At 35.3% G+C, this 144,179-nt stretch overlaps 2 protein-coding genes and 1 pseudogene across 2 annotated transcripts; all 3 read left to right on the forward strand.

Annotated features, from left to right (window-relative positions):
• Window positions 1-20,377: 20,377 nt before the first annotated feature.
• On the forward strand, window positions 20,378-91,957 carry LOC141338215 (NLR family CARD domain-containing protein 3-like; annotated as a pseudogene).
• LOC141338905 (NLR family CARD domain-containing protein 3-like) lies at window positions 66,151-83,942 on the forward strand. The gene is made up of 5 exons (XM_073844518.1): window positions 66,151-66,443; window positions 66,710-66,827; window positions 76,757-76,949; window positions 77,115-78,894; window positions 83,852-83,942. Exons 1-5 carry the CDS (start codon window positions 66,151-66,153, stop codon window positions 83,940-83,942), a joined length of 2,475 nt encoding a protein of 824 aa, XP_073700619.1.
• Window positions 91,958-108,594: 16,637 nt separating the features above from the next.
• On the forward strand, window positions 108,595-109,902 carry LOC141338216 (uncharacterized protein F54H12.2-like). Its single transcript, XM_073843762.1, has one exon. It carries the CDS (start codon window positions 108,595-108,597, stop codon window positions 109,900-109,902), a length of 1,308 nt encoding a protein of 435 aa, XP_073699863.1.
• Window positions 109,903-144,179: the final 34,277 nt, after the last annotated feature.

Raw genomic sequence — 144,179 nt, forward strand, 5'->3', positions numbered from 1 at the left:
GTGTTCACTGTCAAACATCATTCGGCATTAATCAGGTCATTTTGTCAAAAGAAATGTTCTTGATTACAAGAAAAATACAGATTGAATACAGTTCTTGTTTTATTTTGTTTTATATGATCAAGAATTATTTTATTTCGATCTACAGTGTAATAAAAGTTAAGACAAAGATATATACATATATATATATAGACTACAGGCTAACTCCTTTTTTCTTAACTTTTAACTTCTTCTAAAAATGATCAAGAATATCAAATCAACTTATTAGGCTAGTTCAGGGGTTCTCAACCTTTTTTAGGCTGGGCCCCCCTCCTGCTTCGGTTAATTTTGCAAGGCCCCCCATACCTGACATTTCCTCTAAAGATGCTTATTTTTAAGCCTGTTTTATTAACCAAAACATTAGTTTTGCCCTCTGCTCAGTTCTAACATTTTAACACACACACACACACAAACACATTATTTATATATATATATATATATATATATATATATATATATATATATATATATTTTAAAAACTTTTTTTCCTCTCTCCATGGAGGTTGACGAAACTAGTGTAATCTGTTAACAACGTGCATTATACCCGTCTTTTTAGACAAGAACCAGATAATGAGTGTTAGGTCAAGAAATGTTTTTAATACGCCGGAAGCTGTATTATGTGATCACAATTTAGTAAAAGCATGGTAAGTTAGCTCTATAAATAGTAATGATTTATTTTCAAACAACTAATACATTTTATAGAGAAGGTGAGCAAGGTATCAACGGAGCTTTTTGGAAACTCCAAATCAGTAAATCACTGCGTCGCAAAAAGATTCACGTTTCGAAGCGCTCCAATCGGATCGCGAATCATTTGATTCAGAACGTTCAACTTCAAAGCGCGTATGGGAAATTATTTGATTCAGATGACTTTAAAGGACGTATCACGAATAATTTGATTTATATCGGGACGTAGGAGCGGGTTCGCGGGACGTTTTATCCACACTGTGGATAAAAATAATTAAGCAGAGGCAGTAATGCATAGACCAGAGAAGGGGAAATCCCCCCGGTAAATCGCACCCTGTGTATATTGTATCCATTACAAAATATACATACAAATAAAAAATACAGCAAATACGTTCATAAACCCCACTGACACTCACAAGATCCTCCTCTATGGGTGGAAACTTGTGGGTGCGGTACTAAAAAATATGTCCCTTGCAGGACTCTAAAATGATTATGAGTGCGCATACGTCTACATTTGAAATAACGAACTTGATCGAATGTGAACGGCCCCTAATTTAATAATATTTTTTAAGTATTTGTTCGAAATAATTATTTGTAAAAAACACGCTATTTGTGCCTTTCCGGCATGGAGGCAATCAGCCTGTGGCACTGCTGAGGTGTTATGGAGGCCCAGGATGCTTCGATAGCGGCCTTAAGCTCATCCAGAGTGTTGGGTCTTGCGTCTCTCAACTTTCTCTTCACAATATCCCACAGATTCTCCATGGGGTTCAGGTCAGGAGAGTTAATACAGTAATACCATGGTCAGTAAACCATTTACCAGTGGTAAATGATAAACCTGCACCCTGCCCTTGATAAAACACAGTGGACCAACACCATCACTGACTGTGGGTACTTGACACTGGACTTCAGGCCTTTTGGCATTTCCCTCTCCCCAGTCTTCCTCCAGACTCTGGCACCTTGATTTCCGAATGACATGCAAAATTTGCTTTCATCCGAAAAAAGTACTTTGGGCCACTTATCAACAGTCCAGTGCTGCTTCTCGGTAGCCCAGGTCAGGCGCTTCTGCCGCTGTTTCTGGTTCAAAAGTGGCTCGTTTAGAGAACCTTTTCATGATATGCAAATTTTTGAGATAGGAACTTTGGGTTTTCATGAGCTGTATGCCAAAATCATCAATATTAAAACAATAAAAGGCTTGAACTAATTCAGTTGTGTGTAATGAATCTAAAATATATGAAAGTCTAATGTTTATCAGTACATTACAGAAAATAATGAACTTTATCACAATATGCTAATTTTTTGAAAAGGACCTGTATATAAATTCAGGAATCACGAAAATGACAAAATAATGTTATTTAATATATAGCCCCTATTAATTGAATAGCTATAATAGTTGCATCAAATGAATAAGGAAATTATAGTGCCTTGAATTTATTAAGTAATGTTTAATTTTGTTCGTTTTGCTCTCTGGAAATGTAAAGAAAAATACCGTTTTTACTTGGAATTCGTTTTTTATCCCTGGTTTTAAACAAGCATTTACATGAGATAATTTATATGTTATTGCTTGAATAAACTTTTAAAAATAGTGCTAGAATTTTTTTAATTAAGGAAATTAAACAGACCTAGGCATTTGAAAGAAATGTGTCTAATAATTCCAAAAAAGAAAGAGAAGCATTGAACATAAAATATTCAAGACATTTATTAGGAAAACCATTTTCTTAACAATTAAGATGCTGCATGTGTTTCTAATCGAAGTGTGCGTCTCTCCTCCGACTTTCCCAACAAAAATCTCTCCCCCTCTCAGAAAATACATAAAACTGAAATTACTGAGCTATACGCGTTTAAAAGTAGCCTATTAAAATGGTACAGTGGCATTGCTCAGTTCAACGTGTTGGAAATCTGGCATTTTGTCCGACTTCAGCATTTATTCAACAGTTAATAACGCTCAACATTCAAAAGGTAAATATTATTCAGCCAATAAAGTGTAGGTCTATGTATTTCATAGAAAATTGTGTATATCATATCATAGTTAACATTAGTTAATACACTAATTTAAACAAACAAAACCTATAGTAATATATTACCATGAAAACAATGTTTTGCTCGATCCAATAGTTAAAGACGTTACGTCTAGTTAATAAAACACCACAAAATAGAAAAATGAGTCAAGTGTTTAGTGACTTTCTGCTAAATGACAACCAATTTAACAAACAGACACAGATTTATTCACAAGAAAAAAATATTTAGTTTTGTTTTAAATTCAAGTAAACAAAAACATTTATTCATTTTGTAGCAGCAGTCCATTGAACAGAAGCCAGCAAACTCTGAATGAATGCAATAAACTTTCTATTTATTTTTTTATCTATATAACATAAAATAACAATTAGTAATATTTATAATAAGTAAAATAATGACACATTTAGGCCAGCATATTTAGATGTGCATTAACAGCCAAAAATTTAACAAAAGTAAAATTTACACATATAGGCAATATTGCCATAATAAACAAATTGTACGCCTGTGACATTTTAAGATGACTTTCAGAATAAAAATATACACTTGCCCATAATTAAATTTCCAATTATACAAAAATATCCATGTGTATATATATATAAATCTCCACAAATTAAACATCAAACAAAACAAACATTTTCGGGGGTTGCAAGGCAAATAAACAAATAAAAATATACAAAATGTTACCATTCCTAAAAGAAAAGAGACTCATACATGGTTTTACACAATTCACCAAGGGGTTGATTATCTTTGGATAAACATTTTAGAGACGCTATGTATTTTTTACATTCATTTTTAAAACAGTTTATAGAGGGCTTACTGTTATTCCATTTACATTTATGTATATGATATTTACCCATTGTAAGGATGATGTTTACCACCCATCTGCATAAATCAACACCTGAAACAAATTAAATGACGGGATATCATTACTAGTATCTGTTATAGATCCGTGCTGGTAAGACGAGACGTGATTTAAACTTAAATAATATGTACTTTTAATCTTGATCTTCAGAAGAGAACACAGGGAATATCCACACACGTACAAACAAAATCAATGACCGACAATAAACTGAACTCAAAGACAGACTTATAAAGCAAACTAATCAAGACACACAGGTGATACAGATAATGACTAAACAAGGATTAAGGATTATCTGTAGATATCCTTCCAAAACTTTAATGAAACTGGGCAACAAAAAAAATAAATGTTCAATGGTTTCAGGCATCTCTAAACAAAAAACACAGAGATCTACCTCAAAACAGAATCCTTTCCATAAGATTTGGGCAGCCGGGTAAACACTGTTGATAATTCTGAATTGCATATCCTTCATTTGAGGTAGAATTGGCCATTTAAGATAATTACAAAATGTATTTTTAAATACTTCATTATCCAAATGTTTTATTTTTGAAGTTGTATTGAAGTCTGAAAATAACTTGCTTTTTAATATATTCCCTATTACTTTGTTCTTACACTTTCTATCCTCAATATGTATTCCTCCAATCTTCAACTCAGGCAATTTAACTGATACATTTGAATAAGTGAGGGTATTTTGTATTAATTGTTTTAAAGAAGGAGGGATGGCTTTACAAAGCGTATTAAATTCTCTAAAGGAACATTTTATCTCAAATTTCTCCATAAATGAATTATGTTGAATAAATTGACCATCTTCATCTAATAAATCTACAACATATAACACCTTTTTTTCATACCACTCTTGTTTGAATCCTGTCTTTCTATTTATTGTAATAGTCCTATTGTTCCACAAGGTAGAGTTGTGTGCTGTAAAATTTTGGGTGAATATCATTTTCCAATAATACAAAATTTGTTTGTGGAATTTTGAAAAGCTTAATCGGCAATTTAGAAATCTCAAAGTCACATTTCAGCAAAAAATCTACCCCTCCGACTGTCTTGAATACACATTTTGGTATATGAAACCACATTGAATCAGGCTGTGTTAAATAAGTTTTAATCCATTTCAGTTTAAGTACTCCAACCAATGATTCAAATTCAGAGGCTTTCAGACCTCCATTTTTATATTCTTTAATCATTTGATGTTTTTTAACATAATGGGTTTTGTTTTTCCATATGAAACTAAACAAAATAGAGTTCACTTTTTATTAGTTGAGGAGAAATATAGAGGGAGTAACATGGCTAAATTAGTTTAGATAGGCCTTCTGCTTTAGTCAAGAGAATTCTGCCCATTATAGACAGATCTCTCATAAGCCAATGATTTAGAGATTTTTCATACTGTCAATTCTCTCTTCTATGTTTACTAGTTCTCTTGTATGTATTTCTTTAGACATTATTAAACCCAAGTATTTCACTTCAGATTTAACAGGAATGGATTCTATAATTTCTTCATTACATGAATACAGAGGAAAGAGTTCACACTTTAAATTTAAGCATAGGCCTGATGCTCTGGAAAAAAAACTGAAATAATGTTCAGGGCTTTCTTATCTTTTAAAAATATTACTGTGTCATCAGCAAATTGACTAATTCGATATTCATAATCAGAAATGGTTATTCCTTTTAATTGAGGATGGTTAACAACTAAATAAGCTAACATTTGAGTGCATAATATAAACAGTTTGGGAGAAATTGGACAAAATCTAAATTCTTGGAGTCACACCTGGATTAAGGGATATATAACTATAAATGTTGTTATACAACATTTTAATAACCTTGCAAAACCCTTCCCCAAAACCAAACATTTGTAAATATAATATTTTGTGTCGTAAATATAAATTCATGCTCCACCGTATCGAATGCTTTAAAAAAAATCTATAAATAAAATAAGGCTTTCTGATTGAATCAGTGATTGATAATCGATCATGTCTAGGATTAGTCTAATATGATTTTGAATGTATCTTCCCTTAATGAATGCTGATTGATACTCCTCGACAAGTTTTCCAAGTATAAGTTTAAGACGATTAGCATACACTAGGGCAAGTAATTTATAATCTGTATATAACAGAGTTCAGTGGCGGCTCCTGACAAATATCTCTGGGGGGGCAACTGTTCCGATTTTGGCAAAGATAACCGCTTTAATGGGTAAAATGATAAAATTCAGATAGCCAACTTTACAGGATTACATTGCATTGTTTGATTTGGTTTCCCTGTTCCTAGATGGCAACATCAGGCATGAATTGTACAAACTGTACAGTATTTTGAATAGCTATATTAAATTTATCGCAATGGTCTCAAATACACTGAAACACTTCCACCATGGCCATCAAGAGACACATTGTCATCAACTAGTTAGCCCTCTAAGAATAAAAAAAAAAAAAAAAAAAGCCATACTGCTTTACAATTAAAGACTTTTTATTTCTCATATTAAAACTGTAATTAATCAAATCTTTCCAGAACATATTCAGTATAAATTTGGCTGCCAATATGCAATCAATACAACTATTTAAAATTCAACATTTGGAGAATACAACATATAACATACAAGGCCGTAACCAGGGTTTGAAAATTAGTGAGGTGTTAAGAATTGTGCTATAATAACACCCACAAATGCACTACATATAGCCTAAACTTCAAAATAGACAGACATGTAGATGATTGTGAAAGATTTTTTATTCAGTATAATGTTTTACATGGAAAGTTCGTTTTTTTTTTTAGCTGAGGGAATTTTTATTTTATAACAAGTTATAAAAATAACGTTAGAATAATGACACTGACATAAAACTAACGTTCAACTTTCCACTTTATAAACGTCCCAAAGTGTCACACTAAATTGGACAAACGAGTCAAAAAACACGTATAATAGGTGGATCTGGCAACAAACGGAGGCTGCTGCACCCGCGCTCTCACTCAACGCGTTCTCAAGCCCCTATCACTGCGCTAGCTTCTCGTAGCAACATGAATTGCAAACACTCACGTGATATGAGGTGGTTTAAACGGCTAAATAATCATTCTAAGAGCTTGACATTTTATTTTTGAATATAAAAAATGACCGAGGTCCGGACCTCGGTGACCTCATAGCTGGCTACGGCCGCGATAACATAAACAATTCACCATTTAATAACACACATCACTTGTATTGAAATTTTGCTCGCCTCTCTTTTAAGCAGGCAAAGTGATCAATTACCCTCTCATTAAAATCAGGCATGTTCCTCATAAGTTCCCTCTCCATTGAAAGCATGGCCAATGCATTCAGACGTCTCGCTACACGCGTGCGTGCTGTATCTTCGAGCACGCATCAGTGCGTATTACGAAATCACGTTGGGGCGAGCCCTCCCGGTGCCCATTGAAATGCATTGTAGGGTTCAAAATTTGAAAAAAAAAAAATCTCACAATATAACTCTATGAGACCGGCTGGGGCGATTTTCAATCTGACTGAGATCGCCCCAAGGGGGCGGGGTTTTAGGTTTGAAAGTGACATTCAGGCTGTTGATTGTACAGTAATATGCAGACTAGGACTAGCAAAATAAGAGTCTTTTTCTCCTCTCTTTTTTCGTGTGGCTCAAGGAGGGCGATGCACTATCGCCCACCATGGGCCAGCCGCCCCTGATTATTGGTCTCCAATTATCTAATGATATCAGTTGTTTTTTGGGTTTGGGTAGCAAGGTAATTAATCCTGTTTTCATAGTAGGTGATAAGCTTCCTTTATGAATGCATTCTAAAAATGCAGCATTATATAATAATTTCCGAATATCGTTCCAAAAATGTTTTAAAAATTCTGTAGTCAAACCATCTGTACCTGGTGATTTACCATTATTCATTTGTTTAAGAGCTACATCAATTTCCTCTAAAGTCAACTCATCCTCAATTAAGTGTTTGTCTTCCTCATTCAATTTATACATTTTATCTCTTATATTCATAAATAATGAATCACAGTCATCTTTATTGTAATTAGATTTATAAAGGTTACTATAAAAAAAAAATTCATCTTGAATTACTTTTTGATCATCCGTTATAACATCATTAATCTTAAGTTTAGAAATTTTCTTCTTTGTTTGTTTTTGTTTTTCAAGGCCAAAAAAATATGATGCACTTTTTTCTCCTTTTTCAATCCACCGCGCTCTTGAACGAATATAAGCTCCATTTGCTTTTTCTGAATACAATTAATCTGGTTGAGATTGCAGTGATTGTAATTTTGCTAAATTTTCAGGTGCTTCTTGAGAATTAACTGCCAATAAATTGAATTCCCCTATCATTTATCTTTGTTTTTGTTTTCTCCTCGCTGATAAAAATTTGCCTGTATCAATTGCTATTTGTTTGACCTTAAATTTAAACCATTCCCATTTGTTTAGATCAGTCATTTCTAACTTATCAATTTCCTCAATAAGAGCCAACACCTGTTGATAAAACCTATCATTCTTTAACAAGTCATTATTACATTTCCAAATATTAGGAGAGATTTGAGGTTTGTTAATGACTGATAAGGAGAGAGTAACCATACAGTGATCTGTAAGCGGGGCAGCTGAAATACAACATTCTGAGATCATTTTACACAGTTCACAAGAAATCAGCCAGTAATCTAATCTTGAACATTGTCCATTACCTGAGGGGTTAGACCATGTATGCTGAATACTGTTTGGATTGGAAACCCTCCAGTAATCAATTACATTTACTTTTTTACAGAAATTCAATATAGTATCATTATACACAGAATGTGAACCTCGTTGAGGTCTCCTGTCTAGCCATGAATCAGGAACTATATTAAAGTCACGCCCTACTATCGCATTTTCTGCTTTATACTTTTTTTTCCACTCGTTAACCAGATTACCAAGTTTCTCCAACATTTCTCTGTTAGCCACTTTGTTATTATAGCCATAAATACAAAGTAGTATGTAACATTTATCATGTATTTCTACTACTATCATTAACCAGTGGCCTTCTGTGTCCCCTTTATGAACAATTACAGAGCCTTCAAATCTGTTAAATAATACCATCACACCAGCTGAATATGACGATCCATGTGCAAACAAGGCTAAATCACCCCACTGAATTTTCCAAAACCTTTCATCATTCAAGGCAAAACAAGACTTTACGCTTAACACAGTTTTTTAACCCCCTAACATTCAACGATAGAAAAGAAACAGACATAATTTAGTGTAATTTCAGTACGCACTGAACTTTATGCTGTTACGCAGGAGTGAACATGTTGTCCTTAATAACTCAATTTCAGAACCATACTGACTGCTACATAAGCAGTATAAACTTTAGTTAAACATCTTTTTTCCTTAAACGGATTAATCAGGTTATTATCTGATATGCGGCAAACTTTACACACTCGACCAAGAGTCTAAGTGTTGAGGGGTCACGTGGCCGAGACTACGATGGCAGCTTAGCGGAGAAGCTCTGAGTAACCGTGCACGATTTAATATAAAAACTCTCAATATAAGTTGCTGATCTGTTAACAATAACTTCGCGTTGAAATGTCAAAACCTTCCGTAACGAAACAGTGTGACATCTTTACTCGAGGGCGCAAGACGAGCGTTAAAACAACTTCGCCAAGCGAACAGTTACCGAGTGACGTGGAAGCTAACCAAATGGATAGCTTAGCCGAAGTTTTAAAAGAACTGAAAACGCTTCGATCAGAAATCGGAACGAAGTTGGATAATATCGACACTCGTCTGACTGATATGGCAAGCTCAATGGCAGCGTTGGAAAGTAAAGTGTCAGATATAAAACGAGATGTCTCTTCTAACGCAACACGTATCGAAGAGGCGGAAGGCCGCATTCATGATACGGAAAAGTCACTGGAAAAGAACGAAGCTACACTTGACTCGGCCATAAAACGAATCGCTTACCTTGAATCAAAGACGGATGACCTGGAAAACCGGGGCAGAAGGAAAAACCTCCGTCTTTATGGTATACGTGAAGGAGCCGAAGGCCAGAAAACACTACTCGAATTCATCAGTGAAATGCTGGCACAATGGCTGGGGTCGGACAAGTCGTTTACTTTAGAACGGGTTCATCGCACATTAGCGTCCGGGAAGCCCAACCAAAACAGAGCTATCCTCATCCGTTTCTTAAAGTTTCAGGAGAAGGAATTTGTCTACCGGGAATCCAGGCGGCGGGACATCATGCACGACGGAGTCAAGATATCCTTTGCGCAGGACCTGTCAGCTGAGACAATGCGGATCCGACGGGGATTTAATCCAGTTACAAAGCTGTTTGTGGATATCAACGCGTTCCGTGGTTTTCAACATAACCCTTGTAAGCTGAGAGTGCTACACGCCGGCAAGCTTCATCTTTTTTCAACGCCGCAAGAAGCTGAAAAATTCTACAAAAGCATTTCACAACCAGCATAGAATCATCAGTTAAGTGATCTGAGTTGTATCAACAGGTTGAAATCCTGTCTGTATAATACAACAGACGATCGAGATGTGCAGTATGCGAGTTTAAGTCATTTGAAACATAATTTAGTTGACATGTTGAGTTTTATGCCTACTGTACATTTATGTTTTCTGTTTTATTGGTCGGGTATAACAGAATTGGCGTTGCCATGTAAATGTTGATTATGTATAGCCTATAAAGGGTGTCGTTCTTGATAAGATCAAGCTACATGCTTATGTTAGAAGTGAAATTGAATTGTACGTTTAACTTGCACGGGGGAAAGGAGCAGACTGTGGGTCTTGAGCCGAGCTACGTTGGCTTGTTGCTCCTCAAATATTGTGGATCAACGTTCCCCAGATTGTCAGTTAATGGGAGGGGTTGACATCTCGGTTGAGAATGCTGGAGTTGAACATGTGGGAGGGGGTAGGAGGTGTTGGTTTGTGTATATTTGCACCACCCTATTTATTATTATTATTATTATTATTATTTTTATTTTTATTTTTTTTTTTATCTTTTTCTCTTATTCTTCTTATTTATATATTTCCTTATATACTAAGACAGTAATCTATGGAGGAAACAAAAGTAAAAGGTAGTATGGATATTAAAATTACAAGTTGGAATGTCCGGGGAATGAGAAAACTGGTCAAACTGAAACAAGTACTGAATAGGATAAAACATCTCAAATCTAAAATAGTATTTCTGCAAGAATCACATTTGATGACATCAGAAATGCATTACGTGAGTAAAAGATGGCCAGGCCAAATATTCCATGCAAACTTTAGTTCTCATGCAAGGGGTGTAGTTATCCTCATTCATAGGTCGCTGCCGTTTCAAGTTATTAAAACTATTCAAGACCCTTCTGGAAGATATATAATTGTCCAGGGGAGTATTCTGACACAAAAAATAAATCTTATAAATATTTACGGTCCCAATGAAGATAACCCATCATTTTTTGAGAAATTATTTTTAACTGTTTCTGATCTGGAGGGATTTAATATAATTGGAGGTGATTTTAACTGTACCCTTGACCCAATATTGGACAGATCCACTCAAAGGGATACAACCCATACACAAACTAGGAAAACATTAATTGATTATATGAAGGATCTAAGCTTAATTGAAATCTGGAGAGAGCTGAACCCAGACAAAAGGGAATATTCTTGTTATTCAAGTTCATATAAAACTAATTCACGAATTGATTATTTTATAATATCTGCAGACTTATTGTCCAATGTAAAACAATGCTGGTACAATAGTATAGTAATTAGTGATCATGCAGCAGTGTCTATGGAAATACACTTAGGAAGATTCAAACAGTGTCCTAGATGGAGGTTGCAAACTTATTTGTTACAGGACCCAGAGTTTATTAAATTTGTGGAGAGTTGTATTAATAAATATTTTGAACTAAATACCAATGAAACTACAGCAAGTATTAGATGGGAAGCATTTAAGGCTTACATAAGAGGAGAAATTATTAGTTATACAAGTGCTAAAGCTAAACATTACAATCAGGAACTACAAACCTTAGAAGAACATATTAAAAAAATTGAAATTGAAATTAATACTGATAATAACCCTGAAAAGCTACATAACTTATCTATCTTGAGAGCTAATTATGACAAGTTAACAACCGATAAAGTGGCAAAAAGCCTACTGTGGACTAAGCAAAAATACTATGATCAGGGGGAAAAAACAGGTAAACTGTTAGCATGGAGGATAAAGAAGATGCAATCTGAAAGAACAATTAATAGTATAAAGTTAAAGTCTGGTAATTTAACTATGGATCCAACAGAGATAAATAACCATTTTAGGGATTTTTATCAAATACTATACAAATCCGAATATAATGGAAATAGAACGGTGCAGAAACTGTTCCTTGACCAGCTGCAATTTAAAACTATATCAGAAGAGGAGAAAATAACATTAGACAGCCCATTAACAATAGAAGATCTCAGTGAAGCCATAGGACATATTAATAGTGGTAAAGCGCCAGGACCAGATGGGCTTCCAATAGAATTTTACAAGACATTTAAGAAACAGCTTATAAGACCATTGCTTGACATGTATGAGGAATCCTTTATGACAGGAATGCTCCCAGATTCATTAAGATTAGCTATCATAACATTAATACTAAAGCCAAATAAGTCCCCGACTGAGTGTTCATCTTACAGGCCAATTAGCTTAATGGGATGCGATACAAAAATACTTTGTAAAGCACTTGCTAGAAGATTGGATAAATATCTTCCCCAATTAATCGACGATGACCAACAAGGTTTTATACAAAAAAGACAAGGATATCATAATATCAGAAGGGTCTTGAATATACTATATGAGCGATACAATGAAAAAGACACGGCAATGTTATCTGTGGATGCATGCCAAGCATTTGACAGGATAGAGTGGGACTATCTGTTCGATCTGCTTCCCAGGTTTGGATTAGGCGAAACATTTCTTAAGTGGACTCGGCTTCTATATACCAATCCAGCTGTTGAGATTTTAACTAATAACATAATCTCAAAACCTTTTAATCTTCAGCGATCCACCCGTCAAGGGTGCCCTCTGTCACCATTGTTGTTTGTGTTGGCAATCGAACCCTTAGCTATGGCAGCAAGAGTCCATACAGAAATATCAGGTATTATACTTGGGGGGAGGGATCATCGAATTTCTCTATTTGCGGATGATATTATATTTTTTCTGACAAATTTGAAAAGCAGTATTCCTAATATAATGAGATTAATTGAAAATTTTGGAGAATTTTCTGGATACAAAATTAATAGTTCTAAGTCAGTATTGCTGTTTCTTAACAAGGAAGAAAGACATAAACCTATAATAAACACCCCTTTCATGGCAACTACAGAGGGCTTTAGTTATTTAGGTGTTAGAATCACTCCCAACTTTAGCAAAACAATCCCAATAAATTATGATCCCCTGATGGACAAAACTAATGAGTTATTGCAAAAATGGTCAAATTTACCAATATCCATGATCGGACGAATTAACATAATAAAAATGAATATTCTACCCAAATTTTTATACTATTTTCAAACACTCCCATTACCATTACCAAATGTGTTTTTTGATAAACTTAACAAACTACTTGCCCAATTTATTTGGAATGACAGGAGAGCTAGACTTCGCCTTAAATTACTACATTTACCCTATGACAGGGGAGGGCTTCAGCTTCCCAATTTTAGATGGTATTATATGGCCGCCCAGCTGACTTCAGCATTAAACTATTTCCATACAGCACCACCTCCGGCTTGGGTAGACATTGAGCAATCATGCACTCCAGATTTGCCATTAAAAATGTATTTATACTCTTCAGATGTGAAGTCCATAAAACGGAACACAAGAAATCCCTTTCTTAAAAATACGATTTCAGTTTGGCACGCTGCTCATAAATATATTGGTGATATGCCAGAACTGTCCCAATTCACTCCTGTTTGGGGTAATGCACAATTTATACCAGGCAAAAAAGACGGAGGTTTTAAGTTTTGGAATGCAAGAGGCATTCAGAAAATTATGGATCTATATGAAGATGGAGTTTTACTTTCATTTCATGACTTATGCCAGAAATACTCAATCCCCAAAAAACATTTTTTTAAATATTTACAGTTAAAAAGTTACATGTCATCAAAAAAGGAACAGATAAGCTATATACCATCTTTATCAAAATTAGAGGAAATAACTCTTAAAAACTTAGAAGGAAGGGGGCATATATCTATGTATTATAATTTTTTGGTTAAACACAGCCCTGAATCAACACTAGATAAATTGAATGCCTGGAAATTGGATATGCATGAAGATATTGATGAGGCAGACTGGAACGAGGCATGTTTAAAAGCACAAATGCAAACAATAAATACAAGGTTTAAATTACTTCAATATAAATGGATAATGAGAACCTACATAACTCCCGTTAAACTTCATCGTATGTCTGCTAACATCCCAGATGTGTGCTCTAAATGTCGGGATGAGAGAGGAACATTGTATCATTGCCTTTGGGGATGTCAAAAAATACAATACTTTTGGAAAAATGTTATTGAATGTATGTCGAACATGCTCGGTGAAAATATTCCTCTGAATGTTAAACTTTGTATACTTGGTATATACCCATTGGAGTCTACTTTGAAACAGACTAAGCTCATAGATTTTGGCCTCCTTCAGGCTAGGAGAGTTATTGCATTGAGATGGAAAAGCATGGATGTGCCATCCTTGAAAATGTGGAAAAAAGAGATATTGAACTGTATCGGAATGGAGAGACTAACATATATTGCAAAGGGCAAGCAGAGAAACTTTGAGCGGCTTTGGGAACCATACATGAGTATTATGTAAATGTGAACACAGCCTTTATTGGACATTGTACTGACTGCTCCTTGGACATTGTAAATACTGTCTGTAACTAATTTATTTATTTTTTTTTTATTTATTTATTTTTTTTTTTTTTTGTGTGTGGGGTTTTTTTTTTTATTTTATTTTTTTTTATTATTATTATTATTATTTTTTATTATTATTTTTTTTATACTTATTATAAATTGAGCATGTTTGTAAAGAGTGGTGTGTTTTTGTATTCCAGTTTAAGTATTGTTTGTTCTGTGGTTATATGAAAAGTCAATAAAAAAAAAAAAAAAAAAAAAAAAAAAAAAAGAGTCTAAGTGTTACCTCGACAACTTCAGTCATGGGTCAACTCTAAATCCATCAATGAGCACGTAGCCTTCTTTTAGAAAGGCTCTCTTCCCGTTTTTCCTGGCTTCTTGTACCACAATTTAGCACGAGCTTCACGATCTTCCTTTGAAAAGTCTTCTTTGAACTGAATGTTCATCTCTTTACACACTCTTGCCTCTCGTGATTGTTTCCACACTTCGTCTCAAACGGTTCGCATTGCAAACTGGATGATCACTGGCCTGGGTAACTTATTTGTAGCGGCGTCGTTTCTCTTTCCTAGACGATGTACTGTATCCACCGACTGCCGAAGCTTCTCCACTGACCACGGAGTCACCCGGCTGAGAATCCCGATCACCGTTTCTCTTGTGTCTTCGTTTTCTTTTTCCAGAAGGCCGATCAGTCTGAGATCCCATCTCCTCTTGTATCTGACATGCTCCAAACACTGCTGTCTCAGTGAGATGTTCTCTTTCCTCAAGTCTACTATTTCCTTTTTCAGTTCGCCGATGTCTTCTTTGTTCTCTTTAACTGCGTGTGCATTCTCCTCCATTGTCTTTTCAATAATTTTCAGTCGTTGGTCTTGCTCATCAAATCTCTTAATTAGAGTTGAATTGCATTGAAGATCACTTCATTTGTTATTTCGTCTGGTTGCTTTGGTATGTCTTTCATCTTTGTTCGTACTTTCTTGGGATTCGGACTGGGCAATGGTGTATGGTCATATCTTATTTTGGTAGTTTCTTCCATCATCGCTTCGATTTCTTCTTCATCACATGCCTCTGTGAGAGCAGTTAAGTTGTAGTCATGGTCCACTAGCCCGGTACCTCCTTGACTGGAGTTTGCCATCACGTTTTTATTTAAGGAAAGGATGAATATTTGTGTAGATAGCGTTACAAAAACAAATCAAACTTAAGTAAGGTATAATTAAAAAAAAAAATTGGTAGGTTTTTCCGTCAGAGTTATCAATTTCAGGACGTTTTCAAACTATTTTAATCAGAGCCTGCATTAACGCAACCGCTTACTCCACCATCTTGGAATTCCCCCCCACTGCAATCTTCTCTTGCCTAAAGGATATTACTTAATGCTGATTGGCCTTCTTCTTCTTAAAGTTTGTTTGGCGGTTTGCAAACCAACTGAAAAGTTACCGCCAGCAGCTGGACTGGAGTGTGGAACAAAAGATTAACGCTGATTGGCCAATACAGTAAAAGCGAGACCAATGAGAAACCTTTCGACACGCCCATTGCTCCAGGCTGCAGTCACCCCTGTCTCTGTTCAGTCGGTGTTTTCAGTCAACTACAGGAACACACATTCAGTCCTGTTACTGAGTTTAAAGCAGGTAAATACTCCTGTCATGGAGTAGAGAGAGGAGGATCATGAACTGACCCCAAAGAACTGACCCCCGAGTTATGGACCTTTTTGTTGGTTGTCACAGTTGTCTTCGGCTTGTATGCTGATGGCATAATCACAAATATATTAAGGTGTAATTTTGTTAATGAAGCTTTAAATATAAATACTCACAAACTACAGAGATGATCATCTCTACTGTCTCAAAGTCACATGAGGGTTTCTACTACTGCAAACACACAGAGAGAGGAGAGTCACCCAAGAGCTGGATCTCAGTCAGAGGTGAGAGTCAATGAAACTGTGAGCTGATTTATTTCTTCTTATGTTCTTGTTCAGATATGGTGCTTGATAAAGTGATTGTGTGTCTCTTCTTCAGTGTCTCATTCAGAGTCTCAGATCTCAGTTCTCCACATACTCAGTTCAGTTCTGGCACTTTCTCCATATTTGTTAGTGACAGTCGTGCTGATTTTCAAATGCTGCAGGATGAGAGGTATTTGTCTGATTTATTACATTATGTTCAATTAAACACCAGATTGGTCAGCATTATTGTTAATACTGTGTAGTTTGTCATCCTTTGGGTTTGTAAGGTGCTTACTAAAGCTGCTCTGAAGCATGTATTTTGAAAATTGCTGTAAAACAAATAAGTTAAATTGAATCCGTCTCGCACCTCCTGTTTTATCTTTTACTCTACAAATACATAACTTTCCTCACTGACAAAACACGTAACGTCTTTGTTTTGTCTTTTCTAGTCAAATTTGATTACATATAGTTAAAAGATGATGGTAGGAAGATTATAAAAACAATAAACAGAGATAAAGAAAACACAAACCTGTTCAAGTAATTGTTTGATTGTTTTGTGTGTATTTAACAGTTGCATCTGTTGATGAGCAAGAAACTGCAATCTGATCTTAATTTGTTGTGATGATGAGAAAACTTCATCTTCATCCTGGAGTCTTTCAGTATCTCAGTCACAAGTTCAGACTGAAAGTGATTTCATCAACTGGTCAAAATTTTCTGCAGGCCATGCAAATTTGGGCCGTTTTTTGGCCTGACAAAATCTGCACACAAGCTGAATGTAAACATAAGTCTCTCTAAATCCACTCTATGTGCTGAATTAAAGCTGTTTCTGTCAAATTCCTGGGAAAAGCAGTATTGTGATTAAGAACACTTCTTCATTGGTATTACATGGAGCGATAATGAAAACAGAATGCCATCAAATCTTTTCTGAAGACATCTTTTTCCAGTATTTACAATGAAATCGCCTATATTTTTTATGTATTGAATAGATTTAAAGGATGTTATTTTATTATCTGCTTGTAAGCTGCTGTCTGCTCGTTATTTTATGTTCTTTGATATCATTTCAATCAGCTGTATACAACCCTTTACTTCAAATAATGGAATCACCACACTTTGAAGATGTTAACCCTTAAAGATGTTAAATTTTTTTTTTTTACTTCATCACAAATAAATCACTTTTTTTTTTTTAATGATTGAACACATAAGAGATTAACCATGTTGCAAATGCCCCTCGTTGCAACCGTCCCCACTCTCCCCTACATATTCCTGCAGAGTTTTGCTCCAACCTTGATCAAACTGTATCTGAAATCAACCCTATACCCTCATTCACTATTCCCTACATTAGGCCACTAATACAGTTCACTTGAAGGAGAGAATGAAAGCAAGTGAGTGAATTCAGACACTGAGTGCACCGAAAGGACTGGCGTTTTTGCAGAGTTTGTGCTGCTTGCTGTTTAATAATAATTTGAAAGTGGCAAGCTGGCAGCTAAGATGAAAGAATTTATCTTGAACTGGAACTTGTCATGAAAAATATGTACAATCCTTAATAAATTTAATAATTAAATAAAATGTACATTTTACATTCTGTAACAAAAGGACGAACCAAGACTATAAAATGCTGGGTTAAAAAAAAACCTATGCTGAATAAAATATGGACAAACCCTGTGACTAGGTTTAATGTTCAACCCAACCTTTTTTATTAAATTCAGTCATTGCTTAAAAATGACTATATTTCTTGTTTAAAATGAACCCAAAATAGGCTGTAAATGATCAACACCTCAGTATTGTGGTACATTATAAAACAGTATGCAATAATAATGTATTTTGTAATTTAATTCAAATTATTAAACAGATGCCACCTTATCGGGATAATAAATCTCTCCCTACACCTACCCCAACTCTAGCCAATATTTATTGTCAATTTTTCAATTATCTCTTATTTTTTATTGAAAATAAAGGCTTTTCTGATGTAATGGGATTTGAAAAGGGAGAAAAAAAGGTCAGCAAAAGTCAGATTCAAACTCGATCAATAAATTAACCAATAATTTACCATTTATTCATAAGCTGAAAAATAATAATTAAATAATAAGCATTTTCTAAGTGCTTAAGAATAAATGTTCATCTTTTGATTATTGCTGATGCCTCTAATAATTAAATTGTACTCAAAAGTCTGTAAAATCATTGGCATTAACTAAATGACATAAATGTATGTAAAATTACAAAAAAATTATCAGTAAACAATACAATAATAAAACTGTCAGATGATAAAATGGTCAAATGACTGGCAACAATAGCTTCCTCCTTATTATAACACTGTTATTTTACAAGTGTTTCCTGAATTATTATGATCAAACACATTTACTGTATAAATAAATGAATAAAACATCAGCAACAGAACATTAAACACTAACAGATCTCTCTAGATCTCAGCATCTTCACTTGTTACAAACCAGTCTGACTTTATTTCTTTCATACAAAACTTATTATTGAGAATTATTAGCGGTTTCAGTGTTGCAGTTCAGTTTAACAACACCCAAAGTACAGCTGTGAGGAAAGTATATTCAGGTGTTTTAACTTGGAATAATAAAGAATAAAAAATCAATATTATGAGACTCAAACTCCTCCTTGTCAGGTGACACATGAAAGTGAAACTATTACAGCAGGATCTGTTTTGTCAAATGAGGAAGTAAACTACGTTAAGAGAGAAAAACACAGTGAGTATCACAATTTCACAATCATCTTTGATAGACAAAATCAATCCTGAGACTGGTTTAAAGTACAACATTAAACATAAAGTACAACATTAAGCAGCTTTAGATATTTTTTTAAGTAATTTAAATGACATTAGAAGAGAAAAAACAGGGTCTGTAAATGGTCAGATTGCACCTTTACTTTCATTTTAACACAGTGCTTGTCTGAATTTGTTACGCTGTTTATGAATAATTTGATTCTGTGTAGATAATGTCAGGAGGAAATAGTTTTTCATGAGTGCAGGTCATTACTGTGAACTGACTGTTGAGACAGAGCTGGATTTGAGGAAATTAATTTCTGAGATGATTCATAACTCACTCTGTGGATCAACATCTGGATCTGCTTTTAGATGAAACCATGGCCTCCAGAATGAATATCTTTAAAAAACATGAAACAAAGAAAAAGACAGTCAAGAGGTGAGAGAACTTAAATTTTTTTGCATTTTTAATGCTCAGAAACAGTAAATGTGTTTCTGTCAGAGCAGTGTGAGATTTTCAGAAACAGTTTGTATTGCTGTTATATTTCAGTCTGTGGCAGAATCAATCTCCTGAACCCAGCTCTGTGTCCATGAAGAGTGACGCGTCAATGGGTCATCCAGTTGATTTCAGTTTGGGAGAATCATCTGCTGATCTGAGGTGTTGTTTAGTTTACAGTATAAGAAATATATGATATTCATTAATTTACTGATGTGCATTAAATACATTAGTATATTTACAAAAATGTTCAATATTTGTCTAACTACAGTCAAAAACATAAAGGACCAGAATCACAAACAGCAAAGAAGAACTTAGACTCCATTTTCAAGGTTGGTTTTGTGTGTGTCCATCCCAAAACAATAATCCTCTGGATAAAATTATTAAAAAATTATCTGTAAAATCGTCTCTGGAATAGTCACATTTATTCCCTACCCAAAAAAAGTATTAAGAAACTGAGAAATCTGTGAAATTTTCTCTTTAATAGTCATATTTACTTTCTAACACACGTAAGATATTAGGTTACTAAAGTAGAGAAGATGAATCCATATGTAACCTGACTGCTGCACAAAGATGAACATCAATCTAGCAAACAGACAATCCAGTCAAACTCCCTCTTTTAACCTCAGTATCTGTAGACGCTGATGTTTGAGCATACAGTGGAAGTTATTATTAGATGTGATATAATTCAGTGATGTTTATTAGTATTCATGCTCTAACTCTTGTGTATTGATCCTTTGGTTCACCTTCTCTGTGACTGAATTGAGGTTTATTGTTTCAATATTTACTATGATTTCAGGAGATTGAGCACAGAATCGTCTCTGAGTTAAAAAGTTTTAAGAGACTACTGAGTCCAGATTACCCAGAATGCTCTGAAAGAGACCATTATGATGATGAGGGTCATAACAGAGTCAGAGAGGGGCTTCTGAAGATCACACTGCTCATCCTGAGGAAGATGAACCAGACAGACCTCGCTAACACACTACAGACCAGTAAGAGCTCTGGATCAGCAGATTATAGCCTGTGTTTTTATGATCAACCTTCTGTCTTCAGTCACTAATGTTCCTGAATGTCACGACACATCTAACATATCAAACCTAAAAATACATTTCTAAAATATTGCTCTGCCGATAACAACAGTTATTTCCTTTGCTCAGAACTGATGCCTGTGTATCAACAAAAACTCAAATCCAGACTCCAGGACAAATATCAGAGAATCAGTGAAGGAATGTCCAATCATGGAGACTCAACACGTCTGAATGAGATCTACACAGAGCTCTACATCACAGAGGGAGGCAGTGGAGAGGTCAATAATGAACATGAGGTGAGACAGATTGAGACAGTGTCCAGGAGACCAGAGACACAGGAAACACCAATCAACTGCAATGACATCTTTAAACCCTCACCTGGACAAGACAAACCCATCAGGACTGTGCTGACTAAAGGAGTCGCTGGAATTGGAAAAACAGTCTCTGTGCAGAAGTTCATTCTGGACTGGGCTGAAGGAAAAACCAATCAGGATGTTCATTTCATATTTCCACTTCCTTTCAGGGAGCTGAATCTGATACAGAAAAATCTCAGTCTTGTGGATCTCCTAAACCACCTTCACACAGAAACCAAAGAATTTAAGTCGTCAGATTATGAAGACTACAAAGTCATGTTCATATTTGATGGTCTGGATGAGTGTCGACTACGTCTAGATTTCCAAAACAATCGGAGCTTGTCTGATGTAACAGAATCAGCCTCAGTGGATGTGCTGCTGACCAACCTCATCAAGGGGAATCTACTTCCTTCTGCTCTCCTCTGGATCACCTCTCGACCAGCAGCAGCCAATCAGATCCCTCCTGAGTGTGTCCACCAGGTCACAGAGGTACGAGGATTCAACGACCCTCAGAAGGAGGAATATTTCAGGAAGAGAATAAATGATCAGAGTCTGGCTGATAGAGTCGTCACACACATCCGATCATCAAGAAGTCTGTTCATCATGTGTCACATACCAGTCTTCTGCTGGATTTCAGCCGCTGTTCTAGAGAGGATGATGGGTAAAGCAGAGAGAGCAGAAATTCCCAAGACTCTCACACAAATGTTCACACACTTCCTGATCTTTCAGACCAAACTGAAGACACAGAAGTATGATGGGAAATATGAAATCAATCCTGATCAGGCTAGAAAGACTATTCTGTCTCTAGGAAAACTGGCTTTTGAACAGCTGGAAAAAGGGAACCTGATCTTCTATGAGGAGGACCTGAAAGAGAGCGGCATTGATGTCAGAGAAGTGTCAGTGTACTCAGGAGTTTGTACCCAGATCTTCAGAGAGGAGTTTGGACTGCAGCTGGGGAAGGTGTACAGCTTTGTTCATCTGAGTATTCAGGAGTTTCTTGCTGCTTTATTCAAGCTGCTGTCCTTTTCTGAACAAAACACAGGACTGAGGAATGAGTTCAGGTCACCAATGACCAGTTTACTGAAGAGAGAAGTGGACAAGGCCTTACAGAGTGAGAACGGACACTGGGACCTTTTCCTCCGGTTCCTTCTAGGTCTCTCACTAGAGTCTAATCAGACTCTCTTACAAGGCCTCCTGAGAAAGACAGTAAGCAGCTCTGATATCAATCAGGAAACAGCTGAATACATTAAACAGAAGATCAGAGAGAATCCCTCTCCAGAGAAATCCATCAATCTGTTCCACTGTCTGAATGAACTGAATGATCGCTCACTAGAGCAGGAAGTCCAGACATACCTGAGCAGAACAGGTGACCTTCGTCTCCTTGGAGTGTCTCTGTCTGCTGCTCAGTGGTCGGCTCTGGTGTTTGTGTTGTTGAACTCAGAAGAAGAGCTGGATGAGTTTATACTGAGTAAATATGATCGATCAGAAGAATGTCTCCTGAGGCTGCTGCCAGTGATCAAAGCATCTAGAAAGGCTGAGTGAGTATTTTACATTGTCTTTGTTTTATTGTCATTGTTTTATACGGTATAGGTTTGTGTTTCTCTGTGTTACTGTATATTTTAAGGTCTTTCTTATTTGACACTCAGCTATCATCATAAAGCGCTCTACTAATGACCTGATGAGTTGAATCAAGTGTTTGATTAGAGAGATTTGTCTAATCTGTGCAAAGTCAATATGCCTTTAGGAACAGGGTTGTGACTCTCTGATATTATAAATATTGGAATTGGGATCATTACCAATCACTTAAAGGTTACATTCAGATTTTCTGAAAAAAATTAATAAATAAATAAATTCAATCTAATAATTCATAAGTTATTAGCAGAGGTGGAAAGAGTAATAAAATATGCTACTCAAGTAAAAGTACTGTTACTTCAATGAAATTTTACTTAAGTACAAGTAAAAGTACTGGTCAAATAATCTACTCAAGTAAAAGTAAAAAGTAACTCATTTAAAACTTTACTCTAAGTAAAATTTAGTGAGTAATTTTTTTATTTATTTTTTTGAACAGCAGTGCTGGGTGGGGGATTCTAGTGTTATTCAAAAAAACAAACAAGGGGATATACTTGAGGAAACAACTTTACAAATTAAAGTGCAATAAAAACTAATAAATAAGATACAATAAAAAAATAACCATATAAAACATTTAGGCAAATAATCCCATAAAACTTTAAACATCACACTCTCTTCTATGGGTGAGCATTCATTATAAAACACTCACAGGACAATAATTTGGACAACTAGGCAAATGTTTTGACGCAAAAATACGATAGGGATCAGAGCCCAGAGAACGCGCATAGTTTGTGAATCAATAGCGGACTTATGCGTGCAGAATGTACGACTCTGATATACACGAGTGTTATACATTAGGCACGCGCAAGTTTGTTATTACCTTGACATTAGCGCGACGGTTTGCTTCATACATGCAGCCGAGAGATGTAACTCTGCAAAACTGTCCGTCTCCATCTTTCTTGAGTTAGCGCTAGGGATGGGAATTGATAAGATTTTTACGATTCCAATTCCATTTTCGATTCTGCTTAACGATTCGATTCTTTATCGATTCCCTTATCGATTCTCATATGGAAGAAAAGGGACAACAAATTGTTGATTAACATAGTTAAACTGTCTCTGTTTGGGGCTTTGTACTTAGGGTTGAGAATCTTTGTCATCTCCCTAGAAAATATATAATGGGAATGAATGAGTCCTGCAGTTTTATTAGCCGAGGACATGCTAACGTTGCTGTTGCTGCTGGGTTGAGAACTGTTACGCCTGTTTCACACATACTCCGTCTGCAGTGCGTATGCGTTGCGTATTTTTTTCCGCACCCATGTTAACGGATCAGAGCGTACACACTGCACGCGGTTGCTGTCCGTCAGTGCGTTCCAGATGCGTTGCGTTTGCAGCAGTGCAGCGATCGTTTAGGCACAGAGTCTATTTTTGCTGTGCTGCATTGCGTTGCATACGCTGAATTAAAGTGACAGCGCATTGTTCGCTGTAAAAACGAACATGAATTGACACGTAAATGTACCGTAAATGCATATAATTGCAGTCTTCTGTGTTTCACAGTCAATACGTGGCTTTTTGGCTAGGTCTAGAATAGTGCAGTTTTAAATAAACAAGGCAACATAATAAATGCACTTGTCCAGGTAGAAAAGTTCTTTAAAATATGGTTTTTAATGAAGATTTAATGCGAAAGAAAGGCAAAGAGAGCCGACTGTTTCTGTCTGTGGTAAGTTTTAATTTAAAATAAATATTTGTTAAAATAAAATATTCGTGAAAGCCCAATTTCAATATGAAAAGGAAGATATAGCCTACCTATGCTGTGTTTAAATGTGTTGCAACTTGCTTGAGCAACTTAATATCCAAATCTAGAAGTCAAATGCATTGAATAGCGTACGTTGTTTATAATACGTTGAGTTTAAACGTGAATATGTCTAGTATTACTGTATTAGTGTCCTGTGATAAAAGAGTATCCTATGCTGAAAAAGCACGTTTTGATTTGAATTTAAAATAACATAGTGTGTTTGTGGTAAACACCCGCGGATCAGTAACGGACTGCAAACGCGTCCTGTGTGAAAGCAAAACAAGTCCGTGCTGCTTCTGCACTCGAAAACGCAACATTCTTTTATTGTTATTGCATGCTGTGTGCGCAAATGTTTTAACATGTTAGTGGTATTTCCTCCCTTTGAGGAAATATCTACGATGCAAGTATTGCAAGTTGCCCTATTTTCGTCTTTTTTGATGACTTTTGAGCGTTTGTTCCGCTTAGGCGCCAATGCTTATTGACTGAGCGTAAGCTACGCAACGTGTTACGGAATGCGCGTGATGACGTCATTCGTGCCCACTGGAATCGTTAAGGGAATCGTTTGCAAATTTTGCAAACGATTCGATGGAATTGAAACACTGGGCACCGGTTCTCAACAAGAACCGGTTTTCGATTCCCATCCCTAGTTAGCGCGCTGTGTTTGTTCTCCCGCTCACCAAGCAATCAGTAGTTTCCGGTGCGCGATCCCCTCCTTCCCTCCACGCACATTTTTTTTTTTATTAATTTTTTTTTTATTATTTTTTATTTATTTATTTTTATTTAGTAACGGATGATATTTAAAATGTAGTTAATAAGAATATTTAAATGAAAACGTACTTAAGTAAAAGTAAAATTACAAAATTTAAAAGTTACTTTAAAAAGTAGAAGTACACAAAAAACCTACTCAATTACAGTAACGCTAGTAAATGTAATTCGTTACTTTCCATCTCTGGTTATTAGACAAAATGTTTTTTGGTGAAACTGGGGAAAAAGTGAAAGATTTTTAGTCAATGCCACTCAAGGGACAATAGATGCAAGCATGTAGTCAAGTGACATTTTACTTTTTTTTTTCTCCAGAAAAATATGGTTACTGTTTGGTATGCAGTTCAGTTTTCATGTTTGAAAATGTGCTTTATCGTTTTCGGACGTGTGAGAGCCATATCGTCAGGGGGCGTTCTGCACTCATCAATCCGCTCGAGAGCGCTCTCACCATGGCCAGATTTTCTGGAATTTACCGATGTCTCTGTAGTGGTTACACATGACATGTAATTCATATTATGTCTATGGTTACACAGGGCTGCCACCTCTCACGTATTCAGTGTGAGACTCATGCAATTGACACTTTTCACACGCTCTCACGCCACACATCCATTTTCTCACGCAGTCAAAAGCACCCTCAGTTAAAACTGTAATAATAAGATACTGGCTAAACAGATTTGGCAAAAGCTTCAGTGCGTATTTGTGTTTGTGCTCTGGAAATCGCCAAAAGACAACGTGTTTTCGTAGCGCTGAGCAATGTAGCCAATCACAGACATTTATATTGATCTAGAACCATAGATATATATATACGTAGATATCCCATTGGACCGCTCCAAGCACGTAGATGCGTCCGCCATTTTGTAACGGTCCACTTGACTTCATTCACCATACTGTAGGTTCGCAGACCAACGGCTGTGCAGGACTGTGGCATTTCGAATATTCACTGATTACTATGGTCAGTTACATAGACCTATGGGTGAATGACGTCAAGTAGACCGCAGTGAAATGGAGGACGGCTCACGTATGACGGTTACAGTCGCTAATGAGGCATCTACGTATATATATCTATGTCTAGAACGCCTGTGATTGGCCATTGTGTTCTGAATTCACTCACCTCTAAACGGCAGATTGCACTTGGCTCTCACTGTAAATAAGCGGTTCATTGATAATAAAAGGACTTTTGCGATTAACTGCAGCGACACGTTTTAGTGATTATCAAGGAAGGGCTATTGAGCACTCCAAGGCTACGTATAATCCGTTTAGAATTTGAATAAAAGTTTTGTTTTTCGTTCTGCTAACAGCTGTATATCCGGTACAAGAAGCAGAATTTCGGGAGTGATAAATCCCTCATGAATGAAGGATTAATTTTCGAATATGAGAAAAATATAATTTCTCAGAACAGCAGACTACAGAAAAATATTTGAATTTTCGTGTCAAAATATAATTTTTTTAAAATGCAGTTGCAATTATTTATAATGACTAAATCTAGGAATTCTTTTACTTCACATAACTTTTTACCACAACAAGAAAAGTAAATAGTTTTGCAGCACTGCAGCAGTTATTTTACATCATTTTATGATAAAAACAAAGTATGACATTTTTATAAATATATAAAAAAAAAATAACAAATAATTTCACAATGCTGAAGTCAGACCAAATTTTTATTAAAAAAAAAACTGCTCATGTGAACATGTGTGTAGCACCTTTTTTGTATCATGATTTAAAATGCAGTGTTTAGTTCTAATTTTCAATTTATTATTATTTTTTTAACTGCAAAAACGGTTTCATTGCCAGAAAAAAAAATATTTATGGCTGGTAAATTCTCTCAAATCACCAAAAAATGTTGTTTGTATCATGAATAAAATGGCAGATATGGCAAAAAGTTTTAGGCCCTGCTTGTAAGTGTAGAAATTACAAGAAAAGTATTGTAATTCCCCTACTGTAGAATAAGAGAAAATAACATACTGGTGAAATACTCATTTTTATTTACTTTACAGAATTGTTTTCCAATATTACTGTCGATCAATGCTGTATATCAGAAAGCTGCCTTTTACTCTTTTCTAGCAACTTTTTGATAGCTGTTTTTGTTGTTTATTAAATATTAGTACTCAATAAATAAAAATGTAAACTATATTTTAAATAATGTATTTAATAATAAGTGTTTAGTATTAAGAAGCGTGCCTGTGTTCGTGATGGTGATTTTAGTTAACTTTACATTGTTCCGCCTTTAGATGGCGACAAGAGACTGTTTTATGAGTGAACAGTTAAAAGTGACTTTGGGACTTTTAAACTGAAAATTTAAGCGGAAGTTATGTTTAGCTTCAACAACAGTTTGCCACAGCGAATAAATGGACTGAGCAGCAAAATCACCTTTAACAGAAGAATGGATGTTAATATTTTCTTCAGTAAACTTTTAAACTAATGTCACATGATCGTGAATATGAATAATGAATCAGATGCAGGTCCGTTAATCACTTGCTCAGTCCATCTCTCTCTCTCATAATACTCAAACATGATACAGTGAGGTTTTAATACAGTAATCATAGGCTTTTAATGAAGCAACTCAACTTTCCTTCGTTACTAGTTCTAAACTGACGTTTTGGAATTAGTGAGATTTGTAATATTACTTGCATATCATTGCTCTTTTGTTGATTCTGATTGCTTTCATTTTCCTCATTTGTAAGTCGCTTTGGATGAAAACGTCTGCTAAATGACTAAATGTAAATGTACTGCTGCACAATAAACGGGCTGAATACAAATATTTATGGGAATATTTGGGTCCTATTTGTTGAGTCAAATCTGAATTAATTTAATTTTGAGTCTGAAGTCTATTAAAATGGGACTTGACTCTGAGTCTCTCTCAGTTCCTGGTTTAATAATTGTTATCTATGATATGTATTACATCTGTGTTTATCAGCAATTACATTAGACACATGAGTCCAGCACTAATAACTCATCTTTAGTTGTTCTGTTTATTCTCTGCAGTCTTTCCCAATGTCCTATTACACAGAAAGGTGTTGCTCTGATTTCTGCTCTACTGGAGGATCCACACTGTAAACTGGAGAAACTAGAGTGAGTCTCATCACATCTCAGTAACTATAAGGTTTGGAGTAAAAAGTAAAAACTCAGATGTGTTTTCTGTAGCAGTGGTTTTGTTTGCTGCCCTTTTCCCCTCAGTTCAAACCCTTTTTAAATAAATAAATAAATAGTAAATAAAAATAATTCAATTGGCATCTTATTAATTGCAATATTTTGATGAAGCCTTTAGTGTTTATCTTTAATATCACAGCGACAGTGACTGCTAGAATCTAGAAGTGCTTCTTTCATTACTGCACACCAGTATTAGAGTACAATCGGGCCAAAGACACGTGTCTCCTCAGAGTTATCAGACAAATGAATATTGAATGCAACTTCCAAAGGGAAAATATAGAAATATATGAGGTGGAAAGAACAGCTTTTTATGTCACACTCGAGGTAAAAGACTCACCAGTATGGGGCAATAGTTCTACAATATTGATATAAATATTTCAACTAAAGTAATATGTTTTACATTATATCTAAGTTAATTATTGTCTTAAATAACCCCTTCAGCAATGATTGTACCATATTCTGCTTTAAACAAACAATTCACTTTTATTAACTGAGTAAACTGTAAAATGGATTTATTAACTCCTTCAGCTCTGCGGCATATTTTGTATTTTTTACTGTCCTAACTCTGGTCAAGATCGCGGTGAGCGCTAGGGGCCGGTGTCCAGTTCATGAGCAGTGTGTCCTCCTCCCTCGTGTTTGGAAAGACATAAATCGAGATCGGATTGGTCTAGGAGTTTGATCTGTGTCTCTTTGGACAGATCTGATTGGGAGCTTTTCAGACATATGACACAATACGTGATGACGTAATCACCAGTCAACATAAACGTGTTAAGGCAAGCTTCATTTGATAAATGACTCATCTATGTTTGGTCAGTTTGAGCGATATGAATATGAATATAAATATTACTTCATCATCATGAAGGGGGCATTGTTTATGGGGCAAATTCAGACCTTTTATGTTATGTTATGTTATGTTATGTTATGTTATGTTATGTTATGTTATGTTATGTTATGTTATGTTATGTTATGTAAAATAAATGGGAAAGTGATGGGATGGACAAGAAAGTTTAGGCTATAAGCTTTCAAATGGCATATATGTCTAGTTCACTTCTTCACAATTTATTAATTCTGTTCAATAACTCTGATGAGGGGGATACAGAGCTGAAGAGGTTAAAAAACAAACAAACAAACAAACAAAAAAAAACTTTCATCTAAAGATTTTTTTCATCTAAAGAAAAATTAAAAGATTGTGATATATTCTTACACTGCTTGAAGATCGCATAACTTAAAATGGCTTTATACTATCTTAATTAAAAGATTGTTTATATCTTGTGAGTGATGATATATTACTAAATATGATGTTGCATTAAAATATGGTGATTATTTATTTTTTTAACACCAAATACCATCTTTTTTTAAATGCTCCTGTTAAAGCTGAAAACATAAACAAGACCTTTGTTTCAAAATATAAGCCTGTAATTTTAATGATTCTCATTTGCTACATAAGTCTGTAATAATTTTAAATGAGTCTGTGCATCTTTAGCCCCATTGTAAACTACCACACGAGTCCAAATATGATATGATATAACATAATCCAAAATAAAACATATAGATAAATAATTACAAAAATACAAATTGACAAATATTTATCAATTTCATGAATAACAGATCTACAAATACTCAGTGGCACCAAGACTTGAATATTTTAATCTGTTTGAAGAGTACTTATTTAAGAGGAAACAGCATTCATAAATGCTACTTTAATAGAGTGATGTCTATTTTCCAAATTTCCCTGCCCTCTCAACCACCTCACAATCTCAAAAACACCAGAGTAATATGTTATACTATAATGTTACTATTCATATTTTAATATTATTGTCTATATAGTACTACACATGGTTTGATGAATGAAAATGACTAGTTCAGTATCAGGAATCATGTGGTAAAGTGGATTTCAATTAGTTTCTTAGCTTGTGCTTGTTCTGTCAAGTTGAAATCTCCATAGTGCCAATCCTGGTGTATAGAAAAAGTAGTGCTCATACAAACACACAAACAAACACACTCTCACCCTAAAGATTAAACACAATCTCAGAGATCATTCATGTTCTTCACTCTCTGCAGGCTGAATAAAATAAAAATGTTATATATATAATTTAATAACAATAGTCTACATATGAATGGGTGTTCATCAACTGATTGCATGTCGTCAGAGTTTACAGTGTTGACAGCTTCATAAAAAATAGTCTAATGGAAGCGCTGTAGTTTTGCTGTATATAGCTACTAAAAATATGAAAGTATAGCACACAAATAACATTTTAATTTACTTGCTTTTTTGACCAAAGATAGTAATTGATTTCATGAATACAGGAGCCTGATTTTTGTTTGAATTGTCAGAATCTATAGTACATAACAAATAAAATAATATAAAAACAAATCACAAACATTTGCAGTCAAGACTGTGAAAAAACAAGTGCTGAATGTAAAACAGATTTGTCCAGGTTCACATTTAATGGTTCACATCGATATTTTATAACTTGCACTAAACAATATTTCTATGAAAACTATTTTATGAAACCTGGCACGAAAGTATATTTTTCTTGTTGAAGAAAGTCAATGAATTTAAATTCTAGATTTGATCTAAACAAAAAGATATAGATTTAATCAAAGCAAGAATTCCCATTTAAGAAATAATATTACAAATGATTTATAATTACTACAACTGACTTCCAGTCACAGCCTCAGATGAAATCAACTGAAATAAAAGCAGAGGAGGATTAAACAGCTCCACACACAGCATTACCAGCTTCACACATTACTAACCAGGGCTGCGTTTCCCAAAACCAACTTTGGTCACAAGTTCAGTCGTTACCAACAGAGTTCAACAGAAGTTGTGACCATAGTTGGCTAATGATGCTTTTGGGAAACGCACCCCAGTTTGACTTTATTTGTCACACAGAAGTTCACACTGAGAATTAACAGAGGTTTATTTTCATAGTTTTAGTGAATTTCATTTGAAGGTTACCATTTTTTGAATAGTGTTTGCTTTAGTTGGTCACTAGGTCATTGTCTTTATAACATTGTTTTTTAAAGCACATTATCATAACAAAGAAAAATTCAGATATACAGATCTTTGAACATCACGAAACAAGCTACTAAAAAATCACAACACAAATTTGAATTTATTTATTGAGGGAAAGCCCCTTGAGATGCTCCATCTCATTTTCGACGGGGACTCTATAACGCATACATAGAACAATACGAAATACAACACAAGTAAAAAAAAAAACATACAAAAAATTCACAGCTCAAAAAAAAAATAAAAAAAATAAAATAAAAATAGAAATAACATATACATAAATATATATATTGCCTATAGACAATTCTCACTCTAAAGTTAAAAACATAAACAGGTTGTTTTCAAGTGAGATATTAAATTAATCCTAAAAAGATGAAAAGATGTAATTGATTTAAGGGAAGAAGGAAGATTGTTCCAATCATATGGAGCTTTATATTGAAAAGACTTTCGACCAACTTCAGTAAGGATTGTAGGAATAAAAAAATGTGGATACTGCATATGACGAAGTGAATAAATAGATGTAGATGAAACTAAAAACTGTTTTAAATAAGAAGGAAAATTTAAATAAATACACTTGAAAAGAAACTGAAGCCAATGATACACTCTAAAAAATCGCACTGTAAAATAACAGTAATCTACTGGCAGCTGTGGTTGCCAGCATTATACTGTTATTTTATAGCTCTCTACCGTTAATTTACAGCTCTTCATTTTTACAGTATGTTACCATTATTATACCATGTGGTAACTCATTTTATTTTGGAAACCAATTGCTTCAAACCAATTCAGTTTAAAAATAAACAAAACTATTGTTTATATGGTGTTAGTACAGTGTACTTTTTTAATTTGAGTCCACTAAGAAGAAATATTTCTTAACATAAACCCACAAACACTTAAAGTGTAATAAGGAAGCAACTGACTTTTACTCAAATCTTTATAGATTGTCATTAACTAACAAAAGTACAAATTTGTGTAACAAAGTGCTTAGTAAAGAGATATCACTATATCAGCAATCCACAATTACTGTCTTTAAATAAAGCAGCAAATGTCAGAGCTTGCGGCTCATCATTGCCTGAAGTACAAGCTCTACTCTCCAGCACAATGGTCACCCACAAAACTAAATTAAACTAACAGATCTCTCTTGTACAAAAACACACCAGTTAGGCACAATTAAATATTTACTCTCCTTACCAGTTAATGACTTTGCATAATTGTTTTTCTATGAACATTCACTAATATTTTAGAGAAAATAACTTGATTTGCTTAGTAAATCTGACTGTTGTGTTTTACAGTATATTACTGTTTTTTCTTGAATTAACAGTAATCTACTGGCAGCTCTGGTTGCCAGCATGTTACTGTTTTTCTACAGTGTGTTGCTGTAAATTAATTACAGTTTATTACTGTTAAATTACATTTCATGCTGTTTTTTTTCATCGTGCATCTTTAACCCTTTAAAACCCACAGCAAAATCCTCAGTTTTAAATGAACACTTATAATGTGTCAACACTACAGAGTGTTTGAGTTAATGAGATAATTATATGATTGATCACGTTCTGATTGAGCATTAGTGATGAACACCAGCTGTTAACAAACAAAATTGCAGAAGAAAAACACAAAAACAACTGACTTCAGCCACAGCCTTAGATGAAATCAACTGAAATAAAAGAAGACATTAAATCTCTCAAGATCTGATTAAACTCCTAAAACTGCATTACCAGCTTCACTTATTACCACACTGAATTTATTTCTGTCAGACATCTACAGAAGAGAGTTGAAGAAGTTTAGATGTTTTTTTTTTTCACTACCACGGTGGAGATCAGTGTTTACTTTAGTTGGGCTCTTGAACCTTGACATTTTAAAGCTATTTTTTTGTTGTTGTAATTATGAGTGTTTGCAACATGCTGGTTATGATAAAAAAAAAGAGAAAAAATCTAGAGTTCTCTATGGTTTGGTAATGACACAGGATTTATCCAATGTCTTTTCTTTCATTGAATGTTGATGCTAAATTTAAAAAAAAAAAAAACTGAGCATCCAGTTATGAAAACACCACTCATTTAAAAAACAACAACTTTGGTAAAGTTTAGATACACACATCAAGAATCACGTATGAACAATGATGTTATCTCAACAATGATGAGTTTTTGTGCTGATACCCAGCATGCATTGCAGCATGAAGCTTTCTAATTGTCTCCATTGTTGAGATTCATGTGCTGATTCTTCATGTCTCCATTTGAGTATAAAATGCTACAGTAGTTTAAAATATTATTTATTGAATCCTTTTTTTTTTCCTGATTGCCATGTTGCCAAAAAATCTGCTGCACAGCAAAAATCACCAGTGTTAAATTAACATTCTGAGTGTGGACACATATAGACACTGAAGCGGTGTTGAAGTTAACTAGATAATTAGGTGATTAACAAAGTGATGATTGATCATTATTGAAGACACCTGATGTTAATAAGCAGAATCACCAAAGGAGAAAAACATTTTTAAGCAACCATTATAGAGCATTAGTTAGGCTCTTGACCCTTACATCTTCAATATTAGGTCTTGTTTGACTGCAATTACTGAGTTATAACCGCCAGACAAGCCAAGAACAAAAGTCATCAGGTGGCATTGACTGTGCTTGACATAATCATCATATAGTGACTTGAGTATTTGACATTTCCTTACAGACAAGAAGCATTGAACAAACGAGCAATTAATTTTGGCATAATCAGACAGATGATGAAAAAAAGAGTTTATTTTAATTTAGACACACAGACATGAAGAATCAGCGTGAGAACCACAACAACGGTGACCATCAAAAAGTGTGTTGTAACCAATCAGAACTCATCCATAACTCCCATCATGCATTGCGGCATGAATAAATGATGAGAGTTCAGAGTTGATCTGTTTATCTGAATATGCCATTTGTCACCATTGTTGAGGTTAATGGACTGGTTCTTGATGTCTATGTGTGCCTATATGACAGACTTTTTTTATACAGGTTTTAAAAAAAATATATCCAAAAAGTATAGGAAGTGCTGGATCTTCTATATCCTGTAAAAGCTATTACAATAAGCAAAAAATAAAAATAAAACACACACAAAAAAAACCTAATAGATTATACATTAGGTGATTCATGTCAAACAATGAATATGTTAAAACATAATCATCACCTGATGACATGAGCTTCTGTCTGGCTGTTTTAACTCAAATACATCAGCTAAACAAGCTCTAATATTGTAGATCTAAGGGTCAAGAGCCTAACTAATGCAAACATTGACCGCTATAATGGTTGCTTAAATTTTTTGGTTTTCTCCTTTGGTGATTCTGCTTATTAACATCAGGTGTCTTCAATAATGATCAATCATCACTTTGTTAATCACCTAATTATCTCGTTAACTTCAACACCTTCAGTGTCTATATGTGTCCACACTCAGAGTGTTAAATTAACACTGGGGATTTTGCTGTGTGCTGTAACACACTTGGTGGAAAAAAAACAACATATAGATCATGTTCATGCTCAACTAAAAATAGCCAACATCAACTGACCAGCATTACTGTAACTAAAGCAGCATAAAAACCCAATTACAGCAAAAAATATCTATGTTTAAATATCAAGAGTCAGGAACCCAATTAAATGAAAGCAAACACTGATCTCCACAATGGTATCGTCAAACAAAACATCATCATCTAAACATCTGTTCATTCTCAATAAGATCTTCTATAGACATCTGACAGAAATAAAATCTGTCCGGTTAGAAATGCGTGAAGTTGGTAAAGCTGTGTGTTGAGTTGTTTAAATGTTCAGTTGATTTCATCTTAGGCTGTGGCTGAAGTCAGTTATATAGTTCTTGTGTTTGTCTTGTTTCTCTGTCAATCAGTGATTTTGCTCATTAACAGCTGCTGGTCATCAGTGTCTGAAGTCACTCATTAGTTTTCATTATCTCTGTAAGGTGGACTATATTAGTAAACTCATGTAGGGAATAGTGAATGAGGGTGTAGAGTTGGATTTGAAACACAGTCTATGAGTGTCGATTTTGAACGCTGTTAATTCACGATACATAGCAGCAGGCTACTTTTCGATATTGACAAATAATACCCAGAATGCACTGTTTTAATGGAAAACAGCATGTTACTGTCAAAATTTGGCCGTTATTTTACAGCAATTTTTAACAGTGTGAGTAAAAACTAAATATAACAATAATGACAAAAATTATGGAGAAATAATGTGTAACTTTACCTTTCTGAGGTCAAATTGCAAAAAATATTTCCATTACGTCGGTTAATACAGCTGAGAGAAAATGCAGCTCAAAACTATACTGTACTATGATTCACAGGAAAATATAATTGGGTAACACTTTACAATAACAGTACATGAATTATCATGCATTAATACCTGAATTAGTAATTTCTTGACTATGAACTAATGATTAGTTATGACATGCATTAATCAGGAACTAATAAAGAACTAATGTAACTACGACATAAGTCATATGAATTACTGCATGAATGCAGTACTGCAGCACAACCTTAATTACATGTTAGTTCCTACAGTTTAGTTAATAAGTAATTAATGTCGAGTTAACAATTATGTGCCCCCCCAAGTAAAGTCATGACATAATGATACATTACATGTCATGAATTCATGTTACTTTATAAGTAGTTAATAATGAGTTATGTAAAATAATAATCATTTTGGATATACTGGTGCAAAATAAGGCACAATATTGCTAACTTACTTAGCATTATGTTATATGAATTCATGACTTGTTAATGTATCATTATGTCATGACTTTACTTGGGGGGGCACATAAGTGTTATTTACTTATAAAGTAACATGAATTCATGACTTGTTAATGTATCATTATGTCACAACTTAATGACTATCCCTAACCTAACCCTGACATTTTAAAAAAAGCTATCAATTTCACATGTTTTATTAGCTCATCTAAATAAGATTTATGGTGCCTTTTGGTGGTTTGTAAAGAAGTAGAAGAGCAGAGGTCCTGTTGCTGCATTTGGATGGAGAAGGAACTGAACGGTAGGAGGAAAGTTGACTTTTTGAAGGGGCAATTGTGGCCCAAAAAAAGCAAGAACACAAGACAAACATCTGATTTCACTGCATTATGATAATATAATGACAGTAAACCGATCCATAACATAACCAAAGCGATAACCAGCTTCTCCAGCTTCTAACACTGATTTTAAATTGGAAAATTGCATCTGCTTAATGAATGCTTTATTTTAGGATGGCAGCAGTAGAATCACTCAAAACAGGATTAGACAATTGTTTTTATATTATGAATGCATCATCGTGTGTTGGATGAGTTAGCTGAAATGTAAATTTTGCAAGAATCATTCACTGATGTTTGTGACAGCTGCATTTGACAAATTTATGAACAATTTTGCACTGTGCCATCTTTCTTCTAGAACATGTTTGATTTAATTTACCACAAATTGTTAATTAATACATTAACTAACATGTAGGAACTAACATGTAATTAAGGTGGTGCTGCAGTACTGCATTCATGCAGTAATTCATATGACTCATGTCGTAGTTACGTTAGTTCTTGATTAATGCATGTCTTAACTATTCATTAGTTCATAGTCAAGAAATTACTAATTCAGGTATTAGTACATGATAATTCATGTACTGTTATTGTAAAGTGTTACCTAATTGGTACTGTAAAACTTCCCGCTGTTGTAGTTTTACCCATGATGCTTTGCAGATTTACAGCAACATACTGTATACATAATCTACAGTATGTATTTGTTCATTTTACAGTAATAATGCTGTGAAAACTACAGAATTTTGTTACAGTGTACATGTAAAAATGTTTGTTTTTTTGTCTGGACCTCTTCTTGGAAGAAAATATAGAGGCTTGTGTCAAATATTTCCTTATGTGTCATGGTCGATAGGACTCTTATTATAGAATTTGATAACAGAAAAACAGTTTTGAATATAGTAATGGATTAAAACATATAAGTAACAGGCTGGATGTACATTAACCTTACAACTCAACACCTCTTAAAAAAAGCAAGATCAAAATTAAAAGAAGCAGATCACAGATCATACATTTTGTCTATAAATTTTTTCTAACAGCTTCATAAATAGGAAGATTTCAATGAGGATTTTGAATGGATTTTTTCAGCAAGCCATTAAATGACTTGAGAATCGACTCTGACTCGTGACCAAAGACTTAAGATACGACTCGGACTTCAGGTTAAAGACTTGTGAATATCTCTGCTATAATGTTACTCTTAATATTTTAATATTATTGTCTATATAGTACTAAATGGTTTGAAGAACTAAAAATGATGAACTAGTTCAGTGTCAGGAATCATGTGGTGCATTTCAATTAGTTTCTTAGCTTGTGCTTGTTCTGGCAAGTTGAAATCTCCATAGTGCCAATCCTGGTGTTTAGAAAAAGTAGTGCTCATACAAACACACAAACAAACACACTCTCACCCTAAAGATTAAACACAATCTCAGAGATCATTCATGTTCTTCACTCTCTGCAGGCTGTTTAACTGCAGTATTGGAGAGGAAGGCTGTGCTGCTCTGATTTCAGCTCTGAGATCAAACCCCTCACACCTGAGAGAACTGAGTCTGAGCGGTAATAAACCAGGAGACTCAGGAGTGAAGCTGTTGTCTGCTCTACTGGAGGATCCACACTGTAAACTGGAGACACTAAGGTGAGTCTCATCACATCTCAGTAACTACAAGGTTTGGAGTAAAAAGTAAAAGTAAAAAAAAAAAAAAAAGTTTTCTGTAGAAGTGGTTTTGTTTGCTGCCCTCTCGCCCTCAGTTCAAACCATTTAAAAATACATGTAAAAATTAATAAACAATAATTTAATTGGCTTCTTATTAATTGCAATACTTTTCTGGAGTCTTTGTTCAACACCAGCACTTTAGTGTTTGTCTTTAATATCACAGCGACAGTGACTGCTAGAATCTAGAAGTGCTTCTTTCATTACTGCACACCAGTATTAGAGTACAATCGGGCCAAAGACACGTGTCTCCTCAGAGTTAACAGACAAATGAATATTGAATGCAACTTCCAAAGGTAAAAAATATAGAAGTATATGAGGTGGAAAGGACAGCTTTTTATGTCACACTCGAGGTAAAAGACTCACCAGTATGGGGCAATAATTCTACAATATTGATATAAATATTTCAACTAGACTAATATGTTTTACATTATATCTAAGTTAATTATTGTCTAAAACAACCCCTTCAGCAATGATTGTACCATATTCGGCTTTGATCAAATAATTTACTTTTATTAACTGAGAACATATTAAAATGGATTTAATAATAAAATAAAATGATACAGTAATTTTTCATTATAAAGACAAAGATTGTGATTCTTACACTGCTCGAAGATCCCATAATAACGTAATATGTCTTTACAGTATCACAATTGAAAGATTGTTTATATCTAGTGAGCAGAGTTGGGCAAGCTACTTGGAAAATGTAGTGAGCTAAGCTAACAGCTACTCTTCTTTAAATAAAGCTTCACTGAAGTTATCCTCCTTGGGTAATGTAGCAAGCTAAGCTACAGCAAAATGACAAAAGTAGTTTACTACATCTAAGCTATTTTTTATTTATTTCATTGTTATATTGAACCAATATCATACCAAGTCAATGCTCTCTCAGTGATCAATAAAACTGTCACTCATACAGGCGTAATAATTCAGTTTAATTGTTTATTTAACAGCTCTTCCAAACCAATTTGGCAACAAAAGTCAGTCTCATGTTCAGGGCTGGATTTACCTCATATTGTTACATAGACAAACTACATTTTGGGGGATTGAATTCTTTCTTAAAAAACAATTATTGAAAACCTATTTCTTAATATTGAACGAATAAAACAGGAAAAACACAAAACTTGTAAATAAAATAAAAATGTTATATCTAGAATTTAATAACAATAGTCTACATATGAATGGGTGTTCATCAACTGATTGCATGTCGTCAGAGTTTACAGTGTTGACAGCTTCATAAAAAATAGTCTAATGGTAGCGCTGTAGTTTTGCTGTATATAGCTACTAAAAATATGAAAAGTATAGCACACAAATAACATTTTAATTTACTTGCATTTTTGACCAAAGATAGTAATTGATTTCATGAATACAGGAGCCTGATTTTTGTTTGAATTGTCAGAATCTATAGTACATAACAAATAAAATAATATAAAAACAAATCACAAACATTTGCAGTCAAGACTGTGAAAAAACAAGTGCTGAATGAAAAACAGATTTGTCCAGGTTCACATTTAATGGTTCACATCTATATTTTATAACTTGCACTAAACAATATTTCTATGAAAACTATTTTATAAAATCTGGCACGAAAGTATATTTTTCTTGTTGAAGAAAGTCAATGAATTTAAATTCTAGTTTTGATCTAAACAAAAAGATATAGATTTAATCAAAGCAAGAATTCCCATTTAAGAAATAATATTACAAATGATTTATAATTACTACAACTGACTTCCAGTCACAGCCTCAGATGAAATCAACTGAAATAAAAGCAGAGGAGGATTAAACAGCTCCACACACAGCATTACCAGCTTCACACATTACTAACCAGGGCTGCGTTTCCCAAAACCAACTTTGGTCACAAGTTCAGTCGTTACCAACAGAGTTCAACAGAAGTTGTGACCATAGTTGGCTAATGATGCTTTTGGGAAACGCACCCCAGTTTGACTTTATTTGTCACACAGAAGTTCACACTGAGAATTAACAGAGGTTTATTTTCATAGTTTTAGTGAATTTCATTTGAAGGTTACCATTTTTTGAATAGTGTTTGCTTTAGTTGGTCACTAGGTCATTGTCTTTATAACATTGTTTTTTAAAGCACATTATCATAACAAAGAAAAATTCAGATATACAGATGTTTGAACATCACGAAACAAGCTACTAAAAAATCACAACACAAATTTGAATTTATTTATTGAGGGAAAGCCCCTTGAGATGCTCCAATAAATAAAAAAAACATACAAAAAATTCACAGCTCACTTCCCTATTCACCCACCCATAATCTACAATTATGTCAAAAAATATAAATAAAGCATGCACATACAAAATAATATACATTTTAGTACAGTAATGAAAACTTAAATATAAATATGTAGTTTATCAGAAATATTAATAAAAAAACATTTTTGAAAAAAAAATAAAAAAAAATAAAATAAAAATAACATATACATAAATATATATATTGCCTATAGACAATTCTCACTCTAAAGTTAAAAACATAAACAGGTTGTTTTCAAGTGAGATATTAAATTAATCCTAAAAAGATGAAAAGATGTAATTGATTTAAGGGAAGAAGGAAGATTGTTCCAATCATATGGAGCTTTATATTGAAAAGACCTTCGACCAACTTCAGTAAGGATTCTGGGAATAAAAAAATGTGGATACTGCATATGACGAAGTGAATAAATAGATGTAGATGAAACTAAAAACTGTTTTAAATAAGAAGGAAAATTTAAATAAATACACTTGAAAAGAAACTGAAGCCAATGATATTGCCTTCGGGATTTAGGTTGAAGCCAACCAAGAGCTTCATACAACATACAATGATGAGTTCTATAAGGACATCTCAAAACAAACCTACATAAAGAATTATGAATAATGTTTAAAGGTTTTAAATTGGTATCAGAAGTATTTTGATAAATAATGTCTGCATAGTCAATAATAGGAAGAATTAATTGGGAGATTAATCTTTTCCTGACTTGAAATGAAAAGCAATTAATTGAGCGATAAAGAGAACCGAGACACCCATATGATTTTTTAGTAATATAGTCAATGTGATGCTTAAAAGACAATTCAGGATCGAGCCAAAGACCAAGATATTTGAATCGATCGACTTTACATAAGAGTGACCCATCTTTAAAAATAATATCTAAGTCAAAAGAGTGAGAACGATGACATCTTCTAGAAAACACCGTACTACAGGACTTCTTTTTGTTAAGAATGAGTTTATTTTTATAAAACCAATTCTGTAATGAGTTAAAGTCTAACTGCAAAGAGGACTGAATATATGAAGTATCAGAATGAGAAAAATAAATAACGGTATCATCTGCATAAAGCTGAATAGACGAATGTAAGCAGATTTTGGGAAGGTCGTTAATAAATAAACAAAAAAGCAAAGGACCTAGGGTTGATCCTTGGGGAACACCCTTGTCAACAACCAAGTAATCCGAGTTTAAACCTTGGAATGAAACATATTGTCGTCTATTATGAAGATAAGAATTAAACCAAAGAAGAGAGTTTTGATCAAAACCTATAGAATGTAACTTATCAAGCAGAAGATAATGATCCACCATATCAAATGCTTTAGAAAGATCGATAAAGATAGCACCGGTAGTTTGACATTTATCAGAAGAAGTAAACAAATCACTGGTGAATTTCATTAGAGCTGTAGTGGTAGAGAAATTAGGTCTAAAACCTGACTGAAATGGGGACAAAATATTAAACTGATTAATATAATTAGATATTTGATTGAAAATTAATTTCTCAAAAACCTTTGCTACAGTACAAATAATAGAAATTGGACGGTAATTATTCAAATCAGATGGGTCACCACTTTTGAAAAGAGGAATAGTCTTAGCACATTTCCATATGGAAGTCATTGAACAAGAAGATAAAGATAGATTAAATAAATCAGTCAAAGGATACATTAAGATGTGAGAAGCTAGTTTAACAAATTTAGCTTCCAAACCATCTGGACCAGGCCAACTATATTCTTTTAACCCACGTATTGCTTTTAAAGTATCAGAGGGAGAAATTTTACTGAAAGAAAATAGCTGATTTAAACAGCCACTAGAAGAGAAGGTATCAGAATATTTAATAGTAGAATGTGTACCTATGGAAGTAAAATAATTATTAAACGCATAAGATATCTGAATAGGATCAGAAATATGTTCATTATTGATAATTATCTCTTTTAAAGAGGTTTTGTTTCTCTTATTTAAAACGTTATTTAAATGGTTCCAGAAATGTCTGGGGTTACGAAAATCTTGAGAAAAACAATCATTATAGTAATTAGATTTTGCATTCCTTGTCTTGGTTTTACACATATTCCTAAGCTGTCTATAAGATTCCCAGTCCTCTGGCAATTTAGTTTTGCGATATATAGTCCAAGCCTGATCCCTTTGCTTGAAAAGATGAATCAAATCTGAGTTAATCCAAGGAAGATGCCTGCCTTTAACTCTTATTGTTTTCAAAGGAGCATGCTTATTGATTACATTGATGACTTCAGAATAAAAGAAGTTCCAGGCGTCATCAACTGAGGGAATTAATTCAAGCCTGTTCCAATTAATAGACACTTAATCATAAATAAAATAGTCATAATTAATATTCTTATATTGTCTAATTGTAATATATTTTGAAGAAAGGCGAGGCATTTTGATTTTCCAAACACAGAATATAGCAGAATGATCACTTAAACAATCTGACATTACACCTGATTTAATAATTCTTTCCGGATTAGTGACCAATATCCAGTCCAACAGAGATGATACATTTGGACTAACTCTGGTGGGCTCATCAATTAACTGAGTAAGATTGATGCTACTAAATAAATGTTTATCATTAGAGGAAGCACGATCCAACCAGTTACAATTAAAATCACCCAAGAAAATGAGTTCAGTATGCCTTCCTAAAGAATTAATAACTGACAAAATACATTTTGTGGAATCAGCAGGAGCAGATGGAGGTCTATACAAGCAACCTATAGTTAGCTGTTTGTTATCATGAAAATGAATATTAACAAATAAACATTCAAAATTAACTGGTGATATTAACGGAGTTACACACACAGAATTTAACTGAGCAGCAACAAATATAGCAACACCACCTCCTCTTGAAGGTCTATCAATTCTAAATAAAACAAACTTTTCTAGTTGTATATCCTCGTTGCTAATTCGATCATGTAACCAAGTTTCAGATAAAGTAACAATATGAGGTTTATAAAGAGAAATCCAGGCTCTTAAAAGATCAATTTTAGGGAGAAGACTTCTGATATTCAAATGTACATTTTTTAAACCTTTAGGTGAATCTATAATTCAAAAAATAAATTAAATTAAATAAAGTCGTAGAATTGGTTAGGGTAACATATGGGTAAGAGCTGCAAAACAACACAGTCATAAACACAAACTAAAAAACAAAATAGAAAACACAGAATGACCAAAGAAAAAGCGACTACAGGTTAAGTCTGATACAATAATAATATTAAACATAAAAAGGACCTTTTAACTCGATAATATAAACAAATAAGGTGATAAAAAACAGATAAATTACTAGCAGCGGTTACAAAGCAAAGTATACTTAAAGTGCTACTCACAATCAAATCACAAAGGAAATTGATATTCACAGAATCAAAAAAACAAAAAAACAAAAAAACAGCTGCAATTCAGAGACCTACTCACAATCCTCCACTCACGAAATAAAGAATAAATAGTCAGAAAAAAAAGTCACTTAAAAAAGAAAAAACGTACTTATAGTCCAACAATCCCAGAGTAGAGGATAAGTAGTCACGGAAAAAAAGATCGGCATCCTCGGGGCAACGAAACAGTTTGGGCTTTCCATCCACCATAACTCTTAGAGTTGCAGGAAACAGTAGAGAATATTTGACATCAGCCGCACGAAGGGTTTTTTTGATAGTGTCAAACTGTCGCCGTTTCTTCGTAACAGTTGCACTGTAATCCGGGAAGATGTAGACTCGTGTGCCTTTGTATACAAGCTGGTCTTTCTCCCGAGCCAGACGGAGAATCCTGACTTTATCCTGGAAATTCAGAAACTTGGCCAGAATTGGTCTGGGTTTAAGCTGTGATCCAGATAGGAAGGTTGGCGAGCGGTGCGCTCTTTCGATAACTGGAGCCGTGGGAAAGTGTTCTTTACCAAGCAATTGTGCAATCAGTTGATCCAGATAGGAAAAAACTAGAATTTAATTGACTTTCTTCAACAAGAAAAAATACTCTGTGCCAGGTTTATAGAACAGTTTTTATAGAAATATTGTTATTTTAAGTTTTTTATTTTTTATTTTTTATTTTTCAAGATATATATGTGAACCATTACCCTACATTTTTTTAATAGGGTCAATTAATTTTTTGTGTGTGTATTCCGTCATACATTAAAGGCATAATTCGATACGGCAAAGTCAAAATTATTAGAAAATATTTTTAGAATTCATTTTGAAGAACACTTGCTAAGTTTCCATCAGTTTTTTCATGTTTTGTTATCGACAAAGAAAATATGCGTAAAAACAAAAAACATTATTATTTTTCTGATTAACTTTTATATATTTCTTAAATATTTTTTTTTCTATATAATTATTAAATTAACAAAATGAAATAAACTGTGCAACAAGTAGCAGCCTATATGCAGAATTTAGTTTCATTTTTGTGATGCGCTCACAGTGGCATCCTGTTTGTTTCCGTCATTTAAAAAAAGTGTTGTTTTTATTGTGAATATAGCCTACACAAATATAATAAATATTTAGAATAGTTTCGAAAAATGTCTTACTCTTAAAATACCACAGAAGGAGTAGCCTATTGTTGAGTAAAGTTGTTTCCACATTTATAAGGGAGGAATAAATCAAGTGATGGTGTCGGCGCCTCTGGCAGTTAAGCATTAGGCTACTAACTGGACAACGCAGTCTGTTCATTGACAATAAAATACAGCCAATACAGGTAAATAATTACAAAAATACAAATTGACAAATCTTTTTCCTGTTCATGAATAACAGATTTGCAAGTACTCAGTGGCACCAAGACTTGAATATTTTAATCAGTTTGAAGAGTATTTATATAAGAGAGAACATCATTCATAAATACTACTTTCTCTAATTCAGTGTGAGAAAAAAAATACAGTGATGTTCATTTTCTTCATTTCCCTGCCCTCTAAACCACTTCACAATCTTAAAAACAGCAGAGTAATATGTCAAATTAAATTGTTAAAAATGTAAGGGTCAAGAGATCAACTAATGCAAACATTGACCACTTTAAAGGTTGCTTACAAAATGTGATTTTCTCCTTTGGTGATTCTGCTTGTTAACATCAGGTGTCTTCAATAATGATCAATCATCACTTAATTAATCACTAATTATCTCATTAACTTTAATGTCATAAACTCTGCTTCAGTGTTAATTTACACTCTTGAGAGGAAACTCAAATAAACTCCCGGGAGAGATAAATTAACTCTGGCCTCAGTCGCACTTGAGTTGCATTTTTATAGTCTTCAGACTTGACTTGACGATTACTTTTGACCCGACTCCAGGAGAAGGACTTGTGAATATGTTAAAAGCAACTCGAGTCTTTTATCCTTAAATACTGATATTCACAGTAGGGTGTTCAATTGCGTTGAGGTACAATTCATATTTCTTTATTAAATAACAAAATAATTAGAAAACTTTCTGTGAGGAGTTATTTTACAAACAGCACGAGTGAATCTCCGCAAGCTCTCTGTCTTTAAATGACCACATCGCGTCTGCACTATAAGCGAGCTGCACACTGCACGGTTGAAACAGGAATTGTCACAGTTTACATCGTCACTAAAGTTTATAATTTGCATTTCTTTTCAAGTTTGGCCAGTATTTAAACCATTCAGCACTTCTGCGCTCTCCAGAGACGGTGTGCTCATGCTCACTCAATAATTGCCCTATTGTAAAAACTAAAGTACACAGCATGATCAAACATTTAATAACATTTTTTTGGGAAAAAAAGCTCCCCTCAACCGCTTAAAAAATAATAATAATAATAATAATAATAATCCTCCCTCCCACAAGAGTCACGTAAAAGGGAAATTCACCCCAATTTCAAAAAATGTGTGTAGTCTAAAATTAAGGCACTGTTTTTTTTTTTTTTTTCACAAAAAAAAACATTTATTGACTTTAAAATGTAAAAATACATTTAAAAATATCATACATTTCAATTTTTTATTTTTCAGTCTGTAAACATGTTTTATTTTGAATAAACCTAAAAATGTATAGATTTTATGTCATGGCTCTGGGCTGCTGCCTTTCCCTTCGCCACACGATGTCGCTGTTTTCCCTTCCCTGCACTACACTTCTCTGATTGTTGCACCTGCCTTGATTGTCACCTGTCTTCCCCAGCTGATAACACTTATGATTTGTCTTTATAATCTCCACACTTCCACTACCCTGGTGAGTCTGCATTGTTTCCTGTAACCTGTCTTCTGTATGGTTTGTTTCCTGTCTCTGTTTTCAAGTTTTATGTGAATCCTGCTCCTGCCCAGATCCAGTCGTGTGTGCCGTGTTGGCCGTTTGTTTGTTTGTTTATCTGTTTATTGTCAATTAAATACACTCTCCTGCATTTGGACCCAGACACTTTATCTTTACGTGACATTTTAACTATAAAATCTTCAGTTCCAGTACAGGGTATATGTCAAACATTACATGACAAACCAGTTTTCATGACTGCTGCTTTGTCAGAGAAAGTGTTAACAGCATTATAAAATAACAGTGATATCTATTGATTTTATTTGGAGTTAAAAGCTAACTTAGAAAAGTGTTTTCAATATCATTTTTAATCTCAGTGAGAATAAAAATAATGAACATTTATACAGTGGTGGCCAAAATGATTAGAACACTAGTATTTTCACCAGCTGAAATCTCACAGAAACCTCACTGGATTATTTCAAATTATAATGCGGTATGACGGTATTTATCTACAGTATGTATTTGTTCATTTTACAGTAATAATGCTGTGAAAACTACAGAATTTTGTTACAGTGTACATGTAAAAATTTTTGTTTTTTTGTCTGGACCTCTGCTTGGAAGAAAATATAGAGGCCTGTGTCAAATATTTCCTTATGTGTCATGATCGATAGGACTCTTATAATAGAATTTGATTAAAGAAACTCACACTTACAACTCAACACCTCTTAAAAAAAGCAGATCACAGATCATACATTTTGTCTATAAATTTTTTCTAACAGCTTCATAAATAGGAAGATTTTAATATATGAGGATTTTGAATGGATTTTTTTTAGCAGGCCATTAAATGACTCGAGACTCGACTCTGACTCGTGACCAAAGACTTAAGATACGACTCGGACTTCAGGTTAAAGACTTGTGAACATCTCTGCTATAATGTTACTCTTAATATTTTAATATTATTGTCTATATAGTACTATATGGTTTGAAGAACAAAAATAATGAACTAGTGTCAGGAATCATGTGATAAAGTGCATTTCAATTAGTTTCTTAGCTTGTGCTTGTTCTGGCAAGTTGAAATCTCCATAGTGCCAATCCTGGTGTATAGAAAAAGTAGTGCTCATACAAACACACAAACAAACACACTCTCACCCTAAAGATTAAACACAATCTCAGAGATCATTCATGTTCTTCACTCTCTGCAGGCTGAATAGCTGCAGTATTGGAGAGGAAGGCTGTGCTGCTCTGATTTCAGCTCTGAGATCAAACCCCTCACACCTGAGACAACTGTATCTGAGCGATAATACACCAGGAGACTCAGGAGTGAAGCTGTTGTCTGCTCTACTGGAGGATCCACACTGTAAACTGGAGACACTATGGTGAGTGTTATTATATTATTGAACACAAAAACTGTGTGAAAATACTGCCAAAAAAAGAAAATTCTGTTGTCACTTTACTAATCTTTAAGTCATTTCAAAACAGTACGACTTTCTTCTGTGGAAAATAAAAATAGATATTTATTTTGAGACATGTTTACCAGAATAACAAATAATAGCCCGTACTGGGCAGAGCCTATAGACAGGGCTTACTTCTGTAGGCATAAATTCGACAACCTGCGTGAGAAATACAATTTATTATTTTCTTATGGCCTAAATATTAATTCAGGGTTTCCGCGGGGTCTTAAAAAGTCTTAAAAAGTCTAACATTTAAAAATCAAAATTTTAGGCCTTAAAAAGTCTTAAATTCGATGTTCTAGGTCTTAAATAATTTTACACAGGTCTTATTTTTCCGATGTCCATGTAACGCTACCTCTAAAGCTCATTTAAATTCTCTTTTTGTTGTTTCCGTGGTGTTGTAGTTCTTTATTCCATGGAATGTCTGGATACTGATTCTGATTGGCTGGCAGGTGTGCAGTAAAACCGTTTAATGCACAGGTAGTTCCAAGTCAGTTTAATCACCGTTCTATATTAATGCGCTGCTTTAATTGATGCACGCAAAAGCACAGAGAGAGAGAGAGAGAGAGAGAGAGAGAGAGAGACAGGTCGGAGATCGCATTGTGCTGCGCATATACATAAACTTCTTGTCAGCGTTTGCCTGCGATCCTTATTAAAATAGCATAGATACTAGATCGCTACATTATATGCATCAGCAACAAGGTGGTAAAGCTGCTGTTTTTGAATGAATTGTTGTTTGTAGAGAGAGACGCACAGCATGCAGGTACGCACGCACATTCACTTACACACACACACGCAACTGTCATCTCTCTTGCCTTCACACTCTCTCTTGGTCGATCGATAATCTACTGAAACAAATGCTATATTTCATTCAAATAAATGTGATCTTACCGGACTATTTAATCTCTGAGTCTGATTTGAAGCGGCCAGAATGCTAGAGCTGCGTGTCATAACTGACGAAAATAACCGTCTTTTTTATCCATTCAGTCAAATTTTGCGCTGCAAATATCAATCCTAGTTTTAATTTGTCTATAACCATGGAATAAGCGGGATAATCAACGGCTTGCCGTGCGTTAAAGGATTTAAAATGCACTATTAGCCTCCACGTCGTGCATTTAAAATCCTTTAACGCACGGCAAACCGTTGATTATCCCTTACTTATTTCACAATTCCAAATATAATTTGCTGTATTTAAACTACAAATGAGACCAGCATGCAATAGCCAATCAGCTTTCTGTTATTGGCGCGAGTCTCTCTCGGATTGTACCGCAGAAGTAAAATGGATTTAACTTTTTAGCTATGGGGAAGTACAAGTTTAGCGATACTTAGCTTGAAAAAACTGAATATAGGGCTTGGCTAAGGCCAGTTGCTAACAACTAGATTTTTTTCTCCCTCTGTGGAAGTTACTGCGTCTTCAGAATCGCAGTAGCAGAAGAGTAGCAGAACACTTTTTCTGTATATAATGTTATCAATAATAATAAGAAGAAATATAGGTCGAGCTAGCTGACTGCCAGCCTTCGAAAGAAAGAAAGAAAGAAAGATTCATATTTCAATACATTCAACGTAAACAGAAATTGATAATGGATAGTGCATTTCTGGTCTATTTGTGACATACTTTAAAACAAATGAATGTAACAGCACTCTAAAGAAACACACTGAGGTAAAAATTTAAAATGTATAGATTATTTATAACATGATATAGTTCAGTAATATACCAAGTGAGCTTTTTGCTGAAAATTCTCACAAATGTTACATTAATTTTAGCTCAATAAAAAAAGTAGTTAGTCAAGTAGTTACTTACATATTAGACAATATGCAACATTAGCAGGAGCATTCTCCTAGCAATGTTTTGCTATACCGTAATTCAGCGTTTTGCTCGAATCAGTTGAAATAACTCGCTCATGAAGTGACTTACCGCCACCTGCTGGTAGTTTAGTGTGTTTAAAAGTATGCCTCCACACCCAACATTTCTAATGTATATATTTATAAATCAATAAATGTATTTAAAACATTAATCTCACTTTTAATTTTGCTGTGTAAATTATGTAATCTCACTGCTAACAGCCATTTAGAATTTATTGATAAATTCATAAAATAAATTTCAAAGGTAATGCATACATTTCAAAAGTAAAAAAAGGCCTTTATAAAGGTAAATCAAATATGCAGATTTAAGATGTAAAAGCTAATAGAGCACTGATGAAAATATTGCTTCAGAATTTTTTTTTTTTACATCAGATATTTCTAGTGGTACTTTTATGGGGATATTTTGTGTGGAATAGTATCTGCTGATATGAAAAGTTCACTGTGTATTGTAGTAATAAATTTAATTTATGACAGCCATGAAATTGTGTTTACTTTTTACATTAAACACATTAAATATTACATGTATGCATGTAATATAATATCTATTTCCATTACAGGTTCGGTCTTAAATTTCATATAAGGTGGTATTAAAAAGGTCTTAAAAAGTCTTAAATTTCACTTGTTCATATCTGCAGAAACCCTGTACAAACATACAATGTCATTATCAGTGTGGTTCTGTGATCTGTACTATACAGAACCACACTGTATTCTTTACTATACATCAGTGGTTCTCAATCCTGGTCCTGGGGGACCCCTGCTCTGCACATTATGCACGTCTCCCTTATTTAACACACCTGACTGAGATCATCACCTCGTCAGTTCAGTTCATGGGTCTCTCTCCTAATGAGCTGATGATCTCAATCAGGTTTGTTATATAAGAGAGACATGCAAAATATGCAGAGCAGGGGGCCCCCAGGACCAGGACTGAGAACCAGTGCTATACTATACTGTAGTATACTATACAATCTATATGAGTACAAGGCAAGGCATGGCTGTGTCCAAAGGTCCCATGATGCAGTCTATAATGTTTTAGATTATCATTCTTTCCTGGTACAACAGCGCTGTATAATTTACAAGGCCATCCCATCTGTCATTAAAAATAGAAAGGGATGCAAATTTTGTTTTTTTTCCCCCTTTTTTCCAACTCTCAATAACTGACTTTTGGGTACCTTAATTCCTCTAAATGGACAAACCTTTGAAACATTTACCTCAATTCCACCTTCTATGGAGCTTACCTGCTCCATGAACTGCTCCTTCCAGTAGATCTGATGGTCTCCTAAAAAAGCAACTTAAATGAAAGAAGAGTTTAGGAAAATATAAGGATCAAGTTATTGCAATGCAAAATAAATATTTAATCTTTTTAATTGAACAAATGGTTTAAGACAATGTAAAATATTTCAAACAAATATATAAAAAGATGAAGTTTAAGAATTTGTGTGATGCATTGCAGAAAGAGGCGCCAAAAAATGTCCCCATCTTTTTCAATCATGCAGGGAACAACTGTGACAACAAACCTAGCAGCTAACGTAACTTTTAACTGACACAACGAGGATGAGAGACCATGTTACTGTTTTGCTAGCTAATTCGGAAAGAGGCAGAACATTTAACACAAATGATTTGAGACATAATACCGATGCTAACATTATTAGACTCCATAAATAAACAAAATGACGATGCTTTTTTAAGTAACCAAACTAAGTAGAAACATAATTTGGCAATGCATCTCATATATACCTATACTACGTTAACGTTAGCAATAGTTGTTAAGATTGATGTTAATTTCAAGACCTTCGGTAAGCCCGCATTGCAACTTTATGCAATGTAAATAGTTACTTACATGCGTTGCACGTTGTATAAAGCTCTCAAAAACTCCACAGAAATCCGAAACTGGTCCGGTTCAGGTGACAACGAGCAACGATGTTGGTGTTCTGCATGTGGGCCGGTCGTGACGTTATACTTTAGATAATAACACTTAAATAGAGTTTTGTAGAAGCATTTTATTGTGAAGGTCAGTAAAAAACTATTTTTTGATAGGGAATAAGTTACAAAAACAATCACACTTTTTACTTTTGTAAAACTTAAATGAATTCAAAAAGAAAAGGGAATCAATTTATTGGGAGAAATATACTTTTTAAAATAAATTCCTATGAACAACACCCTTGAATGCTTTTTACAGTCCTTTCCAAAAAATTAGCATATTGTGATAAAGTTCATTATTTTCTGTAATGTACTAATGAACATTACACTTTCATATATTTTAGATTCATTACACACATTTGAAAGTAGTTCAAACCTTTTATTGTTTTAATATTGATGATTTTGGCATACAGCTCATGAAAACCCCAAATTCCTATCTCAAAAAATTAGCATATTTCATCCGACCAATAAAATAAAATTTTATGTTTTATCAAGGGCAGGGTCAATGCAGCTAGCTATCAGGAGATTTTGGAGCACTTCATGCTTCCATCTGCTGAAAAGCTTTATGGAGATGAAGATTTCATTTTTCAGCTCGACCTGGCACCTGCTCACAGTGACAAAACCACTGGTAAATGGTTTACTGACCATGGTATTACTGTGCTCAACTCTCCTGACCTGAACCCCATGGAGAATCTGTGGGATATTGTGAAGAGAAAGTTGAGAGACGCAAGACCCAACACTCTGGATGAGCTTAAGGCCGCTATCGAAGCATCCTGGGCCTCCATAACACCTCAGCAGTGCCACAGGATGATTGTATGCTAATTGAAATATGCTAATTTTTTTAGATTTTTGGGGGTTTTCATGAGCTGTATGCCAAAATCATCAATATTAAAACAGTAAAAGGTTAGAATTACTTCAGTTGTGTTGTAATGAATCTAAAATATATGAAAGTCTAATGTTTATCAGTACATTACAGAAAAGAATGAACTTCATCACAATATGCTAATTTATTGAAAAGGACCTGTATTATATTAATATGCTCTTGTCTCAAATAATGCCTTTTACCTTTTCTGTTTTGTCTGTTTTCCAAGTTGTTGTTATATAATCAACAAAGAAACAACATTTTACTTGTTTGTAATTTCAGACCGCTGACTCGTCAATATAATATGCGCAACATAGCGCCAGCTAGAGTTTCTGTTCTCAATCTCTGGTATATTTAAGCTATTTTCTCAATTTACTCAGTCATTTCCCTCGAATCACTACTTCATGGTAAATTATGACAGTATTTGACAGCATTTATATCCAAATGCACATTTTCCCAAGATTAAATTAAACTATTCTGTGTCCGGATGATGCATAAACTCAATACAACAACATAATCCAGATCCAAAAGGAATAAAGCCATTAATCTGAGTATTGTCTTGTTTAGTATTATATTATTTTATTATGTATATCCCTGGGCACATTATGCAACGTACATTTACACCGTAAAATGAATAATGCACAGCAAGTAGAAAATACAATATTACTTTAATAATAATAATAATATGCGATTCAACAACATTAACAATCGCGAAAAAACTGATGTGAAGAGTCATAATGCACAGTCAGCACCAAATAGACAGAACGGCAAAACTCAAAACTGTACTGTATTATAAGTGCTATAATTCATAATTAAATAATCATAGTTTTTGTGATGACCAGAAGCTGACACAAAGTTTTTAAAAATGTTTGCTGTTTTTAGAGTAAAACACCAGTATAAAGCATTGTATCATAGTATCTATTTTGTAAAACTTTTACCCTGCAAGTGCCAATCCGGAAGCCAGAAACACGGAAGTGTGTAAAAGGCTAATTACTTATGTTTAATGCTTATTGGCCGCCTTCTTCTTAAAGTTTATTTGGCGGTTTACAAATCAACTGCTAAGTGTTTTACCGCCACCTGCTGGACTGGAGTGTGGAACAAAAGTTTACTCTGATTGGCCAATACAGTAAAACTCCTTTCACCAATCAGAAACCTTTCGGCTCCTATTGCTCCAGGCTGCAGTTACCCCTGGCTCATTTTCTTCTGCGCTGCTTACGCTGGATTAAAGCCACAGTGCATTGTTCTTGATCAGAATTGACCTGATTAACATGAAAAAAAAAATAACAATTTCACCATAAAATTATTTAAGTAAGTTTCGTGTTTCACAATCACATGCTATAAGGCTATCCAGCATGGGGCAAATGCACATAAATACTTTAGCTAATGTTTTTTTATTATTATTTAATACTTGTTCAAAACTATCACTTTAGCTAAGTTATACTATTGTCTGCTTATTTTGTTAAATAAAATAATCAATAAATAAATATAGGCTACTGTCATTAAAATATGTTAAATAAAACATTTAAAACAGAGACAAAATCATTTAAAAAAGTGAAGATTCTGAAAGCATTGAAGTAGATCTCATAATAATTTAATCTGGATTTACAGTAGTAACAACAAATGATATGTTTTATATGTTTAATATGTTTTAAATCTGATTGTTTGATTATAAACATGGTGATGATCTCTAAGGTACACATCCAACATAATATGTGACCCTGGACCACAAAACCAGTCTTAAGTCACTGGGGTATATTTGTAGCAATAGCCAAAAATACATTGCATGGGTTATAATTTTTGATTTTTCTTTTATGCCAAAAATCATTAGGAAATTAAGTAAAGATCATGTTTATGAAGATTTTTTGTAAAATTCCTACTGTAAATATATCAAAATGTCATTTTTGATTAGTAATATGCATTGTTAAGAACCTAATTTGGAGAACTTTAAAGGTGATTTTCTCAGTATTTTGATTTTTTGCACCCTCAGATTCCTAATTTTCAAATAAATGTATCTCGGCCAAATATTGTCCTATCCTAACAAACCATACATCAACAGAAAGCTTATTTATTGAGCTTTCAAATTATGTATATATCTCAGTTTTGTAAAATTTTACCTTATGACTGGTTTTGTGGTCCAGGGTCACATATATGATATTTACCATCTGAGTCATGTCAACAAATGGAAAAGTCAGTCATCTATTCATTATTTTGTAAATTATTGTGCCTTTAGCCCCAACAGCAGGGCGATTTTTTCCCCCAAATACCATACTTTTACATATTCTTTTCGTTATTGAAAAACTGTTGCTTTAATTATCTTAAACCATTATGGGAATCATTAAGACGACATTTTTCTCAAAATATATTCAATAATTTTAGCGATTCTCATTTGATTCTTAAATCTACAACATAAAAAAAAAAATCAAAAATGAGTTTGCACAGAATCAACTACATGAAAACACATCACTGCGGCGAGTTTTTGGCCAAATTTAAAATACCTGTTTAAATTATTAAAACTAAAGATATTTATTAACTAGATGATTTTTTTTTCTTGTAAACTATCAATGTGCAGCATGTTATATTCATCACAAACACTGTGAAAGCAAGCTGCTCTAGTCCTAAATCAAAGCACATGACAGACAGTTGTCGGAGAACACCTATATTGTTTATACCTATATAGTATCAACAAGTTGAGCATCACAATCAGGAATCATGTGGGTAGAGTGCATTTAAATTGATGTTTTAGCTGATGGCAAGTCAAAAAATCTCTCTAGCACTGATCCTGGTGTATAGAAAAAGTAGTGCTCATACAAACACACTCTCACTCTAAAGATTAAACACAATCTCAGAGATCATTCATGTTCTTCACTCTCTACAGGCTGAGTTACTGCAGTATTGGAGAGGAAGGCTGTGCTGCTCTGATTTCAGCTCTGAGATCAAACTCCTCACACCTGAGACAACTGGATCTGGGATGTAATATACCAGTAGAGACAGGAGAGAAGCTGCGCTCTGCTCTACTAAAGGACCCACACTGTAAACTGAAGACACTATAGTAAGTTATTGAGTTCATGCTTTCATTAATTATCTTCTATTAAAGCAGATCTTAGTGTATTTAATCTTTGTCTTTATTGTACAGTATTTGACAGTGGAAACTCTACAAGCTCCGAACAAGTGAATCAAAACAACACGTCCTGAACAAGACTGTCACCTGGACAAATGCAGACACTGATCCAGCAGTTTCATATCTGAAGGATTTTAATGTTCATTCAGTCTAGACTTATTTCCAGTCTCATGGGATTTTTTTTTATAAGTAGATTGTACATACTACACCGTAAAATAATTTTAGTGTCAAATTACAGTATATTTTAGGATAATAATTGCACGCTGTAAAATATTCACTGTAAATTTGCAGTAATTAATAAAAGTTAATTTACTTTAACAAAGTTAAAGTCATTAATTGGCAGCAGCTTTGACTATAAAGTACTGTATATAACATGTGTTCACATAAAATCTGTACTTTAAATACAATATAACTTGCTTTGGACAAAATCAGCATCTGGCTAATGCACAAAATGTACTTGTAATGTAAAACAAAATATATTTTGGGATACCTAACTCTGCATTTCTTTCAAATGGACAGCTGGTTGTAAGATGAGTCTGCCCCTCATAATCAGCATCCTGTTTTTGCTTGGAGAAATCTCCTGTAACAGACACCCTTTTAGTGTTACTATAGTTTATGATCAGAAAAAAACCTACTGTAAAATAATACAATTTATGTTTTTAATAAAATATTGATTATTAATATATTGCTAGCCTGTTCCTCTCTTCAAAAAGTTAACCCGGTCTGTGAGTTAGTGAAGAACAGCAGCCCGTGGCTAATTTGGCTAATTTAGTAACACTGAGCACCGCTTCGACGACAATCGAAAGAAAAGACTCCAGTACATCTCCGATGCAGACGACAAGCTTGAAAATAAAATGCAAAAGATGGATTTAACAGCGGTGTTTCAGTTTTCCTCAGTAGTGTGCTGTTTTATGTCACTGAATTTAGGGAGCGTCTCTAAGTCTATCCAGTTACTTATGTAACAAGTAACAATGTCATTAATAAGACAAATTATGCATTATTTGAAGTTTAAATTGCGTTTCAGGACTCAAACAACAGAATCAGTAATATTTTTTCACTTTGTATTGTATTGTACAATTTGCATTGTATTGTAAGATTGTAGACAACAGGCTTTACTGCAGAGTATAGAAATAAAATGAACATATTAAGGAAGGAATTTTATTTCACTATTTAAAATATTTTAAATTTCAATTTAAGGCAAATTGTGACCCTTTTTAAGAGCCGCAGAAGTAAAATGAACAGTATGAGTAGGATTTGACAATGTACGGTAGAAAATTAAGGCATAAAATGGCATGATTTATAATTCAGATACAGCTTCACACAAAACAAAACAAAATATCTTATACAATGGAATTTTAGCCTTTATACCATTAAAAGGGATAAATCTAGTTTATCATTTATTATATTTATTTAAAACATACATATTACTGTCTTTTAGATTTTTAGAAGGCACATTAACTTCTTTCACATTTACAACTCTGTGTTTGCTGCAAAACAACGTAGGTCGATAATTGCAATAATTTGACCATAAAGAGCTGAAAAAATGTGGAAAAGAAAAAGTCATTCTCTGTCACAAGGGGGCGCTTTAAGAGCGCTGAAATATTAAGGTTTCCCTAGTAACGGCTGTATACAAATCAGCATTAACGCTGTTTATCAGGCAATAAATGAAAATGACAACGACATGTTTCTGAGGACAGTCGGTTCCCTTCAGATACATTCATATAAAGACATCAGTGCTGCGTTTTGACTTTGAAACCTATAGCATGCATATTTATTCAATGACATCATTGCCTTTTGAAGTTTAATCCAGCCCTATCGCGATTCTCGTCTTTTCGTCCCCAAATGTACGACCTCCTAAATTATAATTAAGTATTTTCTTATACTATTTAACATATTTGAAACTTTTTATGGCCTTAAATTTGATACAACTAAATTGAGGAGTTTTTAGGACCTGCAGGTGCCCTCTGACAGAAGGGCACTTTGGGCATCTGAGCAAAAGGGGCGGGTGCTCGAGCACCCTCCGCCCCCCCCCCCCTCTGCAGGTGCCTGAGGGGCACTATGTGCGAGTGTGGGGAGGTTGTGGGTTGGAACTTCGCCAGTATTTTGTTTATTGTTTGGTTTATGTTAATGATTACGACTACAGTAATTAGTAGACCTGCTGACTTGTCAAGTGATGTTGGAATGTATGACAATGGATGAACATGACGGGGGAGAATATAAAATTCATGACTTTGATAAGAATCTGGATCCTGACAACCACTTGTGGAATAATCTTAAAAACACCTGTAGATCTTACACAGATGAAGAATATAATTCAGAAATTAAATCACCTCATGATTTATCTTTTATTCATTTCAATATCAGGAGTCTGAATGCTAACTTTAGTGAATTTAAAGATTATTTGAGTACATTTACTCATCGGTTCAAAATAATAGCACTTTCAGAAACCTGGCTCAATAATGAGAAAGAGGCTGAATATGAAATGGAAGGTTACAGTTTTTTTTCACATAGACAGACCAGAAAAGAGAGGAGGAGGTGTGGCATTGTACGTGGATATTAGAATGAAGTGTAAAATTGTTGAATCAATGTCTGTAGCGATTAAGGGAATTATGGAATGCATTGCAGTGGAAATTGAGATGCATAAAAATAGAAACGTTATTGCAGCCTGTGTTTATAGGGCCCAGGGTTCAAATGTGGATGCATTTCAGGAAAGTTTTGAAAGCTTAATTGATTCACAAAAAAGTCCAAAGTCTGTTTTGATAGGTGGTGACTTCAACATTGATTTTCTTAATCCGACTGAAACCAAAGTGGCATTTGATTTTTTAGATATGCTATCTAGTAGGCCCCTTGTTTCTTTGATAAAGTATCCAAGTAGAATAACCACCTCATGTGCAACATTAATAGACAATATTATCACAAATGATATTGAGCATGTTAAACAAAGTGGTCTGTTAGAAAACGATATCAGTGATCACCTGCCTGTTTTTACTGCCCTGGATACACAGCCCTTGAAACATGATCAATTAAATCTTCTGAAATACTTTAGAGTTAGAACTGAAAAAAATATTAATGCATTTAGGAGTGAACTTTCTAATGTGGACTGGTCTGGAATATATGTGACTGATGTGAATGAAGCATATAGCCATTTTCTGAGAATTTATAAATCAATTTATAATAAATGCTGCCCACTGAAACTATTAAAAAAGACTTCAAGAGACGGAAAATCTTGGTTAACACCGGGATTAATAAAGGCATGTAAAAAAAAAAATAAATTGTATAAAGGCTATCTAAAAAATCAGTCACCAAAAAAGTGAGGTCAAATATAAAGTTTACAAAAACAAACTAATTACTATTCTAAGAAATGCCAAAAGGGACTATTACAACAGAAAGTTGACTGAGAATAAAGGTAATATGAAAGCAACATGGAATATACTGAATAAAGTAATTAGGCCAAATGTACAAGTAGATAAATTACCAGACTGGTTTGTGGAAAACAAAGTGATGTTAAAAATTTTTAAAGACATTACAAACGAATTTAATTCTTTTTTTTTTACTCATGTTGGTGCGAATATTGCTAGATCTATGGACATGTCTAATAAAAATAAGAGGGTTGTAACGGGAAGCAGAATAATGCAGTCAATATTTCTTGGAGAGATAATTGAAAGTGAGGTATTGTCTATTGTGAGGAAGTGTGAGAATAAAACATCTACTGATAATGATGGGATTGACATGACAATAGTTAAAAGCACAATTGACTGCATCGTGAAACCTCTGACATTTATCTGTAACCTGTCCATTCAAACCGGAGTGTTTCCAGAACAGATGAAAATTGCTAAAGTTATCCCCCTTTTTAAAAGAATAAATTTAACAATTACAGACCAGTGTCACTGTTATCCCAGTTCTCAAAAATATTAGAGAAATGGTTTGCTAAACAAATGATTAATTTTTTGGAGAAATATAATTTGATCACTGAAAAACGGTATGGATTTAGATCACAACGGTCTGCAGGATTAGCACTTATCGAATTAACAGAAAAGATTATTGCAGCTATAGAACGTAAGGAATATACTGTTGGAGTTTTTATTGATGTGCGCAAAGCTTTTGATACCATAAATCATGAAATTGTAATGTCCAAACTGTACAGCTATGGTTTCAGGGGCATAGCACATCAATGGCTTTGTAGAGATATGAAAGAAAGAAAACAATTTGTTCACATAAATGGGAGAGACTCAGAGTGTAAGAATGTCATTTGTGGAGTGCCGCAAGGGTCAGTTTTGGGACCATTACTTTTTATTTTGTTCATCAATGATATCTGTGAGTCCTCAAAAATACTACAATTTCTTTTGTTTGCTGATGATACAAGCATTTTCCACTCTGGAGGTAATTTGGTTGAAGTAATATCAAATATAGAAAGAGAAATGGTCAGAACTTGGTTTCATGATAATAAGTTATTTTTAAACTGGGATAAAACTACATATATGATTTTTGGCAATCGAAAAAAGGATGAAAATGTTCAAATAACCATTGATGGTGTTAATATAGATGAGGTAAATGAGATCAAGTTCTTGGGTATTTTGCTAGATGAAAAACTAAGTTGGAAAGCCCATATTAATCATATAAAAAGTAAAGTCAGATGTATTTTTGTTTAAAGTTAAAGATTTGCTTGACCAGAGTTCACTGTATATGTTATATTCCTCTATGATACTCCCATATTTTTGTTATTGCACTGAGGTCTGGGGGAATACATATAGCCGTAATACCAAGCCTTTGTTTCTCTTACAAAAAAGAGCCATAAGAGTGGTAAATAAAGCCAAGTACAGAGAACACACCAACTGCCTTTTCATTAAGTCCAAGCAACTCAAGTTCAAGCACTTGGTTGATTTGAAAATGTTGCTGGTTGTCTGGAAGGCTAAAAGAAGAATATTGCCTCAATTTCCTCAAAATTTATTTTCCTCAGTGTCACAGGATGAGGAACATAGAAGAAGGTATAATTTTCGGACTTTGTTTTCACGGACTGCTTTAAAACAGAGGTGTGTGTCTGTCCATGGAGTTAAACTATGGAAAGCTTTAACTGATGAAATGAAGCAATCTACACACATTTGCAAGATTTAAAAAAATGTATAAAGACAAAATAATTGCAGAATATGTTGTTAATCAGGAACTTGGAATATAGTGGTGTAATCTAGAAACATAACTTTTATTGAATGAAGTAATATGTTAACATTGGTGAAGGGTGTTTAGGAATGGGTTTATGAGCTATAAATGCAACTGTAGTCTAATTGCCTTGTTTATTATTATTATTTTTTTTTTTTCGCCAAAAAGGAGCATGTTTATAAGATTTATCTTCTTTGTTCCTTTTTGTCATGTCATTCCCTTTTTTGTCATGCTTTCTATTTTTTGTGCAGCCACATGATGATAAATGATAAAACCTCTTATCCTGGCTAGTCTTTGGTTGTTAGTTGTATGTCTTTATTGTTTTACATCTTTTTACTTTTAATAAGAACTTGGTGATTTTTGGCAGCACTTAGCTAAAGGCTAAATGACCCTAAAATATTGGCTTAATTCTATTCTTAGGGGGTCTAAAATGAAATTTACAGGAAATTAGCAGTAAATGGCAAAATACCAGCCTTTTTTAAAGGATTCAATCTACAAATCAGTCACAACAGTAAAAAGCACAGTTAAATTCTCTCTGAGAAAGCTGTTCCCAGCAACAATGATCACACAGTCCTTAAATACCCTTGTTTTAACATAATTATTTTAACTAACTTACTAATGAAACTAACTTACTATTATAGAAAAAAGTTTAAAATGTGTTTTTGATTTTTGAAAACTCATCATTTACTCACCTTAATGTTGTTCCAAACAAACATAATATGGGAAAAAAAAAAATACTTGTGGTAGCCACTGACATCCATAGTATTTTTTTCAAGTCAAGGGCTACCAGCTACTTTTTGTTTACCAACCAATAACCATTTTAGGGTGAACTATCCCTTTAAGAACCCCAAAATTACCTGAAACTTTGGGGGGTAAAAACTTAGAAAAGGTGCTTGGGCCAAATGAACATTTAGACATAATTTTTAATGTATCTCTAAGCTTCGTGGACTCACCTTCCTCCGAGTTACCCTGCACACAAGGTTGGTTGGAGTATGAGTCCTCTATGGTAGGTGATGTTTGGTGCAATTGTGCAGAGCTGGAGAAAGACAGGTCCAGCTGATCCAACTCTACTGTCTATAACATACACAGACAAAATGAAATGTTGCAAGAGTGTTTCTGTTCAATATGCCACCATTAGAAAGACAGAAAAGAAAAGAATACATTAAAAAAAACAGATGATAAACAGGAAATTAATTAATATACAGTGCTTTGCAAAAGTATTCATACCCCTTCATTATATTCACATTTTGTTTTGTTGCAGCATTATGTTAAACTGCTTTAAATTAGTTTTCCCCACATCAATTTACACTCCATACACCACAATAATGACAAAGCAAAAAACAGATTTGCAAATTTTACACATTTATTAAAAATAAAACACTGAAATAAGTGCATTGCATAAGTATTCATACCCTTAACTCAGTACATAGTTGAAGCACCTTTACAGCCTCAAGTCTTTTTGGGTATGATCTATGATGTGACAAGCTTTGCACATCTGCATTTGGCAATTATCTGCCATTCTTTGCTTCACCTTTTCACGTCTCAAGTTCTGTCAGCTTGGATGGGGGCTGGCAGACATTTTCTAGAGTCCTAGTTGTTCCAATCGTCTTCCATTATGGATAATGCTTCTGTGACCCTTCAATGCAGCAGATTTGTTTCTGAACTCTTCCCTAGATCATTGCCTTAACACAAGTCTGTGACTGAGCTCTACAGGCAGTTATCTTGACCTCAGGACATGATTTTTGCTCTGATATGCATTTTCAGCTGTTAGACCTTTTCTGAGAGGTGTGTGTCTTTCTAAATCAAACTCATTCAAATGAATTTGCCACAGTTTAACTCCACTCGTAGGGTAGTAACATCTAGAAGCAATATGAATGCTCCCGAGCTAAATTTCGAGTGTCCCAGAAAAGGGTATGAATACTTATGCAATGGGTTCTTTTACAGTTTTTTTTATTTCTAATAAATTTGTTACAAACCTGTTTTGTGTTTTATCATTATGGTGTATGAGATGTAGATTGATGTGAAAAAAAAGTAATTTAAAGCAGTTTAACATAAGGGTGCAACAAAACGAGAAAAAAATGAATACTTTTGCAAGGCACTGTAATAAATGAATAGTTAACTATCTAAAGAAGGTAAAAACAGCATCAGTCAGTGTGTGACAACCTATGCTGAAAAGAAATAATTACCTTTTGTTATTTTCAGCAGCTCAGCGGTTGTGGGGAGAAAGTTTATGGAGGTGATGTTTTAATTTTGCACAACTGCTGCCTGGTGTTTGCATGGTGCCCCACTATAGCCAGCTGGACACGTGTAGAGCTCCAATATTTGATGTTTCTCAATTCTAATGCAAATTATATATATATATATATATATATATATATAATTTTTTTTTTTTTTTTTAACTGTCTTGAAGTTTGGGTAAAGAATCTAATATACATTTTGCACAGTACTTTAATGTAAATGTAAAGTCATTTTCAGTGTAACTAATTGTCCTCCGCTTATAAAGTGTAAAGATAAATGTGACATTACCTTATAAAGCACACGTTGTCGCTTATTTGGTTTGGTGACTGCCGCTCTCCAAGTCACTCCAGATGACACACTAAGATTTTTCACCAATTCTTTTACTTCAGAAATCTCTGTCAATGCAATCCTTAGCAATGCCTCAAAACTTGTGTGGTCCAGGTGTAATTCTTCTTGTGTTGTGCAGAAGTGATATTTATACCCAGGAGGCAACCAGCTCTGTAGAAGTAAAAAGAAGTCACCGGCCTGAGAGTTCGCCCATAAGCATTTTAACTGAGATGGCCCAAATAAAGTTCACACACATAACAGTAAACTTGAGAATCAAAATTGACATATTTTCTAACAATGTATCAATTTAACACATTGAAGGATTAAAAATTTAAGAATCTGTTAAAGATTTGTTGATCCTACATTGTATTTAGCATTTATGGTAAATATGAGGACATCAGACAAATTACTCTCTCAAGCAAAGTTTGTAGCCAGAGGTTCCTGCCAGCTCCTGTTCTCTTACAGTTCCTGAACAGGTTACCCAAGTTAAGTGTGAATTCTAAGCTCAAAGTACAGCTATGCCTTTGTCTCTATGATAATGTGAAGGTATGGGCAATACTGTCAGACTGATTGGATTAGCACATATGCCTTTGAATGACACTGTTATGATAATGAGATCAGGGCTGAGACTCCGGTAACGGGCTGATTCCTGTACTGCATTTGCATGCTTTGTTTAGATTGACTCCACCTCTATGTATCCCTCCCCCTTGGAAAGGTATATCAACTGTAATGTATCTGACATTAGTCAGACGAATTTTGAAGAACTGCAGCAACGAACAGCTAGGATCTCAATAAAGAGAAACTTCTGCTTCAAAAGATCCAAACGTCTCCTGGTCTCTGAGAGAAATTCACAACAACATCCTGGCTGAACAAAAGCATTCATTTATTTAAAAGACAAAATAAAGAAACCAAATAAATACTGACCCCAAACTTTTGAACAGTAGTGTATATTGAAAATTATATTCTGTATAAATACTGTTCTTTTTAACTTTTATTCATTAAAAAAATCCTGAAAAAATGTTTACAAAAAAAAAAAAAGCAGCACAACTGTATCCAACATTGATAATAAATCAGCATGTTAGAATGATTTCTAAAGGATCATGTGACACTGAAGACTGGTGTAATATTGATGAAAATTCTTTGCATCACAGGAAAACCTGTATTTTATATTGCAATAATACGTCACAATATAACATTTTTCTTCTGTATTTTTTATTTAATTAAATGCAGCGTTGATGAGCAGAAGTGACTGATTCAAAAAAGCATATTTTACCTTCAGATGTAGGGCTAGGTCTTCACCACAGCCTAAACAAGCTCTCCAGATCGAAGCAGATCGAAATTAATAAGATAAAGATAAATGTTAAAACGAAAACTATAACAATAATAAAAACAGACATTAAAATCTACATCTACTTCTAACAAATGATTAAAAATATTCGTTTACCGTTTGTCAGCGACCCATCAACGTCTAAAATTTGGCTAGTTTGAGATGCGCCTAGCCTCGCCTGAAATGTAGGCGAGAGTCGGCGGCTGCAGTCAGGGGAGGAGTGAAATAAGGGCAGTCAAGACGGACAGTTCTGAGCTTTGGAAGCGGAACAGATACCTACGAGATCAAAGGCGGATATCGCGTTATTCACAATCACCTGCTGTGTTGCTGATAAACATGATATAATTTAAGTTCTATTGCTTTTATATGAAAATAAATACGATGAACAAAACACTCAAAGTGCCTGCTTTTTAATTCCATACGAAAGGTGTATTTATCATCCATTTTAGTACAAACGTGTATTTTATATTTTTATAGTAATATGACAACAATCACAAATCACACACAGATATCGATATTGTCATAGTGTTTGGGAATATTCATTCAGAATTTAAACACATAACCAAATGATAATAGATTAAAAAATAAAACATTTTAGAAAAGAACGCAACATCGCAGTTGTTTGAACCAATCAGCATTAAGATGTGTCGTCAGCCAGTCGTTTCCCATCGTGCTTTTGCTCAGCACAGTCGGTGAAAAGCTACTGCGCTCGACTGATCAGTCCGACACAGCCGCCTCGCCATCGCGAGAGTTTTTTGGCACACGTCAGCACGATGTCAGAGCAAGTCGGACGTAACTCGGACACTTTTCTAACCGGCATGCATCTTGCGTTGATCACCGGTGATCGAATTAAGCTGTTAATATTGTGATAAAATCATGCTAGTAACTAGTGTAGCTTTTGTCAACGAAAATTATGACTAAATATCGTCGTCAACGAACCTTTATCACGTGACGAAAACTAGACAAGACGAAACGAAAATGCTGGTCATGTGACAATGACTATAATTAAAGGTTTAATGCAATATCGTTGACGACTAAAAACGAGACTAAATGTGGTTTACAAAATAAAAACTATGCTAAAATGTCTCTTCGTTTTTGTTGACGAAACGAGACGAAACGAAATGTTACAACCTAACGTTAGATTGATGTGCACATGCCCAGTAGCCAGAGCTGCATCCCTTCTAGCCTAAACCGCAGGAAACGTCACTTTCTCAAGCCCCACTCGCGTATTTATCTAGAAGACGGAGGGAGTCTAAGATGGCTGCCTAATCAGACGTGTTTGTACGAGACAGTGCAAAAGGGACTTTTAATTAGTTGTTTGCCGCTTGTGTTACTTTGCTACCTCTTTGACCTTTTTTCCCCTGTACTGCGGTTCCATTGAACGCAAACGTGGTCATTTGAGCGGCTCTTCGGCGGATGCTAAGGTGGTTAGTGTTAGTACTGGCGCGTGCCCACCTGCCGCCAGTGGCCATGATTACGTAGTTTCTCGCACGAGTGAGGAAGATATGTTTAGTTTAGCCGAAGAGGAATTCCCGAGTAAATCGCCAGTCATAAAGAAAAGAGCAAGTGACGATACTCGAGTTGATATCTCATCGCAGCTGGTAGGCATTACACAGTTGATCAACAGCCGTTCTGATGGAATAGAAAAAAAGATTTCGAACATATCAGCTGAACTGAAAGCAGTTGTTGAGAAGGTTTCTCGTCTTGAGTGGCGTATGAATGATGTTGAGCGGCCTGTGGCTCAGATGCAGCGGAGGATGGATGATATGGAAACATATGCGAGAAGACGTAATTTGAGGTTAGCTGGGATTCCTGAATCTGCGCATGAAGACATTCGGCTTGAGGTGGTCAAAATCTGCCAAAAAGCTCTTTTTTCTGATGCAAAGGAAAAACTTGCAGATGTTATCGGTACGTAGGAAAGGTCTCAGGAAGATACAACAAGGTGGCACGGAGCGTCCCAGGGTGACCATTATGCAGTTTTCCGTTCGCTCTTACAGAGATGCTGTTTGGGAGGCCGCGAAGAATTCTTCCTATTTGAAAGATAACAGTCTGCGTTTCATGCAGGATTTTTCAGCTGGAGATCGTGAAAGGAGGAGGAGGCTGTGGCCAGAGGTCCAAAGAGCACGTGCGGAGGGGAAGACGGCATTCTTCGTCAGAGGCAGAGCTTTCATTCAAAGACAGGGTGAAATCATCCTACCTTCGTAAAGTGCCTTCATCTTATGAACAGATGTGGTCAGTTCTGACTGTTTAGTCAAGTGCACTTTTCAGACAATAATATGGGTGTGTTGTACACACTCTAGAGATTGCCTCTAATTTTATATTTTTAGTTAAAGTTCTTTTTGCAGTTTTTGATATTTGATATGGTGCTGCTTCTTTCCAGCATTTTTGTTTTTGTGACCTATTTCCAAAATTCGAGTTCATAGAGCTTTCTTAAAGCAGGTTAATTGTTCTAGTGTTCTTTATGTCTTTTTCTGTTGTGTCCTTAAATGTCAGGGGTTTAAGAGATGTTGTTAAACGCAAGGCCTTATTTTTGTTTTCTAGACAGTTTGGTTCTGACTTTGTTTTACAAGAATCTCATTCTAATGATAATGATGTTCATTTCTGGAAGTCGCAGTGGGGTAGTGACATATGGTTCTCACATGGTTCGGAGCACTCAGCGGGGGTTTCCCGTTTAAAAAATAATTTTGCAGGTGATGTGTTACACACATATTGTGATGACTGCGGGCACTTTATTTTGTTAATTCTAAAGTGTTATAATGTGAATTGTATTGTTGTTAATTATTATAGGTATAACTCTAAATCTGATAATGATCAGCTTTTGTTTGTTTTGGAAGATAAGCTTACTTACTGGCAGTCAAAATTTCCAAATGCTTACTTAGTAATTGGCGGTGACTTTAATACTGTCCTGAATGAAGCCCTCGATAGGTGGCCACCTGGTCGCCTAACTAACTTAAACTCCGCTTTAAAAGATGTAAAGGTTAGACCTTATTGATATATGGAGAGTTAAAAATATAAATGATAGAGCATACACATGGAGCAATAAAAATTCATCTAGACTTTCACGAATTGATTTTTGGTTAGTCTCTAGAAATTTTGACAAAGATAATATTCATGTTGATATCTCTACAACATCATTAACAGATCATAAGGCTATTTCTATTAAAATTATGTTTTCTCCTGAGGCTAGATTTAACAAGGGCTCCTCTTATTGGAAAATTAATACTTCGTTACTTAAACATAATGAGGTTCAATCTGAGGTGGAACGACTTGTTTTTTTATTGGAACAAAGCAAAACGAGAAAATTCATTCCGTTTAAATTGGGAATTGATAAAATATGAAATTGGGAAGCACCTAAGAAAATTATTGCTAACTTGGCTAAATTAAAACGGTATGAAGAAGCTAATATTGTTAGTGAAATTTCCTCTATTACTAGGATCTTGCCTGAAAATCTGTCCGATAGTCAGGGCGCTTGTTTAGTTGATTTGCAAATTAAGTTGGATGACTTGTATAAAATAAAAGCAGAAGGCGCTTTTATTAGGTCAAGGCAAAGGTGGCTTGAATATGGAGAACAGGGCCCGTATCCCTAAAGATTCTGAGAATCCTCTCAGAGAGCTCCTAACTTAACCTAAAAATTCCTTGCCAGGAGTTTTAGCTTAGAAGTGGTTCCAGAACATTTTCAGTGAACTCTGAGCAAGGAACGGATGGAAAATCCTATCTTAGTGAGGAGGTGTGGTTGACCCCGTTGCTAGGTATGAGTCATCATTTCAAAAGCCGTGATTGGTTGATCCTACAAGTTTGATGAAAATGAACTTTTGGTGATAATGAGCAAAGGATGTACCTTCGAATCAATAAGCATAATTATACATTATAATCCTTTGCAGACTGTAATTGTAAATAATATTTCACATTCAAGAAAATATCTGGAAAATGTAAGCTGTAGGGGTTATAGCCTAACATTAGAATCTAAAACATGTGAAAACTTAAGCTCATCACACCCTGTTCAATTAATGATTTGTGTCTTATTTGCTCATGTTAATATCCTAGCTGGCATATTTTGTACTTTCACTCCCATATGGACCCCATTGAAAACAAGATGGCCTATCTCAAGGGGCGGTCCTTAATGAAGTAGAAATTGCAACGTTAACACTCAGCGTGGTCTTAACGAGGGTAACACGGCTCAGCTTTTATCAATGTCTGTGATTGCTGGCTGGTCTATTTACCTTTTACCAGTTTTTACGAAGGCTTGTTAACAAATATCCTACAAACACAGAAAATGGAGAAAAAAGGCTTGTTAACAAATATCCTACAAACATAGAAAATGGAGAAAAAAAGGAATTGCAAGCCGAACTGGACTGAGGAGCAAGGTTTGTTGCTGGCCCAGTTGGTGAACGAACATAAAGGTATACAATATCCCAAACAATCAATGCCTCTTAGGGGAACTCCTAAGCCACTAAAAGTCTTCTTCCCTGCTCTTAGCAGATCTCGCCTTAGGAGCCCTTTTAAGCGCTAGGACTCTTGAGTTAATGTTAATTCTCTTAGTCAGGAAGAAAAACATTTGTGTGACTTACCAATTACTATTGATGAGGTTGAGGAAGCAATTTTACATTTAAAAAATAACAAATCGCCTGGTAGTGATGGGATAACGGCTGAATTTTATAAATTGTATTCTGAGCTTTTATCCCCTTTCCTCCTGCAAGTGTACATATGAGAGTTTAAATTCCTCTGAGCCTACTGTTAGTATGAAGAAAGGTGTTATTTGTTTAATACCTAAGCCTAAAAAAGACACTCTTCTTTTAGACAACTGGAGACCTATCAGCCTTCTTAATAATGATTAAAAAATGTTTGCGTTTTAAGTTAGTTATGAACTCCATTGTAGATGAAAATCAATCAGGTTTCATGAAAAATCGTCATATTTTTAATAATATTAGACTTGTTTTTGACCTGATTGATTACTCTGAACTTATCAAGGATGATAGCTTAATTCTGTTTTTGGACTTCTTTAAAGCTTTTGACACTATTGAGCATACTTTTATTTCTTTTTGTTTAGAGCGTCTTGGTTTTGGGCCATATTTTTATAATGCAATGAAAACGTTGTATGCAGGGGAAACACGGAGTTTTTTATAGAAAGAGGTATTCGGCAAGGCTGTCCATAAGCTTCCGTATACCTCTTTCTTATTACAGCTCAAGCCTTCTGTCATTTTATTAAGGACAGTAAGGTAGAAGGAATTAATATTGCTGGTAAAAGTATTTTAATTAGTCAGCTAGCTGATGACACTGCCTTATTTTTAAAAAATTCTAACCAGGTTCATCAGGCAATTAAAACTATTCAGTTGTTTTCTAATGCTTCAGATTTGTGCCTTAATATTAAAAAATGCGAAATTTTAGCCTTAAAGAATTCCTCTCTTTTGTCTGTAGATGGTATTCCCGTTAAAGAAGCAGTTAATTACTTAGGTGTTATTATTTCAAAAAGTGAACAAGATAGAGTTTCTCTGAATTTTAACCCTGCCTTTGAAAAGATAAAACGTAAACTTAATCTTTGGTTATTAAGGGACTTGTCAAAAATAGAAGGAATCTCTAGACTAACCTACATTGCTTCGACTATACATTTAGACAGTAAAACTGTTAAAACTGTTGATCAGACCTTAGTTAACTTTTTATGGAAGAATCGTGTACACTATATTCGTAAATCTGTTATTGTAAATTCTCTTAAAAACGGTGGACTTGACTTTCTGGATTTTAACTACTTTAAATAATACTTTCAAAATTAATTGGTTGAAATTTTGTTTAAATAAACCCTCTTTATGGAACTTTATTCCTAATTTTATTTTTGACCAACTTGGGGGTCTTTCTTTTTTTACTAATGTGTGATTATATGATTGAGAAACTGCCAGTAAAACTTTCTGTCTTAAAATTCGTTTTCGCATATGAAAAATAGCAAGGCAATTCGTTCTCTTTTTTTAAAGGAGGTCGCTACCCAGCCTTGCTCTATTGCATATTGGACTAAATTTGTTAGAAACCCTAGATGGGGAGGTGTTTTGTTATTACCTCACAAGTTTTTGTTCCAAACAAGATAAGATAATTTTTTTTTTAAGCTATAATCCACAAATTCTATCCCTATTAAACATTTTCTCAGCAAATTTAAGAGGGATATTGATGTCAATTGCTCTTTTTGCTCTTTATATTTGGAAACTGTATCCCACATCTTTTGGCACTGTAGTCATGTTAAAAAGTTATGGTATGATACCTCTGTGTTTATCAAAAAAAAGATACTGTCTAATTTTAATTTGCATTTTGAAAATGTTGTTTTTGGATATTTTGATACTGATAATATGAATAATGAAGCATTCGTTATTCATCTATTTATATTACTAATTAAGTTTCACATTCATAAATGCAAATTTACCAACAAAAAAACTTGTTTTACAGTGTTTTATAAAGAACTGGAAAACTATTTCTATACTATTCTTCATAGTACTAATAGAAAAGCAATCAAAACTGTCCGTTTGTTTTCTGTCTTCAAAATCTTTGAGTAATATAAAGGCCATGCATCTCTTCAATTGTAACTTTATTTATTTTTATTGTATTTATTTATATTTTTGTTAAGTTTCCCTGACTTTATAATTTCTGTTGTGTTTGTTTGTATGAGTTGTGTAAAGCATAAAAAAATAAAAAATAAAATAAAAATAAAAATTATCTAGAAGACGACTACAAACAAAGTTAAGTCTGACACAGATAAACGGACCGATGGCCGGTCAGCTGGGATTCGTCTTTGGGAGAAAAAGAAGGACATTTCTTCGAAGCGTTCTCTATCGTAAAAAGGTTCATTATTCAAAGCTTTTCAACATGTTGTACACTAATGACATCTTGTGGTCAAAGGTGGAAAAAGTTTATTTTGCGTCCCAGATGCCTCCAATGCCCAAGCGATTTTTGGACAGTTGCATAAAATAGATACATTTGTGCTACGAAAAACATAAGAAATATTTTACTTACACAAGGTATAAATTAATTAATCTGTAAATAAACTTATAAAAATATAAGCATGATTCGTGTTGGCATAAATGATGTAAAATTAAAGAAATGAAGTAAATTAAGAATATTGTTAAGCTGACTAATAATAGAAGTGCTTGTGAAGCAAAATGAACATGCACAAAACTACACATGTATTTATTTGTTATGATTTATTCTTAAAAAGTGAATGACACTTGAAACCAGTGCAAGGGGCTTTTTATTTGATTTTGTTGTAAATTCAAATTAGAGCATCTTCCGTCTGGAATGGATGTATTCTACCATTCTATACTACTAGGTAGTTTATACTATATTGAATGGGTTAAATAAAGCTGCATTACTAAAAAGAGACTAAAATAATAGACTTAATGTAATCAGTTTTCGTCGACTAAAACTAGACGAAAATAGTCATGGGTAATTCTGACTAAAATAAGACTAAAATGCTCAGACTTTTAGTTGACTAAAACTTGACTAAACTAAAAAGAGTATGAAAGTGACTAAAACTAATAAAAACTAAAATGACAGCTTCACACAAAGACTAGACTAAAACTAAAATTAAAACCGGCCGCCAAAAACAACACTACTAGCAAAGAGTATAGAATACCAAGAGGCGAAACTCTGTTGCTGTTTTGGTAACAGCCACTAGGTGGCGCTTCGGTAGCGCGGCCGCCATTCTGGAGTGAAAATTCCAACTGGACAAGAGCACAGAAGCAGACAGAATGACAACGAAATAGAAGTCAAAGTGGGAATAAAAGAACACAATGACTGCAGGGAGGTAGCGTGTGACCTTAAAAAGTGCAAAAAGTCACTCTACACTGTTAGGTTTATTTTACGGATCAGAATTCATCATATCTTACGCACCCAAAATTTTCACAGCCAGTTCAGAAGTGCAATAGACAATTTCTCAAATTAAGTCACCAGTAAATGTTATGACTACTACAGTAAAAGTTGTATTGTATTATTATATATGTTTTATGTTATCAGTTGTGGAATCCAACCATTACATTTGAGGCAGCCTGCTGTATTTTTATTTTATGCAACTTAATGCATTTACTATTACTATTATTATTTACTATTATAGGTCTGAAATATATATTGTATTTATACATTATATTGTACGTGTTAAACCCATGGATCACACTACAAATATCGATGATCTTACAGAACATGATGTATTGCTTAAATAATTTTGGAGTTTTTAGTCATGCTTTAACGGACATTAATAATACTGCAAAAACAGTTTACTGTTAAGCTGTTATATTCCTGTCGTATATTTATTGTCTAACATTCCCAATTTTCTGACGCATGTCCTTAATTTAAATATATATGTTGGTATTAGTTCAGCGTTTATAATGCTAGAGCAAAGATTTTGCGAAAAATAAATGCAAGACAAAGTCTGTTTTTGATAATATACGTTATTTTGTGTTGTCATATTTTTTAATTGCATTAATAACAAAGGTTAGGGTACGTACAAAACATACAAAAATCCTTTTAATAACAAACGAGTTATGGTTTAATAATTAACAGAAGTAGCCTAATTTAATACAAAAATTCTTAAGAAATAAACGGAAAGGAGTAAAAAAAAATATTTAAAAATGTTGTCATGATTCAGGTTGTGTATTTTAGCTTTAAAGTACTTTTTTTTTAAACAAAGCAGCTGATATTTGCCATAGCGACAGCATGGACGTAGTGGACTGCCGAGTGGCTTTCACACCCAAATGGCGGAAGCGTAGGGCTGCTACTGGGCGGCGCTGTTGCAATGGAACGTTCTATTGACTTTCACTTCTTGTCAGTATAAGTTCTTTGCTACTAGTAACCTACTAATCATGCTAGAAGAATACAACATGCTAGTAACTTACAAATGATGCTAACAATATGCTAGTAACATGCTGAATGCTAGTAACATGCTAATCATGCTAGAAATTTGCTAACATGTTAGTAACGTGTCAATAATGCTAGTAACTTGCTAATCATACCTACAACATGCTAGTAATTTACTAATAATGCTAACATGCTAGTAACATGCAGAATGCTAGTATCACTAGGGTGACCATACGTCCTCTTTTCCCCGGACATGTCCTCTTTTTGGACTTAAAAAAATGCGTCCGGCCGGGATTCCTAAATTGCCCAAAATGTCCGGGGTTTGGCTTTTGCTTTCTACAGTCGCCATTCATTGTCTCCGTTTTTGTATTAAGGCCTTGCGCGGGACTGTTGTCTCCCGCAAACATTCTAATATTGAATATAATTTTCGCGCATCATGGAGTATTTAAATCGCTTTGGATGCAGTTCGTGTTGGATGTAGGGTTGCCAAATCCGCATTTTTTCCACGGAAAACCTTTTTATAATCTTACCTTTTTATAATCTGAAGAACCTTCTTTCGCCCAAAAAAATTCACAAATAAATTTATGGAACCAATTTAACAAAAAAGGTTCTTCTCTGCCATTGTGAAGCACCTCATTTTTTAAGAGTGTAGGAAGCTTTTTAGCTGTGTTTATAATCATTCTCTATAACAGTGACTGTAAAATATGTAGTTTTGGTATGGAAATGACATATTTTGATACCAAAACTAGGACCCCACCCCTCGTCCTAGGTCCTCTTTTTTAGAAAACTAAAATATGGTCACCCTAAGTATCACACTAGAAACGGGCTAACAACATGTTAGTAACTTGCTAATCATGCTAGCAACATGCTAGTAACTTACTAATAATGGTAGAAACATGCCAGTAACATGCTAGAAACCTGCTAACAAGATGCTAACATGTTTGTCATGCTGTAAACATGCTAGCAACATGGTGGTAATTTGCAAATAATGTTTATAACATGGTAGCAACATGCTAGTAATCAGCTAACATGCTAATCATATATCTATCTTTAAGCTTTTAAAACTATGTTAAACTTTTAACATTATTTTAAAGCAATTGTGATAAATGTGTAAATGATTAGGAAACCTGCATCCCTGTGTTGTGTGTTTAATAAGAGTTAGTTTAGGGCCAATCCAAAATATACCACAGTGTGACAAATGACAGAGTTTTGTTTGTTGTGTTTGGACAAATGGTGCATAAATGTTTGTGATTTGGGTAAAACCAATAAAAGGAGCTACAACTGCTTTCTTCAGATATTTTAAAGTATTGGTTGGTTATATTAACTATTATGAAAACTGTTTTTAGCACTGTTTTGATGAAATATGCTTTGTAATTTGAATTAAATGAATGAAAACTCACTATCAGTTTAGGACAATAATAAGAATATTGTATGTATATATATATATATATATATATATATATATATATATATATATACACATTTTTTTTTTATGATAATCAGTTTATTGCCAAAGCATGGCATTTCAGGATACAAGCAACAGTAGTAATTGTTTTGATTGTTGTTATTATTTCAATTAATCTTGATTTCCTCTGCTTGAATCTGTATGAGTAGCATGTGTTGCTCTCTGCAGCCATCTACTGGACAATTCATTAAAACTCCTCCTTGTCAGGTGACACATGAAAGTGAAACTATTACAGCAGGATCTGTTTTGTCAAATGAGGAAGTAAACAACGTTAAGAGAGAAAAACACAGTGAGTATCACAATTTCACAATCATCTTTGATTCGATTCTAACTGGTTTAAAGTACAACATTAAGCAGTTTTATATAATTTTAAAGTAGTTTAAATGACATTAGAAGAGAAAACACAGAGTCTGTAAATCGTCTGATTGCAGTTTACTTTCAGTTTAACACAGTGCTTGTCTGAATTTGTTGTGCTGTTTATGAATAATTTGATTCTGTGTAGATAATGTCAGGAGGAAATAGTTTTTCATGAGTGCAGGTCATTACTGTGAACTGACTGTTGAGACAGAGCTGGATTTGAGGAAATTAATTGCTGAGATGATTCATAACTCACTCTGTGGATCAACATCTGGATCTGCTTTTAGATGAAACCATGGCCTCCAGAATGAATCTCTCTGAAGAACATGAAACAAAGAAAAAGACAGTCAAGAGGTGAGAGAACTTCAAATGTTTCGCATTTTTAATGCTCAGAAACAATAAATGTATACTACAATAGCATTTTCATGTTCAGTCAGATTCAGGAGGTGAGTCAGATTTACTTGAACACATCGATGTGTCTGTGAGGAAAAAACAACTGATGGATCTTTCAAACATTTCTATAATGCATGAATGAAAAAAGCACATGGGGCAGATTCATTTTATTTATATGAAAATAATACTTTAATCTTTTAACTCTCAAGTCACAACAGACTACTCAAGTGAAATATCAACATTAATGGGAGTTTGAAACAGTAAATGTGTTTCTGTCAGAGCAGTGTGAGATTTTCAGAAACAGTTTGTATTGCTGTTATATTTCAGTCTGTGGCAGAATCAATCTCCTGAACCCAGCTCTGTGTCCATGAAGAGTGACGCGTCTATGCATACGCCAATTGATTTCAGTTTGGGAGAATCATCTGCTGATCTGAGGTGTTGTTTAGTTTACAGTATAAGAAATATATGATATTCATTCATTTACTGATGTGCATTAAATACATTAGTATATTTACAAAAATGTTCAATATTTGTTTAACTACAGTCAAAAACATAAAGGACCAGAATCACAAACAGCAAAGAAGAACTTAGACTCCATTTTCAAGGTTGGTTTTGTGTGTGTCCATCCCAAAACAATAATCCTCTGGATAAAATTATTAAAAAATTATCTGTAAAATCGTCTCTGGAATAGTCACATTTATTCCCTACCCAAAAAAAGTATTAAGAAACTGAGAAATCTGTGAAATTTTCTCTTTAATAGTCATATTTACTTTCTAACATGTAAGATATTAGGTTACTAAAGTAGAGAAGATGAATCCATATGTAACCTGACTGCTGCACAAAGATGAACATCAATCTAGCAAACAGACAATCCAGTCAAACTCCCTCTTTTAACCTCAGTATCTGTAGACGCTGATGTTTGAGCATACAGTGGAAGTTATTATTAGATGTGATATAATTCAGTGATGTTTATTAGTATTCATGCTCTAACTCTTGTGTATTGATCCTTTGGTTCACCTTCTCTGTGACTGAATGGAGGTTTATTGTTTGAATATTCACTATGATTTCAGGAGATTGAGCACAGAATCGTCTCTGAGTTAAAGAGTTTTAAGAGATTACTGAGTCCAGATTACCCAGAATGCTCTGAAAGAGACCATTATGATGATGAGGGTCATAACAGAGTCAGAGAGGGGCTTCTGAAGATCACACTGCTCATCCTGAGGAAGATGAACCAGACAGACCTCGCTAACACACTACAGACCAGTAAGAGCTCTGGATCAGCAGATTATAGCCTGTATTTTTATGATCAACCTTCTGTCTTCAGTCACTAATGTTCCTGAATGTCACGACACATCTAACATATCAAACCTAAAAATACATTTCTAAAATATTGCTCTGCCGATAACAACAGTTATTTCCTTTGCTCAGAACTGATGCCTGTGTATCAACAAAAACTCAAATCCAGACTCCAGGACAAATATCAGAGAATCAGTGAAGGAATGTCCAATCATGGAGACTCAACACGTCTGAATGAGATCTACACAGAGCTCTACATCACAGAGGGAGGCAGTGGAGAGGTCAATAATGAACATGAGGTGAGACAGATTGAGACAGTGTCCAGGAGACCAGAGACACAGGAAACACCAATCAACTGCAATGACATCTTTAAACCCTCACCTGGACAAGACAAACCCATCAGGACTGTGCTGACTAAAGGAGTCGCTGGAATTGGAAAAACAGTCTCTGTGCAGAAGTTCATTCTGGACTGGGCTGAAGGAAAAACCAATCAGGATGTTCATTTCATATTTCCACTTCCTTTCAGGGAGCTGAATCTGATACAGAAAAATCTCAGTCTTGTGGATCTTCTAAACCACCTTCACACAGAAACCAAAGAATTTAAGTCGTCAGATTATGAAGACTACAAAGTCATGTTCATATTTGATGGTCTGGATGAGTGTCGACTACGTCTAGATTTCCAAAACAATCGGAGCTTGTCTGATGTAACAGAATCAGCCTCAGTGGATGTGCTGCTGACCAACCTCATCAAGGGGAATCTACTTCCTTCTGCTCTCCTCTGGATCACCTCTCGACCAGCAGCAGCCAATCAGATCCCTCCTGAGTGTGTCCACCAGGTCACAGAGGTACGAGGATTCAACGACCCTCAGAAGGAGGAATATTTCAGGAAGAGAATAAATGATCAGAGTCTGGCTGATAGAGTCGTCACACACATCCGATCATCAAGAAGTCTGTTCATCATGTGTCACATACCAGTCTTCTGCTGGATTTCAGCCGCTGTTCTAGAGAGGATGATGGGTAAAGCAGAGAGAGCAGAGATTCCCAAGACTCTCACACAAATGTTCACACACTTCCTGATCTTTCAGACCAAACTGAAGACACAGAAGTATGATGGGAAATATGAAATCAATCCTGATCAGGCTAGAAAGACTATTCTGTCTCTAGGAAAACTGGCTTTTGAACAGCTGGAAAAAGGGAACCTGATCTTCTACGAGGAGGACCTGAAAGAGAGCGGCATTGATGTCAGAGAAGTGTCAGTGTACTCAGGAGTTTGTACCCAGATCTTCAGAGAGGAGTTTGGACTGCAGCTGGGGAAGGTGTACAGCTTTGTTCATCTGAGTATTCAGGAGTTTCTTGCTGCTTTATTCAAGCTGCTGTCCTTTTCTGAACTAAACACAGGACTGAGGAATGAGTTCAGGTCACCAATGACCAGTTTACTGAAGAGAGAAGTGGACAAGGCCTTACAGAGTGAGAACGGACACTGGGACCTTTTCCTCCGGTTCCTTCTAGGTCTCTCACTAGAGTCTAATCAGACTCTCTTACAAGGCCTCCTGAGAAAGACAGTAAGCAGCTCTGATATCAATCAGGAAACAGCTGAATACATTAAACAGAAGATCAGAGAGAATCCCTCTCCAGAGAAATCCATCAATCTGTTCCACTGTCTGAATGAACTGAATGATAGCTCACTAGAGCAGGAAGTCCAGAAATACCTCAGCAGAAAAGATAGACAAGATGTCTATGGAGCCAATTGTCTCTCTGGAGCCTCTCTGTCTGCTGCTCAGTGGTCGGCTCTGGTGTTTGTGTTGTTGAACTCAGAAGAAGAGCTGGATGAGTTTAAACTGAGTAAATATGATCGATCAGAAGAATGTCTCCTGAGGCTGCTGCCAGTGATCAAAGCATCTAGAAAGGCTGAGTGAGTATTTTACAGTGTCTTTGTTTTATTGACATTGTTTTATACGGTATAGGTTTGTGTTTCTCTGTGTTACTGTGTATTTTAAGGTCTTTCTTATTTGACACTCAGCTATCATCATAAAGCGCTCTACTAATGACCTGATGAGTTGAATCAAGTGTTTGATTAGAGAGATTTGTCTAATCTGTGCAAAGTCAATATGCCTTTAGGAACAGGGTTGTGACTCTCTGATATTATAAATATTGGAATTGGGATCATTACCAATCACTTAAAAGTTACATTCAGATTTTTTGAAAAAAAAAAAAAAAAACTTAAATTCAATCTAATAATTCATAAGTTATTAGCAGAGGTGGAAAGAGTAATAAAATATGCTACTCAAGTAAAAGTACTGTTACTTCAATGAAATTTTACTTAAGTACAAGTAAAAGTACTGGTCAAAAAATCTACTCAAGTAAAAGAAAAAAGTAACTCATAAAATTTTACTCTGAGTTAAATTTAGTCAGTATTTTTTTTTTTTTTTAACAGCAGTGTTATTCAAAAAAAAAAAAAAGAACAAGGGGATATAATTCTCAACCTGGTTGTTTTTATTTGAGGAAACAACTTTACAAATTAAAGTGCAATAAAAACAAATTAATAAGATACAATAAAAAAATAACCATATAAAACATTTAGGGAAATTTTTAGGCAAATAATCCCATAAAACTTTAAACATCACAACCACTGAATGTTGCATAAACTGTGAATTCAGTAGAGCAGGGGCTCCCAACCTTTTTTTACTGCGGGGCCCCCCTCCTTCTCCGTTCAATTTTGCAAGGCCCCCCTATGCCAGACATGTCCTCTTATTTATTATTGTCTTATTTATTTATTTATTTATTTACTTCCGCAGTAAAGAGAAAAGTGTTTATTTTTAAGTCTTTTTTATTAACCAAAAAATTTGTTTTGCCTTACTATTCTTCTACTGCATGTTATATAAAAAAAAAAACTTAAAATTCAAACAAACTTTAAAATAAAACTTTAAATATACCTTATAACTTTTAAAGAAAACCTCTGCTAAATTCTAACTTTTTAAAATTATATATACAGATTTAAAGCACCTGAATTCCTTACTGAAGACATTCTTTACAACTCCAGAGAACTTTTTCTTAAATAAGTGAACCTGCCTTACCAAACAGGACAGGGAGATGCCAAAAGACCACTAAACCTATCCCTTTGAACTTGACTGACTGAATATCTACTGTTTCCATTAAAAAATTAACATACGAACTCAAACTACAGCAAATACATTATAAATCTGTTGAAACGCATCGATGTGAAGGTTCGACACAGACACAATCATTGAACTGTCAGTGCGCGCCTGATGCTCATAAACACAGAGCCTCACTCCTCTTCTATGGGTGAGCATTCATTATAAAACACTCACAGGACAATAATTTGGACAACTAGGCAAAAGTTTTGAGGCAAAAATACGATAGGGATCAAAGCCCAGAGAACGCGCATAGTTTGTGAATCAATAGTGCAGAATGTACGACTCTGATATACACGAGTGTTATACATTAGGCACGCGCAAGTTTATTACCTTGACATTAGCGCGACGGTTTACTTCATACATGCAGCCGAGAGATGTAACTCTGCAAATCTGTCCGTCTCCATCTTTCTTGAGTTAGCGCTGCGTTTGTTCTCCCGCTCACCAAGCAATCAGTAGTTTCCGGTGCGCGATCCCCTCCTTCCCTCCACACACATTTTTTTTTAATTAATTTTTTTTTGTATTATTTTTTTATTTATTTATTTTTATTTAGTAACGGATGATATTTGAAATGTAGTTAATAAGAATATTTAAATGAAAACGTACTTAAGTAAAAATTAAAAAATTTTAAAGTTACTTTAAAAAGTAGAAGTACACAAAAAACCTACTCAATTACAGTAACGCGAGTAAATGTAATTCGTTACTTTCCACTTCTGGTTATTAGACAAAATGTTTTTTGGTGAAACTGGGGAAAAAGTGAAAGATTTTTAGTCAATGCCACTCAAGGGACAACAGATGCAAGCATGTAGTCATGTGACATTTTACTTCTTTTTTTTCTCCAGAAAAATATGGTTACTGTTTGGTATGCAGTTTGTTAATAAAGATAACGTCTATTTGAAAATGTGCTTTATCGTTTTCGGACGTGTGAGAGCCATATCGTCAGGGGGCGTTCTGCACTCATCAATCCCCTCGAGAGCGCTCTCACCATGGCCAGATTTTCTGGAATTTACCGATGTCTCTGTAGTGGTTACACATGACATGTAATTCATATTATGTCTATGGTTACACAGGACTGCCACCTCTCACGTATTCATTGTGAGACTCACGCAATTGACACTTTTCACACGCTCTCACGCCACACATCCATTTTCTCACACAGTCAAAAGCACCCTCAGTTAAAACTGTAATAATAAGATATTGGCTAAACAGATTTGGCAAAAGCTCCAGTGCGTATTTGTGTTTGTGCTCTGGACATCGCCAAAAGACAACGTGTTTTCGTAGCGCTGAGCAATGTAGCCAATCACAGACATTTATATTGATCTAGAACGCCTGTGATTGGCCATTGTGTTCTGAATTCGCTCACCTCTAAACGCCAGATTGCACTTGTGGACTCTCACTGTAAATAAGCGGTTCATTGATAATAAAAGGACTTTTGCGATTAACTGAAGCGACACGTTTTAGTGATTATCAATGAAGGGCTATTGAGCACTCCAAGGCTACATTTAATCCGTTTAGTATTTGAATAAAAGTTATGTTTTTCGTTCTGCTAACAGCTGTATACCCGGTACAAGAAGCAGAATTTCAGGAGTGATAAATCCCTCATGAATGAAGGATTAATTTTCGAATATGAGAAAAATATAATTTCTCAGAACAGCAGACTACAGAAAAATATTTGAATTTTCGTGTCAAAATATAAATTTTTTGCAATTATTTATAATGACTAAATCTAGGAATTCTTTTACTGCACATAACTTTTTACCACAACAAGAAAAGTAAATAGTTTTGCAGCACTGCAGCAGTTATTTTACGTTATTTTATGATAAAAACACAGTATGACATTTTTATAAATATATAAAAAAAAATAACAAATAATTTCACAATGCTGAAGTCAGACCAAATTTTAATAAAAAAAACTGCTCATGCGAACATGTGTGTAGCACCTTTTTTGTATCATGATTTAAAATGCCGTGTTTAGTTCTAATTTTCAATTTATTATTATTTTTTTAACTGCAAAAACAGTTTCATTGCCAGAAAAAAAAATATTTATGGCTGGTAAATTCTCTCAAATCACCAAAAGATTTTGTTTGTATCATGAATAAAATGGCAGATATGGCAAAAAGTTTTAGGCCCTGCTTGTAAGTGTAGAAATTACAACAAAAGTATTGTAATTCCCCTACTGTAGAATAAGAGAAAATAACATACTAGTGAAATACTCATTTTTATTTACTTTACAGAATTGTTTTCATTGTTTCATTGTTTTCCAATATTACTGTCGTTGGAATAATACTATAAAATTATTATTATTATTATTATTATTATTATTATTATTATTCTTTTTTTCAAATTATTTTTTATTCTAATTTAGACTGAGACACTATATCACAACTAATAAGAGGATTAAGTCCCCTTTAAACCTCAAGATCAAGTCAATTCACCAGCTTTTTTCTTTGTTTAGTTTTCACACTGAAACTGTATTGGAGCTCTGAATTGTGAACTCTCAAAGTGCACCAGATAGATGAATTTAACTGTAAAATGTACAAAATTTTCTTACGGGGGAGCATGCTCCCGGACCCCCCTAAAGACACTGTGGGAATACTCACTCCAAGCTGAACTCAAAAGTTGGCAGCCCTGGGTTACACATGACATGTAATTCGTTGTAAGTAAATCTAAGGGGCAGTCTTTGGTCTCATTTATCTATTATTTGTTCCAGAGAAGAAGATAGTTTATGTAGCATGTTTATGTCAATTCAATGCTGTATATCAGAAAGCTGCCTTTACTCTTTTCTAGCAACTTTTTGATAGCTGTTTTTGTTGTTGTTGTTGTTGTTTATTAAATATTATTACTCAATAAATAAAAAACTATATTTTAAATAATGTATTTAATAATAAGTGTTTAGTATTAAGAAGCGTGCCTGTGTTCGTGATGGTGATTTTAGTTAACGTTACATTGTTCCGCCTTTAGATGGCGACAAGAGACTGTTTTATGAGTGAACAGTTAAAAGTGACTTTGGGACTTTTAAACTGAAAATTTAAGCGGAAGTTATGTTTAGCTTCAACAACAGTTTGCCACAGCGAATAAATGGACTGAGCAGCAAAATCACCTTTAACAGAAGAATGGATGTTAATATTTTCTTCAGTAAACTTTTAAACTAATGTCATATGATCGTGAATATGAATAATGAATCAGATGCAGGTCCGTTAATCACTTGCTCAGTCCATCTCTCTCTCTCTCATAATACTCAAACATGATACAGTGAGGTTTTAATACAGTAATCATAGGCTTTTAATGAAGCAACTCAACTTTCCTTCGTTACTAGTTCTAAACTGACGTTTTGGAATTAGTGAGATTTGTAATATTACTTGCATATCATTGCTCTTTTGTTGATTCTGATTGCTTTCATTTTCCTCATTTGTAAGTCGCTTTGGATGAAAACGTCTGCTAAATGACTAAATGTAAATGTACTGCTGCACAATAAACGGGCTGAATACAAATATTTATGGGAATATTTGGGTCCTATTTGTTGAGTCAAATCTGAATTAATTTAATTTTGAGTCTGAAGTCTATTAAAATGGGACTTGACTCTGAGTCACTCTCAGTGCCTGGTTTAATAATTGATATCTATGATATGTATTACATCTGTGTTTATCAGCAATTACATTAGACACATGAGTCAAGCACTAATAACTCATCTTTAGTTGTTCTGTTTATTCTCTGCAGTCTTTCCAGCTGTCCTATTACACAGAAAGGTGCTGCTCTGATTTCTGCTCTACTGGAGGATCCACACTGTAAACTGGAGAAACTAGAGTGAGTCTCATCACATCTCAGTAACTATAAGGTTTGGAGTAAAAAGTAAAAACTCAGATGTGTTTTCTGTAGCAGTGGTTTTGTTTTCTGCCCTTTCACCCTCAGTTCAAACCCTCTTTAAATAAATGTATAAATAATTAATAAATACAAAAAATTAAATTGGCATCTTATTAATTGCAATATTTTGATGAAGCCTTTAGTGTTTGTCTTTAATATCACAGCTACAGTGACTGCTAGAATCTAGAAGTGCTTCTTTCATTACTGCACACCAGTATTAGAGTACAATCGGGCCAAAGACACGTGTCTCCTCAGAGTTATCAGACAAATGAATATTGAATGCAACTTCCAAAGGGAAAATATAGAAATATATGAGGTGGAAAGAACAGCTTTTTATGTCACACTCGAGGTAAAAGACTCACCAGTATGGGGCAATAGTTCTGCAATATTGATATAAATATTTCAACTAAAGTAATATGTTTTACATTATATCTAAGTTAATTATTGTCTTAAACAACCCCTTCAGCAATGATTGTACCATATTCTGCTTTGATCAAATAATTCACTTTTATTAACTGAGTAAACTGTAAAATGGATTTATTAACTCCTTCAGCTCTGCGGCATATTTTGTATTTTTTACTGATTTTGTCATCCCTGAATTCAAAAGAGCACCGACTCACATACATTGGAGTAAATTGATAGAAATGGTCTCATTTCAAAGTAATTTTTTAACATATTCTTTAAACACATGGGTGCAATAATTACTATTTTTTAATTGCATTTTTTCATAATATTTTGATAAACACAAATAAAAGATCAAATTTTATTATTATTTAACTGAGATTAAATTATTATTATTATAATAATAATAATAATTATTATTATTTTTATTATTTTTATTTAACTGAGATTTAATTGAAGGGAGGCAGTTTGTCCTCTAGGGGTCTCCATTCTGCAAGATAAGGCATCCCTGAATTAAAAAGTGTCCTATTCCCACATTCATTGGGCTAAATGGTTTAAAATGGTCTCATTTTACACAAAACACCTTAAATTTTAACACATGGGTGGAATAATTCATAGTTATTATAGTATTTGTTGATAAACCATAGTGTCCTAACTCTGATCAAGATTGCGGTGAGCGCTAGGGGCCGGTGTCCAGTTCATGAGCAGTGCGTCCTCCTCCCTCGTGTTTGGAAAGACATAAATCGAGATCGGATTGGTCTAGGAGTTTGATCTGTGTGTCTTTGGACAGATCTGATTGGGAGCTTTTCAGACATATGACACAATACGTGATGACGTAATCACCAGTCAACATAAACGTGTTAAGGCAAGCTTCATTTGATAAATGACTCATCTATGTTTGGTCAGTTTGAGCGATATGAATATGAATATAAATATTACTTCGTCATCTTCACGAAGGGGGCATTTGTTTATGGAGGTAAATTCAAACCTTTTATGTTATGTTATGTTATGTTATGTTATGTTATGTTATGTTATGTTATGTAAAATAAATGGAAAAGTGATGGGAAGGACAAGAAAGTTGAGTTTATAAGCTTTCAAATTGCATATATGTCTAGTTCACTTCTTCACAATTTATTAATTCTGTTCAATAACTCTGATGAGGGGGGATGCAGAGCTGAAGAGGTTAAAAAACAAACGAACAAACAAAAAAACAGGAATTATTTCATCTAAAGAAAAATAAAAAGATTGTGATAGATTCTTACACTGCTTGAAGATCCTATAACTTAAAATGGCTTTATATTATCTTAATTAAAAGATTGTTTATATCTTGTGAGTGATGATATATTACTAAATATGATGTTGCATTAAAATATGGTGATTATTTATTTTTTTAACACCAAATACCATCTTTTTTTAAATGCTCCAGTTAAAGCTGAAAACATCAACAAGACCTTTGTTTCAAAATATAAGCCTGTAATTTTAATGATTCTCATTTGCTACATAAGTCTTTAATAATTTTAAATGTGTCTGTGCATCTTTAGCCCCATTGTAAACTACCACACGAGTCCAAATATAATATGATATAACATAATCCAAAATAAAACATATAGATAAATAATTACAAAAATACAAATTGACAAATATTTATCAATTTCATGAATAACAGATCTACAAATACTCAGTGGCACCAAGACTTGAATATTTTAATCTGTTTGAAGAGTACTTATTTAAGAGGAAACAGCATTCATAAATGCTACTTTAATAGAGTGATGTCTATTTTCCAAATTTTCCTGCCCTCTCAACCACCTCACAATCTCAAAAACACCAGAGTAATATGTTATACTATAATGTTACTATTCATATTTTAATATTATTGTCTGATATAGTACTACACATGGTTTGATGAACGAAAATGATGAACTAGTATCAGGAATCATGTGGTAAAGTGGATTTCAATTAGTTTCTTAGCTTGTGCTTGTTCTGGCAAGTTGAAATCTCCATAGTGCCAATCCTGGTGTTTAGAAAAAGTAGTGCTCATACAAACACACAAACAAACACACTCTCACCCTAAAGATTAAACACAATCTCAGAGATCATTCATGTTCTTCACTCTCTACAGGCTGATTAACTGCAGTATTGGAGAGGAAGGCTGTGCTGCTCTGATTTCAGCTCTGAGATCAAACCCCTCACACCTGAGAGAACTGAGTCTGAGCCATAATAAACCAGGAGACTCAGGAGTGAAGCTGTTGTCTGCTCTACTGGAGGATCCACACTGTAAACTGGAGACACTATGGTGAGTCTCATCACATATCAGCAACTACAAGGTTTGGAGTAAAAAGTAAAAGTTAAAAAAAAAAAAATAACAGTTTTCTGTTGAAGTGGTTTTGTTCGCTGCCCTCTCGCCCTCAGTTCAAACCATTTTAAAATACATGTAAAATATTAATAAATAATCATTTAATTGGCTTCTTATTAATTGCAATACTTTTCTGGAGCCTTTTTTCAACACCAGCACTTTAGTGTTTGTCTTTAATATCACAGCGACAGTTACCTCGTATTGTTACATAGACAAACTACATTTTGGGGCGTTGAATTCTTTCTTGAAAAACAATTTTTGAAAACCTATTTCTTAATATTGAACGAATAAAACAGGAAAAACACAAAACTTGTAAATAAAATAAAAATGTTATATATATAATTTAATAACAATAGTCTACATATGAATGGGTGTTCATCAACTGATTGCATGTCGTCAGAGTTTACAGTGTTGACAGCTTCATAAAAAATAGTCTAATGGAAGCACTGTAGTTTTGCTGTATATAGCTACTAAAAATATAAAAGTAAAGCACACAAATAACATTTTAATTTACTTGCATTTTTGACCAAAGATAGTAATTGATTTCATGAATACAGGAGCCTGATTTTTGTTTGAATTGTCAGAATCTATAGTACATAACAAATAAAATAATATAAAAACAAATCACAAACATTTGCAGTCAAGACTGTGAAAAAACAAGTGCTGAATGTAAAACAGATTTGTCCAGGTTCACATTTAATGGTTCACATCGATATTTTATAACTTGAGCCAAAGATAAATAAATGACTTGCACTAAACAATATTTCTATGAAAACTATTTTATAAAATCTGGCACGAAAGTATATTTTTCTTGTTGAAGAAAGTCAATGAATTTAAATTTTAGTTTTGATCTAAACAAAAAGATATAGATTTAATCAAAGCAAGAATTCCCATTTAAGAAATAATATTACAAATGATTTATAATTACTACAACTGACTTCCAGTCACAGCCTCAGATGAAATCAACTGAAATAAAAGCAGAGGAGGATTAAACAGCTCCACACACAGCATTACCAGCTTCACACATTACTAACCAGGGCTGCGTTTCCCAAAACCAACTTTGGTCACAAGTTCAGTCGTTACCAACAGAGTTCAACAGAAGTTGTGACCATAGTTGGCTAATGATGCTTTTGGGAAACGCACCCCAGTTTGACTTTATTTGTCACACAGAAGTTCACACTGAGAATTAACAGAGGTTTATTTTCATAGTTTTAGTGAATTTCATTTGAAGGTTACCATTTTTTGAATAGTGTTTGCTTTAGTTGGTCACTAGGTCATTGTCTTTATAACATTGTTTTTTAAAGCACATTATCATAACAAAGAAAAATTCAGATATACAGATCTTTGAACATCACGAAACAAGCTACTAAAAAATCACAACACAAATAGCAAAAACTAAAGCAAATAGTTAGTATAAAAGAAAATACTAAGACAATTCATTTATTCATATTGCAGTGCATTTTGGGAGGCATGGATGACTTTTGATTGGTGCTCCCAGAATGCACTGCAGCATAAAGCATTTTGCTTATTTTGTTTACTGTCACCATTATTGAGGTTCATTTGCTGATTCTTAATGAATGTGTGTGAACAGGTCATATGTGCAAAGTGTTTTGGGAAGCATCATATTACCAGATTAAAACATAACTTTAACAACAATATAAAATTAATTTAACAATCACACATTTAGACTCTGGATGAGATCAGTGTATCAGGCCATTACACGACAATTATGTCATTGTTAATAACCAGCCAACACCACCTGATCATGTTTTCTTTTGGCTTTTTTGAGGCCAACTAAAGGAAACACTGACCACATTAATGGTGACTTTAAACAAACCATTCAACATCTAAACCTCTGTTCTCAATAATAACTTTTTTGTTAGACATATGACAGAAATGAAGTCAAAGCGGTTAGTAATGCGTGAAGCTGCTGCTGCTGTTTGTGGAGTTGTTTAATCCTCCTCTGCTGAGATCTTCAGAGATTTAATGTTTTATTTCAGTTGATTTCATCTGAGGCTGTGACTGGAAGTCAGTTATAGTAATTATAAATAATTTTTTATATTTCTTAAATGAGAATTTTTGTTTTGATTAAATTTATATCTTCAGATCAAAACTAGAATTTAATTGACTTTCTTCAACAAGAAAACTATACTCTGTGCCAGGTTTATAGAACAGTTTTTATAGAAATATTGTTATTTTAAGTTTTTTATTTTTATTTTTTATTTTTCAAGATATAGATGTGAACCATTACCCTACATTTTTTTTTAATTGGATGAATGAAAAATTTTGAAATAAACTGTGCAACAAGTAGCAGCCTATATGCAGAATTTAGTTTCATTTTTGTGATGCGCTCACAGTGGCATCCTGTTTGTTTCCGTCATTAAAAAAAAGTGTTGTTTTTATTGTGAATATAGCCTACACAAATATAATAAATATTTAGAATAGTTTTGAAAAATGTCTTACTCTTAAAACCACAGAAGGAGTAGCCTATTGTTGAGTAAAGTTGTTTCCACATTTATAAGGGAGGAATAAATCAAGTGATGGTGTCGGCGCCTCTGGCAGTTAAGCATTAGGCTACTAACTGGACAACGCAGTCTGTTCATTGACAATAAAATACAGCCAATACAGGTAAATAATTACTAAAATACAAATTGACAAATCTTTTTCCTGTTCATGAATAACAGATTTGCAAGTACTCAGTGGCACCAAGACTTGAATATTTTAATCAGTTTGAAGAGTATTTATATAAGAGAGAACATCATTCATAAATACTACTTTCTCTAATTCAGTGTGAGAAAAAAAATACAGTGATGTTCATTTTCTAAATTTCCCTGCCCTCTAAACCACTTCACAATCCTAAAAACAGCAGAGTAATATGTCAAATTAAATAGTTAAAAATGTAAGGGTCAAGAGATCAACTAATGCAAACATTGACCACTTTAAAGGTTGCTTACAAAATGTGATTTTCTCCTTTGGTGATTCTGCTTGTTAACATCAGGTGTCTTCAATAATGATCAATCATCACTTAATTAATCACTAATTATCTCATTAACTTTAATGTCATAAACTCTGCTTCAGTGTTAATTTACACTCTTGAGAGTAAACTCAAATAAACTCCCGGGAGAGATAAATTAACTCTGGCCTCAGTCGCACTTGAGTTGCATTTTTATAGTCTTCAGACTTGACTTGACGATTACTTTTGACCCGACTCCAGGAGAAGGACTTGTGAATATGTTAAAAGCAACTCGAGTCTTTTATCCTTAAATACTGATATTCACAGTAGGGTGTTCAATTGCGTTGAGGTACAATTCATATTTCTTTATTAAATAACTTACAAAATAATTAGAAATCTTTCTGTGAGGAGTTATTTTACAAACAGCACGAGTGAATCTCCGCAAGCTCTCTGTCTTTAAATGACCACATCGCGTCTGCACTATAAGCGAGCTGCACACTGCACGGTTGAAACAGGAATTGACACAGTTTACATCGTCACTAAAGTTTATAATTTGCATTTATTTTCAAGTTTGGCCAGTATTTAAACCATTCAGCACTTCTGCGCTCTCCAGAGACGGTGTGCTCATGCTCACTCAATAATTGCCCTATTGTAAAAACTAAAGTACACAGCATGATCAAACATTTAACAACATATTGAAAAAAAGCCCCCCTCAACCGCTTAAATAATAAAAAAAAAATCCTCCCTCCCACAAGAGTCACGTAAAAGGGAAATTCACCCCAATTTCAAAAATTGTGTATAGTCTAAAATGAAGCCACTGTTTGTTTGTTTTTCACAAAAATAACATTTATTGACTTTAAAATGTGAAAATACATTTAAAAATATCCTACAATACATTTCAATTTTGTATTTTTCAGTCTGTAAACATTTTTTATTTTGCATAAACCTAAAATTGTATGGATTTTAACTATAAAATCTTCAGTTCCAGTACAGGGTATATGTCAAACATTACATGACAAACCAGTTTTCATGACTGCTGCTTGTCAGAGAAAGTGTTAACAGCATTATAAAATAACAGTGATATCTATTGATTTTGTTTTGAGTTAAAAGCTAACTTATAAAAGTGTTTTCAATATCATTTTTAATATCCGTGAGAATAAAAATAATGAACATTTATACAGTGGTGGCCAAAATGATTCGAACACTAGTATTTTCACCAGCTGAAATCTCACAGAAATCTCACTGGATTATTTCAATTAATGGCAAAATGAAAGTGTTTTATCGAGTCATGCGACCACGGTAGTATCGAAAAAAATTGTTATTGCGGTATGACGGTATTTATCTACAGTATGGATTTGTTCATTTTACAGTAATAATGCTGTGAAAACTACAGAATTTAGTTACAGTGTACATGTAAAAATGTTTGTTTTTTTGTCTGGACCTCTGCTTGGAAGAAAATATAGAGGCTTGTGTCAAATATTTCCTTATGTGTCATGGTCGATAGGACTGTAATTGTAAAACTGTAAAACATATACTGTAATTAACAGGCTGGATGTACATTAACCTTACAACTCAACACCTCTTAAAAAAAGCAAGATCAAAATTAAAAGAAGCAGATCACAGATCATACATTTTGTCTATAAATTTTTTCTAACAGCTTCATAAATAGGAAGATTTCAATGAGGATTTTGAATGGATTTTTTTTAACAGGCCATTAAATGACTTGAGACTCGATTCTGACTCGTGACCAAAGACTTAAGATACGACTCAGACTTCAGGTTAAAGACTTGTGAACATCTCTGCTATAATGTTACTCTTAATATTTTAATATTATTGTCTATATAGTACTATATGGTTTGAATAACAAAAATGATGAACTAGTATCAGGAATCATGTGATAAAGTGCATTTCAATTAGTTTCTTAGCTTGTGCTTGTTCTGTCAAGTTGAAATCTCCATAGTGCCAGTCCTGGTGTATAGGAAAAGTAGTGCTCATACAAACACACAAACAAACACACTCTCACCCTAAAGATTAAACACAATCTCAGAGATCATTCATGTTCTTCACTCTCTGCAGGCTGAGTTACTGCAGTATTGGAGAGGAAGGCTGTGCTGCTCTGATTTCAGCTCTGAGATCAAACCCCTCACACCTGAGACAACTGTATCTGAGCGATAATAAACCAGGAGACTCAGGAGTGAAGCTGTTGTCTGCTCTACTGGAGGATCCACACTGTAAACTGGAGACACTATGGTGAGTGTTATTATATTATTGAACACAAAAACTGTGGGAAAATACTGCCAAAAAAAGAAAATTCTGTTGTCACTTTACTTATCTTTAAGTCATTTCAAAACAGTACGACTTCTTCTTCTTTATTTTCTTCTGTGGAAAATAAAAATAGATATTTATTTTGAGACATGTTTACCAGAATAACAAATAATAGCCCGTACTGGGCAGAGCCTATAGACAGGGCTTACTTCTGTAGGCATAAATTTGACAACCTGCGTGAGAAATACAATTTATTATTTTCTTATGGCCTAAATATTAATTTATTCACTCACAGCTACCCCCATCTTTGGCACATGGCCTGTTTTATTGAGCTGACATATCAAAGTATGTGACCATGGAGAACTCTATAAATCATATAGTTAAAACTTTTGTGAGCACATATTGTTGTTACAAAATGTAGTTACATATTTCTTGTTACATGTGTACTTCCAGAAGTGAAAAAGGTGTTGTTACCAATGTCCTGTTACACATTTGTACTTACAAATGCTATTCAGTGAGTTGTTACATGTGTGTAATTATACCAGTATTAGAGCTGTAGATACAATGTACCAATGTGTACATACACTGTAGTTACATGCTACGTACACATCTAGTTACCATGTAAGTTCACAGGTATTAGGGACACTTAATATAAAGTGGGACCAAATAAGTAACATTTAAAATAAAAAATTTAACTTTTTGATTTTAAATAATTCATTTACTCTATTACTCTTAATTTAGACAAATTATTTATTTAATCCACTTGAAATAATTAGTTAGTATTGCCATAACTTTAATAAGGAAAGAGAGGTATTCGTTTCCAACGTTTATTAACAGCTGCCATGTACATACAATTGGGTGCACTAAGTTTCTGTTAGCAATTTTAATGTTAATGTTGTAGACATTTTAACATTAAAAATTACATAATCGTTACAAATGACGTAAACGGGAGGAAGGCTTTGGGCGCAGTGTGTCAAATCCCACAAAAAGTCTTTGGAAAACCTCAAATGTTTTGCAGAGTTGTGGTGGAAACTGCAGGTTCGGAGCAAATGTCATTCCCGGAAGCAGGCAACATGCCCTGGCCAAATTTCCAAGATCAGTAAGCACTGGGTTTCCCTCAATGATGATGCCCACTGGTTCACGACAGACATATATCTGCACATGTTCAAATCCTCATGGACGCTGCTCTCCGTTTGTCCCTGTATGAGAATAAACAGAACAATAAGTTGCAACAGAGAACAATCTTCAAAAGGTGTGGTTTAGTAAAAGTTCTGAAAATGCCACTCTTACAGTTTATCATCAGATGATTATGACTCCTGCATTAATGTAAAACAAGGATTTTACTTTTGTGAAACTGCAGTAAAAAAAACGAAAAAAAAAAAAAAAAACGTATTTTTTAAATCAAGTCCACAAGCAACTGAAAGACAAAAATGGGACCCTGGTTCCTACACATACATTTGGGTGTTTGTAGGTGTGTTTTTGAACTTTTGACAGAGCCAGACTAGCCATTGCCAACCAATTACAGTATTTGTCTAAGACAAGCTAACCAATCCCCAACTCCAGCGCCGTACTATAACTCAGACAGACATAAGATTGATATCTGAGGAATAAGTGCTTTTCCCAAAAGAGTCAAACTATGCTTTTTAAACAATACTTACATAGTAGTCAGAGATGATTCTTGCCCACTGTTTCCCATGTATTGAATGAGGCATCTCAGAGTCACGTGTCTCTTCTTCACGAGGTACTTGGATCCTGTAGTTGGTAGTGAATAAAGGAAAACTGAATATTGCAGACAATATAACTACAAACATACAATGTCATTATCAGTGTGGTTCTGTGATCTGTACTATACAGAACCACACTGTATTCTTTACTATACATCAGTGGTTCTCAATCCTGGTCCTGGGGGACCCCTGCTCTGCACATTATGCACGTCTCCCTTATTTAACACACCTGACTGAGATCATCACCTCTTCAGTTCAGTTCATGGGTCTCTCTCCTAATGAGCTGATGATCTCAGTCAGGTTTGTTATATAAGAGAGACATGTAAAATATGCAGAGCAGGGGGCCCCCAGGACCAGGACTGAGAACCAGTGCTATACTATACTGTAGTAAACTATACAATCTATATGAGTACAAGGCAAGGCATGGCTGTGTCCAAAGGTCCCATGATGCAGTCTATAATGTTTTAGATTATCATTCTTTCCTGGTACAACAGCGCTGTATAATTTACAAGGCCATCCCATCTGTCATTAAAAATAGAAAGGGATGCAAATTTAGTTTTTTTCCCCTTTTTTCCAACTCTCAATAACTGACTTTTGGGTACCTTAATTCCTCTAAATGGACAAACCTTTGAAACATTTACCTCAATTGCACCTTCTATAGAGCTTACCTACTCCATGAACTGCTCCTTCCAGTAGATCTGATGGTCTCCTAAAAAAGCAACATAAATGAAAGAAGAGTTTAGGAAAATATAAGGATCAAGTTATTGCAATGCAAAATACATATTTAATCTTTTTAATTGAACAAATGGTTTAAGACAATGTAAAATATTTCAAACAAATATATAAAAAGATGAAGTTTAAGAATTTGTGTGATGCATTGCAGAAAGAGGTGCCAAAAAATGTCCCCATCTTTTTCAATCATGCAGGGGACAACTGTGACAACAAACCTAGCAGCTAACGTAACTTTTAACTGACACAACGAGGATGAGAGACCATGTTACTGTTTTGCTAGCTAATTCGGAAAGAGGCAGAACATTTAACACAAATGATTTGAGACATAATACCGATGCTAACATTATTAGACTCCATAAATAAACAAAATGACGATGCTTTTTTAAGTAACCAAACTAAGTAGAAACATAATTTGGCAATGCATCTCATATATACCGATACTACGTTAACGTTAGCAATAGTTGTTAAGATTAATGTTAATTTCAAGACCTTCGGTAAGCCCGCATGGCGCCTGCAAAACTGACAAACTTACCTTTCCTATCTGCAACCTGCCGACGCTTTTACATGTTAGTGCAATAAATGCATGCTCATTCGGCTACAACCTAACTTTATGCAATGTAAATAGTTACTTACATGCGTTGCACGTTGTATAAAGCTCTCAAAAACTCCACAGAAATCCGAAACTGGTCCGGTTCAGGTGACAACGAGCAACGATGTTGGTGTTCTGCATGTGGGCCGGTCGTGACGTTATACTTTAGATAATAACACTTAAATAGAGTTTTGTAGAAGCATTTTATTGTGAAGGTCAGTAAAAAACAATTTTTTGATAGGGAATAAGTTACAAAAACAATCACACTTTTTACTTTTGTAAAACTTAAATGAATTCAAAAAGAAATCAATTTATTGGGAGAAATATACTTTTTAAAATAAATTCCTATGGACAACACCCTTGAATGCTTTTTACAGTGCAGGTCCTTTCCAAAAAATTAGCATATTGTGATAAAGTTCATTATTTTCTGTAATGTACTAATGAACATTACACTTTCATATATTTTAGATTCATTACACACATTTGAAAGTAGTTCAAGCCTTTTATTGTTTTAATATTGATGATTTTGGCATACAGCTCATGAAAACCCCAAATTCCTATCTCAAAAAATTAGCATATTTCATCCGACCAATAAAATAAAATTTTATGTTTTATCAAGGGCAGGGTCAATGCAGCTAGCTATCAGGAGATTTTGGAGCACTTCATGCTTCCATCTGCTGAAAAGCTTTATGGAGATGAAGATTTCATTTTTCAGCTCGACCTGGCACCTGCTCACAGTGACAAAACCACTGGTAAATGGTTTACTGACCATGGTATTACTGTGCTCAACTCTCCTGACCTGAACCCCATGGAGAATCTGTGGGATATTGTGAAGAGAAAGTTGAGAGACACAAGACCCAACACTCTGGATGAGCTTAAGGCCGCTATCGAAGCATCCTGGGCCTCCATAACACCTCAGCAGTGCCACAGGCTGATTGTATGCTAATTGAAATATGCTAATTTTTTTAGATTTGGGGTTTTCATGAGCTGTATGCCAAAATCATCAATATTAAAACAATAAAAGGCTAGAACTACTTCAGTTATGTTGTAATGAATCTAAAATATATTAAAGTCTAATGTTTATCAGTACATTACAGAAAATAATGAACTTTATCACAATATGTTAATTTTTTTAAAAGGACCTGTATTATATTAATATGCTCTTGTCTCAAATAATGCCTTTTACCTTTTCTGTTTTGTCTGTTTTCCAAATTGTTGTTATATAATCAACAAAGAAACCACATTTTACTTGTTTGTAATTTCAGACCGCTGACTCGTCAATATAATATGCGCAACATAGCGCCAGCTAGAGTTTCTGTTCTCAATCTCTGGTATATTTAAGCTATTTTCTCAATTTACTCAGTCATTTCCCTCGAATCACTACTTCATGGTAAATTATGACAGCATTTGACAGCATTTATATCCAAATGCACATTTTCCCAAGATTAAATTAAACGATTCTGTGACCGGATGATGCATAAACTCAATACAACAAACATAATCCAGATCCAAAAGGAATAAAGCCATTAATCTGAGTATTGTCTTGTTTAGTATTATATTATTTTATTATGTATATCCCTGGGCACATTATGCAACGTACATTTACACCGTAAAATGAATAATGCACAGCAAGTAGAAAATACAATATTACTTTAATAATTATAACAACATTAACAATCGAGAAAAAACTGATGTTAAGAGTCATAATGCACAGCCAGCACCAAATAGACAGAACGGCAAAACTCAAAACTGTACTGTATAATAAGTGCTATTATTCATAATTAAATAAACATAGTCTTTGTGATGACCAGAAGCTGACACAAAGTTTTTGAAAAAATGTTTGCTATTTTTAGAGTAAAACACCAGTATAAAGCATAGTATCATAGTATCTATTTTGTAAAAATAGACTTAGATTCCCGAACTTACGCTGCTGTCAGCGGAAAAACTTTTACCCTGCGAGTGCCAATCCGGATGCCAGAAACACGGAAGTCTGAAAAAGGCTAATTACTTATGTTTAATGCTGATTGGCCTTCTTCTTCTTAAAGTTTATTTGGCGGTTTACAAATCAACTGCTAAGTGTTTTACCGCCACCTGCTGGACTGGAGTGTGGAACAAAAGTGTGCCTTTTTCCGTCCTTCGAATGAGACGTTAAACCGAGGTCCTGACTTCTCTGTGGTCATTAAAAATCCCATGGCACTTCTTGTAAAGAGTAGGGGTGTAACCCTGGTGTCCTGGCCAAATTCCCTCCACTGGCCAATCATGGCCTCCTAATAATCCCCATTTATTCATTGAATTGGCTCCATAACTCTCTCCTCTCCACCTGTTGTACTGTGGCTGCCGACGCATCATTCAAAAATAACAATTTCACCATCAAATTATTTAAGTAAGTTTCGTGTTTCACAATCACATGCTATAAGGCTAACCAACATGGGGCAAATGCACATAAATACTTTAGCTAATGTTTCTTTTATTATTATTATTTAATACTTTAATACTTGTTCAAAACTATCACTTTAGCGAAGTTATACTATTTTCTGCTTATTTTGTTAAATAAAATAATCAATAAATAAATATAGGCTACTGTCATTAAAATATGTTAAATAAAACATTTAAAACAGAGACAAAATCATTTTAAAAAGTGAAGATTCTGAAAGCATTGAAGTAGATCTCATAATAATTTAATCTGGATTTACAGTAGTAACAACAAATGATATGTTTTATATGTTCAATATGTTTTTAAATCTGATTGTTTGATTATAAACATGGTGATGATCTCTAAGGTACACATCCAACATAATATGTGACCCTGGACCACAAAACCAGTCTTAAGTCACTGGGGTATATTTGTGAATAATAAATGTATATTTAATAATATTTGTATAAATGGGAATCATTAAGACGACCTTAGTCTCAAAATAAATTCAATAATTTTAGCGATTCTCATTTGCTTCTTAAATCTACAACATAAAAACAAAACAAAAAAAAAAGAGTTTTCACAGAATCAACTTCACAAAAACACATCACTGCTGGGAGTTATTGGCCAAACTTAAAATTATTAAAACTAGAGATATTTATTAACTAGATTTCTTTTTTATGTAAACTACCAAAGTGCAGCATGTTATATTCACGTGTGGGGAACACAGCCACATCACAGCAAGCTGCCCATATCATAAATCAAAGCACATGACAGACAGTTTTCAGAGAACACCTATTGTTTATACCTAATATAGTATCAACAAGTTGAGCATCACAATCAGGAATCATGTGGTAGAGTGCATTTAAATTGATGTTTTAGCTGCTGACAAGTCAAAATCTCTCTAGCGCTGATCCTGGTGTATAGAAAAAGTAGTGCTCATACAAACACACTCTCACCCTAAAGATTAAACACAATCTCAGAGATCATTCATGTTCTTCACTCTCTACAGGCTGATGAACTGCAGTATTGGAGAGGAAGGCTGTGCTGCTCTGATTTCAGCTCTGAGATCAAACTCCTCACACCTGAGACAACTGTATCTGAACGGTAATACACCAGAAGAGACAGGAAAGAAGCTGCGCTCTGCTCTACTAAAGGACCCACACTGTAAACTAAAGAAACTATAGTAAGTTATTGAGTCAATTCTTTCATTAATTATCTTCTATTAAAGCAGATCTTAGTGTATTTAATCTTTCTCTTTATTGTACAGTATTTGACAGTGGAAACTCTACAAGCTCCGAACAAGTGAATCAAAACAACACGTCCTGAACAAGACTGTCACCTGGACAAATGCAGACACTGATCCAGCAGTTTCATATCTGAAGGAGTTTTGTTTTTAATTTTCATTCAGCCTAGATTTTTTTTTTCCAGTCTCATGGGAACATTTTTATATATATATATATAAATGAGTATATTGGACATACTAACTGTCATAACATTTTTAGTGTGAAACTACAGTATATTTCAAGCTAATAATTGCATTACTTACACAGTGATTTCACAGTGGGACTTCTATTATATCTAACTGCACTCACAGAAATGTAGAGGATGTCTTGACTGTAAAGTGCACTCTGGTGCAAGATGATGTTTATTTACAGTGAGGTTCAGGTGATCCACAGGTGTGTAGTATTTACAAAGTGCAAAAAAAAAAGTAATAAAAAAATAAACAAACAAAATGTCCCAAAATATACAGGTATCCACAATATAGACGTTTGATAAAGGGTTTTGACTCGTTCGTGGCACTACTGCTGCACGCTCACTTGTCTGGTCTACTGAGAGACAAACTTCACAATAAGAGTCGCCCACAGTAGCGCTCAACTTCACCTCCTCCTCTGACTCAACAATTACACAATTACACAAACAACAGAAAACAGGTCAGACATACAAATATATACATATAAGCAGTTCTCGGGTATGTATGTAGATGTAATATGCTTTATATGGATAGGGAAATGAAGCCTCATGAAGCACTGAGGTTTACTTCTGACTGTTTCAGGAAAAGATCAAGAGGTCCTGCAGGCTGCAGCGCGATGACGAAGATGAATCAGGTCCAATACTGGAGGGTTTTTTTTGTACAAAGCACAAAAGTACAAAAATGTCAGCATTATAATACAATTAAAAATAATAAAATAAATAAAAAACAAAACCTTTAACAATATAAATTAAAAAGATGAAACAAATTGACAGTTTAAGATTTTTGGATAATGAAATAGTTTGGATATTGAACCTCTTTTAAAAAAATAATAATAAATAAAGGTGAATTTGCAGCGGTAAATATTACATTTTGCAAGTTGTAATAGTGGGATAATGATAAAAAATTCGTTAATTTGATCTTTTTTTGATACTGGACGTTGTTAAGCGTGTGCAAGGTGGTTTGTTTGGCCGATGTCATATAGACACATGTGCAGTAGCGATCTCTGAATATAATACTTATGCGCTGGTTTAAAGGGACAATATTGCGTTGTGATAATATTCTAACCTGTGTATTAGTAGAGATGAATATTAATAAGTAATAATTGATAAATAATAATTTACACAAATGTGATGTGATGCTCTCTACACACATGCAAAATATTACAATTTTAAAGTTTTAAATTGCATAACTTTAGAGTGTTTTAACAAATTTAATGGATTAAAAGCATAATATCTTTGTCAAGTATTATTTTCAGTGAGTGTATATACAACATATTTAAATGAAGCCATTTTATTCAGGTCATATTTATTGCTAAGTGGAAGCAAAAATGTCATTTTATTTGTCATTTTAAAAATATTTCTCTGTCATTTTAATCCTAAAGTTACAATACAATATGTAAAATACTTGAAATACCAGTACACATTCAAGGGAAAATGGAAAAATAATAACAGCACCAATTAAAAAAAAAAAAAAAAAATCTTGTCAGATGTGAAAAAATAAATAATAAAAAAGAAATAAATGCATTTAATGATATTTTGAGGGGTAAGAGTTCCTTCTTTAATGACTATTAGTGATGCACGGGTCAATGTTTAAACAACCCGAACCTGACCGACGTTTTCAACTAACCCGCCCGCAACTCGGACCGCAGAAAAAGAGAGAAGATATTGTACCCGACCCGCTTCCTGACCCGCATGTTTAATATTTGGACTGACATAGCCCCTATTAATTGCGCTTGGGCTCACCCTGAGGAACTGCAGCTACACAAACAGAAAACTGTGGAATGGAGGATTTTCAAAAGTCAAAATGTCTCGTTACGACACGGATGTTTAGCTACTCTGTTCGATTTGCAGGTTTTGGTTATTAGCCTGTTTTTTCCTTATTCTAAATGCTTAAAGTCTGTTATATGATTTGAATATGAATGTACTTCACCTGTGTTTTAACAATGTGGCCAGTGATGCGCGGGTCAATGCTAGCTGTATTTTTATTAACTAATACTAACAAAGCTTAAAAACTGTTTAATAAATGTATTGTTCACAGTTAATGTTAGTTAATACATTAATTTTAACAAACAAAACCTATTGTAATATATTACCCAGAAAACAATGTTTTGCTCGATCCAGAAAACTAGTTAATAAAACACCACCGAATTGAGAAATGAGTCGTGTTTAGTAAATCTCAAACATAGCACAAATTCAAGACGTTTTTAAAGCTTTTTTGTTTACAGAGGTAGATATTGTATTTAAATACAATTGCAGTTCTTGTTTAAAGATGTTAAAGTGGGGTTTACAATTAGTATATTTACATATATTTACAAAGATTTCTTCTTATGCAGAATATTACAATTGTTCCAAATAAAGAAGTTGTGTGGCGAGAAATTATGCTTATAAATAAGTTTCCAAGCCAAAAGCATCTGCTGATGATATCTAGAAAGTTTAATAGGGAGTTTATTAACAGAATAATTACACATCAATAAAAAATTAATACCACCTAACTGTGAAAAGATATATCGAGGGATTACATTCCAAATAGAAGACTGATTGTGGAGAAAGCGTTTTAGCCTATTTATTTTTAAGGTGTTATTAGGAGAATTAAAGTCAATAAAATGTAATGCACCCTTATTATAAGAATTTAAAATGACAGATTTTCTAACATTATGAGTTTTATTTTTCCAAAGGAATTTAAATAGCATTACATCAATCAACTTGCTGGTTGGTCTATCTACAAATAAGGAATGAGCAGCATAAGAAAATCTAGAAATACCCTCCGCTTTAGTAAGCAAAGTCCTACCTTTCAATGACAGATCTCTCAATAACCAAACATTAAAAAAAATTTTTTTGTTGTTGTTGTTTTCTCTATAATTGGCTTAAAACTTCTTGACATCTTAGTTTACTATCTTTCATTATCTTGATTCCTAAATATTTGACATTATCTTTGATGGGAATCAGCAACAGAGATACCCTTCACAGGGCTCTCTTTAATATGAAAACATCAAAATTGTGTAGCTAATAAAAAAAGATACGGGGAGATGGGGCAACCTTGCCTTACCCCACGTTTTAAAGAAAATCTAGGAGAAGTGCCATTAGTAAGCCGGATAGAACTATTCCCATTATGATAAAGCATCTTAATACTGCCAAAAAAACTACCAAAACCTAATCTGTGCATGGCCTGTAACATAAAATCATGTTCTAAACAATCAAAAGCTTTATAATAATCGAGAAAGAGAATGAAACTGTCAGTTGAGATCAATTCTGAGTAATCCAGCAAATCTAAGACCAGGCGAATATTATTAGAAATATGTCTTTGAGACATAAATCCGGATTGGCACTCATCAATTATATTATTAAGAGTAGATTTTAACCTCTTTGCCAAAACTAAGGCGATAATCTTATAATCAGTATTCAATAAAGAAATTGGACGCCAGTTTTCAATTAAAAGGGGATCTCTGTTGGGCTTGGATATTAACGTTATTAGACCCCGACATAAAGAGGGAGGAAGTGTTGTTTTTTCAATACTCTCTAAAAACATTTTATGTAAAAAAAGGAGCCAATTTTTGATTGAAGGCTTTATACATTTCTGCAGAAAGCCCATCGGTACCAGGGGATTTGTTCTTTTTTTAAATTATTTATAGAGACAACAATTTCTCATAGACTAATAGGAGCATCACATAAACTACAATCTCCAATACTTATTTTTTTTTATATCTGATAAAGAATCAAAAAAAGTTTTGGCCGATTCTTTACAAAACTTAGAGGAGTATAAGTCATTGTAAAAACTGGCACAAAAATTTGCAATTGCCTTTAAGTTATCAGTTACAATTCTGTTAATACACCGTTTCTGAATAGAAATTTTAATTGGCTGCCTTTCCAGCCTAAAGAAATATGCAGAATTCTGCTCACCTTCTCCAACCAATTCCGACGAGATCTAATGAATGCATCTTCAGCCTTCTGCTTATATATGTTCTCCAAGTTATGTTTCTGATCTATAAGCTCAATTCTCTCTGAGTCTGTAAGATATTCTATTTTTTTATGTGATAAAGTAGTAATTCTAGCCATAATTTGATCTTCATTCATTTATTTAGTTTTCGCTAACAAACTACAATATTTCCGACAATATTTCACATTTTAGAAGTTCCCAATTACTGCAAAACATATTTTCTTTATTAGCTTTATTCCAATAAAAGGAAATTAAGCTGTCAATTTTGGTTTGAACTTCATTATGATGAAGAATTGAAGTATTAAGCTTCCAATATGAGGATCGTTTAGATATGGAATCAGGGCCCGGTTTTTCAAAAGGATTAATCCGGATAAAATTGATCCGGATTTAGTAATCCTTTATTTTGCGATCCTTGATCACGTAATCCAGTTTACTTTTGAGCCAGTTTTTCAAAGCAACATCGGATTGGATCAATCTGATCCAGATAGGAACTTTTCAGGATCACCAAATCTGGATAACCAGTGCTCAAACAGGATAGGAAATCACAATGGAGAACTATAGATATGTAAAGAGCAACAAGTAGAATAGCCAGAGTAGTTAGAAGGGCTAGGCATGTGTCATAATTTGATTGATGGCTTTGACCTTTTGACCTTTCCCCTCCCCCACGCCCCTCCCCCGCCCTTTCCCACGGTGCCCACCCACGTGTTTGACCCCTCGTTGACCTAGTGAACTCTACTGACCTTGTTTTGATGGATTGAGCAGGTGCGACGTCAACGGCTGACAGGTTTATAGGTTGTTGAGAGGATTAACGACAAGGTTTAACAGGTGCGGGATTAATTTATGACGGGTTTATGGTTGTTGCATCAAATTTACGAGATTCATACCCAGGTGCGGGATTAACTTCTGACAGGTTAAGCAGTTGTTGCGACGATTTATGAGATTCATACCAGGTGCGGGATTAACTCCTGACGGGTTTATGGGTTTTTGCGTGACCATCCGGTGTTTGGTTGTCATCCGGGTAGAGAATTATAGTCTGTTTGCGTGACCGTCCGGTGTTTGTTGAGGAATGAAGGTTTGCAGAATGTTTCGGCGATTTTATGGTCTAGCCCCCACGTCCGTGTTGTAGGGCATGGGTATCAGATTGCGTTCAGCATATATAAATAGGGCTTCCCCATCAAATCTGCGGAGCATCAGAGCTGTGAAATACATAGACATGGACTCGATACACTCCCCTAAAACTCCCAAGAGGGAACGGGACGAAGATTCTATGGAAGATCTGACTAGGGCTCCGAGAAAACCATTCAGACATAAGACCTATTTGAAGTTTTTTGACGTAAATACTGTCAGCTTGAGAGAGGAAATTTACCTGAGCACTAAGGATAGCATATTCGGGTATATATTTCACAAATCGGATCGAACGGTTAGGCTCTACACATCCGCCGGTATAAGCGAATTTGTGTTGGGTCGGGACCCCTGTTTGGAATTATCTGAGGACGACTGGGAAATGTTTTACGACGACGTTTGGAAAGGTCTGCATAAAAGTAAAAGACGGTTGTATGGGGTTGATTGGGAAGGAGATGAGCCAAACACGCGGTACAGAGTGGTCGGAGACCGTACTGAGATGAATCCGGATGACCACGAGTACATATTCTTATGCGAAGACAAGACAAAGCTCACTGAGGATTCAGAGGATGAGACATGTGAGGAAGATGTTGATCCGTCTGCCCCACGAGTTATGTTCAAGGGATGCGATCTACATCTGCTTAGTCGTGTTTTTTCTAGCATAAACAAATTGTTTATATGGAACGCCAAGCATGACAGATACAGCGTGGATTAAAATGACACTTGTTTCACCCCGAACAATACATGGGTGACGTCGAGTGGGAGGTACCATCCGGGGGCCATCTGCTACAGACACTATAAAGATCAGTAAGCAGCGCTATACCACATCACATATCCACCATGTCTCAAGACGGCGACGATGGTTTATGCTGCGATTGCGGTTTCCGCAACCTCAAATCTCCTTACAACCTCGAAGCTCCCGATGATAATTCTACAAATAACACCTCTTCAACTGACCTGTCCAAGGAATACATGGAAAAATTCTGCGCAGAACTCGGTTACCGTAACACAAACTACCTGAAGACTTTGTGTGACACCTCAGCACACATGGGATTCGACGCCACGGACGGCTGTTTCACACGGGTCGGGTTTAAAATTATAAAAACCGCGATCGTGCTGCTGCTACAACACATCATCGACGACAAACTGAAGGAAGAGTGCGAGGGTTGTGCTACGGGTCATCCGAGCCAGTTGCAACATTCCTGTCTGTTTGAACCTTCTTCCTACTATTTCGACCTACGTTTTGACGAGCTGACCCGTAAACTGTTCAAACCGGATTTCCAGAACATTATCGATTTCACTCTGCGACGCTGCGGTCTGACGAGCAACAATGTTCTGAGGATTCAAGGAACTACCGGCGCTATCCTGCACGAATTGAGAGAAGAGCCGTACATCGTTGCAAAGCTGGAAGAAATCAGGGAGAAGCTGCTGCAGGACAAGACCTACAAGAAAGTCATTTACGACGCTGTAGATCTCTGGCAAAGCAGTACCCCCGGACTCTGAACCTAACGGCTAAGACATGGGCTGTATGTGTAGCGTAATGAATTTTTTCAGAGACTTTGTGATCATCCCTCGTTATAAACATCAAATGATTGATATGCTACTTACGGTCATCGAGCAAGAGAGCGATCCTGAGAAAGATTACGAGGGTCAAACAAAACGTATAAAAAACCTCAAGAAACAAATGGACATTACAAGAAGTCTGACCGATTCGTGGGGGGAACTGATAGACATGTGTGTAAACAGTACTAACGATCCCTCTGTTTCATTTAAAAAAATTCTGCATGAGATCTCATCCGCCGATGGTGAGATAGGGTATAGCGAAGTTCTCTGTCTCTGTACGTATGTAACAGATTTATGTTTGAAACCTGTTTTGAAAAATCAGAAAAACAATGTTCATAAAATGGTTGAGATTCTGGTGAACTACATGCTAGACCGTAACTATATGTCCTGTATAAATTGTCTTTATTTGTTAGACAATCTGTAACAACATACCATCTGATTTTCATCATCATGTAATCTTTTTTTTTTGAGTACTAATCTTGTTGTGTAACCATTTAAAAATGTATTCTCGTAGCTGTGTAACCATTTTTACAAATATATCATTGTAACCATATGTATGCATGTTGCCCTATTTTTATTTTTTAATAAAAGACTTTGACGTAACGTTTGTAAGCGTTATTCTTTTCCTGAAGATTGATGCGTCAACATGTCCGAGCTCATGAAAAAGGTTTATTACACCCCTTCTAACCCAGGGTCTTTTGGCGGTAAGAAACGATTAAAAGATGCCGTCTTAAAGGATACAGGCGTACGTCTGAGCGAAAAGGAGGTCTCAGACTGGCTGGCTGGAGAGGATGCATACACATTACACAGATCGGCTCCTATAAACTATAAACGCAACAGAGTTGTCGTTTATGGGATAGATATGCAATTTCAGGCGGATCTCGTCGACATGTCGGCCTATTCCAAGGAAAATGATAATTATAAATATTTGCTGACCTGTATCGATGTATTTAGTAAGTACGCATGGGTTAGAACTCTGAAAAATAAGAGCGGAGTGGAGGTTACAAAAGCATTCAAGTCTATACTCGACGAGGGACGTGTTCCAAAGAAATTACAGACGGATAAGGGTACAGAATTTTTAAACAAACATTTTCAAGATTTGATGAAAAAACACAACATTCATCATTTTGTGACGGCTACTGATCTGAAGGCATCCATAGCTGAAAGATTTAACAGAACTTTGAAATGGCGTATCGCTAGGTTTTCAACCGCTACTAATTCTCAGAGATACATAGACGTTTTGCAAGATGTTATGCAGGGGTACAACTCCAGCTATCATCGTAGTATTAAGATGAGACCTGTGGATGTCTGCAAAGAAAACGAAGGCCTTGTGTTTCAAAACTTGTACGGTAATGTGAACAAGAACGATCAACCCTCATTTAAATATAAAGTAGGCGATGTGGTTAGGATTTCTAAAGTGAGAGGACCGTTCGCCAAGGGCTACGACCAGAACTACACAGAGGAATTTTTTACCATATCATCACGTATACCACGCACCCCACCCGTATACAAACTGACGGATTACGACAATGAGGTCCTTGACGGGGTGTTTTATGAACAAGAGTTACAGAAAATAATCGTAAGCGAAAACAAAGCGTTTAAGGTGGAAAAGATTTTAGGAGAGAAAAAACAAGGGCGATCTACATTAGTGTTAGTGAAATGGCTAGGATGGCCTGCTAAATTTAATAGTTATGTCGACAAGAAAACTTTGTTGGACCTGCAGAAAGCTTAAAAACAGGCCTACCTTTAACAAAAAGCTTATTAGAGTAAAGACTCATCATGGACGACCACGGCTTCTATCTGACGCTACCCTGCAACGCTTCTTTGGCGATTTATCCTCAAAATCGTATATCTAGTTATACGACCAGGCTAGCAAGAACTATAAACCTTAAAGGAAATTGGGAAGTGGGACTCGCCGAGATTGAATATCCTAGATCATGGTACACCTTGAAAGACAACGAAGGTTATTTCCAACTAGCAGTATACACCCCGCCAAACCCGGTAAAAGATGGTAAACCCGACAAAGAAATAATATCAGGGGATGCCGTGATGAAGGTTCTGCAGATACAAGGAGGGTACTACGAGAGCGTTCGTTCTGTGAATCGTGCTATAACCGAGGTCATTGAGCCATCGGGGGTATTGGCTCACGACCCATTAAAAAACAGAGTTCAACTGGTAGCAAAATCCAACATTTCATTAAGATTCAGCGGTAAACTCGCCGCTATTTTAGGGGTAAAACCCAACATACCTTTAGGACCGTCCAGCTACCCTGAAAAAGACGATCCAAAGGTTATTATTACGGATGCTCCTCACCAGGCCGATATCATCGGGGGTTTCTACACCATGTATGTTTATACAGATATTATTGAGTATCAATCGGTGGGTGATTCGTACGTCCCCCTTTTAAGATGTGTACATATAACGAGACACGGCGATAAAACAGTCAGTGTCAGATACGACAAACCCCATTACGTGTCGGTCAACAAGTCGCTCATCACGGACATCACCGTAGAATTAAAGGACGATCAAAACCGTGAAATACCATTTTCTTACGGTAAAGTCATCGTGAAGCTACACTTTAGACCCGTGAAATAAACCGCTTTTAAAATGACTTACTACACGCCGCGTGGGACGGACGTCTCCAATTACATAGACTATTACCGAAATCAGGCCGGATGCGGACTTCCGGGATACGCGGGAGGCGCTGTTATGTACGGCGCAGGTATAGGTGGCCTTTTTAAGGGACTGTTTAGGCTAGCTGTACCGTTGTTAAAAAGAGGATTCAATATAGCTAAACCTCATCTAAAATCGGCCGCCAAAAATATAGCTACCGACGTCATTTCAAGTGTGATGTCAAGATCATCCGACGACAACCTCAAAGCTCAAGACGGTTCAGGACTCATGGTCATGGCTCGTAAGAGATTGTCTAAACCTCCCGGTATAAGAAGGCGTGGTCAATCAATAAAGAGAGCAAAGAAAACAAAGCGCACCTCCAAGAAGACCACAGTCACAAGCCGTAAGCGTAAGAAGTCTGTGAAGAGAAACGCTACGAAATTCGTAAAAACCATATTCTAACATGGCTCTACTGCACCGCATGTCTGGGGAGTGTATTAAGTCGGAGCTGGATTTGTTCACAGTACCGATGACCCAAACGGTTATCGAGAAAAATGCCTATTTAGAAGTACCTCCTTTATCGGCCATATCGGAATCGTCGCCTCTGGAGTTTTTCATCGCAGGGACCGGGGAAGATTACATTGACCTCAATAACACGCTGCTTTTTCTAAGACTTAAAATCACAAAACCTAACGGGGGCGATATAGCCGACACCGCAAAGGTTGGTCTAATTAATTACCCTGGGGCCACTATATTTTCGCAAGTAGACATCAGCCTTGGGGATCGATTGATATCTCAGAGCTCGAGCACTTACCCATTCCGATGTATCATCGAGAGTCTTATCAACTACAGCAAAGACACACTGGAGACGCTTTTCTCATCTGGGTTGTTTTTCAAAGACACAGCGGGTAACATGGACGAAACCGACCCCACAGGTCGCAACAATGGACTAACCAAGAGATCTCGCTACACTACCGGAAGCAAAGTAGTGGAACTGCTGGCACCTATTCACAGCGATATTTTCTTTCAGGAAAAATTAATGATAAACGGCGTCGACATAAAAATACGAATGATCAAAGGTAAAGACGAATTCTGCTTGATGACCGGAGACGACGAGGCTTATAAATTAAATATTGTGTCAGCCTCACTTTTTGTCAAGAAAGTCACTGTATCACCGTCCGTGAGACTAGCGCATGCCCAGACCCTGCTCACGACGACAGCAAAGTACCCCATAGACAGGGTATGCCTGAAAAATTTCTCCATACCCTCAGGGTCCCGCGTCACGAATCAAGAAAATTTGTTTTTGGGGACATTGCCAAAATCAATCGTTCTGGCTATGGTGGATAACGACGCCTTCACCGGGGCCTATGATAAAAATCCGTTTGCGTTTAAACATTACGATTTGGAATTCCTGGCCCTCTACGTAGACGGTCAACAAATACCTGCCAAACCTCTACAACCGAACTTTTCCTCAGGAGCCGCCGTGAGAGAGTTTTATCAGTTGGCTACAGCGACCGGTAGACATCTTAAAAATCAGGCTCTCTCTATAAACAGAGAGGAATTTCTGAAAGGCTATTCGCTTTACGCCTTTAACCTCACACCCGACGAAGACTGCGGTCAGCACATATCGCTCGTCAAGTCAGGCAATATCAGACTGGAAGTACGGTTCAAACAACCATTGGTGCATACTATAAATCTTCTGACCTACGCCGTTTTTGACAGCTTGCTCGAAATATCTAATCGCAAACAAGTCCTGCTTGATTACTACTGAACAGAAAATGAACACCTTGCAACTTACGGCTATTATGGACAAAATATCTTGTAACACTCATTTTCTCGGAGTCCTTCCTTGCGATCACTTACCTGAAACACCTCTAAAAAGCTTACCCGCGATGACCATCGTTAACACGGATCCGTCAGACTCGGAGGGGGAACACTGGATAGCCGTTTATTTGACTCGAGAGGGGTCAGGATGTTTTTTCGACAGTTACGGCAATACCCCTGATAGTGAACACTTTCCACCGTACATCAAAAACTTTTTAACAACCAACGCTAGCGTTGTATTATATTCTACCAGACAGGTCCAGGATTTTACATCAAACGTATGCGGTCAGCATTGTGTGTTTTTCCTGTATCATTTAGCCAGGGGTCATGACTATAACTATGTGATGAACTTGTACGATGATGATTATATTAAAAATGATAAAATGGTAACGCTCTTTATGAAAAAAATACAATCTAAGAATGTGTGTCAAGAAAAAATGTTTTCGTGTATTCATTGTATACAAACATGTAATACATTCAGGATGCATAACCATAAATAAAAACGCTTAAACCAAAATACCAGTTTCACAGACAATTTATTTTAACAATGGATGTACATACAATTTTATTTTAACAACATGCATACATCACATTAAAATTCCAACCATTGTCTACGATCAATAGTCGGTGATTTGAACACTGGCTCATCTACCATAATACGCGATAGTCTCTTTTTAATTGCCTTTTTAGAAGACGAACCAGTCTCAGGCGTCTGTGCGAGGTCTCCGGGTTTGTTTTTTAAATATCCGATTGTACGTCTAACGTCCTGATTAGGTACCATAGAAAACGGTATGTTTAATTCAGCGAACGCTTGTAAAAACTCTGACCATCCTAATGGTCTTCTGTCATTGCGGACCTGGTGTGGATGTATCTCTGAGAATTAGTAGCGGTTGAAAACCTAGCGATACGCGATTTAACTGTCCGGTTGAGACGTTCCGCGATGGACGCCTTCAGATCAGTAGCCGTCACAAAATGATGAATGTTGTGTTTTTTCATCAAATCTTGAAAATGTTTGTTTAAAAATTCTGTACCCTTATCCGTCTGTAATTTCTTTGGAACACGTCCCTCGTCGAGTATAGACTTGAACGCTTTTGTAACCTCCACTCCGCTCTTATTTTTCAGAGTTCTAGCCCATGCGTACTTACTAAATACATCGATACAGGTCAGAAAATATTTATAATTATCATTTTCCTTGGAATAGGCAGACATGTCGACGAGATCCGCCTGAAATTGCATATCTATCCCATAAACGACTACTCTGTTGCGTTTATAGTTTATAGGAGCCGATCTGTGTAATGTGTATGCATCCTCTCCAGCCAGCCAGTCTGAGACCTCCTTTTCGCTCAGACGTACGCCTGTTTCCTTTAAGACGGCATCTTTTAATCGTTTCTTACCACCAAAAGACCCTGGGTTAGAAGGGGTGTAATAAACCTTTTTCATGAGCTCGGACATGTTGACGCGTCAATCTTCAGGAAAAGAATAACGCTTACAAACGTTACGTCAAAGTCTTTTATTAAAAAATAATAATAGGGCAACATGCATACATATGGTTACAATTATATATATTTGTAAAAATGGTTACACAGCAACGAGAATACATTTTAAATGGTTACACAGCAAGATTAGTACTCAAAAAGATTACATGATGATGAAAATCAGATGGTATGTTGTTACAGATTGTCTAACAAATAAAGACAATTTATACAGGACATATAGTTACGGTCTAGCATGTAGTTCACCAGAATCTCAACCATTTTATGAACATTGTTTTTCTGATTTTTCAAAACAGGTTTCAAACATAAATCTGTTACATACGTACAGAGACAGAGAACTTCGCTATACCCTATCTCACCATCGGCGGCTGAGATCTCATGCAGAATTTTTTTAAATGAAACAGAGGGATCGTTAGTACTGTTTACACACATGTCTATCAGTTCCCCCCACGAATCGGTCAGACTTCTTGTAATGTCCATTTGTTTCTTGAGGTTTTTTATACGTTTTGTTTGACCCTCGTAATCTTTCTCAGGATCGCTCTCTTGCTCGATGACCGTAAGTAGCATATCAATCATTTGATGTTTATAACGAGCGATGATCACAAAGTCTCTGAAAAAATTCATTACGCTACACATACAGCCCATGTCTTAGCCGTCAGGTTCAGAGTCCTGGGGTACTGCTTTGCCAGAGATCTACAGCGTCGTAAATGACTTTCTTGTAGGTCTTGTCCTGCAGCAGCTTCTCCCTGATTTCTTCCAGCTTTGCAACGATGTACGGCTCTTCTCTCAATTCGTGCAGGATAGCGCCGGTAGTTCCTTGAATCCTCAGAACATTGTTGCTCGTCAGACCACAGCGTCGCAGAGTGAAATCGATAATGTTCTGGAAATCCGGTTTGAACAGTTTACGGGTCAGCTCGTCAAAACGTAGGTCGAAATAGTAGGAAGAAGGTTCAAACAGACAGGAATGTTGCAACTGGCTCGGATGACCCGTAGCACAACCCTCGCACTCTTCCTTCAGTTTGTCGTCGATGATGTGTTGTAGCAGCAGCACGATCGCGGTTTTTATAATTTTAAACCCGACCCGTGTGAAACAGCCGTCCGTGGCGTCGAATCCCATGTGTGCTGAGGTGCCACACAAAGTCTTCAGGTAGTTTGTGTTACGGTAACCGAGTTCTGCGCAGAATTTTTCCATGTATTCCTTGGACAGGTCAGTTGAAGAGGTGTTATTTGTAGAATTATCATCGGGAGCTTCGAGGTTGTAAGGAGATTTGAGGTTGCGGAAACCGCAATCGCAGCATAAACCATCGTCGCCGTCTTGAGACATGGTGGATATGTGATGTGGTATAGCGCTGCTTACTGATCTTTATAGTGTCTGTAGCAGATGGCCCCCGGATGGTACCTCCCACTCGACGTCACCCATGTATTGTTCGGGGTGAAACAAGTGTCATTTTAATCCACGCTGTATCTGTCATGCTTGGCGTTCCATATAAACAATTTGTTTATGCTAGAAAAAACACGACTAAGCAGATGTAGATCGCATCCCTTGAACATAACTCGTGGGGCAGACGGATCAACATCTTCCTCACATGTCTCATCCTCTGAATCCTCAGTGAGCTTTGTCTTGTCTTCGCATAAGAATATGTACTCGTGGTCATCCGGATTCATCTCAGTACGGTCTCCGACCACTCTGTACCGCGTGTTTGGCTCATCTCCTTCCCAATCAACCCCATACAACCGTCTTTTACTTTTATGCAGACCTTTCCAAACGTCGTCGTAAAACATTTCCCAGTCGTCCTCAGATAATTCCAAACAGGGGTCCCGACCCAACACAAATTCGCTTATACCGGCGGATGTGTAGAGCCTAACCGTTCGATCCGATTTGTGAAATATATACCCGAATATGCTATCCTTAGTGCTCAGGTAAATTTCCTCTCTCAAGCTGACAGTATTTACGTCAAAAAACTTCAAATAGGTCTTATGTCTGAATGGTTTTCTCGGAGCCCTAGTCAGATCTTCCATAGTCTCTTCGTCCCGTTCCCTCTTGGGAGTTTTAGGCGAGTGTACCGCATCCATGTCTATGTATTTCACAGCTCTGATGCTCCGCAGATATGATGGGGAAGCCCTATTTATCTATGCTGAACGCAATCTGATACCCATGCCCTACAACATGGTCGTGGGGGCTAGACCGTAAAATCGCCGAAACATTCTGCAAACATTCATTCCTCAACAAACACCGGTCGGTCACGCACAGCTGCTGTATTTCTCTACCCGGATGACAAACAAACATCGGATGGTCACGCAAAAACCCATAAACCCGTCACGAGTTAATCCCGCACCTGGTATGAATCTCATAAATTTACTGCAAAAACCATAAACCCGTCAGAAGTTAATCCCGCAACTGTTAAACTACATCGTAAATTTGATGCAACAACCATAAACCCGTCATAAATTAATCCCGCACCTGTTAAAACCTGTCGTTAATCCTATCAGCAACCCATAAACCTGTCAGCCGTTGACATCGCACCTGCTCAATCCATCAAAACAAGGTCAGTAAAGTTCACTAGGTCAACGAGGGGTCAAACACGTGGGTGGGCACCGTGGGAAAGGGCGGGGGAGGGGCGTGGGGGAGGGGAAAGGTCAAAAGGTCAAAGCCATCAATCAAATTTTGACACATGCCTAGCCCTTCTAACTACTAGCCAGTGTGGGGTCAATATAAGTTTATTTTTATTTGAAATTAAAACACACACATTTAAAAAAAAAAAAACACCCCATTCTCTTCCAGCAGTCCACTCAGAGACCTACAACACAAACCAACCTCCTGCATTCTGCCAGAACGAGCAAACAGGACATGCAACAAGGGACGCATGCAATAGTTAGACACTATTTCTGATTTGGATTTGTTTTGGATTTCAAAAATCAGTGATTGCCATTCTTTGCATTTTTTGGTCATTCTGTAATCATTGCATGCATAACTAATAAATATTCTAAAAACAAAAATATTTTCAATTGTGATGAATATATATATATATATATATATATATATATATATATATATATATCAATTAGTGACTGAATAAAATGTATTGTTTTTGGTCAATTTTGACAGTGGTTTGGGGGATTATTTTATGAGGCCAAACTCTTTCTATTTTGCTGTAGCCCTACTGAAAGGTTAAATACGTTAAAGCCTACCTAATCACTATAGCCTGACGGATGAACAAATAAAATTAAAACCTTATGAATAAATAGGATATCTTGTAAGATACTGCATGATCAAATATAGTATTATTTGATACATTTTTAAAGTTTTCATTACATTTTGGGCATGAAATCCACGCTTAATCCACCCTTCTGATGGGATCAGGTTAATACAGAATTTTTGGATCAAAGTGATCCAAATCCTACAAAAAAGTTCTGAAAAACCCAAACTAAAGGTTTGATCCGGATCCAAACCAAGATTGGATTACGTGATCTAATCCGATTATGTAATCCATTTTTTCTTTTGAAAAACACATTTTCAAGATTTGATCCAATCCGTTATCCAAAATCCTAGTGGATTACTTTTGAAAAACTGGGCCCAGAAGATACAAAAGTAACACATATAAAAATAGCCTTATGATCAGAAAACAGAGAGGGAAATATATCATCCTAATATTTGATAGTTCTGTTGAAGCTAACAAAAAATCAAAACTGGATTGACTGGTAAATGAATTATTGTTCCAAGTATAGACTTTTTGCAAGGGATGCTTTTCTCGCCACACATCAACAGCAGAAAATTTTTGCATAAAAAATAATAAATAATCAGAATTAGTATTAGATGGCTGGGGGGGGGGCATCTTTCTAAGGTATTATTTTAAACTACATTAAAATCACCACCAAAAATGAAGGGAGAGTTTGGAAATTTAGATAACATATGATTTAAACGTGTTCCTATTTAATAATAATAATAATAAAAAACGTATTATCTTTACGTGAGTTATATCCGTAAATATTGGCAATAACATAAGTCAAATTTGCAAATTATAAAGCAAGTAAAATAAAGTGCCCATTAGCATCAGAGTCAATAAACAAAGTCTTTCCTCTGAAATAATTTTTTAAAATACAAACTCCTGCAGAATGTTCATTTCCATGAGACATCCACATTTCTAATCCCCATTGTGACCTCCATAAGTTTACATCTTGTACAGTTGAATGAGATTCTTGTAGAAAGCAAAAGTCAGTATTGAAACGTTTAAGATACAAAAAAAATCGCCTTACGCTTAAGAATATTACGTAGCCCTCTACAATTTAAAGAGATAATAGACAACGACATAAGAAAAATGAAAAAATAAATAAATCTAAGATCAAGAAGAGAACAAGACCTAAGAACAAGTCAACGCTAAGTATCACTGAAACAAGGAACCTAACTGGTCAGAAGCTTTATACCAGGGGTGGGGAACCTTGATCCCTGAGGGCCGGTGTCCCTGCATAGTTTACCTCCAACCCTAATCAAACACACCTGAACAAGCTAATCAAGGTCTTCAGGATACAGGTTGGTATCTTTTTCTTCAGGGTTGGAGCTAAACTCTGCAGGGACACCGGCCCTCATGGATCAAGGTTCCCCACCCCTGCTTTATACAATGGGATGAGGACCACAATCCCTTTGTAAAGTTAGGAATGAGTTGACCATTTCAATACAACAACGTCAAAAAGGGGGGAGAGAATAGGGAAAATACTGGATCAGAGTGAAGTCCAAAAAAAAGCAGTGAACCGCACAACAATCTCAGTCACCTCAGCAAAAGCAAACGAGGTGGATCCTTTAAAGTGCCCCTATTATTTTAAAGGTAGTTAATATTGTTGTAATAGTCTCTTAAAACAGGTTTACATGTATGCAAGTTCAAAAAACACTTTAGTTTTCTCCAAAAATAGATTTAATTTTACCCCGTTTCTAAATGATTCGTAAACGACTCGTGTGAAGCAGTTCGAAGAATCAGTCTCTCTAAACCCCTCCTTTCCGTGAGCCCTCTGCTGTGATTGGTCAGATGGTGCAGTCCTGCATGATTGGTCCTGGTCTACCGCTACAGCGCAAAACGAAACGCCCATTGGCATAACTGAATGACAGCTGTGGAGACCTGTTAATGCATAGAAAAGATAGCCTCGATTTTACCTTATCAATTCGAGCCGGAGTCTGACGATGAAACTGTTGAAGTGGCACATCGACAAGAAACTGTTTTGCGAGCACGACTGGAGCAGGACGTTTCTCAGTGGTTGTCATGTTAAATGTGGAAAGTGCTTGCAATTTGCTTTTGTAAGCGAAATGGGCACACCTCCATGTTGTGAACTTCAACATTGTATAATGTATAACACTGCGTTAAGCCATCGTTTATCATTATCATTACTTAAACTAATAAGGCAGACAGACAGTCAAGCTGCATCAGTCACCATTTTTAGACTACATTGAACTCACAGCTGAACAACAGAACTACAGAAACGCAAGTTAACCGGTTACCAAGACATGAGCGGGGTTGTTGTTACACACCATAACGCACACAAAGACGTATTTTGAACGATCGCTAGAAAATACAATCATCAATTAAAGCTGCAAGCAGCGATGAACGGGCCCTCGCACCCGGGCTCACCGCCGACCGGTGGCTTTAGGAAAACAGCAAATGGTGGGTAGTATGCTTTTAATACATTAAAAATAGGAGAAATATGTCAAAGTCACTTAAATGTGCCAAATTTCCTGCTGCCAGCTGGTGGCGCTATGCATATAACTGATTATTGGCATGTAGATGTGTTCAGGCCACCACTTTCATCAAACATATGAAGTTTGGTGCAGATTGACCTTGGTATGTTTGAGTTAGTGAAAGATATGATATATCCTGCTGCCAACAGGTGGCGCTATGATAATATCTGAATATTGGCCTTTTGCTGTCTTCAGGCCAGGACTCTTACCAAACCTGTGAAGTTTGAGGTAGATCGAACATTTTATGGCTGAGTTATAACAACTTCTATGTCCATGGCGAAACATCAAACTTTGTCACGCCGCCACAGACACGCCCTTTAACGAAAACTCAAGATCTTCGCAATTTAACATCTTTAAGGCCTCTAGATCAGAATGACCAAATAAAATGTTAATATCATTAAATCTCTAAGAGGAGTTTGATACAAGTCATTTCCTGTTGCCAACAGGTGGCGCTGTGATTATAATAGAATATTGGCCTTCAGATGTGTTTAGGCCAGGACTCTTATCGAATATGTGAAGTTTGAGGCTAATTGGACATTTTATGGCTGAGTTATAACAAGTTTTATATCCATGGCGAGAACTCGAAATTTGTCAGGCCGCCACGGACACGCCCTTCAACGAAAACTCAAGATCTTCGCAATTTAACATCACTAAAGCCTTTATATTAGACTGACCGATTTTGGTGTTGATCTGTATAAATTTCTAGGAGGAGTTTGTTGCAGAGTACAACATGACACTTCCTGTTGCCAGCAGGTGGCGCTATGACTATAACTGAATATGGGCATGTAGATGTCTTCAGGTCAGGAGTGTTATCACACATGTGAAGTTTGGGACAGATCGGACATTTTATGCCTAAGTTATAGCAACTTCCTTTTTCATGGCGAAACATCGAAATTTGCGAGGCCGCCACGGACACGCCCTCCGATGAAAACTCTAGATCTTCACAATTTAACGTCACAAAGGGCTTTAGATTAGACTCACCAAATTTGGTGTTGATCGGAATAAATCTCTAGGAGGAGTTCGTTCAAGTATGACACCTGAAAATGGCAAAAATGACACAAATTTTGCTGAGAAAATTAATAATAACCGACTTCCTGTTGGGTTTCGGATTTTATCTCAAGAGGCTTTTTTGTAGGTATTGGTGTGTTACATATGTGTACCGATTTTTGTGCATGTACGATAATCACAGCTGAATGCGCACACCGCGGAACGTGTAAAGGTGGCGCTATTGAGCCATTTTGCCACACCCACTTCTGCAACCCATATCAGATGTCCATTTTCGCCAGGTCTGATGTGTGTGCAAAGTTTTGTTAGTTTTCGGGTATGTTTAGGCCCTCAAAAATGCGATTCATTCCGGATAAGAAGAATAATAATAATAATTAAAGCTGCAAGCAGCGATGAACGGGCCCTCGCACCCGGGCTCACCGCCGACCGGTGGCTTCAGGAAAACAGCAAACGGTGGGCAGTATGCTTTTAATACAGTAAATATAGAAAAAATATGTCATAAGTCATTTAAATGTGCCAAACTTGCCGCTGCCAGCTGGTGGCGCTATGCCTATAACTGATTATTGGCATGTAGATGTGTTCAGGCCAGCACTATTATCAAACATATGAAGTTTGGTGCAGATTGACCTTGGTATGTTTGAGTTAGTGAAATATATGAGATATCCTGCTGCCAACAGGTGGCGCTATGATAATATCTGAATATTGGTCTTTAGGTGTCTTCAGGCCAGGACTCTTACCAAACCTGTGAATTTTGTGGCAGATCAGACATTTTCAGGCTAAGTTATAACCACTTCTATGTCTATGCAGAAACATCAAACTTTGTCAGGCCACCACGGACATGCCCTTTAATGAAAACTCAAGATCTTCACAATTTAACATCTCTAAGGCCTCAAGATCAGACTGACCAAATATAATGTTGATTTAATTAAATGCAATCAATGCAAGGACTTCAGATAGATGCCAACTGTGAACCAGTATGCTACAAATAAGAACATGTAATTCATGATGATAGCACAATGTTATTATTGCTTCCTTTATATCCACCACTTCTGCTTAAATGTCATTGTTACCTATCTGTAAAATTTTTGTATAATATATTTTTGTATAAAATCAATTGTTGTCATAACTAAGAATCAATAAGGAAGACGGTGCCCAGTTGGCACATGCATTCACAGTAACCATCTGCTAGTTTGGATTTTAAGTTTACAGAATTGAAAGGGTTACAGTTTAAAATCAACACACAGACACATACACACAAAATATAAAATGTTGCCATCCAGTTTCATTTGTTAAAATTAACTATATCAGTTAACATGACCAATAAATAAATAGCATTTATTAATGTTAATTAATATTAAGCTAAAAAAAGTATTCATATAAAGTTTATGTACAGTGAATTAACATGAACATGAACACAGTTCATGTGGGTGTACAACAATACACAATAAAGTGCTCTATAAACGCTTCATTCTTTCAAAATATCTTTAAAAATCAAGTTGAGTATTTTAACGGGGTGATATATATTTATAACTGTTCTTAAAATTATGGTTTTCAGATGTTTTGAAGAGATAACAGTAACGTTTGTTTTGTTGTCAAAGTTTGTCTTAATTTTTTATTATTATTATTTTATATTCAATAAATAACACTATGTAAATATTGTCTATCAATGAAGATAAATTGATCATGCTAAAAAGTTGTATTTTTTTAAATCTTTTGCTATGTGACTGAATAGGACAAGTTCATGGTACAGTTAAGTAAAAAATAAATAAAAAACAACAACTGCAAAATACGAACAATGAAAGACGTAGTGACCCTTTATATTTTCTCAAAATATCAGACTCTCAAAGATCAGACATATTTATGTAATTACAATACATATGTGCATTTTTTGTTCAAAGATGGTCTGTAGGATGGCTCTCTACTCTGTCACCCTCTCTGCCTCTCACCCCTCCCCCCTGCAATAATGAGCTTCTCTGTGCCTGACTGAACGCACACACATACTGTAGAGACATTCACCAGAGTGACAGCAGGTTTCTGAGTTATTTTTTTAATTTTCTTTAATTCATTGAAGCTTGTATAAAATTAATATTTCCAGCACTTGCTCAGAATGATTAGATCTCTGTGTGAAAAAAGTTTTAAAGAGTTTGGATGCTGCACTTTAAAGATATAAAAAATTAGGGTTATGTTTTTTACTACATCTTTAAAAAATCACCACGTCAACACCGTTCGAGATATCCCAAATCCGCTCGCAATTTAACATCTTCAGAATCTTCTCTTCATGTTAAAAAAGTTTGGTGTGAACAGCTGGTTGTTCTTAGGAGTAGTGTGAATTTGTTTACTACCTGATTTTTCAAAAAATCCACCTTCAAATCAAAATAGCCGGCTTCCTGTTGGTCTTAGCTAATGAGTTTGATTTAGAAAGTTGTCCAGATTGATGAGAACAATATATGTACAGAGTTTGGTGACTGTAGGAAAAACTAACCCCCCAACTTTTGTCAAAAGATGGCGCTATAGAGTGCCTGCTCCACGCCCATTTATGACCTTTTGCCAGTGTCTAACTATCATTAATATTGATGTGTGTGTTGAGTTTTATGAAATTCTAAGCATGTTATCTGCCTCGAAAAGACAGGAATGTAATTTTAAAGTTTGACACGTTGCCATGGCAACAGCATTTGATTTATCATCGACCCCTTTACATATTCTTATCGGCCGTGTTTTGACATGATTTTGATGAAGTTTAAAGAAAATCGAGTAAAATTAAGAGGCTGATTTCAAAGCATTTTGAAAATGACACGTTTCCTGCTGCCAGTTGGTGGCGCTATAACTTTGACTCATAATAGTCACATTTATGGAATCGGCATCATACAAGGAACAAACTGGTGAAGTTTCATCAGAATCAGGCAATGTGTGCAACAGTTATTAGACACTTCCTGTTTCTCATTTCTCGCCATAACTTTGTCGCCTTGCCACGGCCAAACCGTTCGAGATATCAAAAATCTCCTCGCAATTTAGCGTCCCCAATGTCTTGAGATCATGCTGACCGAGTTTGGTGACAATCCCATGGAATTCCTGGGAGGAGTACGTTAAATTCCAGAGCATGCGCTTTTTAAACAGCCCTAAATATCTCACTTCCTGTTGCGTGGAGCCCATGACATAGAGTACAAAAGTTGTTCAGCTCGATGAGTTCTATATGTGTACCGAGTTTCATATGAGTACGTGCAAGTATGTGTGCGCAGTACATCAAGTTTTCAAACTGTGTTCCAGGGGGCGCTGTAGAGGCCCTGAACCACGCCCGGGTCCCAGCCTCTGTGGCGTCCGGACGACGGCAGATTCCGACGTGTGTGCAAATTTTCAAGAGTTTTTGAGTATGTTAAGGCCCCCAAAAGTGCCCCAACGGTTGAAAAAAAAATAAAATAAAAAAAAAAACAAAAAAAACAAATAAGAATCCTTAGAAGAACAATAGGGCCTTCGCCCTTTTGGGCTCGGGCCCTAATTAAAGCTGCAAGCAGCGATGACCGGGCCCTCGCCGTCTGTGCAGTCTCCATCCCGATAGCATCAGGAAAACGGTGCCCAGTTGGCACATGCATACACAGTAACCCTTTGGACTAACCCTTACTGTCTCTCCTCCTGCAGAGCAGAGTGAGATCAGATATATTTTTTTTTCTTTCATTCGTGGAGTTTTGTATAATTATGAAATGAACTGTGTTTGATCAGAATGAATAGTTATTTGTATGAAAAAAGCTTCGAGTTAGGATGCTGCACTTTAAATATCATTGAAAATAAAATCATTGAAAATTGAATAAAAATCATTGAAAATTGAAAATGGAAAATGAAATTCTAAGCACGCTATCTGCCTTAAATATCACAGGAAACAAATATTTTAATGTATTTTTTATTTTTATTTATTTGCCATGGCAACAGCATTTGATGCATCAGGGCTTTTACATTATTCTGATGAAGTTTGAAGAAAATCGAGTACAAATATATTGTTCGTTGTTTGTTCGTGTTTGTTAGTTCATTAGCCATTGTTAACAAAAGAGACCCTATTTTAAATAGTTACCATGTTTTATGGTCTACAAGCATTTTTAAATATTATTTTAATAATCTATAAGCATCTGTGAAATAATTATAAACAAATATATAAAAAATAAATACATATTTACTTAGTTGATTTTTTTGGTCTTTTTGTATTTGTTTCTCATTCTAATTAAGTGAACTGAGCAGTATAGTGTCATACTTATAAGATTTTTTGTTCTATCAGTGAGAGTGTATATATGTATTTAAATCATATAACTTTTCCTTAAAAGATAAAAAAAAAGATTTTAATGCTCTTTAAGCACCTATACAAAATAATTATGTATAAGTACACTGACAATACAGTACAAATCAACTGATTCTATGGATTATTGTCATTCTTATACACTGACAATGAGCTAAATAGCATTAGAGGTCAAACGATTCCTTATGTTATGAGGACCTCTAGTGTTCATCCCTGGTATTAGAGCTTTAATCTGACAAATTTATATAACACTTTTAATGTTTTTGGGGCCTCTGAGCATGATAACATTTTGAAACTACACGTATTTCCTAAGAATTTCTTGTTCTTTATATGTAAAAAGTTTTGATGAGTTAGAATAATGCAATTCAAAGATATATGAAAAAACTCTTCATCTTTTTTATTGTTACTTTCATAAATCACCACATCAACACCGTTCAAGATATCCCAAAGCCGTTCACAATATAGGGAACATTTTCCCAATATTCTGAGGATGACGATAAGAACAAGTAATTCATGATGATAACAAAATGTTATTATTGCTTGCTTTACATCCACCACTTCTGCTTAAATGTCATCGTTACCTATCTGTTCAATTTGTGTGTGGATATTGCTTTGCAGGTGACACCTGTTATAAGACATCACTTTTAAGCGCTACATAACTAAGAATCAATTAGGAAAACGGTCAAAGTTGGCACATGCATTCACATTAACCCTCAGCCAGTTTGGATTTAAAGTTTGAATTGAAAGGGTAAAATTTTAAAATCAACACACAGACACATACACACTAAATGTACAATTTTACCATCCAGTTTCATTTGTTAACATTAACTATATTAGTTAACATGAACAATAATTAAATAGCATTTATTAATGTTAATTAATATTAACCTAAAAAAGTACTCATATATTGTTTAAAGGTAAATTAGTATCTTTTAACATAGTGTATGTACTGTGAATTAACATGAACATGAACACAGTTCATGTGGGTGTACAGCAATACACAATAAAGTGCTCAATAAACCCTTCATTCTTTAAAAATATCTTTAAAAATCAAGTTGGGTATTGTAATGGGGCGATATATAAATATAACTCATCTTAAAATGGTACAATTTTCAGATGTTTTGAACAGATAACAGCAAAGTTTGTTTTGTTGTCAAAGTTTGTCTTGAAATTGTTAGTGTTTTTTTTATTCAATCTAAAATTTAAATTATGAAAATAAATGTCTATCAATGAAGATAAATCGCTCATGCTAAAAAGTTGTATTTTTCTTAATCTTTTGCTATGTGACTGAATAGGACAAGTTCATGGTATAGTTCAGTAAAAAATAAATAAACAACTGCAATATACAAAGAATGAAAGAGTTTGTGACCCTTTATATTTTCTTAAAGATCAGACTCTCAAAGTTCAGACATATTTATCTAGATTAAACTACAGCAATGTGTAATGTGCAATGAGCATCTTCCTCAAAGATGGTCTGAAGCAAAACAGCATGTTCCACTGGTCTCTCTCCCTTTCACCCCTCCCCCCTTCAGTCACTCTTAGTGTCAACACAGACAGTCAGCCCAGTGACAGCAGGTTACTGAGTTCTTATTTTAATTTTCTTTAATTCATAGAAGCGTGATTAGTTATGATATTACCAGCACTTGCTCATGATGATTAGATCTTTGTGTGAAAAAAGTTTTAAAGAGTTTGGATGCTGCACTTTAAAGATATAAAAAATTAGGGTTATGTTTTTTACTACATCTTTAAAAAATCACCACGTCAACACCGTTCAAGATATCCCAAATCCGCTCGCAATTTAACATCTTCAGAATCTTCTCTTCATGTTAAAAAAGTTTGGTGTGAAAAGCTTTTTTTTCTTAGAAGGAGTGTGAATTTGTTTACAGCCTGATTTTTCAAAAAATCCACATTCAAATCAAAATAGCCGGCTTCCTGTTGGTCTTAGCTAATGAGTTTAATTTAGAAAGTTGTCCAGATTGATGAGAACAATATATGTACAGAGTTTGGTGACTGTAGGAAAAACTAACCCCCCAACTTTTGTCAAAAGATGGCGCTATAGAGTGCCTGCTCCACGCCCATTTATGACCTTTTGCCAGTGTCTAACTATCATTAATATTGATGTGTGTGTTGAGTTTCATGAAATTCTAAGCATGTTATCTGCCTCGAAAAGACAGGAATCTAATTTTAAAGTTTGAGACGTTGCCATGGCAACAGCATTTGATTTATCATCGACCCCTTTACATATTCTTATCGGCCGTGTTTTGACATGATTTTGATGAAGTTTAAAGAAAATCAAGTAAAATTAAGAGGCTGATTTCAAAGCATTTTGAAAATGACACGTTTCCTGCTGCCAGTTGGTGGCGCTATAACTATGACTCATAATAGTCACATTTATGGAATCGGCATCATACAACGAACAAACTGGTGAAGTTTCATCAGAATCAGGCAATGTGTACAACAGTTATTAGACACTTCCTGTTTCTCATTTCTCGCCATAACTTTGTCACCTTGCCACGGCCAAACCGTTCGAGATATCAAAAATCCCCTCGCAATTTAGCGTCCCCAATGTCTTGAGATCATGCTGACCGAGTTTGGTGACAATCCTATGGAAACCCTGGGAGGAGTACGTTAAATTCCAGAGCATGCGCTTTTAAAACAGCCCTAAATATCTCACTTCCTGTTGCGTGGAGCCCATGACATAGAGTACAAAAGTTGTTCAGCTCGATGAGTTCTATATGTGTACCGAGTTTCATATCAATACGTGTAAGTATGTGTGCGCAGTACATCAAGTTTTCAAACTGTGTTCCAGGGGGCGCTGTAGAGGCCCTGAACCACGCCCCGGTCCCAGCCTCTGTGGCGTCCGGACGACGGCAGATTCCAACGTGTGTGCAAATTTTCAAGAGTTTTTGAGTATGTTAAGGCCCCCAAAAGTGCCCAAACGGTTGAAAAAAAATAAAAAAAAATAAAAAAAAAATTAAAGCTGCAAGCAGCGATGAACGGGCCCTCGCACCCGGGCTCACCGCCGACCGGTGGCTTTAGGAAAACAGCAAACGGTGGGCAGTATGCTTTTAATACAGTAAATATATGAGAAATATGTCATAAGTCATTTAAATGTGCCAAACTTCCCATTGGCAGCTGGTGGCGCTATGCCTATAAATGGCATGTAGATGTGTTCAGGCCAGCACTATTATCAAACATATGAAGTTTGGTGCAGATTGACCTTGGTATGTTTGAGTTAGTGAAAGATATGATATATCCTGCTGCCAACAGGTGGCGCTATGATAATATCTGAATATTGGCCTTTAGGTGTCTTCAGGCCAGGACTCTTACCAAACCTCTGAAGTTTGAGGCAGATCAGACATTTTATGGCTGAGTTATTACACCTATGTCCATGGCAAAACATCAAACTTTGTCAGGCCGCCACGGACACGCCCTTTACTGAAACTCAAGATCTTCACAATTTAACATCTCTAAGGCCTCTAGATCAGACTGACCAAATATAATGTTGATTTCATTAAATGTCTAGGAGGAGTTTGCTATAAACCTAATCCCCTGCAAGGACTTCAGATAATGCCAACTGTGAACCAAATGTGAACATTTTCCCTATATTCTGATGGTGATGATAAGAACATGTAATTCATGATGATAACAAAATGTTATTATTGCTTGCATTACATTCACCACTTCTGCTTAAATCGTTACCTATCTGTACAATTTGTATGTGGATATTGCTTTGCTGGTGACTCCTGTTATAAGACATCACTCTTAAGCGCTACATAACTAAGAATCAATAAGGAAAACGGTGCACAGTTGGCAAATGCATTCACAGTAACCCTCTGCTAGTTTGGATTTTAAGTTTACTGAATTGAAAGGGTTACACTTTAAAATCAACACAGAGACACATACACACAATATATAAAATGTTGCCATCCAGTTTCATTTGTTAACATTAACTATATTAGTTAACATGAACAATAATTAAATAGCATTTATTAATGTTAATTAATATTAAGCTAAAAAAAAGTATTCATATATTGTTTAAAGGTAAATTAGTTTATGTACTGTGAATTAACATGAACATGAACACAGTTCATGTGGGTGTACAGCAATACACAAAGTGCTCTATAAACGCTTAATTCTTTCAAAATATCTTTAAAAATCAAGTTGAGTGTTTTAATGGGGCGATATATATATATATAACTGATCTTAAAATGATGGTTTTCGGATGTTTTGAACAGATAACAGCAAAGTTTGTTTTGTTGTCAAAGTTTGTCTTGAAATTTTTAATTATTATAATTTTATATTCAATAAATAACACTATGAAAATATTGTCTACAATGAAGATTATTCACTCATGCTTAAAAGTTGTATTTTTCTTAATCTTTTGCTATGTGACTGAATAGGACAAGTTCATGGTACAGTTCAGTAAAAATAAATAAAAAACAACAACTGCAAAATACAAACAATGAAAGATTTAATGACCCTTTATATTTTCTCAAAATATCAGACATATTTATGTCGATTACGCTACAGCAATGTGCATCTTCCTCAAAGATGGTCTTAAGCAAAACAGCATGTTCCACTGGTCTCTCTCCCTTACACCCCTCCCCCCTTCAGTCACTCTTCAGTGACTCAATGGTGACTGAACACAGACAGGCACAGGCAGAGTGACAGCAGGTTTCTAATTTCTTTTTTTAATTTTCTTTAATTCATAGAAGCTTGTATAAAATTGATATTTACACCACTTGCTCAGAATGATAAGATCTCTGTGTGAAAAAAGTTGTAAAGAGTTTGGATGCTGCACTTTAAAGATATAAAAAAATTACGGTTATGTTTTTTACTACATCTTTAAAAAATCACCACGTCAACACCGTTCAAGATATCCCAAATTCGCTCGCAATTTAACATCTTCAGAATCTTCTCTTCATGTTAAAAAAGTTTGGTGTGAATACCTTGTTTTTCTTAGAAGGAGTGTGAATTTGTTTACAGCCTGATTTTTCCAAAAATCCACATTCAAATCAAAATAGCCGGCTTCCTGTTGGTCTTAGCTAATGAGTTTGATTTAGAAAGTTGTCCAGATTGATGAGAACAATATATGTACAGAGTTTGGTGACTGTAGGAAAAACTAACCCCCCAACTTTTGTCAAAAGATGGCGCTATAGAGTGCCTGCTCCACGCCCATTTATGACCTTTTGCCAGTGTCTAACTATCATTAATATTGACGTGTGTGTTGAGTTTCATGAAATTCTAAGCATGTTATCTGCCTCGAAAAGACAGGAATCAAATTTTAAAGTTTGACACGTTGCCATGGCAACAGCATTTGATTTATCATCGACCCCTTTACATATTCTCATCGGCCGTGTTTTGACATTATTTTGATGAAGTTTGAAGAAAATCAAGTAAAATTAAGAGGCTGATTTCAAAGGATTTTGAAAATGACACGCTTCCTGCTGCCAGTTGGTGGCGCTATAACTTTGACTCATAATAGTCACATTTATGGAATCGGCATCTTACAACGAACAAACTGGTGAAGTTTCATAAGAATCAAGCAATGTGTGCAACAGTAATTAGACACTTCCTGTTTCTCATTTCTCGCCATAACTTTGTCGCCTTGCCACGGCCAAACCGTTCGAGATATCAAAAATCCCCTCGCAATTTAGCGTCCCCAATGTCTTGAGATCATGCTGACCGAGTTTGGTGACAATCCTATGGAAACCCTGGGAGGAGTACGTTAAATTCCAGAGCATGCGCTTTTTAAACAGCCCTAAATATCTCACTTCCTGTTGTGTTCAGCCCATGACATAGAGTACAAAAGTTGTTTGGCTCAGTGAGATCTATATGTGTACCGAGTTTCATATCAATACGTGCAAGTATGTGTGCGCAGTACATCAAGTTTTCAAACTGTGTTCCAGGGGGCGCTGTAGAGGCCCTGAACAACGCCCGGGTCCCAGCCTCTGTGGCGTCCTGATGGCCGCAGATTCCGACGTGTGTGCAAATTTTCAAGAGTTTTTGAGTATGTTAAGGCCCCCAAAAGTGCCCGGAAGGTGTAAAAAAATAAAAAAAAAATAAAAAATAAGAACCCTTAGAAGAACAATAGGGCCTTCGCCCTTTTGGGCTCGGGCCCTAATAAGAACCCTTAGAAGAACAATAGGGCCTTCGCCCTTTTGGGCTCGGGCCCTAATTAAAGCTGCAAGCAGCGATGAACGGGCCCTCGCACACGGGCTCACCGCCGACCGGTGGCTTTACGAACACAGCAAATGGTGAGTAGTATGCTTTTAATACAGTAAAAATAGGAGAAATATGTCAAAGTCACTTAAATGTGCCAAATTTCCTGCTGCCAGCTGGTGGCGCTATGCCTATAACTGATTATTGGCATGTAGATGTGTTCAGGCCACCACTTTCATCAAACATGTGAAGTTTGGTGCAGATTGACCTTGGTATGTTTGAGTTAGTGAAAGATATGATATATCCTGCTGCCAACAGGTGGCGCTATGATAATATCTGAATATTGGCCTTTAGGTGTCTTCAGGCCAGGACTCTTACCAAACCTGTGAAGTTTGAGGCAGATCGGACATTTTATGGCTGAGTTATAACAACTTCTATGTCCATGGCGAAACATCAAACTTTGTCAGGCCGCCACAGACACGCCCTTTAACGAAAACTCAAGATCTTCGCAATTTAACATCTTTAAGGCCTCTAAATCAGAATGACCAAATATAATGTTAATATCATTAAATCTCTAAGAGGAGTTTGATACAAGTCATTTCCTGTTGCCAACAGGTGGCGCTGTGATTATAATAGAATGTTGGCCTTGAGATGTGTTCAGGCCAGGACTCTTATCGAATATGTGAAGTTTGAGGCAAATTGGACATTTTATGGCTGAGTTATAACAAGTTTTATATCCATGGCGAGACCTCGAAATTTGTCAGGCCGCCACGGACACGCCCTTTACCGAAAACTCAAGATCTTTACAATTTAACATCGCTAAGGCCTTTATATTAGACTGACCGATTTTGGAGTTGATCTGTATGAATCTCTGGGAGGAGTTGGTTGTAGAGTACAGCATGACACTTCCTGTTGCCTGCAGGTGGCGCTATGACTATAACTGAATATGGGCATGTAGATGTCTTCAGGTCAGGAGTGTTATCACACATATGAAGTTTGGGACAGATCGGACATTTTATGCCTAAGTTATAGCAACTTCCTTTTTCATGGCGAAACATCGAAATTTGTGAGGCCGCCATGGACACGCCCTCCGATGAAAACTCTAGATCTTCACAATTTAACGTCACAAAGGGCTTTAGATTAGACTCACCAAATTTGGTGTTGATCGGAATAAATCTCTAGGAGGAGTTCGTTCAAGTATGACACCTGAAAATGGCAAAAATGACACAAATTTTGCTGAGAAAATTAATAATAACCGACTTCCTGTTGGGTTTCGGATTTTATCTCAAGAGGCTTTTTTGTAGGTATTGGTGTGTTACATGTGTGTACCGATTTTTGTGCATGTACGATAATCACAGCTGAATGCGCACACCGCGGAACGTGTAAAGGTGGCGCTATTGAGCCATTTTGCCACACCCACTTCTGCAACCCATATCAGACGTCCATTTTCGCCAGGTCTGATGTGTGTGCAAAGTTTCGTTAGTTTTCGGGTATGTTTAGGCCCTCAAAAATGCGATTCATTCCGGATAAGAATAATAATAATAATAATAATAATAAACGGAGCAGATTCAATAGGGTCCTCACACCATCGGTGCTCGGGCCCTAATTAAAGCTGCAAGCAGCGATGAACGGGCCCTCGCACACGGGCTCACCGCCGACCGGTGGCTTTAGGAACACAGCAAACGGTGGGCAGTATGCTTTTAATACAGTAAATGTAGGAAAAATAGATCAAAGTCACTTAAATGTGCCAAACTTCCTGCTGCCAGCTGGTGGCGCTATGCCTATAACTGATTATTGGCATGTAGATGTGTTCAGGCCAGCACTTTCATCAAACATATGAAGTTTGGTGCAGATTGACCTTGGTATGTGTGAGTTAGTGCAAGATATGATATATCCTGCTGCCAATAGGTGGCGCTATAATAATATCTGTATATTGGCCTTTAGATGTCTTCAGGCCAGGACTCTTACCAAACATGTGAAGTTTGAGGCAGATCGGACATTTTATGGCTGAGTTATAACAACTTTTATGTCCATGGCGAAACATCAAACTTTGTCAGGCCGCCATGGACACGCCCTTTAACGAAAACTCAAGATCTTCACAATTTAACATCTCTAAGGCCTCGAGATCAGACTGACCAAATATAATGTTGATATCATTAAATCTCTAGGAGGAGTTTGGTACAAGTCATTTCCTGTTGCCAACAGGTGGCGCTGTGATTATAATAGAATATAGGCCTTCAGATTGGTTCAGGCCAGGACTCTTATCGAACATGTGAAGTTTGAGGCAAATCGGACATTTTATGGCTGAATTATAACAAGATTTATATCCATGGCGAGACCACGAAATTTGCCAGGCCGCCACGGACACGCCCTTCAACGAAAACTCAAGATCTTCGCAATTTAACATCGCTAAAGCCTTTTTATTAGACTGACCGATTTTGGTGTTGATCTGATTAAATCTCCAGAAGGAATTTGTTGCAGAGTACAGCATGACACTTCCTGGTGCCTGCAGGTGGCGCTATGAGTAAAACTGAATATGGGCATGTAGATGTCTTCAGGTCAGGAGTATTATCACACATGTGAAGTTTGGGGCAGATCGGGCATTTTATGCCTGAGTTATAGCAACTTCCTTTTTCATGGCGAAACATCGAAATTTGCGAGGCCGCCACAGACACGCCCTCTGATGAAAACTCTAGATCTTCGCAATTTAACGTCACAAAGGGCTTTAGATTAGACTCACCAAATTTGGTGTTGATCCGAATAAATCTCTAGGAGGAGTTCGTTCAAGTATGACACCTGAAAATGGCAAAAATGACACAAATTTTGCTAAGAAAATTAATAATAACCGACTTCCTGTTGGGTTTCGGATTTTGTCCCAGGAGGCTTTTTTGTAGGTATTGGTGAGTTACATGTGTGTACCGATTTGCGTGCATGTACGTGAATCACAGCTGAATGCGCACACCGCGGAACGTGTAAAGGTGGCGCTATTGAGCCATTTTGCCACACCCACTTCTGCAACCCATATCAGACGTCCATTTTCGCCAGGTTTGATGTGTGTGCAAAGTTTCATGAGTTTTCAGGTATGTTTAGGCCCTCAAAAATGCGATTCATTCCGGAGAAGAATAATAATAATAATTAAAGCTGCAAGCAGCGATGACCGGGCCCTCGCCGTCTGTGCAGTCGCCATCCCGATAGCATCAGGAAAACGGTGCCCAGTTGGCACATGCATTCACAGTAACCCTTTGGACTAACCCTTACTGTCTCTCCTCCTCTCTGACTCTTTCTCTTACAACCCATCCCCCCTCCTTACACTCAGCCACTTACCACACAAACACACACAGAGAAGAGTGAGATCAGATATGTTTTTTTTATTTTCTTTCATTCGTGGAGTTTTATATAATTATGAAATGATCTGTGTTTGATCAGAATGGATAGTTATTTGTATGAAAAAAGTTTCAAAGAGTTAGGATGCTGCACTTTAAATATATAATAAATCATTGAAAATGTAAAAATGAAAATGAAATTCTAAGCATGATATCTGCCTCAAAAACACAGGAAACAAATATTTGAATCTATTTTTTATTTTTATTTATTTGCCATGGCAACAGCATTTGATGCATCAGGGACGCCTTTACAGACTCTCATCGGTTGTTGTTTTTTTCATTATTCTGATGAAGTTTGAAGAAAATCGAGTACAAATATATTGTTCGATGTTTGTTCGTGTTTGTTAGTTCATTAACCATTGTTAACAAAAGAGACCCTATTTTAAATAGTTACCATGTTTTATGGTCTACATTCATTTTTAAATTTTATTTTAATAATCTATAAGAATCTGTGAAATAATTATAAACAAATACATTAAAAATAAATACATATTTACTTAGTTGATTTTTTTGGTCTTTTTGTATTTGTTTCTCATTCTAATTAAGTGAACTGAGCAGTATAGTGTCATACTTATAAGATTTTTTGTTCTATCAGTGAGAGTGTATATATGTATTTAAATCATATAACTTTTCCTTAAAAGATAAAAAAAAAAGATTTTAATGCTCTTTAAGCACCTATACAAAATAATTATGTATAAGTACACTGACAATACAGTACAAATCAACTGATTCTATGGATTATTGTCATTCTTATACACTGACAATGAGCTAAATAGCATTAGAGGTCAAACGATTCCTTATGTTATGAGGACCTCTAGTGTTCATCCCTGGTATTAGAGCTTTAATCTGACAAATTTATATAACACTTTTAATGTTTTTGGGGCCTCTGAGCATGATAAGATTTTGAAACTACACGTATTTCCTAAGAATTTCTTGTTCTTTATATGTAAAAAGTTTTGATGAGTTAGAATAATGCAATTCAAAGATATATGAAAAAACTCTTCATCTTTTTTATTGTTACTTTCATAAATCACCACATCAACACCGTTCAAGATATCCCAAAGCCGTTCACAATATAGGGAACATTTTCCCAATATTCTGAGGATGACGATAAGAACAAGTAATTCATGATGATAACAAAATGTTATTATTGCTTGCTTTACGTCCACCACTTCTGCTTAAATGTCATCGTTACCTATCTGTCCAATTTGTGTGTGGATATTGCTTTGCAGGTGACACCTGTTATAAAACATCACTTTTAAGCGCTACATAACTAAGAATCAATTAGGAAAACGGTGCCCAGTTGGCACATGCATTCACAGTAACCCTCAGCCAGTTTGGATTTAAAGTTTGAATTGAAAGGGTAAAATTTTAAAATCAACACACAGACACATACACACTAAATGTACAATTTTACCATCCAGTTTCATTTGTTAACATTAACTATATTAGTTAACATGAACAATAATTAAATAGCATTTATTAATGTTAATTAATATTAACCTAAAAAAGTACTCATATATTGTTTAAAGGTAAATTAGTATCTTTTAACATAGTGTATGTACTGTGAATTAACATGAACATGAACACAGTTCATGTGGGTGTACAGCAATACACAATAAAGTGCTCAATAAACCCTTCATTCTTTAAAAATATCTTTAAAAATCAAGTTGGGTATTGTAATGGGGCGATATATAAATATAACTCATCTTAAAATGGTACAATTTTCAGATGTTTTGAACAGATAACAGCAAAGTTTGTTTTGTTGTCAAAGTTTGTCTTGAAATTGTTAGTGTTTTTTTTATTCAATCTAAAATTTAAATTATGAAAATAAATGTCTATCAATGAAGATAAATCGCTCATGCTAAAAAGTTGTATTTTTCTTAATCTTTTGCTATGTGACTGAATAGGACAAGTTCATGGTATAGTTCAGTAAAAAATAAATAAACAACTGCAATATACAAAGAATGAAAGAGTTTGTGACCCTTTATATTTTCTTAAAGATCAGACTCTCAAAGTTCAGACATATTTATCTAGATTAAACTACAGCAATGTGTAATGTGCAATGAGCATCTTCCTCAAAGATGGTCTGAAGCAAAACAGCATGTTCCACTGGTCTTTCTCCCTTTCACCCCTCCCCCCTTCAGTCATTCTAAGTGTCAACACAGACAGTCAGCCCAGTGACAGCAGGTTACTGAGTTCTTATTTTAATTTTCTTTAATTCATAGAAGCGTGATTAGTTATGATATTACCAGCACTTGCTCATGATGATTAGATCTTTGTGTAAAAAAAGTTTTAAAGAGTTTGGATGCTGCACTTTAAAGATATAAAAAATTAGGGTTATGTTTTTTACTACATCTTTAAAAAATCACCACGTCAACACCGTTCAAGATATCCCAAAGCCGTTCACAATATAGGGAACATTTTCCCAATATTCTGAGGATGACGATAAGAACAAGTAATTCATGATGATAACAAAATGTTATTATTGCTTGCTTTACGTCCACCACTTCTGCTTAAATGTCATCGTTACCTATCTGTCCAATTTGTGTGTGGATATTGCTTTGCAGGTGACACCTGTTATAAAACATCACTTTTAAGCGCTACATAACTAAGAATCAATTAGGAAAACGGTGCCCAGTTGGCACATGCATTCACAGTAACCCTCTGCCAGTTTGGATTTAAAGTTTACAGAAATGAAAGGGTTACATTTTTAAATCAACACACAGACACATACACACTAAATATACAACTTTACCATCCAGTTTCATTTGTTAACATTGTTAACATGAACAATAATAAATAGCATTTATTAATGTTAATTAATATTAACCTAAAAAAGTACTCATATATTGTTTAAAGGTAAATTAGTATCTTTTAACATAGTGTATGTACTGTGAATTAACATGAACATGAACACAGTTCATGTGGGTATACAACAATAAACAATAAAGTGCTCAATAAACGCTTCATTCTTTCAAAATATCTTTAAAAATCAAGTTGGGTATTGTAATGGGGCGATATATAAATATAACTCATCTTAAAATGGTACAATTTTCAGATGTTTTGAACAGATAACAGCAAAGTTTGTTTTGTTGTCAAAGTTTGTCTTGAAATTGTTAAGTGTTTTTTTTTTATTGAATCAAAAATTTTAATTATGAAAATAAATGTCTATCAATGAAGATAAATCGCTCATGCTAAAAAGCTGTATTTTTCTTAATCTTTTGCTATGTGACTGAATAGGACAAGTTCATGGTACAGTTCAGTAAAAAATAAATAAAAAACAACAACTGCAATATACAAAGAATGAAAGAGTTCGTGACCCTTTATATTTTCTCAAAGATCAGACTCTCAAAGTTCAGACTTATTTATGCAGATTAAACTACAGCAATGTGCAATGTGCAAATTGCATCTTCCTCAAAGATGGTCTTAAGCAAAACAGCATGTTCCACTGGTCTCTCTCCCTTTCACCCCTCCCCCCTTCAGTCACTCTTAGTGTCAACACAGACTGTCAGCCCAGTGACAACAGTTTACTGATTTCTTTTTTTAATTTTCTTTAATTCATAGAAGCTTGAATAACTATGATATTACCAGCACTTGCTCATAATGATTAGATCTCTGTGTGAAAAAAGTTTTAAAGAGTTTGGATGCTGCACTTTAAAGATATAAAAAATTAGGGTTATGTTTTTAAAAAAATCACCACGTCAACACCGTTCAAGATATCCCAAATCCGCTCGCAATTTAACATCTTCAGAATCTTCTCTTCATGTTAAAAAAGTTTGGTGTGAATACCTTGTTATTCTTAGAAGGAGTGTGAATTTGTTTACAGCCTGATTTTTCCAAAAATCCACATTCAAATCAAAATAGCCGGCTTCCTGTTGGTCTTAGCTAATGAGTTTGATTTAGAAAGTTGTCCAGATTGATGAGAACAATATATGTACAGAGTTTGGTGACTGTAGGAAAAACTAACCCCCCAACTTTTGTCAAAAGATGGCGCTATAGAGTGCCTGCTCCACGCCCATTTATGACCTTTTGCCAGTGTCTAACTATCATTAATATTGATGTATGTGTTGAGTTTCATGAAATTCTAAACATGTTATCTGCTTCGAAAAGACAGGAATCTAATTTTAAAGTTTAACACGTTGCCATGGCAACAGCATTTGATTTATCATCGTACCCTTTACATATTCTTATCGGCCGTGTTTTGACATTATTTTGATGAAGTTTGAAGAAAATCAAGTAAAATTAAGAGGCTGATTTCAACGCATTTTGAAAATGACACGCTTCCTGCTACCAGTTGGTGGCGCTATAACTTTGACTCATAATAGTCACATTTATGGAATCGGCATCATACAACGAACAATCTGGTGAAGTTTCATCAGAATCAGGCAATGTGTGCAACAGTTATTAGACACTTCCTGTTTCTTATTTCTCGCCATAACTTTGTCGCCTTGCCACGGCCAAACCGTTCGAGATATCAAAAATCCCCTCGCAATTTAGCGTCCCCAATGTCTTGAGATCATGCTGACCGAGTTTGGTGACAATCGTATGGAAATCCTGGGAGGAGTACGTTAAATTCCAGAGCATGCGCTTTTTAAACAGCCCTAAATATCTCACTTCCTGTTGCGTTAAGAAAATGACATAGAGTACAAAAGTTGTTCAGCTCAATGAGTTCTATATGTGTACCGAGTTTCATATGTGTACGTTCAAGTATGTGTGCTATATGGCCCTAAAAATTCCAGGGGGCGCTGTAGAGTCCCCTTGCCACGCCCCGGTACCAGCCTCTGTGACGTCCTGATGGCCGCAGATTCCGACATGTGTGCAAATTTTCAAGAGTTTTTGAGCATGTTAAGACCCCCTTAAGTGCCCGGAAGGTTAACAAAAAAAAAAAAAAAAAAAAAATAAGAATCCTTAGGAAAACAAGAGGGCCTTCGCCCATTCTGGGCTCGGGCCCTAATTAAAGCTGCGAGCAGCGATGAACGGGCCCTCGCACCCGTGCTCACCGCCGACCGGTGGCTTTAGGAAAACAGCAAACGGTGGGCAGTATGCTTTTAATACAGTAAATGTAGGATAAATATGTCATTTAAATGTGCCAAACTTGCCGCTGCCAGCTGGTGGCGCTATGCCTGTAACTGATTATTGGCATGTAGATGTGTTCAGGCCAGCACTATTATCAAACATATGAAGTTTGGTGCAAATTGATTTTGGTATGTTTGAGTTAGTGAAAGATATGATATATCCTACTGCCAACAGGTGGCGCTATGATAATATCTGAATATTGGTCTTTAGGTGTCTTCAGGCCAGGACTCTTACCAAACCTGTGAATTTTGAGGCAGATCGGACATTTTATGGCTGAATTATAACAACTTTTATGTCCATGGCGAAACAACAAACTTTGTCTGGCAGCCACGGACACGCCCTTTTACTCAAGATCTTAACAATTTAACATCTCTAAGGCCTCTAGATCAGACTGACCAAATATAATGTTGATATCATTAAATTTATAGGAGGAGTTTGCTATAAACCTAAACCCCTGCAAGGACTTCAGATAATGCCAACTGTGAACCAATATGCTAAATATTTCCTTTATTCTGATGATAAAGATAAGAACATGATTCATGATGATAACAAAATGTTATTATTGCTTGCTTTACGCCCACCATTTCTGCTTAAATGTCATCGTTACCTATCTGTACAATTTGTGTGTGGATATTGCTTTGCTGGTGACTCCTGTTATAAGACATCACTCTTAAGCGCTACATAACTAAGAATCAATTAGGAAAACGGTGCCCAGTTGGCACATGCATTCACAGTAACCCTCAGCCAGTTTGGATTTAAAGTTTACAGAATTGAAAGGGTTAAACTTTAAAATCAACACACATACACACTAAATATACAATTTTACCATCCAGTTTCATTTGTTAACATTGTTAACATGAACAATAATTAAATAGCATTTATTAATGTTAATTAATATTAACCTAAAAAAGTACTCATATATTGTTTAAAGGTAAATTAGTATCTTTTAACATTAGTTTATGTACTGTGAATTAACATGAACATGAACACAGTTCATGTGGGTGTACAGCAATACACAATAAAGTGCTCAATAAACGCTTCATTCTTTCAAAATATCTTTAAAAATCAAGTTGGGTATTGTAATGGGGCGATATATATATAACTCATCTTAAAATGGTAAAATTTTCAGATGTTTTGAACAGATAAAAGCAAAGTTTGTTTTGTTGTCAAAGTTTGTCTTGAAATAGTTTTATTTATTGAATATAAAATTTGAATTAACAATGAAAATAAATGTCTATCAATGAAGATAAATTGCTCATGCTAAAAAGTTTATATATGTGTGTATTTCTTCCTCAAAGATGGTCTATTGCAAAACAGTTTCACTCTCTCTTTATCTCCCTTTCACCCCTCCCCCCTGCACTCTCTCACTCTTACTGTCATTCTGTGGTGACTGAACACACACACATAATGACATTCAGCCTGCTGAGTGACAGCAGGTTTCTGATTTATTTTTTTAATTTTCTTTAATTCATAGAAGCTTGTATAAAATTTATATTAACAGCACTTGCTCAGAATATTAAGATCTCTGTGTGAAAAAAGTTTTAAAGAGTTTGGATGCTGCACTTTAAAGATATAAAAAAACTACGCTCATCTTTTTTACTATATCTTTAAAAAATCACCACGTCAACACCGTTCAAGATATCCCAAATCCGCTCGCAATTTAACATCTTCAGAATCTTCTCTTCATGTTAAAAAAGTTTGGTGTGAAAAGCTTGTTGTTCTTAGAAGTAGTGTGAATTTGTTTACAGCCTGATTTTTCCAAAAATCCACATTCAAATCAAAATAGCCGGCTTCCTGTTGGTCTTAGCTAATGAGTTTGATTTAGAAAGTTGTCCAGATTGATGAGAACAATATATGTACAGAGTTTGGTGACTGTAGGAAAAACTAACCCCCCAACTTTTGTCAAAAGATGGCGCTATAGAGTGCCTGCTCCACGCCCATTTATGACCTTTCGCCAGTGTCTAACTATCCTTAATATTGATGTGTTTGTTGAGTTTCATGAAATTCTAAGCATGTTATCTGCCTCGAAAAGACAAGAATCTAATTTTAAAGTTTGACACATTGCCATGGCAACAGCATTCGATTTATCTTCGACCCCTTTACATATTCTTATCGGCCGTGTTTTGACATGATTTTGATGAAGTTTAAAGAAAATCGAGTAAAATTAAGAGGCTAATTTTAAAGCATTTTGAAAATGACACACTTCCTGCTCCCAGTTGGTGGCGCTATAACTTTGACTCATAATAGTCACATTTATGGAATCGGCATCATACAACGAACAAACTGGTGAAGTTTCATCAGAATCAGGCAATGTGTGCAACAGTTATTAGACACTTCCTGTTTCTCATTTCTCACCATAACTTTGTCGCCTTGCCACGGCCAAACCGTTCGAGATATCAAAAATCCCCTCGCAATTTAGCATCCCCAATGTCTTGAGATCATGCTGACCGAGTTTGGTGACAATCCTATGGAAACCCTGGGAGGAGTACGTTAAATTCCAGAGCATGCGCTTTTTAAACAGCCCTAAATATCTCACTTCCTGTTGCGTGGAGCCCATGACATAGAGTACAAAAGTTGTTCAGCTCGGTGAGTTCTATATGTGTACCACGTTTCATATCAATACGTGCAAGTATGTGTGCGCAGTACATCAAGTTTTCAAACTGTGTTCCAGGGGGCGCTGTAGAGGCCCTGAACCACGCCGGGGTCCCAGCCTCTGTGGCGTCCGGACGACGGCAGATTCCAACGTGTGTGCAAATTTTCAAGAGTTTTTGAGTATGTTAAGGCCCCCAAAAGTGCCCCAACGGTTGAAAAAAAAAAACAAAAAAAACAAATTAAAGCTGCAAGCAGCGTTGACCGGGCCCTCGCCGTCTGGCAGTCGCCATCCCGATAGCATCAGGAAAACGGTGCCCAGTTGGCACATGCATTCACAATAACCCTTTGGACTAACCCTAACTGTCTCTCCTCCTGTCTGACTCTTTCTCTTACCACCCATCCCACCTCCTTACACTCAGCCACTTACCACACAAACACACACATAGAGTGCAGAGCAGAGTGAGATCAGATTTGTTTTTTAATTTTCTTTCATTCGTGGAGTTTTGTATAATTATGAAATGAACTGTGTTTGATCAGAATGAATAGTTATTTGTATGAAAAAAGTTTCAAAGAGTTAGGATGCTGCACTTTAAATTTATAATAAATCATTGAAAATTGAAAATGGAAAATAAAATTCTAGGCACGCTATCTGCCTCAAAAACACAGGAAACAAATATTTGAATGTATTTTGTATTTTTATTTATTTGCCATGGCAACAGCATTTGATGCATCAGGGACGCCTTTACAGACTCTCATCGGCCGTGTTTTTACATCATTCTGATGAAGTTTGAAGAAAATCGAGTACAAATATATTGTTCGTTGTTCGTTCGTGTGTTAGTTCATTAACCAATGTTAACAAAAGAGACCCTTTTCTAAATAGTTACCATGTTTTAGGATCTACATCCATTTTTAAATATTATTTTAATGATCTATAAGCATCTGTGACATAATTATAAACAAATATATTAAAAATAAATACATATTAACTTAGTTGATGTATTTGTTTCTCATTCTAATTAAGTGAACTGAGCAGTATAGTGTCATACTTATAAGATTTTTTATTCTATCAGTGAGATTGTATATATGTATATAAATCATATAATCTTTCCTTAAAAGATTAAAAAAAGATTTTAATGCTCTTTAAGCACCTATACAAAATAATTATGTAAAAGTACACTGACAGTACAGTCTATATCAACTGATTCTATGGATTATTTTCATTCTTATACACTGAGAATGAGCTAAATAGCATTAGAGGTCAAACGATTCCTTATCTTATGAGGACCTCTAGTGTTCATCCCTGGTATTAGAGCTTTAATCTGACAAATTTATGTGACACTTTTAATGTTTTTGGGGCCTCTGAGCATGATAACATTTTGAAACTACACGTATTTCCTAAGAATTTCTTGTTCTTTATATGTAAAAAGTTTTGATGAGTCAGAATAATGCAATTTAAAGATATATGAAAATAACTCTTCATCTTTTTTATTGTTACTTTCATAAATCACCACATCAACACCGTTCAAGATGTCCCAAAGCCGTTCACAATTTAACATCTTCAGTATCTTGGCATCATGTTGACAAAGTTTGGTGTGAACTGTCTGATTCTGCTATGAGTGATATGAATTTATTCACAGCTATATTTAAAAACACAGGAAACAAATGTTAAAGTTTGACATGTTGCCATGGCAACAGCATTTGATGTATCAAGGACCCCTTCACAGATTCTCATCGGCCGTGTTTTGATATTATTCTGATGAAGTTTGAAGCAATTTGAGTAAAATTAAGAGGTTGATTTAAAAGCGTTTTGCAAGCAACACACTTCCTGCTGCCAGTTGGTGGCGCTATAACTTTGACTCATAATAGTCACATCTCTGTGATCGGTATCATACGACGAACAAACTGCTTAAGTTTGGTCAAAATCAGATAAAGTGTGTCAAAATTATTAGACATTTCCTGTTTCTCATTTCTCGCCATAATTTGTCGCCCTGCCAAGGCCAAACCGTTCGAGATACCAAAAATCCCCTGGCAATTTTGCATTCCCAATATCTTGAGATCATGCTGACCGAGTTTGGTGGCCATCGGTGGAAAGGTCTAGGAGGAGTATTTCAAATTCCACAGCTTGATTTTTCCAAAAATCCATATTTAAATAAAAATAGCTGACTTCCTGTTGGTCGTAGCTAATGGGTGTAAATTAGAAAGTTGTCCGGCTTGATGAGTCCAATATATGTACCGAGTTTGGTGACTGTAGGACAAAGTAACCCCCCAACTTTTGTCAAAAGGTGGCGCTATGGAGCGCCTGCTCCACGCCCATTTATGGGCTTTTATCAGTGTTTAACTGTCATTAATACAGATGTGTGTGTTGAGTTTCATGAAATTCTAAGCATTTTAAGTGGCTCAAAAACACAAAAAACTAAAGTTAAAGTTTGACACGTTGCCATGGCAACATGATAAAAGTTATGGATAACGCCCTTCACAGATTCTTATCGGTCGTGTTTTGACATTATTGGGATGAAGTTTGAAGCAAATTGAGTAAAATTAAGAGGCTGAGTTTAAAGCGTTTCAAAAACGTCACGCTTTCTGCTGCCAGTTGGTGGCGCTATAACTTTGACTCATAATAGTCACATCTCTGTGATCGGCATCAGACGATGAACAAACTGCTGAAGTTTGGTCAAAATCAGACAAAGTATGTCAAAGTTATTAGGCACTTCCTGTTTCTCATTTCTCGCCATAAATTTGTCGCCCCGTCACGGTCAAACCGTTCGAGATATCAAAAATCCCCTGGCAATTTTGCGTCCCCAATGTCTTGAGATCATGCTGACCGAGTTTGGTGGCCATCGGTTGAAAGGCCTAGTAGGAGTATTTCAAATTCCATTGCATGCACTTTTTATACATCCCTGAATAGCCGACTTCCTGTTTGGCGAAGCACGGACTATGAGTGTGAAATTTGTTCGGCCCGATGAGGTCTATATGTGTATGAATTTTGGTGACTGTAGGTCAACCGTTGTGCGCTCCAGAGCCCTTCAAAAGTCGCAATTTTTAACGCTGTGCCATGCCCCCCCCAGGTGACCCCCCCCATGTCAAAGTTTGTCCGGCCCTGATGGCCGCAGGTTCCAATGTGTGTGCAAAGTTTCAAGAGTTTTCGTGTATGTTAAGGGCCCCGAAATGACCCAAAACATTGATGAAATAATAATAATAATAATAATAATAATAATAATAATTAAAGCTGCAAGCAGCGTTGACCGGGCCCTCGCCGTCTGGCAGTCGCCATCCCGATAGCATCAGGAAAACGGTGCCCAGTTGGCACATGCATTCACAATAACCCTTTGGACTAACCCTAACTGTCTCTCCTCCTCTCTGACTCTTTCTCTTGCCACCCATCCCACCTCCTTACACTCAGCCACTTACCACACAAACACACACATAGAGTGCAGAGCAGAGTGAGATCAGATTTGTTTTTTAATTTTCTTTCATTCGTGGAGTTTTGTATAATTATGAAATGAACTGTGTTTAATCAGAATGAATAGTTATTTGTATGAAAAAAGTTTCAAAGAGTTAGGATGCTGCACTTTAAATAAATAATAAATCATTGAAAATTGAAAATGGAAAAAAAAATTCTAGGCACGCTATCTGCCTCAAAAACACAGGAAACAAATATTTGAATGTATTTTGTATTTTTATTTATTTGCCATGGCAACAGCATTTGATGCATCAGGGACGCCTTTACAGACTCTCATCGGCCGTGTTTTTACATCATTCTGATGAAGTTTGAAGAAAATCGAGTACAAATATATTGTTCGTTGTTCGTTCAGGTGTTAGTTCATCAACCAATGTTAACAAAAGAGACCCTATTTTAAATAGTTACCATGTTTTATGATCTACATCCATTTTTAAATATTATTTTAATGATCTATAAGCATCTGTGAAATAATTATAAACAAATATATTAAAAATAAATACATATTAACTTAGTTGATGTATTTGTTTCTCATTCTAATTAAGTGAACTGAGCAGTATAGTGTCATACTTATAAGATTTTTTATTCTATCAGTGAGATTGTATATATGTATATAAATCATATAATTTTTCCTTAAAAGATTAAAAAAAGATTTTAATGCTCTTTAAGCACCTATACAAAATAATTATGTAAAAGTACACTGACAGTACAGTCTATATCAACTGATTCTATGGATTATTTTCATTCTTATACACTGAGAATGAGCTAAATAGCATTAGAGGTCAAACGATTCCTTATCTTATGAGGACCTCTAGTGTTCATCCCTGGTATTAGAGCTTTAATCTGACAAATTTATGTGACACTTTTAATGTTTTTGGGGCCTCTGAGCACGATAACATTTTGAAACTACACGTATTTCCTAAGAATTTCTTGTTCTTTATATGTAAAAAGTTTTGATGAGTTAGAATAATGCAATTTAAAGATATATGAAAATAACTCTTCATCTTTTTTATTGTTACTTTCATAAATCACCACATCAACACCGTTCA

The sequence above is a fragment of the Garra rufa genome, chromosome 7, assembly GCF_049309525.1.
Source record: "Garra rufa chromosome 7, GarRuf1.0, whole genome shotgun sequence".
Taxonomy (NCBI): Eukaryota; Metazoa; Chordata; class Actinopteri; order Cypriniformes; family Cyprinidae; genus Garra; species Garra rufa.

What these genes read in the sequence shown, in the direction of transcription:
- LOC141338905 (XM_073844518.1), top strand. Translation starts at nt 66,151, where the DNA reads ATGTTTAGTTTAGCCGAAGAGGAATTCCCGAGTAAATCGCCAGTCATA. An exon ending in CGCTAACACACTACAGACCA is followed by an intron (nt 76,950 to 77,114) that starts GTAAGAGCTCTG and finishes TCCTTTGCTCAG; the next exon opens with AACTGATGCCTGTGTATCAA. An exon ending in AAAGCATCTAGAAAGGCTGA is followed by an intron (nt 78,895 to 83,851) that starts GTGAGTATTTTA and finishes TATTCTCTGCAG; the next exon opens with TCTTTCCAGCTGTCCTATTA.
- LOC141338216 (XM_073843762.1), top strand. Translation starts at nt 108,595, where the DNA reads ATGGCTCTACTGCACCGCATGTCTGGGGAGTGTATTAAGTCGGAGCTG.